The 126826-nt window shown below is 44.6% G+C and overlaps 3 protein-coding genes across 3 annotated transcripts in view; 2 read left to right on the top strand and 1 right to left on the bottom strand.

Annotated features, from left to right (window-relative positions):
* The first annotated feature begins 13676 nt into the window (after positions 1–13676).
* On the top strand, positions 13677–49372 carry FBXO8 (F-box protein 8). Its single transcript, XM_078775074.1, has 7 exons — positions 13677–13819; positions 17652–17920; positions 24705–24831; positions 25014–25132; positions 44410–44606; positions 47819–47940; positions 48466–49372. The coding sequence occupies exons 2-7, from the start codon at positions 17667–17669 to the stop codon at positions 48631–48633; spliced, it is 987 nt and encodes a 328-aa protein (XP_078631200.1). The 5' UTR covers positions 13677–13819; positions 17652–17666; the 3' UTR covers positions 48634–49372.
* A 21173-nt stretch (positions 49373–70545) lies between these two features.
* On the top strand, positions 70546–80865 carry LOC144889739 (ankyrin repeat and SOCS box protein 12-like). Its single transcript, XM_078770920.1, has 6 exons — positions 70546–70687; positions 73761–74125; positions 76351–76563; positions 76875–77150; positions 77482–77902; positions 80432–80865. Exons 1-5 carry the CDS (start codon positions 70671–70673, stop codon positions 77613–77615), a joined length of 1005 nt encoding a protein of 334 aa, XP_078627046.1. The 5' UTR covers positions 70546–70670; the 3' UTR covers positions 77616–77902; positions 80432–80865.
* Positions 80866–121760: 40895 nt separating this feature from the next.
* Positions 121761–126826, bottom strand: part of LOC144890943 (uncharacterized) — a 6661-nt gene continuing 1595 nt past the window's right edge. The window contains exons 3-4 of the mRNA XM_078772846.1: positions 125347–126826; positions 121761–122451 (exon numbers count right to left, since the gene is read on the bottom strand). The exon at positions 125347–126826 is cut by the window's right edge and continues 695 nt beyond it. Of these exons, the coding sequence (XP_078628972.1) occupies positions 122174–122451; positions 125347–126826 (1758 nt within the window). The 3' untranslated portion in view covers positions 121761–122173. The remainder of the gene's footprint in view (positions 122452–125346) is intronic.

The following is a 126826-nucleotide window of genomic DNA, read 5'->3' as shown; positions in this document are numbered from 1 at the left end:
GAGGCACGCTACTGCCACGTGGTCGCCTCCCTCGGGGCCGGCGCGGCCGCCCACGGCGTGTCGGTCCTGAGGAACCCACCGGCCGACGACAGGTACGAGGCGATCAAGCGTCTCCTCCTCACCACGTTCGGCCTCACGGTGGACGCACGGGCCGATCGCCTCTTGGACCTCCCCGAGCTCGGTGACACGCGACCGTCGGTCCGAATGGACCATATGCTGTCGCTCATGGGCGACGAAACCCCGAACGCTCTATTCCGGGCGTTATTTCGACGCCAGCTGCCGGCTCGAGTACGCCTCGCGTTGGCCGGTTCCGCGACAACGGAACCCCTCGTGGCCGAGGCCGACAAGTTCTACGCGGCTTTGGACACGCAGGCGAGTTTCGGTGCGGCCATTGCGGCTCCCGAGCCCGAAACTGCTGCGGGTGCCCACCCCTACTACGCGACGCACCGCGTAGCCGCTGAACCTCCTGCGGGTGCCCACCCCTGCTCCGAGGGCCGCCACGCCCCGCCGACCACCACCGCGGAAACTGCGGCCTCCGGCTTCGCCGCAAACCTGGTGCCATTTCCACGCTAGGTTCGGCCATGAGGCTTGGCAATGTCGCCCGCCGTGCTCATTCAGCAGGTCGGGAAACGCCCGGGCCGGCCCTCGGTAGTGGCACTGAGAGCCGGCCGGTTAAACAGCCTCCTGTACATAACGGACACCTTATCCGCGTGCCGTTACCTGTGCGACACGGGAGCGCAGGTGAGTGTCGTTCCCGCCGGTACGTCCGACAAGCAGTCTGCGGGCCGGTGCCCCGCGCTGCTTGCTGCCAAAGGTACGCCCATTCGCACGTACGGAAAACGCTGCCTTTCTCTGCGGTTCGGAGGGCAGGTTTTCCGATGGTCGTTCGTGACTGCCGACGTGCCTATGGCACTGCTTGGCGTGGACTTCCTCTGTGCCAATGGCCTGTTGGTCGACATCAAGCACAGAAGGCTTGTCCAGGCTGAGACATTCAGCTCGCTCGCTTGCGCGCTGCCCGCCTCGTTGAGCAGCTCACGGAGCGGCTCATCGAGCGGCTTGCTGAGCGGTTCGGTTCCGGCCAGGTTCATCTGCACGCTCCGGCAGCGGACGAATTTACCCGCCGCCTCGCCCGTTTCCCGGCCCTCACGAGGCCCACCTTCTCGGCGGGGACCATCAAGCACGGGGTGGAACATCACATCCCCACCGCCGGGCCACCGGTCTACGCCCGGGCATGCTGCCTCGAGCCGACGAAGCTCGCGGTAGCTAAAGCGGAGTTTGCTACGCTGGAGCGGCTCGGCATCGTGCGGCGCTCAGAGTGCTTGGGCGTCGCCGCTCCACATCGTGCCCAAGCCCGGTGGGGGATGGCGACCGTGCGGGGACTACCGCCGTCTCAACGACGCCACCACCCCCGACCGCTACCCCGTCCCCCATATTCAGGACTTTTCCGCCCGCTTGGCGAATATGTCCTTCTTCTCGAAGGTGGACCTCCTACGCGGTTACCACCAGGTCCCCGTCAGGCCGGAGGACATCCCGAAGACGGCTGTCATCACGCCGTTCGGTCTTTTCGAATTTCTTCGGATGCCCTTCGGTTTGAAGAATGCGGCTCAGGCGTTCCAGCGCCTCATGGACAGCATCTTGCGCGACTTGGATTTCGTCTACGTCTATCTGGATGATATCCTCGTCGCAAGCGAGTCCCGCGAAGAGCGCCTACACCATCTCCGCACGCTCTTCGAACGTCTGGACCAGCACGGCCTGATCGTGAACCCCGCCAAGTGCCGGTTCGGTGTCGCCGAAATCGACTTTTTGGGGCACCGCGTCACCAGGCACGGGGCCGTCCCCCTACAGGCCAAGGTGGAGGCGGTGAAAGGGTTTCCGCGCCCCCGCACGATCAGGGGACTCCAGGAGTTCCTGGGCATGGTAAACTTTTACCACCGTTTCCTGCCCCGCATCGCCCAGCTCCTGCGCCCCTTGCACGAGGCCCTCCGAGGGAAGCCGGGCAAAGGTGACGTCACCTGGACCGAGCAGATGGACGCGGCGTTCGTGGGCGCGAAGCTCGCCTTGGCTAACGCCACCATGCTCGCGCACCCGGCGCCCGATGCACCGATCGCCCTCACCACCGACGCCTCGGACTACGCGGTGGGCGCGGTGCACGAGCAATGGGTGCGTGGAGCTTGGCAACTGCTGGCGTTCTTCAGCCGGCAGCTTCGCCCGCCCGAACGCCGGTACAGTACCTTCGACCGCGAGTTGCTCGGGCTCCACCTGGCGGTCAGGCACTTCCGCCATCTGCTCGAGGGCCGTGCGTTCACGGCCTTCGTCGACCACAAGCCACTGGTGTTCGCGATGGGCAAGGTCGCCGAGCCGTGGTCGGCCCGGCAGCAGCGTCACCTCTCGGCCGTGTCCGAATACACGACGGACATCCGGCACGTCGCGGGGAAGGACAACCTGGTGGCGGATTGCCTTTCCCGGTCCGTTGCCCACGCGGTCCACCTCGGCATCGACTATGCCCGGATGGCGGCGGACCAGGCCGCCGATGCCGACGTCCAGGCCTTGCGGACCGCCGTTATGGGCCTCCACATCACCGAGGTGCCGTTCAACGGTGCGGGCACGGCCCTCTGGTGCGACGTCTCCCTCGGGTGGCCTCGCCCCATCGTGCCCACGGGCTGGCAGCGCTGGATTTTCGACTCCATCCACGGCCTGTCCCACCCTGGCACGAGGGCCTCCCAGAGGTTGATCGCCGACAAGTTTGTCTGGCATGGCCTCTGGAAGGCCGTCCGCGGCTGGGCCAGGACGTGCCTCACGTGCCAGCGCGCGAAGGTGCACCGACACACCCAGGCCCCATTGGCCCCGTTTGCGGTGCCGGAACGTCGGTTTGACCACGTTCACGTGGACCTGGTGGGACCTCTGCCCCCCTCGCGGGGTTTCACCCACGTCCTGACCATGATGGACCGCACCACCCGGTGGCCGGAGGCCGTGCCTTTGGCGTCAACGACGGCGGCGGACGTCGCGCAGGCGTTCATCGCCACCTGGGTCGCCCGGTTCGGTGCCCCCTCGGACATCTCGTCCGACCGCGGCCCCCAGTTCACCTCGGAGCTCTGGGGGGCAGTCATGCAGGGGCTCGGGGTCCAGCTGCACCGCACCATGGCCTACCAACCCCAGGCTAACGGCCTGTGCGAGCGGTTCCACCGCTCGTTGAAGGCCGCGCTCCGGGCCACCCTCCGCGACGGCGGCTGGGTCGACAGGCTCCCCTGGGTCCTGCTGGGCCTCCGGACGGCGCCCAAGGAGGACCTGCGCGCATCCGCGGCGGAGTTGGTCTTTGGACAACCGCTGCGGGTGCCGGGCGAGTTCCTCCCCGACCCCACGGCACCTTGGTCCGCGGCGCAGGAGCGCTCCGCGCTGCAGGAGACCGCCCGGAGGTTCGCCCCGGTGCCGACGGCGCACCACGGGCACCCACCCACGCACGTCGCCCCGGAGCTTCGCACCGCGGAGTATGTCTTCGTCCGGCACGACGCCCACCGGACACCACTGCGGCCCCCGTACGACGGGCCTTTCCGCGTGCTGGAGACCGGGGTGAAATACTTCACCTTGACATCGGCGGTACTCCCGACCGCGTCTTGGTGGATCGACTCAAGCCGGCCCACCTCGACGTGGACCACCCACTGCCGGTGGCTCGGCCCCCGCGTCGGGGCCGCCCCCCGGCGGGCGGACCCCCGGCACCGCCCAGCACCGCCGGCACGCCGCCCCCCGGTCCGGCACCCATCCCGGGTACAGCTGGGGGCATCCCAGCTGGCATCCCTGCACCCCGGACGCCGCCGGTCACCAGAGGGCGCTTCGGCCGGGTCATCCGTTTGCCCCGCAACCTGGCCCTCCAGGTGCGCGGGAATTCTGGGGGGGCGCGTGTGGCGGACACGAAAGCCCACTGGCGTGGTGACATCATTCCGCGCACCAAGTGGGCGGCGGCCACGCCCGAGGGGTAGGCGTGGCCTCAGGATATACACCGGGCGCGCAGCCCGGAGCGCGCCAGTGCTACAGTGACCTCTTGTCAATAAAGACACTTTTGTTTTAACCGCGTTGTCCGCTTCCTCCTTGGTAGCAAGTCGCGCGCGTAGCACCGCGCTTCAACACCCAGTACAGTACAGTTGTGGTTCCACCTCTACCGCGGATTAGAGGCCAAGAGGGGTCTTTTGTTTGAGGTGGAAAATATTTGATGGTAGAGCAAACTTTAGTCTTAGCTTTGCCTAGCAATCTAATAGTAATATAATTGTATTGGTGATAGTGATATCCCATGCCGATCGAGAATTTGAAACATGTTTATTTTATATTCAGGATGAGGTACCTCTCGCTGCTCCTTGTGCCACACCTAAGCCGATCAATCTCGAGGAGTGCATCCTATGCCAGAAGAAGAAGCGATCTGAGTACCTCTCTAGTGGTGAAATCGGCAGGGGGTATATTGTTTCGCTTGCCAAACAAACAGAGAGTAATGACACTCGAGCTGCTAGGGTTCTTCGACTGACAGTGCAAGAGCAGGGTATCATAAAATACCACACCTCATCTTGCTACAGAAGTTTTCAAAGGGATATGGCTAAGACTGGCAGCATAACTCAACCATCAGAACAATCAGAACCATCTCAGCAGGGGCTTATTAATGATACATCTGAGCGACGCAGCAAGAGATTTAAGTCCAGTGTAACTACAAATGTCTATCATTTGTGGTGCAGGTTGCAAGACAGTTAAACAGAATAAAATACACACATTGTTCAGAATCTGTGAAAAGCCGATGGCCCAAAAACTACTAAATGCGGCCATGTTGTTCAAGGACCAAGTGTACCCTGAAACAGCGGCAATGTGTGAGCCAGCTGATGTTTTTGCGGCTGATATCCGATATCACGACCATTGTTGTAAAGGCTATTTCAATAAATATCACGCTAAAATTGAGGAAATACTGAAAAACCTCAAAATGGAGGATTCGGTAACAGCCGGAGACGACTCCTTCAAGGCTAGATTTTTAGCCCTTGGGCTTGATTTTAGTAGGTCAGCACACAGTCTGACTTCCATCAGAGACAGGCTAAATGAAGATTCAGCTGGAATAGTGTCAAACAGAGCTGTAAAGAAGCTAATCATCGAGCTGTATGGAGACGCCGTCTGCTTTACATACCCAAATAACAAACAAATATCCCAGATGGTACTTTGTACCAAGAGTTCTCCAGAGGCCTTGGTAGAGTCCCTGAGAGTTTCACCTGTCAAACGGGTTGCAACTGAGCTGGCGCAGGAGCTGAAAGAATACAGGTTTAGACTGCAGATGAGCTTCTGTGAGCCCCAAGACCTCCAACTGTCTATGGACAGATTCATTAAGAACCCACCACCAAGATGGGAGGAGTTTTGCTCCTATATTTTCAAGGGGAAAACAACCTCTCAGCTGAAGACTGATGTAGTCTTTCAAATTCTGCACTACATCCTGACTGATGGCAAGGAACCAACACCTTTCCATGTCATGGTGGCTCATGGAGTGCACAGTCTGACACGATCAAAAGAGCTAGTGACCGCTCTTAACCATCACGGAATGTGTGTCAGCTACAACACAGTCAAGAGGATTGATGTGGACCTCGCTGAACGGATCATCACTACAGCAGGTGACAACAGAGTACCTCTTCCCGCTGTCCTTGAAGCAACAAGCCCACTAAATGGGGCATTTGACAACTTTGACCGCAATGAAAGCACCCTGGCAGGAACAGGCTCCACACACGATACCATCCTTGTTCTCTTCCAAAATGTTCCAATTAATCGGGAGAAACCATCAGAGGGGAGAGTGAGATCTCTGCAAGGCCCCTTGCCACTCAGAGCCAGACCACAGTAAAGCTTAGGTCTAAAGTCAGTTGCCAACAGCTCATCAGGATGGGGGCAGTGAAGGAGCGTGGGGAGATACCCACCAACTACAAGGTATCAGAGACCCTCTCCAATTCTACTACACTGGGCCTGATAGCCCCAGCAACAGTTGTTGATCCAACAACAGTCTCTACTACAGCAGCAGAACCCTCTACCTCAGCAACAGAGACCACCACTGTAGTACCTGATGTGATACACACTTCCACGGCACACTAACATACACACTAACGGTTTTTAGCCATTTTCTCGTAAAATATCAAATTAGAAATTTTACACTCTTCTATGATCCCCCTAAACATGGCCATTCTGAACATTTTGAGCACCTCAGAAAATCTGCAGCTCCAACGGTTTCGAAGATACAGCTATGTCGGAAGTAGCACTTCTGATGAAAAAGGGCGTGGTCATTGTAAAAAGGGCGTGGTCATTTTCGGGTTTTTCGTCCTGGATAGAGATTTTGGCACACATCCCAAGTTGTTCCTTGGGGTCATATTAGCCTATAACAGTTGAGTTATCCTCTCCTAAATCATGTGCATACATATCTAAGCCAGGTCCTAGACTAAAAGGTGAAAATGTCAATTGTGAAAACCATGAGCAATATTTTGGCAAAAGAGAATCAACACAAAACGGTGCTAAGTTTAGAAAAACTAAAACAACACAACTTGAAGTTTAGAAAAACTTGAATAACACAACTTGAAGAGTCAGGGGCGAACTACCCCTATGCAACAAGATGACTTTGACTGCCACATCTGCCACAGAGGTCCATACGATCAGGGCATTTCCTGATTCTGGATGAGCTGTGTGGCGGGTGTGCAGGAGAGTTGGTGTCACTGTTTCTGGATGAGCTGTGTGGCAGGCACGCAGGAGAGGCAACATCACTGCCTGCAGGTGGAACGGCAGCATCGATTTCAGGCATGAGTGGATCAGAGACGCCCGTTAGAGGCACGACATTCCCAGGTGCAGGCACAATAATGGATTGTTGCTGTTCAGGCTCTGGCATAACGACAGGCTGTATTGGAGGTTCCATGGGGCTGCAGTGATGGTAGACAACGTGGTCCTGGTGTCAACGGACAATCCACCCATCATGCAAGCATATTGTATGCGACAGTGGCCCAGGTTTGTCGATGACACCACCAGGTAACCAAACAGCACCTGCACCAAAGTTGAGGGAGAACACTGGATCCATGGTGTGAAGTGAGCGGCTCATTGCTGACTTGTTGTGATGCAACTTCTGGTTAAGTTGGCTCTGGTACACTCGAGAAGCCATATCCGGTTTCAGACGGTTCCGTTTGATCCTTCGGTGTCGTTTCTTCAGTAATTCTGATGGTGGTACTCCAGTTGTACCATGAGGTTATTACGACACTTGAGCAGACACGAGAGCCGGGTTTCAAGGTTTCCGTCCTGCAGTTTGTGTAGTCTGGACTTGATGACTCCAACTGAACGTTCAGCCAGGCCATTGGAAGCTTGATGTTGTGGACTGACAAATTTGTGTCTGATAGCATTCCTGCGTGTGAATTCTGCTAATTCCGAGCTCGAGAAACATGTACCATTATCACTAACGATAACTCTGGGCAAGCCGTGTGTAGCAAAACAACGTCTCAGTTTCTCGATTGTTCCAGCTGATGTATTGCCATGTGTTGTGTAAGCGTCAATCCACTTTGAGTGGGCATCAGCGATGATTAGTAGCATATGACCGTTCACTGGTCCAGCATAGTCCAGATGAACTCGATGCCATGGTTCGGTGGGCCATTCCGAGGAATGCGGCGGTGCCTTCGCTGGTGCATTCCTGGTGCTTTGGCAGGGATAGCAATGTTGAACATACTGTTGAATATCAATGTCTAGATTTGGCCACCATACATAATTCTTAGCCAGTGACTTCATCTTGACTATTCCGGGATGACACTTATGAAGTTCGTCCATTATCCTGGAATGCAGGTGTTGCGGAATCACTACGCGGCATCCCCACAATATGCAACCGCTGTCCACGCCAAGTTCATTTTTACGTGCCACGTATGGAACATAGGCATCAGGTAGCGATTGCCATCCAAGCTGTATGGCTTGGAGAACTCTCGAAAAGACTGGATCACGTCTTGTGTAGGTGCAAATATGGTTCGCATCGGCAGGACAGTCCTCCAGATGATCCATCAAGGCGATCACACTGCCAGGTAACGGTGGGTTGGTGACCAAATCGGGCAATGGTAGACGGCTAATGGCATTTGCGTTGGCAATGGTATATCCGGGTTTATACTGAATGCGATAGTCGTAAGCAGCAAGTAGCAACGACCATCGTATAATTCTGGGTGGCAGCATGTTGGGTGTTGCCTTGGTTGGATCAAACAGGCTAATCAGTGGTTTGTGATCAGTATAGACAACAAAGTGTCGTCCAAATAAGTATTGTTGGAACTTTTTGACTCCAAAGATGATTCCTAAACCTTCCTTGTCCAACTGACTATAATTCTTTTCTGCAGGGGATAATGTCCTGGAGGCAAATGCCACTGGTTTCTCTGAACCATCAGGCATAACATGAGACAGCACTGCCCCCACACCGTACTGACTAACATCACACGTCAGTACGATGTCCCCGATCAGGATCATAGTGAACTCGTACGTTTGACGCTTGGAGCAGGTCCTTTGACTTCTGGAAAGGTGCTTGTTGTGTAGTACTCCAGTTCCATGAGACTCCTTTCTTCAGCAGGTGATAGAGAGGACTCAAAACATTGGATATGTTTGGGATGTAGCGGCTGTAGTATTGCAGTATGCTGAGGTAGGCCTTCAGTTCCGTCACGTCTCTTGGAGCTGGTGCATTCTTGATCGCTCTGACTTTATCCTTGGTTGGATGTTGGCCTTGAGTGTCAATTCTGTGGCCCAGGTATGTTGCTGATGGTGCCATGAACTCACACCTGTCGAGCCTTAAACGGAGGCCGGAGTCCGATAGCTTTTCAAGACTCCCTCTAGGTTGTGTAGATGCTGGGCTTCTGTTGAACCGGTGACCATGACATCATCCTGATAAAGTGCAATGTGCTGTTCTGCAGCAAATAAACTGTCCATACAACGCTGATATATCCCTGGGGCAGACTTCACCCCAAAACTCAGTCGGTGGTATTTGTACAGGCCACAGTGCATGTTGATTGTCAGGTATTCTTCGATTCTTCCTCGAGAAGAAGTTGAAGATATGCTGATTTGAGGTCGAGTTTACTGAAACTTTGGCCTCCACTCAACTTAGCATTCAAATCATCCATCCGTGGGATTGGATAGTTGTCTAGTGCTGAGCATCTGTTGACGAACCGCTTGGCCTCTACATAAGGCATGTTTCAACGCTTTGACAAATGACTCAGCCTGGCCATTTGTAGCTGGGTGGTAAGGCCCTGCCATTTGTAGCAGGGTGGTAAGGCTCTACCATTTGTAGCAGGGTGGTAAGGCTCTGCCATTTGTAGCTGGGTGGTAAGGCTCTGCCATTTGTAGCTGGGTGGTAAGGCTCTGCCATTTGTAGCTGGGTGGTAAGGCCCTGCCATTTGTAGCTGGGTGGTAAGGCCCTGCCATTTGTAGCTGGGTGGTAAGGCTCTGCCATTTGTAGCTGGGTGGTAAGGCCCTGCCATTTGTAGCTGGGTGGTAAGGCTCTGCCATTTGTAGCTGGGTGGTAAGGCTCTGCCATTTGTAGCTGGGTGGTAAGGCTCTGCCATTTGTAGCTGGGTGGTAAGGCTCTGCCATTTGTAGCTGGGTGGTAAGGCTCTGCCATTTGTAGCTGGGTGGTAAGGCTCTGCCATTTGTAGCTGGGTGGTAAGGCTCTGCCATTTGTAGCTGGGTGGTAAGGCTCTGCCATTTGTAGCTGGGTGGTAAGGCTCTGCCATTTGTAGCTGGGTGGTAAGGCTCTGCCATTTGTAGATGGGTGGTAAGGCTCTGCCATTTGTAGATGGGTGGTAAGGCTCTGCCATTTGTAGCTGGGTGGTAAGGCTCTGCCATTTGTAGCTGGGTGGTAAGGCTCTGCCATTTGTAGATGGGTGGTAAGGCTCTGCCATTTGTAGATGGGTGGTAAGGCTCTGCCATTTGTAGATGGGTGGTAAGGCTCTGCCATTTGTAGATGGGTGGTAAGGCTCTGCTATTTGTAGCTGGGTAGAAAGGCGCCGACCTCAGGTGTTTGATACCATTAGCACGCATGAACACAGCAAACACCTCAGATACAAACTGCGAACCATTATCTGAAACTAAAATCTCCGGAACCCCCTTGTTCGCAAAAATACTCTGCAGATGCTCCATCATGTTCTCTGCCGATGTGGACTGCGTTATAGCTACTTCTGGCCACTTTGAGTAAGCGTCCGTCGATCACCACCAGAAACATGTGGCCCATGACTGGCCCTGCAAAATCTACATGAACGCGCTGCAACGTTCTATCAGCAGGCGACCATAACAACGACACACGTGAGGGATTATCAGCATCAGTTTGACACGTATTACATGCTTTTACCGTCCGCTCGATGTCCGCATCAAGCCGGGGCTACCAAAACAAACTCCGGGCTAAACTCTTCGTTTTGACCAAACCCAAATGACCCTCATGCAACTCATTGAGACAGCGCTGACGTAAAGCAGCAGGAATGACCACCCTCATGCCCCACATTGCACAACATTGAGCTAAATATAGCTGAGATGCACGCGACATATGGAGCATATTCTGACGTCGAGGGCAACTCGCGCCAAGAACCTGACAAAACAACGTGCGCAACATGTGACAGCACAAGACCACGACGAATGGCAGAAACCACTTCCGCAGCGATTACCGGACCAGATTCAATCTGTTCCAACATGAACACCTCGACCTCATCCGCAGGTTCGGTACCGGCCTTTGTAGACGACAATCGAGACAGGCCATCACAGTTAGCGTGCCGTTCGGAAGCACGAAATTTGATTCCATAGTCGTACGCACTGAGGACAAGACACATTTGCACCCAGCCCCGGCTTTTTGAGATATTTTGTTCACAAACAAACAAACAAATGAAAAATCACTCATAGAGCGACACTTGGCAAAGGAGAACAAAGTAGAATGAATGGCACTCAGTAGAGCATCTTCTGACCTCAAGAATAATTGATGGTTGAATTCAGTAAGCTGATATACAAATCGTCTTCAAATTTCAAGTCAATAGGATGAAAATTGAGGATTTTAGAGATTTGAAAAGGTTGTTGACCTTGTGACCTCTGTTGACATAAAAAGAAATAGTTGGTGGTTGAATTCAGTAAGCCGATATGTAAATCCTATTCAAATTTCAAGTCAATCAGATGAAAATTGAGGATTTTATAGATTTGAAAAGGTTGTTGACCTTGTGACCTCTGTTGACATAAAAAATAGTTGGTGGTTGAATTCAGTAAGCCGATATGTAAATCCTATTCAAATTTCAAGTCAATCAGATGAAAATCGAGGATTTTAGAGATTTGAAAAGGTTGTTGACCTTGTGACCTCTGTTGACATAAAAAAAAATAGTTGGTGGTTGAATTCAGTAAGCCAATATGTAATCCTATTCAAATTTCAAGTCAATCGGATGAAAATCGAGGATTTTAGAGATTTGAAAAGGTTGTTGACCTTGTGACCTCTGTTGACATAAAAAAAATAGTTGGTGGTTGAATTCAGTTTGCCGATATGTAAATCCTATTCAAATTTGAAGTCAATCAGATGAAAATTGAGGATTTTAGAGATTTGAAAAGGTTGTTGACCTTGTGACCTCTGTTGACATAAAAAATAGTTGTGGTTGAATTCAGTTTGCCGATATGTAAATCCTATTCAAATTTCAAGTCAGATGAAAATTGAGGATTTTATAGATTTGAAAAGGTTGTTGACCTTGTGACCTCTGTTGACATTTAAAAAAAATAGTTGGTGGTTGAATTCAGTTTGCCGATATGTAAATCCTATTCAAATTTCAAGTCAATCAGATGAAAATCGAGGATTTTAGAGATTTGAAAAGGTTGTTGACCTTGTGACCTCTGTTGACATTAAAAAAAATAGTTGGTGGTTGAATTCAGTAAGCCAATATGTAATCCTATTCAAATTTCAAGTCAATCGGATGAAAATCGAGGATTTTAGAGATTTGAAAAGGTTGTTGACCTTGTGACCTCTGTTGACATAAAAAAAATAGTTGTGGTTGAATTCAGTTTGCCGATATGTAAATCCTATTCAAATTTCAAGTCAATCAGATGAAAATCGAGGATTTTAGAGATTTGAAAAGGTTGTTGACCTTGTGACCTCTGTTGACATAAAAAAAAATAGTTGGTGGTTGAATTCAGTAAGCCAATATGTAATCCTATTCAAATTTCAAGTCAATCGGATGAAAATCGAGGATTTTAGAGATTTGAAAAGGTTGTTGACCTTGTGACCTCTGTTGACATAAAAAAAATAGTTGGTGGTTGAATTCAGTTTGCCGATATGTAAATCCTATTCAAATTTGAAGTCAATCAGATGAAAATTGAGGATTTTAGAGATTTGAAAAGGTTGTTGACCTTGTGACCTCTGTTGACATAAAAAATAGTTGGTGGTTGAATTCAGTTTGCCGATATGTAAATCCTATTCAAATTTCAAGTCAATCAGATGAAAATTGAGGATTTTAGAGATTTGAAAAGGTTGTTGACATTGTGACCTCTGTTGACATAAAAAATAGTTGGTGGTTGAATTCAGTAAGCCGATATGTAAATCCTATTCAAATTTCAAGTCAATCAGATGAAAATTGAGGATTTGAGATTTGAAAAGGTTGTTGACCTTGTGACCTCTGTTGACATAAAAATAGTTGGTGGTTGAATTAAGTTTGCCGATATGTAAATCCTATTCAAATTTCAAGTCAATCAGATGAAAATCGAGGATTTTAGAGATTTGAAAAGGTTGTTGACCTTGTGACCTCTGTTGACATAAAAAAAATAGTTGGTGGTTGAATTCAGGAAGCCGATATGTAAATCCTATTCAAATTTCAAGTCAATCGGATGAAAATCGAGGATTTTAGAGATTTGAAAAGGTTGTTGACCTTGTGACCTCTGACATAAAAAAAATAGTTGTGGTTGAATTCAGTAAGCCGATATGTAAATCCTATTCAAATTTCAAGTCAATCAGATGAAAATCGAGGATTTTAGAGATTTAAAAAAAGTGGTTGACGTTTGACCTATGTTTACCTTTTGACCTTAAAAATATATAGGATTTTGTCGGAACACGAACTCTACCATTTGGTGAAGTTTCGTGAATATCCGTTAAAAACTGTGACCTGTAGGCAAGTATAAGTGAGCGGACAGACAAACAAACACACACAAACCGGAGTGATCAACATACTTGTCCAAAAAAAATTATTATGTCAAGTAACAAACGGACAGACAGACAGACAGACAGGGGTGAAAACATAACCTCCATCCACCTTTGGTGGCAGAGGTAATAAGCATTTGCCCTTGTTCAAGCGATGGCCATGAGCAGCTAACTTAGACGTCACCTTGTCAATGTTCTCAAGAGGTTGTTCGGCCATGGCGCCAGTAATGAGGTAGTCATCCAGGTGGCAAAGCGCAGGTAAGTCGGCAACGTCATAAATGTCTGAGTCCAACACTCCCTGATCGCCTGATGGGTTTGGTGAGGGAAGATAATGTGCTCGAGCGACAGACAGTTCGTGCCGATCGTTTCAAATCTCACCAATCACGTCTCACTATCAGTGGTGCGTCATTCACAAGCGGATATCTGCATTTAAAGTTTGTCTCATTTCTGTAAAGGTAACGTCCTAACGTCATATTACAGACGTCCTTTGCGACGTGCTTGTCATGACGTCAGCTCGTTCAGTGAGGTCATGGCGCGGTGCCGTCATCGGTGCCGTCATTCCTTGTTTTCTTCCTGGCAGAAAGGCCTCGACAGGCGGGAAGACCTGATGCGGGATTTTGCTTTGTTTTAGAGTTTAAACGGAAAATAAAGTTACTTGAAGACCTTTTGTTCGCTGAGGTAAAGCCGTTTCATCCGTGTTTCGATCCGATAGCGACCTTTGAACCGCGGACAGGGTCGCCACATCCTGTCTTGTAGTTGTACTTGTAGCACGTTGTGTTTAGTACTGGTAGTAGTAGCAGTGTAGTGTACACCTAAAGGTCCAGTTCGTGAGGTGTTTTTCTTTTCCTCACAAATGATCTCGTTTTGATACAAATCCTGTCAGACGATTTATCTGGTTTTATTTGTTCTCTAATTGCTTGTTTTTAAAGACCAGACTCTACCACTACCTGATACGGCAAAGTCCTGTAATTGTGTTTAAATGTCGCCCAACACTGCACTCGCTATGGCTGTGTTTATGAAATTGATGGTTAAATGTTAATCATCAAACCACCACCATATTGCAATGCCTGTAATAAGTAACCATGGCGACTAACACTTGGCTCTTTCCATCTCATCGTTGTGTACAGCGTCATGATCACAGATCACATACCTGTGTTTAATACCTGAGCAGGCCACCTGCTGTCTCAAGCTTTTTATATGATGATTTTAGACTTTAGACTGTGTGTTGGTTTCTCATTAAATTGTTAACAAATGACTCGTTTGCCGCGTCATTGTCTCACTGGATATTTCATATTTGTTTACCTGGGACCTCGTGGCCTCTACACTAGTGTAGGCCCTACTACTGTCTCAAGATTGTGTTGTTGGCTGTCTCGAGGTTGTGTTGTTGGCTGTCTCGAGGTTGTGTTGTTGGCTGTCTCGAGGTTGTGTTGTTGGCTGTCTCGAGGTTGTGTTGTTGGCTGTCTCGAGGTTGTGTTGTTGGCTGTCTCGAGGTTGTGTTGTTGGCTGTCTCGAGGTTGTGTTGTTGGCTGTCTCGAGGTTGTGTTGTTGGCTGTCTCGAGGTTGTGTTGTTGGCTGTCTCGAGGTTGTGTTGTTGGCTGTCTCGAGGTTGTGTTGTTGGCTGTCTCGAGGTTGTGTTGTTGGCTGTCTCGAGGTTGTGTTGTTGCTGTCTCGAGGTTGTATTGTTGGCTGTCTCGTTGTGTTGGTGGCTGTCTCGAGGTTGTATTGTTGGCTGTCTCGAGGTTGTATTGTTGGCTGTCTCGAGGTTGTGTTGTTGGCTGTCTCGAGGTTGTGTTGTTGGCTGTCTCGAGGTTGTGTTGTTGGCTGTCTCAAGGTTGTGTTGTTGGCTGTCTCGAGGTTGTGTTGTTGGCTACCTCGAGGTTGTGTTGTTAGCTGTCTTGAGGTTGTGTTGGTGGCTGTCTCGAGGTTGTATTGTTGGCTGTCTCGAGGTTGTGTTGTTGGCTGTCTCGAGGTTGTGTTGTTGGCTGTCTCGAGGTTGCGTTATTGGCTGTCTCGAGGTTGCGTTGGTGGCTGTCTCGAGGTTGTGTTGTTGGCTGTCTCGATGTTGTGTTGTTGGCCGTCTCAAGGTTGCGTTGTTGGCTGTCTCGAGGTTGTGTTGTTGGCTGTCAAGGTTGTGTTGGTGGCTGTCTCGATGTTGTGTTGTTGGCCGTCTCAAGGTTGCGTTGTTGGCTGTCTCGAGGTTGTGTTGTTGGCTGTCTCGAGGTTGTGTTGTTGGCTGTCTCAAGGTTGTATTGTTGCTGTCTCGAGGTTGTATTGTTGGCTGTCAAGGTTGTGTTGGTGGCTGTCTCGAGGTTGTATTGTTGGCTGTCTCGTTGTGTTGGTGGCTGTCTCGAGGTTGTATTGTTGGCTGTCTCGAGGTTGTGTTGTTGGCTGTCAAGGTTGTGTTGGTGGCTGTCTCGAGGTTGTATTGTTGGCTGTCTCGAGGTTGTATTGTTGGCTGTCTCGAGGTTGTATTGTTGGCTGTCTCGAGGTTGTATTGTTGGCTGTCTCGAGGTTGTATTGTTGGCTGTCTCGAGGTTGTATTGTTGGCTGTCTCGAGGTTGTGTTGTTGGCTGTCTCGAGGTTGTGTTGTTGGCTGTCAAGGTTGTGTTGTTGGCCGTCTCAAGGTTGTGTTGTTGGCTGTCTCGAGGTTGTGTTGTTGGCTGTCTCGTCGTCGTGTTGTTCGCTCTCTCGCCGTTGTGTTGTTTTCTCTCTCGCCGTTGTTCGCTCTCTTGTCGTCGTGTTGTTTGCTCTCTCGTCGTTGTGTTGTTTTCTCTCTCGTCGTTGTGTTGTTCACTCTCTCGCCGTTGTGTTGTTCGCTCTCTCGTCGTTGTGTTGTTTTCTCTCTCGTCGTTGTGTTGTTTTCTCTCTCGTCGTTGTGCTGTTTTCTCTCTCGTTGTCGTGTTGTTTGCTCTCTCGTCGTTGTGCTGTTTTCTCTCTCGTTGTCGTGTTGTTTGCTCTCTCGTCGTTGTGTTGTTTTCTCTCTCGTCGTTGTGTTGTTCACTCTCTCGCCGTTGTGTTGTTCGCTCTCTCGTCGTTGTGTTGTTCTCTCTCTCGTCGTTGTGTTGTTTTCTCTCTCGTCGTTGTGTTGTTTTCTCTCTCGTCGTCGTCTTGTTTTCTCTCTCGTCGTCGTCTTGTTTTCTCTCTCTCGTCATGTTGTTTTCTCTCTCGTCGTTGTGTTGTTTTCTCTCTCGTCGTCGTCTTGTTTTCTCTCTCGTCATTGTGTTGTTTTCTCTCTCGTCGTTGTGTTGTTTTCTCTCTCGTTGTCGTGTTGTTTGCTCTCTCGTCGTCATGTTGTTTTCTCCCTTGTCGTTGTGTTGTTTTCTCTCTCGCCGTTGTGTTGTTTTCTCTCTCGTCGTCGTCTTGTTTTCTCTCTCGTCATTGTGTTGTTTTCTCTCTCGTTGTCGTGTTGTTTGCTCTCTCGTCGTCATGTTGTTTTCTCCCTTGTCGTTGTGTTGTTTTCTCTCTCGCCGTTGTGTTGTTCGCTCTCTCGTCGTCGTGTTGTTTTCTCTCTCGTCGTTGTGTTGTTTTCTCTCTCGTCGTCGTGTTGTTTGCTCTCTTGTCGTCGTGTTGTTTTCTCTCTCCTGTCGTTGTTGTTTTCTCTCTCGTCGTTGTGTTGTTTTCTCTCTCGTCGTCGTGTTGTTTGCTCTCTCGCCGTTGTGTTGTTCGCTCTCTCTCGTCGTCGTGTTGTTTTCTCTCTCGTCGTCGTGTTGTTTTCTCTCTCGTCGTCGTGTTGTTTTCTCTCTCGTCGTCGTGTTGTTTTCTCTCTCGTCGTCGTGCTGTTTTCTCTCTCCTGTCGTTGTGTTGTTTTCTCTCTCGTCGTTGTGTTGTTTGCTCTGGTGTCGTTGTGTTGTTCGCACATGAAGCCAAAAGTGGGATTAAGCAATTCGTTCACTTTTTTGTCTGTCTGTCTGTCTACAAACATCAGTTCTGATAGAGGAACAACTTTATTTCAAATCAAATGGTATATTTTGAACACGAATTGGAAGACTAACCTCCAGTTTAGCAGTACTTTGGCTCTGAATTTGTCCTGATCACGCTTGCACAGAGTGGGGTAGATAAGTGTTTTACTCTGTCTGCCTGTCTGCCTATCTTGTCTGCCTATCTGCCTGTCTCAGCAGTCAAAGTTGAAAATCATTCCAAACAGAAAACTAACTTGCTGTTATATCCACGTCAAAGGGCACAATCAATAGGCACGAAGAACTAATGTAACGTGTTAAATAAGGGGGTGTAAAAGACACTGCATCAACTGCAGTAAATCTTATTTTATTTCAATTTAATTATATACTTGAACACTGTAGAACCCAAGTCGCCTTTTTGCCACTTTCAAACCCCTTCCGTTTAGTAGTACTTGGACAAAATATGATGGCATTAACCGTCATCACAAAAAATCAAATTTACCACTTTCAGACTCTGCCCATGTCCTTGTTCTCAAGTCTGTATGGGGTACGGTGTTCTATGAATGCACCAGTTTTGGTGATTATTTTTTGTTTGTTTTCTTTATTGCCTATAGGTTCTCCATCACTCCATGGGCCAAGGCCTGGGCAGGGCTGGGAGACAGGCCGGGCGAAGAGGCACTGTAGTATATAGTGCATCAGGCCCTGGTCCAGTTGGATTGGGGACAACATGGGGACGACGAAGACCAGGAGCCAGGTTCCCCGACTTGGGTCTGCTTCCTCCCGAGCTCGGTGTTGAGATATTGTCCCATCTCAACGCCACCGATCTTTGTCTTGCATCCTGTGTGTGGCATGAGTTGGCAACAACTGAACCTTTGTGGCAGGGGTAAGATAGTACTGTACCTCATTCTCATTTTTTTTTCTTGGTTTCCCCTCCGGCCTCCACTTTCAATGGCCTGAAAAAGTATTCACCCTCGATCTATAATGCTACATTTTGATGAATTACGAATTATGAAGAAACATTTTTTCCAAATGAAGTTTTTTATGCATCACTGAAGTGATCAAACTAAATACTGTTGTCGATGAAGGAGGTTACGTCAGGAATACCTGCAAAAAACATGCACAAATCAAAATTCACAAATTGCAAAAGTAATCAGCCCCTTAGGTCAGTACTTGATGGAAGCACTTTTTGCAGCAATGACTGCTGAGTCTTTTTGGTAGGTCTCTACCAGCTTTACACAGTGAGATGATGAAATTTTGCCCATTCTTCACGTGAAAATTGCCCTAGTTCTGCCAAGTATGATGGGGAACGTCAATGCACTGCAATGTTCAAGTTTTGCCATAAATGTTAATAATAATAATAATAGTACATTTATTTTATATAGCGCTTTTCAAGAAGCCCAAAGACGCTTTGACAGAGTACAAAAAACAAGTCCAAAAAGACAAAAATCAATAGGTAAATACTAAATAATCAAAGCAAAAGGAAGGAGAAGGAGAAGAGATAGTCAGGGGTTAAATGCTGTGGGTTAAATGTTGAATGCAGTGTTGAACAGGTGGGTCTTGAGTGATGTTTTGAATGTGGTGAGTGAGGAGGAGTCTCTGATGGTGTGAGGTAGTGAGTTCCAGAGGGTGGGAGCAGCGATGGAGAAGGCCCTGTCCCCCCAGGATCTGAATTTGGTCCGGATGGGGGGGGGGGGGGGTCAGGAGGTTGGTACCAGCAGAGCGGAGGTTGCGGGTGGGAGTGTGTCTGGAGAGGAGGTCAGCCAGGTAGGATGGGGCCAGGTTATGGAGGGCTTTGTAGGTCAAGAGGAGGATTTTGTACTGGATTCTCTGGGGGATGGGGAGCCAGTGAAGCTTGTAAAGGACGGGGGTGATGTGGTCACGGGTCCGGGAATGGGTGAGTAGACGGGCAGCGGAGTTCTGAATGTATTGGAGTTTATTGGTGATTATTGAGGCTGAACCATAGAGGAGGCTGTTGCAGTAGTCCAGACGGGAGGTGATGAAGGCGTGGATGAGGGTTTCTGCAGCCGTGGAGGAGAGGGATGGACGGAGACGGGCGATGTTTTTCAGGTGAAAGAAGGCTGTCTTTGTGATCTGTTTAGTGTATTTGTCGAAGGAGAGGGTTTGGTCAAAGATGATGCCAAGATTCCGGATGTGAGGGGAGGTGGATACTGGGAAGCCGTCGATGTTGAGGGCAAAGTTATGGGTGGATTTGGTGAGCGTTTTTGGGCCAATGATGATTATTTCAGATTTATCATAGTTAAGTTTGAGGAAGTTGATTTGAAGCCAGGATTTTATTTCAGTGATGCAGTTTGTCAGGATAGAGTGGGTGGCGGTGGAGATGGACTTGGTGGAGATGAAAAGCTGGATGTCATCGGCGAAGCAGTGGAATTGGAGACCATGACGGCGGATTAAGTGACCAAGGGGGGGCAGGTACAGGATGAAGAGGAGGGGGCCAAGAACTGAACTTGGGGGACACCTTGGGGGAGGGGAGCAGTGGGGGATTTGCAGTTATTGATGGAGATGAACTGGCGTCTATCGGAGAGGTATGATTTGATCCAAGAGAGGGCAGTGCCGGTAATGTTAAAGGTGGTTTCAAGTCGGGTGAGGAGGATGGTGTGATTGATGGTGTCAAAGGTGGCGCTGAGGTCGAGGAGGATGAGAATGTTGAGGTTGCCAGCATCAGAGGAGAGGAGAAGGTCGTTTGTGATTTTGAGGAGAGCAGTTTCAGTACTGTGGTTGGAGCGGAATCCAGATTGGAATGTTTCATACAGGTTATTGGCAGAGAGGTGATGTTTGAGTTGAGTGGCTACAGCGCGTTCCAAAACTTTTGACAGAAAGGGTAGGTTGGAGATGGGTCTGAAGTTATTTAGGGTGTCAGGGTTGAGTCCAGGTTTTTTCAGAATGGGGGTAACAGCAGCAATTTTGAGGGATGGTGGGACGATGCCTGTAGACAGGGAGGAGTTTATTGTTGCAGTGATAAGTGGAGAGAGAGCAGGAAGGGAGGCCTTGACAAAGCTGGAGGGGATGGGGTCAAGAGTGCAGGTGGCAGTTTTCATTCCTATGAGGAGTTCAGAGAGGTCAGTAGGGGAGACTGGGGAGAATTGAGACAGGGGTTGGCAGGATAAGGGGGGGCAGGTGGTTTGAGGGGGAGCGGGTGCGGTGGTGGTTAAGCTGTTGTAGATGTTGTCAATTTTGCATTGGATGAATGAAAGGAAGGAGATGCAGTTGTCTACTGTGAATGACTGGGTGGTGGTGTTCAGGGGGCTGAGGAGTTTGTTTATTGTAGAGAAGTGTGCTTTTGGGTTTCCGGAGCCAGAGTGGATAATTTGAGAGTAGTAGGCGGAGCGGGCGCGGGAGAGGGCATCTTTGTAGTGTTGTAGGTGGTCCTTGTAGGCTTGGGAGTGAATTGTGAGACCTGTTTTATTGCAGAGTCTTTCAAGTTGGCGAGCACGAGTTTTCATCAGGCGGAGTTCAGGGCTAGACCAGGGAGCAGAATGGGTGAAATAAACTGTTTTGGTTTTTATAGGCACAAGCTGGTCAAGGCAGGAGTGGGTTCAAGTCTGTTCAATTGGGTTCAAGTCTGCACTTTGACTGGGCCAATCAAGAACATTTGTTTTCTTCTTATTCAGCCACTTCAGTGTGGCTTTAGCTTTGTGCTTCGGATCATTGTTCTGCTGAAATGCGAATCTCCTACCCCAGTTTCAGATTCATGGCTGACTCGAGCAGGTTTTCATCCCAGATTCTCCTGTATTTGCACCATCCATTGTTTCTTCTATCCTGACAAGTTTGCCAATACCTGCTGATGAAAAGCATCCCCGTAACATGGTGCTGCCACCACCATGCTTGACAGTAGGGATGGTGTTTCTTGGGGGATGTGCATTGTTAGGCTTGCGCCAGATGTGCCTCTTTGAATTTAGACCAAAAAAATTTTTTGGGTATTTTGACCACAAAACTTTTCTCCCCATGCCTGCAGTATCATTAAGATGCCTTTTCACAAACTTCATACCAGCTTTTAGATGCGTCTTTTTCAGTAATTGCTTCTTTCTTGTCACCTGTCCATGGAGGCCACCTTTGTGAAGGGAACACGGCTTTTGTTGTTTGATGAATACTAACCCCCCCCCTCCCCCCCGCCCCCATCTCGAGCATAGAGCCTTGCAGATCTTTCAAAGTCATTGTTGAATTTCAGTGAGTGACATCCTGAACCAGTTTCCTGCTTCTGCTGCTGAGTTTGGATGGACGACCTTATCTGAGTAGAGTCTGGGTGTTATGATACGTCTTACGCTTCTTAATGATGGATTTGACCGTACTCAAAGGGATAATAAGTGACTGATTTTTGTAACCCTCTCCTGAATGGTGCTTCTCTACCACTTTACATCTGACTTCTTTGGAAAGCTCCTTGGTCTTATGTTTGCCTTGTTGGTTGACCAAGTGAGCTGAAAAAAACGTAAAATTGTAAAATGAAACGTAACTGAGTCAAACAACAACAACAACAACAACAACAGGCATGTTAAGGCCATTTTCCCTGCTGGAGCGGGGGTTAGCCTTGCGGTCCCCATGACAATCTTCTCCATTTTGCCCTATTTTCTGCATCTCCCCTTGTTAACCCGCTTGCCCACATTTCTTCTTCCACCACCTTTAGCCAAGTCTTTCTCGGTCTTCACCGTCCTCTACTACATTCTACATTCATTTCCATCACTCTTCTCAACCAGTCACTTTCATCCTTCCTCAATACATGGCCAAACCATCTCAACCTGTTCCTCTTCACAGCATCCATCACAGGCTCTATTCCCATCATCTTTCGCAATTCATAATTTGCCTTCCTCTCTCTCAACGATACTCCGCACATCCACAGAACCATTCGCATTTCCACCCTTTCCAGCCTTCGTTGCTGCTCTACGTTCATTACCCATGTCTCGCTCCCATAAATCATAACACTTCTCACACATGCAGCACACACCTTTCCCTTCAGCTTCAACGACACTCCCCTCCTTGTCAGCCCGCCACTCAGTTCCCGAAACTTCTTCCATGCACATCTCACTCTAGCAACTGTTGCTGAGTCTGATCCACCTTCTCCATTCAGCATGTCTCCTCGGTAGCAAAATGTTTTCACATTTTCACAAAATGTAACGGAGTCAAAGAAACGTAAAAGTGTCAAGTATAGCACCGCAATCAATATAGCAATCACCAGGATGAGTCATGAGGTGAGGAAAGCATGGGACAAATATGCCGCACCGTAATCATCAATATTGTAGTCATTGCTGTGATAGGTGAGTTAACATAACACGGGGTGAGGAAAGCATGTGATTAAGCCGCCACATCTTAATCGCCAATATTGTAATCACCGCTGTGAGGTTAGGTTACACGAGGTGAGAAAAGCGTATGATTTTCCACACCACCTACATAGGTGGATGTTGGCTGATGTGAATAGATAATACTCGACACAAATAACGATGTTGGAGAAAATGGTCACACCCAATTGGTTAGTGCTGCAACCGATTGGTGAGTGAAGGGAAAAACAGGCACACCCATTTGGTCAGTTCCACGACCAATCAACGAGTGAATATTACTGACCTAGCTACAGCCACACAATCTCTTTATTATAGTAGATGATAGATTTTGGTGAAGATCTGGATCTGGATGCTAGAATTTTTTCATGTTAAACTTCACCATCAAGAGGGCCAAAAACTATATATAGCATGATATTTCAAAAAGTTATGGATGAGTTATGAAAAAAACTTGGTGGATGACTTTGGTAGACAATAATAGTCAGGTTCACTATGTTTTTTCGTTCAAATTTTTTGGAGATTAGCAAAACTATACATTTTTGGAATTTTCAGAGCATGGGGAATCCAAAAATTAATGTTGGCATTTGCATCGACACCTGCATGGCCGCCATTTTGGATTTTCAAAATGGCCGCCATAAAATACATAATTTGCGCTATCTCGGCTTCTAGTCAACCTAGAATCTTATTTAACTATGCTAATCCTATGTTTTCTGGGTCAAAAAAACCATTGGTGGGATCATCAGACTTCTAATCCTAACACTTGCTTCACTTTTAGGACTTTCCAGATGACACTCAGGACAGTGATGAAGATCTGTAAAAGCATATTCCTGAACGGTATAGACCTAGTAGATCCTGTGTATAGGACTTATAGTTCAATCTGATACTAACAAGGCTGCTTTCTTGCTTTATAAACCCATACCTATAACTTCAAAGGACTTGCAATATCATGTATTATGTAATAGTTATATCACAAATATAAAGACAATGGTTTTCAATTACCTTTGTTTGTTGCTTTTCTATAATCCTGAGCACTATTTTGAGGCCTTTATTGGATTCCCTGACCCAGAAAACATAGGATTAGCATATTTAATTAAGTTTCTAGGTTGACTAGAAGCCGAGATAGCGCAAAATATGTATTTTATGGTGGCCATTTTGAAAATCCTAAATGGGCAGCCATGCAGGTGTCTGTGCAAATGCCAACATTGATTTTCGGATTCTCCATGCTCTGATGATTCAAAAAATGTACAGGTTTGCTAATCTCCCAAAATTTTGAACGAAATTATATTTGTTAACAGAGTGTACCTGACTATAACAAATCGATTAGATTTTGGTGAAGATCCAGATTCATACCGGCCTGTCAGTGGGATGAATGAATGAATGAATGATCGTTTTTAAGGCCATTTTCCCCGCTAGAGCGGGGGTTAGCCTTGCGGACCCCATGACAATCATGGTTCCCTGTTCGTGGCAATGTTTTTATGGCCGGATGCCCTTCCTGACGCCAACTCTTAGTCGCCTCTTACGATGCGCAGGGATACGGTGTACCTATTCTAAACCGGGGTACACACCAGGATCATTCATCCCAGCAAGCTGGTACTCAATTTGCCGACCTCGGAAGGAGGACAGGCTGAGTCAACCCCCCTGGCCTTAATTCAGCGATCGACCGGGATTCAAACCCAGGATCCTAGGATCCCAAGCCGGCACCCTAACCGCTAAGCCAACACCAGGCAACACTATCCCAGTGTGGGATAGAAAACGTAAAAAGTTCAGCCTGGTGGAGGTATGCACTCTACCGAGTGCTGTTGTAGTTGTGACTTGTAATAGCGGCTCCCACCATAAATTTCCTTTTTTTTGGCAAGTTCATCACGCTCAGCATCTCTGCATTGTTGTGTTCTCTTATAATAATAATAACAAAACATGTTTGGCATCCTGGAGTATCTTCTTTTTTTTTTTTTAATCCTTAAACCTTCCCGTACACACCCCAAGTACAACCACCAGTTTTCAACTCATTTAATCCAGCGGTTCAGGAGTGCGTAGCTTCAAATACACAAACACATTCATAAACCGACAGACACTTCTTGAATTATATTTAGTATGATTGCAATGCCATATAATCTGACCTATACTTCAAGAAGCCATAGTTTGATGTTGTTAAAGACCTTGCCAAACCACACCGCACTACCACAGTGTTATTTCTGCATCAGGGTGCGAATATTACCTGTTAGGTTGTCATGACTACATTATTCGGCAAAAGCCAGCAGTTCATGGTTTACATGGTGAAAATATCAAAGTTCAAATTGATGCCAAAGGGAATTTTTTTTACTTTGGCTAGGAAAATTAGATCACCAAGTTAAATGCCTTTTTGTATATTCTTTTAACCACTAGATTGTGTAAGACTAACTGGGGCTACTGCACGATCTACCATCGGCGACATTCAGCAGACTTCTCATATCGACATCTCTACCTGCAACTCGATGAAGGCTGCCTGACTTTTAATGCTGATCCTTTTGAGGTTTGCAGTTCTTTTATCCTCAGTACTATATGTGGTCGCAATGCTTTGTTTTCTATTTATCAATTTCACTCACATTTGTTGTACAATTGAGGGCTGCATTGCATACAAGCTGCTTTTGCAAAATGGTTGTCCATAGCAGCCATCGGAGTATCACCTGGTCACTGCCTGGTGCATATGTCCAGGGCATTGGGTACCTTTTTTCTCGAGGTATCTTGGCTGACAATGCACAGGAGATTGGTCGTTTCATCTTCTCCACAGAGACACTGCACTGGCAGAGCCTTCGCCTCTTTCTTGATCGGAGGTCAGACTATGGATTTGACTCCTTTGTGTGAATAACGTCCAGTGGTTTTGAATTGGCATTTTGCAGATGTTATATGTAATGATCATTCATTTATTATTCTCATATAAATTGCAACTATTGATTTTTCTTGTATTAAAGACTAACAATGTGTGTGTGTGCACCTACTTGCGTGGGAATCCAGCTTATTGTCAAAATGGTTTACAAGCTCTATTATTTTATCACCAAACAGGTTGTGAGGTAATATAATCTCTCCATATAAGAGAGGTGTGTGTGTGTGTGTGTGTGTGTGTGTGTGTGTGTGTGTGTGTGTGTGTGTGTGTGTGTGTGTGTGTGTGTGTGTGTGTGTGTGTGTGTGTGTGTGTGTGTGTGTGTGTCAGTCATAGGTTGTTAGCTCCATATGCAGGTTTCTGAATGTGGAACGGGGTCGTCCCAGATCTCGAGTATCCACGTCCTTTTCAGTAAGGGATCATGATTCATGGGCCAATTTGTGAAGTTTTCTTGTTTTCAAAGTTGCTCCCCCTCCGGAAGGCCCTTTTGAGGAACGTCACTGAGCCCCGAACAACTTCCAACCTAATATTCCCAGGGATGGTTTTTCAGATCTCCTTTAGGTTCTTTTTTATCACTCCTGTTGCTCCAATAATCACTGGTACAATTTTGGTGCTCGAGCTTCCAGGATCTTTACACTTCAATTTTGAGGTCTTGGTATTTGGTCATTTCCTTGAGTTCTATGTTGTTTAGCCCAAAATTACTGGGTAATAACGCCTCAATTAGCAATACCTTCTTATCTTTTTTTGGACCTCAGCACTGTACTATATGTGGTCGTAATGCTTTGTTTTCAATGTTCACACTCTATGGGATCATTAGGTCGTATGTGAGCATTACTTCCTTGTTTTCAGTGATTGCTTTTGGTTCATGTTTCCATGAGTTTTCTGGAACTGGGATATTGAGACTTTTGCAGATGTGCCAGTGGATTGATTACTCCACATACCTTGTTGTGCCTTTTGGTGTATAGCTGCTCTGACATGAGTTTTTTTGTTGTTGTTGTTTTTTTTTTTACATCCTGATAGGAGGTGGGTCATACTTTCTGTTTCTCCCTTGCAGAACCTACACTTGTCCGATTGACTTAGTCCCGCTATTGATGTGGTGTCCTTTGTCTAAGGCATTTATACAGTGTGTATCAAAAAAAAGGTAATCCAAATTCAAGGGGTTAATATGCAAAGGTTATTTTGTTTCACAATTTACATGTGGTTTACCAATTATGAGGAGATCCTCAGCTTTCCATTGATGCCTTTCATGCATCATTGCTGTCACACATGACCGAGTACATGTTCATTGAAAATGACAAGTTCAAATCACGTTTTTACAAGTTTGGCTAATTGGTGCAAGACAGTTTTAAATGGACGCATTACTTGTCGACTGCCAAGTTGATTATGTAAAATTGTTAAGCTGGTCTGGTAATCGTCGGTTGCGTCATCCTTTGGTTAAGGTGGGTATTTAAGATGGGCCTACAGTGTATGGGTTTAGAGACAGTCTGAGTCATTGAAAAGATGGTTCAACTTACGACTGAACAGCGGACCTTCGTGGTTACAACCTTTCACCAAACTGGAAGTTTGCAGCGAACTCGTGATGCGTTCAGGAAATATTTCCCAGAACGGGAGCCTCCAGCAGCCAAAACCATCTGGGCAAATGTTAGAAAATACCAAGAGCATGGCACTAGCCTCAACCGCAACAAGGAGAATTCTGGTAGGAGGCGCACTGGGCGATCGGAAATGAACATTGCAGCAGTAAGGCAGCAATTTTTGGAGCATCCTAGGGATACCAGCGCAAGACAAAATGGGACGGGATTGCCTTCGGCAACATTCAACCGAATTACAAGACTGAACTTCCAACAACATCCATATCGGATTCACATCTGGCATCAACTTACGCCAGGAGATTTTGCCAGGAGGCTGGTGCTTGCCAGATGGTTGATAGCACGTTGCAAAGCAGATGTCAATTTCCTGCGGTATCTCGTTATCGGCGACGAAGCTGCTTTCGCCATGGACGGCAAGGTCAATACCCATAATGTTCTTGAATATGCACCGACAGGACAACCCCCGGAATTTAATTTTGACACCAACATGAATCGAAAAAAATGGACTGTTTGGTTGGGACTTTGTGGAAGTGGTCAGGTGATCGGACCATTTTTCTTTCAAAGGAACGTCAATGGTAACAGGTATCTGCAGATGATCAATGATGAAGTTTTACTGCAGCTGGAGGAGAACTTTGAGCGACAGGTTCGTGGTGTCTTCAGATATCTCTGGTGGGCCCAAGAGGGCGCCCCAGCACATCGTCTTATCGCTGTCCAAGATCGACAGAGGGAACTCTTTGGAGACCGAGTCATCGCCCTCAACCATGCAGTGGAATGGCCGCCAAGATCACCTCACCTCACACCATGTGTTAATTTCCTTTGGGGACATTTAAAGAACAAGGTGTTCATAACTCCTCCCCGTGATCTTGACGAATTGCAGGGCTGTATTCGACATGAAGTGGATGCTTTGCGCAATGACCCGGCTATGGTGAGACGAGCAGTTAAGGGCATGCTCCGCCGCTGTGAGCTTTGTGTTGAAAGGGGAGGTGGACATGTTGAAGGTGTGGGTGCATAAAGGCCAATCATTCCTGAGAAAAGTTCACATCTGACGTTCATTTTGCACCAATTATCCTGACACATCGATTAGCCAAACTTGTAAAAATGCGATTTGAACTTGTCATTTTCAATGAACATGTACTCGGTCATGTGTGACAGCAATGATGCATGGAAGGTATCAATGGAAAGCTGAGGATCTCCTCTTAATTAGTAAACCACATGTAAATTGTCAAAATAAATAACCTTTGCATATTAACCCCTTGAATTCGGATTACCTTTTTTTTGATACGCACTGTAATGATTCGTTCTCTATTTCAGTTGAGCTGACCTCTTCTTAGCCATTCCAAAGAGCCTTCTTTGTCTACGCCCAATCTGTCTAACTCTTTTTTGTTTTAATACCTTCCTGCTCTTTTATCGTTCTCCCAGTTGTCGATGTATATTTGTTTTATTTTATCACAAATTTTCTTTTGCCTTTTTTTGCCATCATTGAGGCTGTATTCATTGCTGTTTCTGATTCATGCGTGACGTCTTCCACTCACACCTGTCTTCTGTGATGCTCCCAACTCATAGTGAAGCCACTGCGTGGAACTAGATCAAAGCCTCCCAGAGCATGCGGAGCATGTGGGAGTAAGTCCCGGGACCTGGCCCATGTGGTCAGCCCAGGGGTGAACCAACTGAAGCACCTTGGTGATTCACACCACGCAATCAGAACACCGTTCAGTTAGATCCCAAGCTGCAGGCCCGAGCACAACCCACCAGGGGAGTTTTCCCATGCTAAGGTGAACAGAGTCTGGTACTGACCAACCCCCGGAGGGAGCAGGCCCGGGCTCAGCGGCAGAACGCCATCGCATGGTGGCACACCTCAACACGCTGCGCTACCACCGAGGGCAAAACATCTTGCTCCGTCGTTTCCGCCCAGTCCAGTTTGATCGTAAATCTGGGCTGGTGATCTCTGCCAATTTTTTGTCGTTTGGTGCAAACGTGCAAAAAAAAAAAAATTGGCATTTTAAATCATCCATGTAAAGTAGATGTCACTTTTTGTCTCTTTGGACGTTCTCTTATTTGATGTCAGGATATATCCATGTCCTTGGTCATTAATTCAGGGCTCCAGGGCCAGGCAAAACAGGAGTGGTGAAAGGTTGTCTCCCTGGAAGATCCCTTGATGTATTTTCACCCCAGGTATTTCGATCTTTCCACCTGAGTGCTGTAATATCAATGTAGTATTCCAAAGCTCCATTGCTTTCTCTAACAGTTTGATTACTTGGGAGTTGATCATCCACAATTGCATGTATTTTATGATCCATGAATGTGGGACACTATTAAAAGCTTTTTTGTAGTCTATCGACGATATTGGATAATTATATAATTATCATGATAGGATAATTTGGTTCTTCTTGTATTGCAGTTTTCGAGTATGACCTTGTTTAGTATTAGGAGGTGGCCTATTGTTCCATATCATCCGCTCTTACATCCCATCTTTTCTGCCTCTTGGCCTCCTTGTTGTGTTCAGTGATGGTATATCATTTCTGTGATTATGTGATATTGTGATATTACTGTACAATATCACATTTCTGTGATAGTCGTCCATACTTATGAGGTAGTTGGGTTTCTTCAGATTTGGGGATGAGGAAGGTGTTACCTACTGTGAGCCACTCATCCAAGGTCTCCTCACCTTGGATGAGTTAGTTGAATGCTCGAGCATAGTGATTGTTTAGACTTTAGAGCATCTAATTTCTTTACCAGAAGTTTGGAATTCCATCCGGGCCTGGGCATTTAAAGTTTGGAATTTTTTTACCCTCAACAGAGGAGAGGGTATTGCATTTGTCCATTGGGTCCTTTTGGGTCAATTGGGTATTGGGTCCATTTGTTTTTCTCTTTTGTCTGTCTGTCTGTCTGTTTGTTTGGTTGTCTGCAGAGAACGTTAGTATTTCTTTATTTTTTTTGTATACTGAATCGAGGCTCGTGAAAGAGCTAACATTTATTTCACAATCAAATCAACCACACAAACAAAATATATGAAAAGAGGGAGCGGAAGACAAGATGGGGATAGAAGGGGAAGCACACAAACATAACATTTGAGAGCAGGGAGATGTGTGGGAGGGAGAGGGCTTGGGGGGAGGAGGTGTGGGAAGAGGGGGGGGGGGGTGGGAGAAGTATAAAACACAAGGACACCAAGGACTTCCAGGACAGAAGTTGGTATTTCAAAAAAGAGGATTTGGGGTGAAATTAGCGGGGGTAGAAAAGATCAAGGTTTTGGATGGGGGAAGATAAGAGATGGTGGTGAACAGCTGTTTTAAAGACCTGGAGGGTGGAGTGGGATTGAATAGAGTGAGGGAGTTTGCTCCAGAGGTGGGAGAAAAGAGGAATGAAGGAGTGAAGGTGAGCAGAGAGTCTTGATTTTGGCAGTTTAACAATAAGAGGGTTGCAGGCAGATCTTGTGCGACCTGTAGGAATATATGGGGGACAGAGCCCAGAGAGAGCTGGGGGGGCAAGGCCAGAGAGGAGTCGGTAGAAGACAGAAAGACCACCAACCTGCCTGCGGTGAGTGAGTGAAAGGCCCTTGGAGTTAGCTTCATCATGGGAGATTCCAATGATTCTGAACGCTTTGGTTTCAACAGCGTGAAGACGAGCTAGGTGTGAGGCAGGAGCACCAGCCCAGAGGGGAGAGCAGTATTCCATTGAGCTGCGGATGAAAGCCTTGTATGTGGTGAGGCGCTCGGGTGTGCCAAGGAAGGACTTCGCATGACGGAGGATGCCCAGTCGGCGACTGGCTTTGGAGGCCAGATTCGAAATGTGGTTTTCCCAGGAAAGATCATGGCAGATAGTGAGACCCAAAAGCTTGAGTGACAGAACTTCTTGGAGAGGATTATTCAGAAAGTGGATGGGAGGGTTGTCCAGTCGGTCTTTTCGGAGAGACATCGTAAGAGTGTGAGATTTGTCAGGATTGAAAGACATGTTCCACTTGTTTGCCCAGTCTGTGATTTTGTCCAGGTCTGCAGAGAGTGAGGAGGCTGCAGACTGCCGATCTGAGGGATGAGGAATGCAGCGACAGAGAGTAGAGTCATCAGAAAAGAGATAGAGAGGATTTTCAAGAGAGTCAGAGAGATCATTGATGAAGACCAGAAAAAGCACAGGGCCCAGAACACTGCCTTGGGGAACTCCAGCCTGAACAGGAAGAGGAGATGAGAGAAACCCATTCAGGGCCACACGTTGACTACAACTAGAGAGGAAGTCCGCCAGCCATGCGTGGAGATTTCCATGGATACCAAAGGAGGAGAGTTTGGTGAGCAGAGCGGGGTGCCAGACCGTATCGAAGGCACGTGATATATCAAGGGAGACAGCTCTAATTTCCTGTTTGGTATTGAGGACCTCCATCCATTGTTGAGAAAGCAGAAACAGCATGTCCAGAGTAGAGTGACCAGGTCTGAAACCAAATTGATGATCAGAGATCAAGCCATTGGAGAAGAGGAAAGATTTCATATCTGAAGCAATGATGGATTCCATGACTTTGCTGATAATTGGGAGAAGGCTGATTGGTCTGTAGTTGCTAGGATCTGTTTTTGCACCTTTTTTGTGCAAAGTGGTGATGTTGGCTGATTTCCAAGCAGATGGCAGATGACCTTGAGCAAAAGAGAGGGTGAAGAGAACAGAGCAAGGGAGTGAAAGAGAGGAAGAACAGGATTTTAGGACCCATGGGCTGATGCCGTTAGGTCCAGTTGCAGAATCAGAGTCGAGGGTTGACAGAAACTTTTCCACCTTGTCAGGAGGAAAGGACACAGTCCAGGAGCAGCTGGGTACGGTTGGTACATAGAGGGATGGGTTTGGAACACAGGATTTAGAGGCAAACACAGAGTTGAGGCATTCAGCTTTTTCATGTGCGGCTTTTTTTGTCAGCTTTTTCATGTCAGCCGTTTGAGGTGAGGGAGGGGATGGAGGGGGAACAAACACCAGAAACAGATTTGACCAGACGCCACCAGGATTTGGAAGAAGGAGACAGATAAGAGAGTTCGGTCTTGAGAACGGAGAGATATTGTTTCCTGGCTCTCCTGAGGGTGGACACACACTTGTTTCGGGCTTTGTGAAAGGAAATGAGATTTCCTTCCGTTGGATTTGCTTTCCAGGAGAGGAAAGCAAGTTGTTTCTGGGCAACAGCCTCTCCACAAGATTTCGTGTACCATGGACGGGAGGAAGGGTATGACAACTGAAGACAAGATGGGATAAATCTGTGCATGAGAGAGCAATTTACTTTGGAAGAATTCCCAGGATGAGTTGATGTCAGAGGTGGTAGAGATGGGAGACCAATCCAGATGATTGATGGCTGCTTGAAGACCGTGCCATTTGGCCTGAGTGAAATGCCAGACTCGTCAACGCTGAGGAGGCTCTCTGAGAATGGTCAGAGATGTCCACTTTAACAAGCACATGATCAGATGAGCCGATTGGAGCAGAAGAAGAGCAGCAGACATTTTCAGGGAAGTTAGTCAGAACCAAGTCCAGAAGAGAAGATGCTCCGTTGACTGAGATCCAGGTCGGGAAATTGACAGATTGTGTCAGTCCCAGTGAGTCGCAGAAGTCCTTTGCTGAAGAGCCATGGCTGGTGAGAGAGGTACCCACACCCAGCCAACTGGCATGGTGACAATTGAAATCACCACATATGAGGAAGAGAGAGTTGGGATGGATAGATAGAAGTTGGTCCATATTAACAGACAGCGAGATGTAGATGGAGTCATTACTGTTTGGTGGACGGTACAACACACATATGAACAAAAGGTGGGAGCGAAGTGGAAGCCGTAGCCAAAGGTATTCCTGGGGGTGAGGTGGAGAGAGGGCAGTGCAGGGCGAGTGAGGAAGAGAGTTTTTTATAAAGATAGCAACCCCACCTTCAGGACGAGGCTCAGGTCTATCATATCGGAGGAGGAAGTAACCTGGGAGAGATACCAAGGTATCAGAGACATCATGAAGGAGGAAGTTTCTGTTAAGGTTTGTCAAAAGCAACCTGTATGGAGAGATCAGTCAAGTTTGAGCGAAGGCCCTGGATGTTTGAGGTCCATACCGTTAATGAAGAGGAAGCGGGAGCATGGGATACAGAACAGGGGGGGGGGGGGGGTAGGGGTAGGGTAAGATGTGGAAGAGGAGGAAGAGGTAGGGAGAGCTGTTGAAGGTGTGTCAGAGATTTCAGAATAGCTGGGAGAAAGGGAAGAATGGGGCGGACAAAAGGTTTGATGGTGATTGGGTGAGGCACAGTGAGGTGTTATTTGAGGAGGGGGAAGAGCGAGGCAGAAGGTTGGGGGAGATGAAGGTGAAAGTTGGAAGGGAGAAGAAGCGGGGAGGACGCTTTGAGGAGGAGGGGTGCGAGGGGAGTCTCGGAGGGGAGGAGCGAGGGAGAGTCTCGGAGGGGAGGGGTGTGGGGGGAGTTTAGGATGGAAGGGGCAAGGGGGGAGATTTGAAAGGGATGGGTGATGGGGAAGATTTGGAGGGGAGGGGCAAGGGGGAAGATTTGAAAGAGATGGGTGATGGGGAGGGGCAAGGGGGTAGATTTGGAGGGGAGGGGTGATGGGGAAGTTTTGGAGGGGAGGAGTGATGGGGAAGTTTTGGAGGGAAGGGGTGATGGGGAAGATTTGGAGGGGAGGGGCAAGGGGGAAGATTTGAAAGGGATGGGTGATGGGGAATATTTGGAGGGGAGGGGCAAGGGGGAATATTTGAAAGAGATGGGTGATGGGGAAGATTTGGAGGGGAGGGGCAAGGGGGTCGTTTTGGAGGGGAGGGGTGATGGGGAAGTTTTGGAGGGAAGGGGTGATGGGGAAGATTTGAAAGAGATGGGTGATGATGAGGAAGATTTGGAGGGGAGGGGTGATGGGGAAGTTTTGGAGGGAAGGGGTGATGGGGAAGATTTGGAGGGGAGGGGTGAGATTGGATTTTGAAAAGTGTACGATTAATGGGAAACGAACATTTATTGCAAAATGAGTTTCTTGAGACCTTCGAGTCAAAAATACGTTTGAGAAAGCTGAAGGAGGGGTGGAGTGCAGGAGAGTTTTGGGAATGTATTAAAGAGGAACTGTAAGAGATGGAATTTTTTTTTGGAATGAATAGATTTGGTGAGCAAGTCGAAAGCATCCTTTTATAGAAGAAGCAGAAAAAGGTGTTATAATATACGACAGAATACAGTTCTTCAGGGGAAAGTTTAACCTTTTTTATCAACGTGATCACGAACAACGTGGTCGAAAAACGAATGAACAATTAAAAACAACGAATAAGAGCAGAGAAGGATTTTTTTTTTTTTTTTTTTTTTTTCCCCAAAGTTGAGATTTTAAACAAGGAAGTATGGGGTGAAAGACTGGGACAAAAAACAGGGAACGAAAGTAATTGCAGCGCAATCGACGAACCGCTGAGAGAAAAACAGAGCCTCAAGGTTGGACACGGAAGCCTACTAGGCCTCAGAATACGCAACACGAATTAACGGACGATTTTGTATGCAGGTATGAAAAAATTAACACCGAGAATCTTACTAAAGACCCACTATAAGTATACACACCGAAAGATAGATACAGTTACGACAAAAACACAATTGTGAAAAAATTACTTAACTTCGAAAGCGTGAGCGCATGGACAGCTTCGAAAAAACGTGACCTCCAGGTCTTACGCCAATTCCACACTCAAATGCTTTTGTATGCTTTTGCTTTTGTCTTTGTGCTTTTGTCTGCAACAGTTGCTCCCATTGCCAATTAATTTTCACCATAGGACCTCCTGTATAATTTTAATGATAATTATGACCTCATAGCTCACATGGTACAGGCACCATAAAAAAAAACAAAAAAACTTTGCTTTGCACTTCTATATCCTCGAAACAGCTCCATGGAAAAATTGAAACATGGATCATTGTCAAGTACTCCCTATGGGGAACAACATATATTCATAATTGTCATCGGTGCCTTCATTTACGTCATAATTAGACAAGTAGAATGCTTGATCCCAGCAGTTTGATATTTCTTGAGCATGATCTCTAATCTACCATGATCTGAGCATTTTTATCTGAAATTTTAGAAAAGGTGGTAGCCTCTCAGTTGCAGTCTCATCTGGATTCCAACCAGCTCTACAAGGCATTTCAGTCTGATTTTAGACCTGCACACAGTACAGAAACTTCCTGAGTTAAGCTGGTTAATGACCTTCTCGGTTGCAGATTCTGGCTCCCCTCGCCTCTTCATTTTGCTCGATCTGAGTGGGGCTTTTTAGTGGTTGGTCATGTGTTGAGGAAGGATGAAAGTGACTGGTTGAGAAGAGTGATGGAAATGAATGTAGAAGGAAGTAGAGGATGGGGAAGACCGAGAAAGACTTGGCTGAAGATGGTGGAAGAAGAAATGCGGGCAAGGGGGTTAACAAGGGGAGATGCAGAAAATAGAGCAAAATGGAGAAGATTGTCTTGGGGACCGCAAGGCTAACCCCCGCTCTAGTAGGGAAAATGGCCTTAAAATGCATGTTGTTGTTGTTGTTGTTGAGTGGGGCTTTTGACTTGGTGAATCATAAAATCTTACTGCAGCACTTTAAGGACATTAATAGGTCTTTCTGGTACAGCCTTGCAGTGGTTTCCTTCCTACCTCTCTCTCAGAAATGAATTTGTCACCCTGGATAAATCTAGATCCAACATCTGTCCTTTTTCCTTTCTTTTTTTTGTATACAAGATCGAGGTTTGTGAAAGAGCTAACATCAATCACAAAAAAGGACAAACGGACACACAAAACACACAATAAAGGGAGTGGGAGACAAGATGGGGAGAGAGAGGGAAGCAAACAAGTACAACAGCAGAGAACAGGGACAACGGAAGATCCGTGGGAGGGAGAGGGCTTTTGGGGAGGAGGCATGGGAAGGCGGGGGAGGCGGTGGGATAGGTATAAAACACATGGATACCGCCAGAACCTCCAGGAAAGAAAGAAGTCGGGATTTCAAAAATAAAAGTAGATCTGGGGTGAATTAACGGGGGTAGAAGAGATCAAGGTTTTGGATGGGGGAAGACCAGAGATGGTGGTGAACAGCTGTTTTAAAGACCTGGAGGGAGGAGTGGGATTGCAGAGAGTGAGGGAGTTTGTTCCAGAGGTGGGAGTAAAGAGGTAAGAAGGAGTGAAGGTGAGTAGAGAGTCTTGATTTTGGCAATTTCACCAGAAGAGGGTAACTGGCAGATCTTGTGCGACCTGCAGGAATATTTGGGAGACAGAGCACAGATCAAGCTGGGGGAGCAAGGCCAGATATGAGTCGGTAGAAGACAGAAAGACCACCTACCTGCCTGCGGTAAGAGAGTGAAAGGCCCTCGGAGTTGGCTTCATCGCGGGAGATTCCAATGATTCTGAAAGCTTTGCTTTCAACAGCGTGAAGACGAGCTAGGTGTGAGGCAGGAGCACCAGCCCAGAGGAGACATAGTATTCCATTGAGCTGCGGATGAAAGCCTTGTATGTGGTGAGGATCTCAGGTGTGCCAAGGAAGGACTTCACACGATGGAGGATGCCCAGTCGGCGACTGGCTTTGGAGGCCAGATTGGAAATGTGGTTTTCCCAGGAAAGATCATGGCAGATAGTGAGACCCAAAAGCTTGAGTGACAGTTCTTGGAGACGTTTGTTCAGAAAGTAGATGGGAGGGTTGTCCAGTCGGTCTTTTCGGAGAGACATAGTAAGAGTGTGAGATTTGTCAGGATTGAAAGACATGTTCCACTTGTTTGACCAGTCTCTCTGATTTTGTCCAGGTCTGCAGAGTGAGGAGGCTGCAGACTCCCGATCTGAGGGATGAGGAATGGAGCGGCAGAGAGTGGAGTCATCAGCAAAGAGATAGAGAGGATTTTCAAGATAGTCAGAGAGATCATTGATGAAAACCAGAAAAAGCACAGGGCCCAGAACACTGCCTTGGGGAACTCCAGCCTGAACAGGAAGGGGAGATGAGAGAAACCCAGGGCCACACGTTGACTACGACTAGAGAGGAAGTCCGCAAGCCATGCGTGGAGATTTCCATGGACCATATCGAAGGCATGTGACATGTCAAGGAAGACAGCTCTAATGTCCTGTTTGGCATTGATGACCTCCATCCATTGTTGAGACACCAGATGCAGCATGTCCAGAGTAGAGTGACTTGGTCTGAAACCAAATTGATGATCAGAGATCAAGGCATTGGAGAAGAGGAAAGATTTGATATCCGAAGCAATGATGGATTCCATGACTTTGCTGATAATTGGGAGAAGGCTGATTGATCTGTAGTTGCAAGGATCTGTTTTTGCACATTTTTTGTGTAAAGTGGTGATGTTGGCTGATTTCCAAGCTGATGGCAGACGACCTTGAGCAAAAGAGAGGGTGAAGAGAATAGAGAGAGGGAGTGAATGAGCGGCAGAGCAGGATTTTAGGACCCGTGGGCTGATGCCGTTTGGTCCAGTTGCAGAATCAGAGTCGAGGATTGACAGAAACTTCTCCACCTTGTCAGGAGAAAAGGACACAGAGTCCAGGAGCATCTGCGTACGGTTGGGTATGGTGGGTACAGAGAGGGATGGGTTTGGGACACGAGATTTTGAGGCAAACACAGAGTTGAGGCATTCAGCTTTTTCATGTGCGGAGTCAGCTGTGTAGACGTTTGAGGTAAGGGAGGGGATGGAGGGGGAACAAACGCCAGAAACAGATTTCACCAGACGCCACCAGGATTTGGAAGAGGGAGACAAGTTTGAGAGTTCAGTCTTGAGAGTGGAGAGATATTGTTTTCTGGCTCTCCTGAGGGTGAACACACACTTGTTTTGGGCTTTGTGAATGGAAATGAGATTTCCTTCCGTTGGATGTGCCTTCCAGGAGGCGAAGGCAAGTTGTTTCTGGGCAACTGCCTCACCACAAGATTCCGTGTACCATGGAAGGGAGGAAGGGTAGGACAACTGAAGACGAGATGGGATAAATCTGGGCATGAGAGAGAGCAATTTACTTTCGAAGAATTCCCAGCATGAGTTAATGTCAGAGGCGGTAGAGATGGGAAACCAGTCCAGATGGTTGATGGCTGCTTGAAGACCGTGCCAGTTGGCCTGAGTGAAGTGCCAGACTCGTCGACGCTGAGGAGGCTCTCTGAGAATGGCCAGAGAGATGTCCACTTCAACAAGCACATGATCAGAAGAGCCGATTGGAGCACAAGAAGAGCAGCAGACATATGCAGGGAAGTTGGTCACAACCAAGTCTAGAAGAGAAGATGCTCCATTGACTGGGATCCGGGTCGGGAAATTGACAGGTTGTGTCAGTCCCAATGAGTCACAGAAGTCCTTTGCTGAGGAGCCATGGCTGGTGCGAGAGGTACCCACACCCAGCCAGCTGGCATGGTGACAATTGAAATCGCCACATATGAGGAAGAGAGAGTTGGGATGAGTCGATAGAAGTTGGTCCATATTATCAGACAGCGAGATGTAGATGGAGGCATCACTGTTTGGTGCACGGTACAACACACATATGAACAAAAGGTGGGAGCGAAGGGGAACCCGTAGCCAGAGGTACTCCTGGGGGTGAGGTGGAGAGTGAGGAAGAGAGTTTTTGATAAAGATAAATATACAGTCCTGTTTCATTTGGTGTTCCACAAGGGTCAGCTTTTGGACCCATTTTGTTTTTAGTTCACCTGGAACGAAGTTCAGGAGAGCTCTTGCGATGGCGTATCGTCAGTCCGTCAGTCTGTCCATCCATAAACACTTGCAACTTCTTCTCCGAAACCGCTGAAGGGGTTATTCCTCTTTGGGATATATAGATTACAGTCGATCTATGGTCGGGTCTCAAGAACATTGGCTGTGTGTTCATTTACCAAGCTTCTTGTGGAGAGATTGCCAAGTGGTTTAAGCATTCGAGCAAGCACTCCATTCAAAACCCTTAAGGAACGGCTGGCTTGGCAAGCGCAAGCTCGTGCCTTGGTAAATGAGCATACCTCCAAACCTTGTGGGGTATATAGATTAAAGTAGATCTTCCCTCAGTTCTGCAAGTAAAACTTACCGCATGGATGTCGAGATTCCTCCAAATTTCTTTGTTTAATGTTATGAACAGCATTAACGACTGAAAAGCTAATAATATGTGTTTGTGGTTTATAATATTTTACAAGCCCGGCTACGCCACTGTTAGAATTTTTGTCTTGTTTTCTCTGCAACTGTTGGTCCGATTGACACAAAATTTTCACCATAGGAGCGCCTCCTCATGTAGAATATTATAATGATAATCATGACGTCATTGGTCATGTGGTACAGGCGCCATCTTGGAAAAACCGAAAAATGTTGCACCTCTATTGCTCGAAAACCACTGCATGGAAAAAATTGAAACGTGGCTCATTGTAAAGAACTCCTTATGGGGAATGTGTTGTTAACGATGACGTCATTGGTGCCATAATTATGACGTTATAATTCGACAGGGACAACGCTTAGTCTGATCAGTTTGAAATGTATTGGGCGTGATCTATGCAACAATTATATTAGAGACTAGAACGCCACTCAGTAGAGCGCATACTCCCGCCGTGGGTTTAGTTGGAATAATACATTTTGTTTAACATCCCCTCTCCCCAAAACAATAAATGAAAAAGAAAGTAGGCCCTAACTCTCGAGAATTTATTTTGATATATCTCGGAATTGGAGGAGAAAAATATCATTTAAGAATAAGAATTAAAAACACCTCACACCCACGAAATTAAAAACACCTCAGCCACAAAATATGTAATTAAAAACACCTCGCAGCCACGAAACACGAAGTTAAAAACACTTCACAGCCAGGAAACACGAAATTAAAAACACTTCACAGCCACAAAACACTAAATTAAAAACACTTCACAGCCACGAAACACGAAATTAAAAACACTTCACAGCCACGAAACACGAAATTAAAAACACTTCACAGCCACGAAACACGAAATTAAAAACACCTCACAGCCACGAAACACGAAATTAAAAACACCTCACAGCCACGAAATAAAAAACACCTCACAGCCACGAAATTAAAAACACCTCACAGCCACGAAATTAAAAACACCTCACAGCCACAAAATATGTAATTAAAAACACCTCACAGCCACGAAACACAAAATTAAAAACACCTCACAGCCACGAAACACGAAATTAAAAACACATCACAGCCACAAAATATGTAATTAAAAACACCTCACAGCCACGAAACACAAAATTAAAAACACCTCACAGCAAGGAAACACGAAATTAAAAACACATCACAGCCACAAAATATGTAATTAAAAACACCTCACAGCCACGAAACACGAAATTAAAAACACTTCACAGCCACAAAACACTAAATTAAAAACACTTCACAGCCACGAAACACTAAATTAAAAACACTTCACAGCCACGAAACACTAAATTAAAAACACTTCACAGCCACGAAACACGAAATTAAAAACACTTCACAGCCACGAAACACGAAATTAAAAACACTTCACAGCCACAAAACACTAAATTAAAAACACTTCACAGCCACGAAACACTAAATTAAAAACACTTCACAGCCACGAAACACTAAATTAAAAACACTTCACAGCCACGAAACACTAAATTAAAAACACCTCACAGCCACAAAACACTAAATTAAAAACACTTCACAGCCACGAAACACGAAATTAAAAACACTTCACAGCCACGAAACACTAAATTAAAAACACTTCACAGCCAGGAAACACTAAATTAAAAACACCTCACAGCCACAAAACACTAAATTAAAAACACTTCACAGCCAGGAAACACTAAATTAAAAACACCTCACAGCCACAAAACACTAAATTAAAAACACTTCACAGCCACAAAACACTAAATTAAAAACACCTCATAGCCACGAAACACTAAATTAAAAACACCTCATAGCCACGAAACACTAAATTAAAAACACTTCACAGCCAGGAAACACTAAATTAAAAACACCTCACAGCCACAAAACACTAAATTAAAAACACTTCACAGCCACGAAACACTAAATTAAAAACACCTCACAGCCACAAAACACTAAATTAAAAACACTTCACAGCCACGAAACACGAAATTAAAAACACTTCACAGCCACGAAACACTAAATTAAAAACACTTCACAGCCACGAAACACGAAATTAAAAACACTTCACAGCCACGAAACACTAAATTAAAAACACCTCACAGCCACAAAACACTAAATTAAAAACACTTCACAGCCACGAAACACGAAATTAAAAACACTTCACAGCCACAAAACACTAAATTAAAAACACTTCACAGCCACGAAACACTAAATTAAAAACACTTCACAGCCACGAAACACTAAATTAAAAACACTTCACAGCCACGAAACACTAAATTAAAAACACTTCACAGCCACGAAACACTAAATTAAAAACACCTCACAGCCACAAAACACTAAATTAAAAACACTTCACAGCCACGAAACACGAAATTAAAAACACTTCACAGCCACAAAACACTAAATTAAAAACACTTCACAGCCACGAAACACTAAATTAAAAACACTTCACAGCCACGAAACACTAAATTAAAAACACCTCACAGCCACAAAACACTAAATTAAAAACACTTCACAGCCACGGAACACGAAATTAAAAACACTTCACAGCCACAAAACACTAAATTAAAAACACTTCACAGCCACGAAACACTAAATTAAAAACACTTCACAGCCACGAAACACTAAATTAAAAACACTTCACAGCCACGAAACACTAAATTAAAAACACTTCACAGCCACGAAACACGAAATTAAAAACACTTCACAGCCACAAAACACTAAATTAAAAACACTTCACAGCCACGAAACACTAAATTAAAAACACTTTACAGCCACGAAACACTAAATTAAAAACACTTCACAGCCACGAAACACTAAATTAAAAACACCTCACAGCCACAAAACACTAAATTAAAAACACTTCATAGCCACGAAACACGAAATTAAAAACACTTCACAGCCACGAAACACTAAATTAAAAACACTTCACAGCCAGGAAACACTAAATTAAAAACACCTCACAGCCACAAAACACTAAATTAAAAACACTTCACAGCCAGGAAACACTAAATTAAAAACACCTCACAGCCACAAAACACTAAATTAAAAACACTTCACAGCCACAAAACACTAAATTAAAAACACCTCATAGCCACGAAACACTAAATTAAAAACACCTCATAGCCACGAAACACTAAATTAAAAACACTTCACAGCCAGGAAACACTAAATTAAAAACACCTCATAGCCACGAAACACTAAATTAAAAACACCTCATAGCCACGAAACACTAAATTAAAAACACCTCACAGCCACAAAACACTAAATTAAAAACACCTCACAGCCACAAAACACTAAATTAAAAACACTTCACAGCCACAAAACACTAAATTAAAAACACTTCACAGCCAGGAAACACTAAATTAAAAACACCTCATAGCCACGAAACACTAAATTAAAAACACTTCACAGCCAGGAAACACTAAATTAAAAACACCTCATAGCCACGAAACACTAAATTAAAAACACCTCACAGCCACGAAACACTAAATTAAAAACACTTCACAGCCACGAAACACTAAATTAAAAACACTTCACAGCCACGAAACACGAAATTAAAAACACTTCACAGCCACGAAACACGAAATTAAAAACACTTCACAGCCACGAAATTAAAAACACCTCACAGCCACGAAATTAAAAACACCTCACAGCCACGTGATTTAAAACACATCTCAGCCACGAAACACTCAATTAAAAACACTTCACAGCTACGTGATTTAAAACACATCTCAGCCACGAAACACGAAATTAAAAACCTCACAGCCACGAAATTAAAAACACCTCACAGCCACGTGATTTAAAACACCTCACCACCACATAATTCAAAATACCTCACCACCACGTGATTCAAAACCACCACCACGTTATTAAAAACACTTCACAACCACGGAAATAAAAGTTTCAGGGAGTAGTTCAGTGACAACAGACACTGTGCCCAGATATGTAGATATATAGATAAATAAACCTGAAAATAGCAGAACCAGAATTTTTTTTGCGAGGTTTCTTCTTCTTCAGCCTCTCACAACCCTGGGTGAATATGCGATCTTTTTTTTTTAAGTTCGAATTTTGCCAAATCTCTTTTATTCGTTTGTTAATATACCTCAGCCATTGAGAAATCTGGAATTATAATTTTATTTGAGGTTCAAATTAACCCGGGACATTGTGCCAAACGATGCCTGCAAGTCTGTACATGTGATAAATAAAATTAATCGTCCACAGCCGAAGACTCTTCTTCTTCACGCAATAACAACTTCCAGCTTCCAGACCGTACATCCAATCATCTTCAAATTTTGCACACTTGTTACTCTTCATGACTTCTACTACAGTATGAAGCTTCACGTCGATCAATGAAGTGGTTCAAGAGATATAAATGTTTTTATTATTTGCGTTTAATTAACGATATCTGCCAAACCACGTGACCTATCGCAAATTCCAAAAGGGCATTTTAGTACACTGATATGCTGAATAGATTTGTGAAGTTTCCCCTCGATTGGATCACAAATCAGGGAGGAGCTTGGTTTTAAATGTTTGTGCTTAAAAACGTCATAACTCTGAAACCATGTGATGCATGACGTCATGCTCGCTGACTTTTTTGTTCATGGTTATGCGATTCCGCCTGCAAAGTTTGGCCTCGATCTGTTCAGGCGTTTTGGAGAAAATTGGATTTTAGTGTTTTTCACTCAAAACAATATGGCGGCCGAACCACGTGACCTGTGACATCATAATTACCATTAAAATATTCTGCAGACCGAGTCCCTCCTATGGTAAAAAAAAATTTGCTCTCAATCGGTCCAATTATTGCAGAAAAATGGTTTTTAAAGGAAAACAGGAAAAAAAAATTCCTGGATCCGGAATAATTTCCTGAGCTTCACCAAAAACTAATCAATTCTTCCTTATCCCAAGTGCAATCATCCCACCAACTTTCATCCAAATCCGTTCAGAACTTTTCTAGATATCTTGTTCACAAACACACGAACACACACACACACACACACACACACGGACACGATCGAATGCATTACTCCCTAGCGGGAGTAAATGTAAATTTATGATATCGCTCACGTGGTCTGGCAGCCATATTGGATCAAAAAATATGTTCAAAAACAAGAGTTGGCTCACAACAAGTTGACTGCGCAGGGTAAGTATTCTATGAATATTATCTAGTTTAAATAAATTATTTCAATATCCGATTAAGTCAGCATTTGTTGCTGGCTTTATTGTGCTTTAATGCCTTTGCCAAGTTATGACTTTTTCCATGTTATAACTACTACATGGTGGTACTACTTCGTGCAGCTCCATAAACCTTTGCCTCTTATGAGCTCAACCCTTGGTATCAACATTGCACGCATCTCACTCTGACTCACCTGTGAATCATCACAGGCACATGAATGTAATGTTAATATGCAATAAGTTTTACTGATCCCGTCTGTGCCCCGGGCCCTTAGATATGTCCGTAATATTTTGTTAGCTGTTGTTCTTTATAAGAGATTCTTAATAAGAGATCATTATCTTCAAGGTGTATTTTGTGTTTATGTTGGTCGTTAAATATTTTTCTTACTGATTGCAATTTACTGCTTTAACCTATTACTGTGCCTATCCCCTAATAAAACTGCATTCTAATATTCCAGACGTGATGTCCTTGATGAGTTGGTGAAGTTGCATAACTTTGCCAATCAATTCCTGCCCAATGCCCTGCGGCAATTCTTTCAAAGTATCCGTGCACCTGAAGAGCGTGGGGAATTCTTGGAGGCCCTTATCACCAAGTTTTCGCAGAGATTCTGTGCCTGCAACCCAGCTCTCACTTTCAAGCTTGGATTGTCTCCTGGTATGATCGGCACATTTATTACCTATTGGTTCTCTTATATCTTGTGCTTTGGTATTGGGATTGGGAGGGGGAGCCAGCCCCCTCCCCTTCTCCCTCCCCCTCCCCTTCTCCCTCCCCCTCCCCTACCCCTCCACCTCCCCCCCCTACCCCTCCACCTCCCCCCTTACCCTCCCCTCCACCCTCCCCCTCCCCCTTTCCCCTCCCCTTCCCCCTCCCCTGCCCCCCTCCCCCCTTGCCCCTCCTCCTCCCCCTCCCAATCCCCCCCCCTCTTGCCTCCTCCCATCCACCTTTTTTTGCTTCCTGAGTGCACACAGAAAGCCTTACTGTGTCTTGTTGTTGTCAATCCTTTCCTCGTACTTGACTTTTCCTTTGGAAGAATAAATCATCATGTGCTGATATTCTGGACTTCCAGTTTAGACACTTTCTTCCAATATTATGCAATCAATTAATGTCGTTAAAAAAAAAAAAAAAGAGTGTCCTTTTTGGATGGTTGCATATCCATTTGTCAATTTATCAACATTAGACTCATCCTTGCAGCATTTGCCTCACCTAGCCGTTTGGCTTCATAAATAAGCTGGACAGATGAGTGTTATCTTTCTCTTTCTCTCTGTTTCTCTTTTTCTCTGTTTCTTTGCGGATGTCACCGAAATTCTAAAATTGGCATTTAACAGTTCTTGGGCCAACATGGAGGTTCCAAGCACGATTTTGCCTCTGGTCCCAATCCCGATACTGACCTTAAGTGGTCACCCAAGGCCAGCAGACGAGCACGTACTTTAGCCTTACTCCAGTGTACACACTCCAGCACGTACTCCTGCCCGAGCTCCGATAAACTGAGAAGGGTAATCGCACCTGGAGGACGGGTGCCCACAAGTATCTACAATAAGTAATTAAGCATAAAAACAAGACGAGAACCTTTCACCTGCTACATACACTTGCATATAGCGACGTTGGTTAGAATGACTGATGTCAGAGTGGCAGGCTTGTAATTTGGTTGTTTATTTTGGTCAATATTCATGAATATATGAAGGATTTGTTTTGGCTCTGACGAAGAGCTAACACTCAATATGTAAGCCATACCACATTTCTTATGGTGTAAGCATAAAGTTGTGAAGAGTATGTTTATGACCTCTCCTATTTCCACAATGGAGCTTTACTGCATATGCTGAGACCTTGCACTCGTTTTCTGTCAAATTTTTCTCTCCTTGTGCTGTGGTACATTCAATTGTTTATAATCCCACTGTTTTTCCTTTGCCTTATTTTGCCTGTTGACCCCTTTCCCTCCCAACCGCCCACCTCCCTTCCTCCCCCCATTTCATTATGCTTTTATGGAAAAGCGAAGAAGAAAAGCGAAGCAACACCAGCCTCAACATGTATAAAAAAACTAATTTCCTTTATTATAAAAGCCTGGTGTTGCCAGAGTTCTGAGTTCAAGCCCCTGTCATACCGTTGAATTAACACCAGGGGTGTTGACTCAGCCTGTCATCCTTTTGAGGTTGGCAAAATGAGTACCAGCTTACTGGGAAGAATGAGCCATTCGAGTATCCTGCGTAGGAGTGGCGACCCGTCCAGGATTGTACCCAATAGCCGAGGAAACTGCTTCAGCAGCCCTATGCATATGAAGATGCAAAAGTAGTGGTTTTCTTATTATTATTATTATTATTATTATATTGTTAAAGTTAAGCATGCATATCACATATGTATGAAGGGATTATGAAACAGGAAAAAACATTTTAAGATTAGATACCAAGAAGTACCGTCTGGGTAGTTCCATATACTTTCCTTTTCCAAAGAATGGAGCGCATTGTGCTCTTGGGAACTTTCAACACTCGAGAAATTGTTTCATACCCTTCTCCAGATCTATGCCTCCTCATAATTCTATGTCAGAGTTATACGGACAGTTCCTTGGATTTCGTGGTAGAGTTTCTGCTCTGACGTGCACTGTCAACTGTGGGACCTTGTATAGAAAGGCGCGTCTCTTTCTAAATCATGTCCCATCAATTGAATTGGCTACAGATGCACTCCAATCAAGTTTTAGAGACATCTTGAGGATGATCAAAGGAAATTGGATGCACCTGAGCTCAATTTGGAGTGTCACAGCAATGGAGTTGAATACTTATTGACTCGAGACATTTCGGCCTTTCAGTTTTAATTATTTTATATAAATTTGTAAAATAAATATTCCACTTTGACATTATGAGATATTATGTGTAAATCGGTGACAAAAAAAAAAAATCTCTATTTAATGCATTGTAAATTCAGGCTGCAACACAACAAAATGTGAAAAAAGTTAAGGGGTGTGAATATTTTCTGAAGGCACTGTCGGAAAGTTTTTTAATTTCCTGTTTAAAATTGTTTGAAAGCTTGAACAAACTCATCATTAAAAAATGATGAAATCTATTTCCTTGCTTTCAATTTGTCTTTAACTAGTCAAGAGTTAAACTAGTCAAGAGTTAAACTTTAACTAGTCAGTTTAACTTTAACTTTAACTCTAACTTTTAACTTTAACTTTAAAGTTAAACTTTAACTAGTCAAGAGTTATTTTCTCCCGCCTCTGGAACAAAGTCCCTCACTCTCTTCAATCCCACTCCACCCTCCAGGTCTTTAAAACAGCTGTTCACCACCATCTCTTATCCTCCCCCATCCAAAACCTTGATCTTTTCTACCCCCGCTAATTTCGGTCCCCTTTTGTTTTATACCTCCCTCCCCCCCCCCTCCCTTCCCACGCCTCCTCCCCCCAAGCCCTCTCCCTCCCACACTTCTCCCTGCTCTCAAATGTTGTGTTTATGTGCTTCCCCTTCTCTCCCCATCTTGTCTTCCGCTCCCTATTTTTATATATTTTGTTTGTCTGTTTGATTTGTTTGTGAAATAAATGTTAGCTCTTTCACGAGCCTCGATTCAGTATACAAAAAAAAAAAAAAAGAGATGAGAAGGAAAGTGGAAGGAAAAGGGAGTGGCTGTGTCCTGCTCCCAGCTCTCTTTTTAGAATAACATTGCCGCCTGGAACTCTGTGATGGCACATCTATTTACATTGAGTGGTGCTGTTTTATTAGTTTATTTTCGGGGTGGCAGGGTTGTTACACACTAAGGACAAGTAATATTACAAAATAGAAGGTCAAAAGGATTGTGTCGAGAATGTCTGACAATTTTTATTTGAAGTCTATTTAAATTGTATGCATGCTGGAAATTAAGGATGGATTATGCGTGCATTGCAGATTCCGTCTATGTTCTCTGCTACTCACTAATTCTGCTGTCTGTGGATCTGAACAGCCCACATGTCAAAAACAAAATGTCAAAGCGCGAGTTCATACGGAACACACGGCGGGCTGCCATGCTTGTGAGCGCCGATTATGTTGGACACCTTTATGATAATATCTACCTTGTAGGCCACGTGGCTGCCTGAAGTTGCTCGCAGAAAGGGAGGTGAACTCAGCTGCTATGTCAAATCCTAATGCACCTCTCTTCAGCACGTTTCGTTCTCAGTTCTTCTGATTTTTGTCTTCTCCATCACTGACTTCTGCCTCACCATGCCTTTCCAATCCAATGACCCACCAGAAATCATCCTGTTCATGAGTTGCAAAATGATGCCATCATTTTTAGAGGCCATTTACATTGTAAGCAACAACTGCAATTTCCTTCTTTCTTTCCTTAGCTGGTTTACTCACACCATCCTCTCCTCCTCCCACCCCTCCCTTACATAATAATAATAATAATAATATTGGTTTCCAAGCTCATTATAATTTATGTTGCAGAAAGCACTCCATGAATTAGAATTGTATGCAAAAAAGTGTAACTGACAATTTTATCAAAACCATATTTTTCAAATAAGATCATTCTGTAACTTCTTGTTGTTGTTGTTTAGGATGTTCGACTCCACACTACAATGCTGCACAACAACGCTTATTCTCCAAACAGAATGAATTTTCATAGTTCTGGTGCTGGTGACTCGCTTGTGGGCTTCACCAAACATGCACCCAGCTATTGGATGAAGGAACACTTCTTTTCTGATTATTATTTTTGCTGTCTTTGAAAAAGGGCTTTGAGTGGAGGATTTTAAGCAGATGCCTGTAAAACTAGTGTGTGTGTGTGTGTGTGTGTGTGTGTGTGTGTGTGTGTGTGTGTGTGTGTGTGTGTGTGTGTGTGTGTGTGTGTGTGTGTGTGTGTGTGTGTGTGTGTGTGTGTGTGTGTGTGTGTGTGTGTGTGTGTGTGTGTGTGTGTGTGTGTGTGTGTGTGTGTGTGTGTAGGTTATATATATATATATATAGGCCAGCCAAGCCCATGGCACCAAGCAGATTCACAGGCTTATTTGCCACATTACACTGCTTGTTGGACCACGTAATTGACTGGGTGCTACGCTGATAGACGCCCGTGCCTCTTGTATGTTTTATATATATATATATAGTATACAGTGGGGTGCAAAAGTATCCAGTAGGTAAAAATCCAGTAGGAAATTTATTAATTGAGACGTGATAACAAAACAAATCGTTGTAATATGAAACCAAAAGCACTGGCTTGGGATTTCCATTAACTCTAAGGGATATAACAACACTTATTATAATAGGAAAAATCTAATCTGTCTTTACGTCTAATCGATAAGCAGTGTGACATCCTTTTACCTTCAGAACTGCCTCAACTCCATCTGGGATTGATTTAATTAGGTTATGGATTAATATGTTTGAGTCAAATCATTTTCCCAAACAGTTGCATTTTGCAGGCCACTGTATGTGTATATGTATGTATAAACGTGTGTGTGTGTATATATAATTATATATATATATATATATATATATATATATATATATATATATATATAATTTTATAAACAGGAATCAAATTCCTGCGAGGGGCTAAGTGTGAAAAAATTCTGACAATGCGGGGCTCAAACCACGGACCTCCGTTGATTACACGTCAACAGCCCACTGCGCTATTGAGCCAGCCGCAATCTCCTCAGAACTTTTCCACACTTAACACTGCGAGCTTTACAATGGCCGATGTCTTACGTGCCTGCGAGGCAGACCCCGAATGTTAGCGTACAGACCCCGAATGTATATACATACATACATACATACATACATACATACATACATACATACATATACACACACACACACCCCTTCCAAAGTTTTCACACTTCGATGCCACCTTATTTATTTCATGATGCTTTCGAAAGTGATAAAACCAAAAAAATGCAGATAAAATTTAAATAAGTCAGATGATTCTCAGATTAACAGAGAAAAGTATGATTCTCAGTTGCATAAGTATTCAAACCCTTTGCCTAATTAACCCGAAATCACTTCAGGAGCAAGTTATTTGTTTGAAAAGTTACAAAATAAGTGTAATACGTTTCACCTCCATGTAATCAGTGGTGTGAAATAAAAATTAAGCTCCCCCACTTATCTCAGGAGTTTTAAGGTGCAACTTACTTGGTAAACCAACAAGGCAAACATGAAGTAGAACGGCACTCTGTCGAGAGCATAGCTCCGCCAGGCTGAACTGTTTACGTTTTGTATCCCACTGATCAGGTCCGAATCCAGATCTGACTTAACAAAAATCTAATCGGCTTGTTCTTGTCACTTAACCAACTCATCCATCTAGTTTTGTCATAAGTCAAAAATATGTCATGTCATATTACATTTTGTTTTGAGATATCGTGCTATATATAATTTTTTGGCCCCATCTCTCAATAGTGAGGAATCACTCAAAAATTATCAGATCCAGATCCAGATCTTCACCAAAACCTAATAATTTCGTCCTTGTCACATACCCATCCTCTCCACCAAATTTCGTCTGAATCCGTCCACAACTTTGTGAGATATCCTGTTCACAGACAGACAAACAAACCAGAAAAAATGTCAGGCGGTAAGTAGCCTGACAGATATGACAAAACTCGAGTGAAACAAGAATTGAGTTTAGTGTTTGATTGTGTTTAGCCTGGTGTTGGCTTATCGGTTAGGGTGCTGGCTTAGGATCCTAGGATCCTGAGGCCGAATCCCGGTCGATCGTTGAATTAACGCCAGGGGGGTTAACTCAGCCTGTCATCCTTCCAAGGTCGGCAAATAGCAGCTTGCTCAGATGAATGTACTGGTGTGTGCCCCGGTTTAGAATAGGTACACCGTATGCCTGCGTGTCGTAAGAGGCGACTAAAGGTTTGTGTCAGGAAGGGCATCCGGCCTTAAAAACATTGCCTCAAAAAGGGAACCATGATGATTGTCATGGGGCCCACAAGGCTAACTAACACCTGCTCTAGCAGGGAAAATGGCCTTAAAAAGGGATTTTTTTTGTGTAATGATTTAATTGGGTAATACAATTAATAAATAATAATCGTAAAATAATTAATTTCTTAATCATTTAGCTAATAGCACACCCAAACCATCACCAGTTTCATCTGAATCTTTAACTTTTTGAAAATTAATTAATTAATCGAAAAATTAAATAATTAATTGATTAATTGATTAATCAATAAATGAAAAAATGCCCTTTAAAGCAAAATCACTTAGTCACTATTGTGCCCCAATTTCAGTTCCCGAGCTCAATGGATGGATGGCTGAGATATCGCCTGGACAAGCGAGAACCTTGACCTTTGATCTTGACCTATATAGTCAAAAACCTATATATATCCTATAAAAACCTATATGTATATATAGGTCAAAAAACCTATATCTATCTATAATTCCAGTAATCTCTGTGTGTTTGTTTGTCTGTGACCGCTGTTTCTCGACAACCACGGGTCCGATCTAATTGAAACTTGCCAGATATATTGCTGGGGACCTGAGGATGTGCCTTTTCAAGGTTTCATATTAATCGGAGAAGTAGTTACCGAGCTATGTCCAAAAAACGATTCAACCAATCAGAGAGCAGCGAGCTATCACGTGTGCCGAACGTGGCGAACAGACTCTGCCTCGGACGGCACATTTGAGAGCGTATTCATTTATTTCACGTTGGCAAACTATGTTGGCGTTAAACTATGTTTTAAAACTAATTAAAACTAATTTGCGATTCATCGTAACTGCGATATGCGACCTTCCGGACAGTCAAATGAGGACGTCACTTCCGGACTTACGGACTCGCAAGCCGTTCGCTTTCCGTTCACGCAAGCCGTTCGCTGGACCAAACCATTTCATGTAAATAGAGGGGGGGGGGGGTATATAATTTTAGATATATATATAGTACGGGCATGCCCTAGTATATATAAAACCTATATCGACCTATATAATCAAAAAACATTTACAGCCGCACATTTGTCCTTCAGAATCCTCTGGTAAAGTTTGACGAAAATAACTGAAAGTGTTCGAGTTATTGCACTCACAGACAAACAAACAAATGAGACAGACCGACATATGACGAAAATTTTCAATTCATCATAACAAACAGACGGGTGAAAACATAACCTCCATCCACCTTAGGTGGCAGAAGTAAAAAGGAGTTTTACAAAGAAGTTAAACATAAAGTTGTGGAGAAGCACCTTTCAGGAGAGATTTATGAGAATATTTCAAACTCACTCATTATCCCTTTGAGTATGGAGAAATCCATCATTCAGAAGTGGAAGACGTATCATACCACCAATACTCTACCAGATCAGGTTACCCATCCAAACTCAGCAGCAGGGCAAGCAGAAAACTGGTTTGAGATGTCACAGTAAATCCAACAATGACTGAAATATCTGCAAGTCTTTATGTCTGAGAGGAGGGGGTCAGTGTTCATCAACAACAACAACAACAACATGCATTTTAAAGGCCATTTCCCCTACTAGAGCGGGGGTTAGCCTTGCGGTCCCCATGACAATCTTCTCCATTTTGCCCTATTTTCTGCATCTCTCCTTGTTAACCTCCTTGCCCGCATTTCTTCTTCCACCATCTTTAGCCAAGTCTTTCTCGGTCTTCCCCGTCCTCTACTTCCTTCTACATTCATTTCCATCACTCTTCTCAACCAGTCACTTTCATCCTTCCTCAACACATGACCAAACCATCTCAACCTGTTCCTCTTCACAGCATTAATCACAGGCTCTATTCCCATCATCTTTCGCAATTCATCATTTGTCTTCCTCTCTCTCAACGATACTCCGCACATCCATCGAACCATTCGCATTTCCACCCTTTCCAACCTTCGTTGCTGCTCTACGTTCATTACCCATGTCTCGCTCCCATAAATCATAACACTTCTCACACATGCAGCATACACCTTTCCCTTCATCTTCAACGACACTCCCCTCCTCGTCAGCACGCCACTCAGTTCCCGAAACTTCTTCCATGCACATCTCACTCTAGCAACCGTTGCCGAGTCTGATCCACCTTCTCCATTCAGCATGTCTCCGAGGTAGCAAAATGTTTTCACAATTTCCAGCTTCAGGAGCTATATAGTCAAAGCTATATAGCTTCCAAGAACTTCCAGTGTTCATCAATCAACAATATCCTGTTCTCTCCATAAAACTGACAGGTGGCAAGAAAGAAGTCATTATTGAAAAATAAACATCTAAAAGCTTGTCTAGAGTTTGCGAAAAACATCTTGATGATACTGCAGGAATGTGGAAAAGTTTTGTGGTTTTGTGGTCAGTCGAGTCAATTAATTGAACCTTTTGGTCTAAATTCAAATCGTTGCATCTGGTGAAAGCTTAACACTGTAAGCTCCCCACTCAGCAGTTACTATAGTGGTGGCAGCATCATGTTATGGGGTTGCTTTTCATCAACAGGGACTGGCAACCTTGCCAGGATGGAAGGGACAATGTACGGTGCAAAGTACAGGATAATCCTTGATGAAAATGTGAAACTGGGTTGGAGATTCACAATTCAGCAGGATGATGATCCGAAACACAAAGCTAAAGTCACACTGGAGTGGCTGAATAAGAATAAAATAAATGTTATTGAGTGGCCCAGTCAAACTCCCGACTTGAACCCCATTGAACATTTATGGCGAGACTTGAAGATTGCAGTCCATTGATGATCCCCATCAAACTTTGCAGAACTAGAGCAATTTTCACGTGAAGAATGGGCAAATATTTTACCATCTCACTGTGCAAAGCTGGTAGAGACCTACCCAAAGACTCATAGCAGTCATTACTGCAAATATATATACACATACACCACATACACGTTCACAATAATGTACAAAAGTCTCATTTCACTGCAGTCAATGCCAAGATTTCCGATACCATGATTTCAAACAGCAATTTCTTTCATAATATTGAAGGTATTATTAATACTCATTTTTTTTAGTTATTATTGACTAAAACATTGTCTTAACAGAATAGATGAAGGCTTGATACATTTGAGAAAGAACTAAAGTTTATGTGAGCAGCTTGATTAGGTTCTGAAGTACATTACAAAACTGTTGGGAAAAAATTGACTCAAGCATAATCCATAAACTAATTTAATCAACTCGTATACCCGCTCCCTAATGTTATTATCCTTATTATTATTGCCAATTATTATTACTACAAGTATTACTCTTGTTTATATTATTATTTTGTAATAATGTTAATATTATTATGCTATTACAATTATTGTTATTACTTTTGTTATGGGAAGCAGCCTTGGAAAAATGCTATGGTATTTTGAACACGAATCGGAATTGAATCGGAAGACAAACCTGCCGTTTAACTGAATAACAGTCGTACTTTGTCTCTGATTTAGTCCCTATTGCACAAGCGCAGAGAAGAGTGAGATTTATTTTACTTGTCGGCATATATTGTCAAACAATAAATGTTTTAGTCATTTTCCTTGCAGTCAAACAAATTTTTAAATCATTCCAAACGGGAAACATTGTTTTTAAGAACGCCATAATGGACGCAACTAATGCAATGTGGTGTAATAGACACTGCGTAAAATGGCCATTACACCCTGAATTAATTTATTTGTACGTCTTTTACAATCTTTATTTCATTTAAATTGAATTGTATACTTGAATACTGTGGAACACAAATCACCTTTCTTACTACTTCCAAGAACCTCCAGTTTAGTAGTACTTGGAGATGTTATATCGGGTGGTGTATAAAACTGCTTCAATAGAGCTACGCTTCTGGATTTTTTGTTAACAATCTTTGAAATCATTTTTAAAATTTGAATTGAAGTATATATCTGAACACTTGGAAAAACGCCAGGATGAGCTATCTATATACACCTTAACACGGATTTTGCCCAAGGCGGGAGGACAGGGTAGGGGATGAAGTTGCTACAACCGCCGCCGTGTGACCTTTAGTCCTCCTGTCAAATTTGGTTGGTATTGGATAAGTAGTGACCTCCTGTATCGCAGACAGACACCAAATTGTATATTTTAGGAAGATGCCAAACAGAGTGGAGCATTTCTCAAGGAAAAAGGGGGTCATATATGATTATTAAATATGGTATTTGTAAAGACAGATTTGCTTTTTCTATTATATGAGCGTTACTATATCCTTAAGCACAATTAAACCCAGAGCTCCGAAGAACGTCAATGAGTAGACAAATACCTTTTCTTTAATTTTCCCTGAAATTTTGCTTTTAATATCATTGTATTTTAAGAAATATTGAGCAATAAAGGTCGTGAATCCTTATAAACTGTTCACCGCCACTGGGCTATCGCGAGAGTTAGTGAGAATGTGACGTCACAGTGCCAGTATAGGAAGCACGCAGTGTCAGGGGTACAACTGTGTAAATGAGAGAGGAAACTGCAGTTAAAGCTTTTTTCCGTTTCACAAATGTGGATAAATATCCAAAGAGAGAGAGAGAGAGAGTTAATAATGAAGTGGCTTCACAATATAGGAACTGGTCATACTGTTGGCAAATTTTCTTTTGGAAAGCGCAAAATAGTTTGCGAAATCCATTTCGAACCTTGGTGTCTTCAAATGGAGCAACAAAAACAGGCCGCTCTTAGGATACAACGTGAGAACGAGAACATTGGTAGAAGATGTGTATCCAACTTCTTTTTATGCCTCTGCCGACAAAGTCAAAGTACTATCCAACTTCTGTTTTCGGGTTGTCCTTCCATTCGTCTGTCCATCCGTACAGGCTAAACCTCGTTTTTCTCAGCAACCATATGTCCGATTGAGACGAAACTTTCAGGGTAGGAGTGACACCCATGTAGATTGTTTTTATGATAATTGTGACGTCATAGGTCACGTGGTATGGCAGCCATCTTGGATTAAAAGCAAATAATTAAAAAATATTTCTCGGAAACAGCTGAATGGAATTTTTTTAACTTGGCACATTGTCAAGTACTCCCAATGGGGAACAAAAGCATGATAATTATGACATCATAGGTGAAGTGGTATACCAGCCAAAAATGTTTTAATCGAATTCCTTATCCTAAAAATCTGAAATTGCATGCACATGATCTATGACCCATTTGTATTGAAATATTAAATTTATGACATCATAGGTAACATGGTTTGGCAGCCATATTGGATTGATGGAAAATATTAATTAATTATATCTCTGAAACCGCTCACCCTTTCCATGCGAAATTTTACGAATATCATCTAACAGCACTGTTGCATATTGTTTGAAAATAATGATGTCATAGGTCGCGTGGTTTGGCAGCCATCTTGGATAGAAAAACGAACCTTATCCGATCAACACGAAACTTCACAAACGTGATCCCCTACCCATACATATGCAGAGTGATGGCATATACCCGTTGTGGGACTATGCAGAGGCATAATGACAACACAGTCGCATTGTTCTACTTTCAACATGAAGCGCCAAACACCAGCAAGAGCAGAGAGGCAAGAGCTGTTGAGTGAATATGAATGAATGAATGATCGTTTTAAGGCCATTTTCCCCGCTAGAGTGGGGGTTAGCCTTGCGGGCCCCATGACAATCATGGTTCCCTGTTTGAGGCAATGTTTTTATGGCCGGATGCCCTTCCTGACGCCAACCCTTGGTCACGCTCTTACAATGCACAGGGATACGGTGTACCTATTCTAAATTGGGGTACACACCGTGATCATTCATCCCAGCAAGCTGGTACTCAATTTGCCGACCTCGGAAGGATGACAGGCTGAGTCAACCCCTCTGGCGTTAATTCAGCGATCGACCGGGATTCGAACCCAGGATCCTTGGATCCCAAGCCGGCACCCTAACCGCTAAGCCAACACCAGGTTGAGTATGACATGAAAAAGGTAAACAATGTTACGGCAGATGTTTTCTTGGACGTTTTATCAACGTGGAAAAAAGGAATAGTGCCTATTTTGCTTAGTATCAGGCACACACTCACCCGACCCCCTTTCACATCAAGAAATTAATGAAAACAGCAACTGAAATGTCTATGTTCACCATATTCTCGATCTCAGGAACTAGAGCTACACAAGAATGGTCATTTTTGTTCAGTCTATCGTGTAGTAAATCCCTGTCCTGGTTCTCATGCTGTAGGAATCCATGTTCTCTTTCACACTGTCACCTTGTTCTCTTCCACACTGTCACCTTGTTCTTCCAAAGTAGATGCAGTTTGACCATTCTTTATCTCTGCTTCACTGTTTTCTGGTTCTAAAGAATATAATTATATTGCAGCAGAATAATTAATTGCTATGGCGAGGCTTGTTCCAATGGGGCAGCTCAGTAACGATCTGCTGGTGCTGTGACGTCACTTCCACAAGCACTTCCATCAGTGTATAGCATTACGCATTATCTCTCAAACGGAACTTTTTGTTTGGAATTTCTGTTTTCGAAATTGCCCAAAATCGTTTGTGCGATTTTGGTTAAAAAATAATATATATATATATTTATATATATATATATATATATACATATACATATATATATATATATATATATATATATATATATATATATATATATATATATATATATTTTATATATATATATATATATATTTTATATATATATATTTTATATATATATATTTTATATATATATATTTTATATATATATTTTATATATATATTTTATATATATATTTTATATATATATTTTATATATATATTTTATATATATATATATATATATATATATATATATATATATATATAATGATTTAGTTCGTATTTATTGCTGGGTTTAATTGTGTTTTAAGAGTTCATTGAAATCCCAAGAAAATGCTTTACGTTTTGTATTATAACGATATATTTTCTTATCACATATAATTTAATGAATTTCCGATTGGACTCAGACTTTTATACACTAATGTATTTATGTATGTATCTTTATTTTTATTATTATTACACATCATTGCTGGAGTGGGTTCCAACATTATATTTTAAGGTTTTTTTTGCATTATATTGTTAGGTGTGTACATATACATAAATACTATTGTTCAGAATCATTAGATAATTTGCTAAGTTTCAAATGTTGTTGGAATTTTGCTGATCTTATGCATTTTCATTTTATTCTATATTGCTTTTCCATAATCTTGTACAAAAAGATAAATATATGATTCCTGGAAATATACATGGAATTGTACTTAACAGGTTTTGGAACCCAACTTTCCCATTATTTGGGATGTATATAAAAACTGTGATGAGGAATTTTACTTTCCATTTTCTATAAATTGCACTATATTTACTTGATAAGGAAAATGTTTGAGTATTGCTCAACTAATTTTGATATTTAGCAAGTGGGAGGAAAAAGAATTTGCTGTAGCCAGGGTAATTGTTTACTGCAGCCATAGTGGAAAATTATTTCCATTTTATTTATGTTTTACTCGTGTTTCACACTTCACATAGGTTCAAATATGTGACTGGCCTTTGCAACAATGGGAGCTTTAATATCGGAGTAATTTCGAGTACCACTGGTGATGTCTCATCTGGGAACATACCATGGTAGAAAGAAACATGTTGATTTTTATGGATGTAGATTGTTGAAGCATTTTGATTCTACCCTCTGGCCTCATGTGCACAAGAATCATGTAAAGCCTATAGATAGCTGTGATCACGACTGTGTCAAGAAGATAAGCCATTGGGATTTCAAGGCACAAGTTGTGACTAGTGCAATGGCTAAATGTTGACACAATCTATTTGGCAGTGTAAACAGTATTGTTAAGGTATAAATAACTAAGTGATGTGAAGAAATATCAGTGGAACCCAAAACACTACAACTCTAATTGTTGTCAGGAATATATATATTTTTTTTTTTTGTATTATTTTTTTTGTTCCAGCCATGATTGATAACAAATTGTTTATTTTGATTCTTAATGTTGGTAGTGGTCATGCCGTAATCAAGAAATGTACCACTTGCTTTCATTATAATAGGATAGCCGTTTAAGTGGTAGCCAAAGGAAAGTGACGTCTGTATTTGAAAGAAATTCCATAAATCATCAACCTGACAATATAACTGCTTCTGCAACACTATACGAAACTTGTACTCAGTGTTGTGTCCATATTTACAGGACATAAATTTGTATGAATGCTGGATTGATTTAAATGTGTGACGGCTTCTTTAACAGCACCTCTTTTACTGGAATCCAGATTAGTTTGCATGTGAATGCAATATATTATCTTCTTTGTTAACTTATGACAGCTATTTGCACTTTATAACAATCTTTCTCCAAAGCAATATTGTTTGGTATGTTGAATAAATAAAGGGCTGTGCTGCTTGTCAGTTTGTTGTTGTTGTTTTTCCCCCCCTATCCAATCCGTTGATCTACTCTATCTCTAGTCAGGTTAACCTATTTATACAGGTTCAGTTGGGTGGGGAGCAGGGTGGTTGCTTGCATATTTACTCCACGCATGCAGAGCAAAAAGAGGTTCACTTCTGTCTTTCCGTCAATCCATCCACAAATGCCAGTTTATGATCAATGAACAACTTGATTTCAATTGAATGCTGTATTTTGAACATGAATCGTAAAAACTAACCTGCAGTTTAGCAGTATTTTGGCTGAGCATTTGACTCGATCGCACATGCGCAAAGAGTAATGAGATACTTTGCCTGCCTGGCAGTGGACCAAGATTGAAAATCATTCCAAACAGGAGACTTACCGTTTTGAAGGACATCATAAAAAACACAAACTGGCACAAATAACTAATGTAACGTGTTAAATAAAGTGATGTAATAGACACTGCCTCGATGGCAGTACACTTCCAGAATTAATTTTTTGATATGACCTATACAATATTTATTTTATTTTAATTTAACAATTTACTACAACACTGTGGAACACAAATCGTCATCTTACTGCTTCCAAAGCCTCCAGTTTTGCAGTACTTGGACATGTTAGATAAGGTGGTGTAAAAGACTGTTTCAATGGCGATAAACTTCCGGAATTTGTTTTATACGACTTTTAAATTAATTATTTTATATCGATTGACTTGTATACGAGTACTTGAATACTGCAGCACACAAATCACCTTTTTAACACTTTAAAACCCCTTCTGTTTAGCAGCACAGTACTTCAAAACGTTTTCATGCCCTGATGGCAGAGTAACTGAGGTTTGACATTAATGCCATCGCATGCCCTGTGGGCAGGATAAATGTTTGAGATTCTTTATTCTGACAAATGTGGTGGCACCTAGCCCTGTTTTTTGGTGCATCTTCTTCTCAAAAGTTGTTCCAAAATCGTCTTTTTTCTGAGAGGTGTCTGCAGAAGGTTTGTAATTGCGCAAATGTATGGTTAAACCTCAGGCGATGAAAAATGCCTCTCAGCGGAGCAGTAGCACATCTGGACTGTTCCATTTGACCCACCAGCTTTGTCCGGTTACCATCATGCCGGTTATACAAGGTTCACAAACAAAACACCCATAGATCGTACTTGGAAATGCAAGGCAACACTTTAAAAGGAAGAAAGGGGATGGCGAGATACCCAGGCCGATGCAGTCCAACATCTGTCCTGTGACATCTGTGACGTTAACAAAAGCAGGGCAGAGAGAGAAGTAAAACAGTAGGCAACATGGAGATCTGTGGAAAAGAGAGGACTGGGTGGGGTACACAGGATAAACAAGATGGACACCACAGGGGCTTTCAGAAAAGAAAACAGGGAATTTGAAGGAGGTGGGTTCGAGGTGGATTCATGGGGGTAGAAAAGATCAAGGTATTGGATCAAGGTATACAGTGCATTCAGAAAGTATTCAGACCCCTTCACTTTTTTCCCATTTTGTTACGTTGCAGCCTTTTGCTGAAATCGTTTAAATTCATTTTTTCCCTCATCAATCTACACTCAATACCCCATAATGACAAAGAGAAAACAGGATTTTAGAAAGTTTTGCAAATTTATTAAAAATATAAAACTGAAATATCACATTGACAGAAGTATTCATACCCTTTGCTATGACACTTGAAATTTAGCTCAGCTGCCTCCCATTTCTCTTGATCATCTTTGAGATGTTTCTACACCTTGATTGGAGTCCACCTGTTGTAAATTCAATTGATTGGACATTATTTGGAAAGGCACACACCTGTCTATATAAGGTCTCACAGCTGACAATGCATATCAGAGCAAAAACCAAGCCATGAGGTCGAAGGAACTGCCTGCAGAGCTCAGAGACAGGATTGTGTCGAGGCACAGATCTGGGGAAGCCTACAAAAATTTCTGCTGCATTGAAGGTTCCCAAGAGCACAGTGGCCTCCACAATTCTTAAATGGAAGAAGTTTGGAACAACAAGGACTCTTCCTAGAGCTGGCCGCCCGGCCAAACTGAGCAATCGGGGGAGAAGGGCCTTGGTAAGAGGTGACCAAGAACCCGATGGTCACTCTGGCTGAGCTCCAGAGATCCTGTGTGGAGATGGGAGAAACTTCCAGAAGGACAACCATCACTGCAACTCTCCACCGATCTGGGCTTCATGGCAGACTGACCAGACGGAAGCCTCTCCTCAGTGAAAGACATATGAAACCCACAGAATCATGTTTTGCACAGTCTTGAGTCCTTTAGGTGCTATTTTGCAAACTCAAAGTACAAAACTTCATCCGATCAAGATGAAATTTATTCAGCATAATCTAGGAATAAATTAGTTCAGAAAACAAATAATGATGACGTCATCGGTCACGTGGTTCGGCCACCATATTTCTAATTCCGGCAAGTCTTCTAGTCTGTTTGTTTGTGCGCAGTACTACTCCTACATCGTTGCACATAGCATCGCCATACTTTACACACATTTGCCTTGCCCTGGAATAGACTGCCCAATTTTTAACTCTCTCGGCCCAAGGTCAAGCTCAAGGTCACCCAAAACGTGAAATCAGGGGGGTCGAGTTTTCATTTAAAATATATTTCAAACCACTATAACTCTAAAAGTACAAGAGATATGCATACACTTACTGTTACTGACATATAGGAAGTCACATATGACATTTCATTTGGCACCATGACCTTTGACCTTGAAAGGTCAAACTCAAGGTCAAAAATTGTTTTGTTACTAATAACTGTCAAACATTATCCGATTCGCTTCTAACCAACACTCCTGAAAAAAAAAAAAGAAGTACATTCCGGCAAGTCTCTGACTGATTTCTAGTTTGTGTGTTTGTCTGTCCGCTCACTTATACTTGCCTACAGGTCACAATTTTAAACCGATCTTCACGAAACTTCACTAAATGGTAGAATTCGTGGTCCGACAAAATCCTATATGTATTTGAGGTCAAAAGGTCAACATAGGCCAAAGGTCAACCACTTTTTTTCGAATTTCTAAAAGCCTCAATTTTCATCCGATTGACTTGAAATTTGAAGAGGATTTACATATCTGCTAACTGAATTCAACCTCCAACTATTTTTGAGATCAGCATAGGCCAAAAGGTCAACATAGGCCAAAGGTCAACAACAATATCAAATTTCTGAAATCCTCAATTTTCATCCGATTGACTTGAAATCTGAAGAGGATTTACATATCGGCTAACTGAATTCAACCACCAACTATTTTTGAGATGAGCATCGGCCAAAAGGTCAACATAGGCCAAAAGGTCAACAACCATTTCAATTTTTCTAAAATCCTCTTTTCATCAGATTGACTTTAAATTTTAATAGGATTTTCATTTCAGCGAACTGAATTCAACCACCAACTATTTTTGAGATCAGCATAAGCCAAAAGGTCAACATAGGCCAAAGGTCAACCACAATTTCAAATTTCTAAAATCCTCAATTTTAATTCGATTGACTTGAAATTTGAATAGGATTTTCATGTCGGCCAACTGAATTGAACTACTAACTATTTTGAGATCAGCGTAGGTGAAAAGGTCAACATAGGCCAAAGGTCAACCACTTTTTTCACATTTCTAAAATCCTCAATTTTTATCCGATTGACTTGAAATTTGAATAGGATTTTCATGTCGGCCAACTGAATTAAACCAACTATTTTTGAGGTCAAAAGGATGCTCCACTGAGTGCCATTCTACTTTCTTCTGTTTTGCCAAGTGTCGCCCTATGAGTGATTTTTCATTTGTGTGTTTGTCTGTCCGCTCACTTATACTTGCCTACAGGTCGCAATTTTAAACCGATCTTCACGAAACTTCACCAAATGGTAGCGTTCATGGTCCAACAAAATCCGATGTATTTTTGCGGTCAAAAGGTCAAAAAGGTCAACATAGGCCAAAGGTCAATCACTTTTTTCAAATTTCTAAAATCCTCAATTTTCATCCAATTTACTTGAAATTTGAATAGAATATACATATCGGCTAACTGAATTCAACCACCAACTATTTTGGAGATCAACGTCGGTCATAAGGTCAACATAGGCTAAGGGTCAACCACTTTTTTCAAATTTCTAAAATCCTCAATTTTTATCCGATTACTTGAAATCTGAATATGATTTGCATATCAGTTTACTGAAACCAACCACCAACTATTTTTGAGGTCAAAAGGATGCTCTACTGAGTGCCATTCTACTTTGTTCTGTTTTGCCAAGTGTCGCTCGATGAGTGATTTTTAATTTGTTACTTGCTGGAAAAGATTCCGGCAAGTATGTTGATCGGTTGGTTTGTCTGTCTGTCAAACCTGTCTGTCTGCCCTGTCTGTCTGTTCGCAGCACTACGTCTACACCGTTGCACGTATAATTTATTTTTTTTGTATCCTGAATCGAGGCTCGTGAAAGAGCTAACATTTACTTCACAAACAAATCAACCAGACAAACAAAATATATAAAAAGTGGGAGCGGAAAACAAGATGGGGAGAGAAGGGGAAGCACACAAACACAACATTTGAGAGCAGGGAGATGTGTGGAAGGGAGAGGGCTTGGGGAGGGGAGGCGTGGGAGGGGGGGGGAGGGGAGGCGTGGGAGGGGGGGGGGGAGGGAGAAGTATAAATCACAAGGACACCAAGGACTTCCAGGACAGAAGTTGGTATTTCAAAAAAGTGGAATTGGGGTGAAATTAGCGGGGGTAGAAAAGATCAAGGTTTTGTATGGGGGAAGATGAGAGATGGTGGTGAACAGCTGTTTTAAAGACCTGGAGGGTGGAGTGGGATTGAAGAGAGTGAGGGAGTTTGTTCCAGAGGCAGGAGAAAAGAGGAATGAAGGAGTGAAGGTGAGCAGAGAGTCTTGATTTTGGCAGTTTGACCATAAGAGGGTTGCAGGCAGATCTTGTGCGACCTGTAGGAATATTTGCGGGACAGAGCCCAGAGAGAGCTGGGGTGGCAAGGCCAGAGAGGAGTCGGTAGAAGACGGAAAGACCACCAACCTGCCTGCGGTGAGTGAGTGAGAGGCCCTTGGAGTTAGCTTCATCGCGGGAGATTCCAATGATTCTGAATGCTTTGGTTTCAATAGCGTGAAGACGAGCTAGGTGTGAGGCAGGAGCACCAGGCCAGAGGGGAGAGCAGTATTCCATTGAGCTGCGGATGAAAGCCTTGTATGTGGTGAGGAGCTCAGGTGTGCCAAGGAAGGACTTTGCACGACGGAGGATGCCCAGTCAGCGACTGGCTTTGGAGGCCAGATTTGAAATGTGGTTTTCCCAGGAAAGATCATGGCAGATAATGAGACCCAAAAGCTTGAGTGACAGAACTTCTTGGAGAGGATTATTCAGAAAGTGGATGGGAGGGTTGTCCAGTCTGTCTTTTCGGAGAGACATCGTAAGAGTGTGAGATTTGTCAGGATTGAAAGACATGTTCCACTTGTTTGCCCAGTCTGTGATTTTGTCCAGGTCTGCAGAGAGTGAGGAGGCTGCAGACTGCCGATCTGAGGGATGAAGAATGGAGCGACAGAGAGTAGAGTCATCAGCAAAGAGATACAGAGGATTTTCAAGAGAGTCAGAGAGATCATTGATGAAGACCAGAAAAAGCACAGGGCCCAGAACACTGCCTTGTGGAACTCCAGCCTGAACAGGAAGAGGAGATGAGAGAAACCCATTCAGGGCCACACGTTGACTACGACTAGAGAGGAAGTCCGCCAGCCATGCGTGGAGATTTCCATGGATACCAAAAGAGGAGAGTTTGGTGAGCAGAGCGGGGTGCCAGACCGTATCGAAGGCACGTGATATGTCAAGGGAGACGGCTCTAATTTCCTGTTTGGCATTGAGGACCTCCATCCATTGTTGAGAAAGCAGAAGCAGCATGTCCAGAGTAGAGTGTCCAGGTCTGAAACCAAATTGATGATCAGAGATCAAGCCATTGGAGAAGAGGAAAGATTTCATATCTGAAGCAATGATGGATTCCATGACTTTGCTGATAATTGGGAGAAGGCTGATTGGTCTGTAGTTGCTGGGATCTGTTTTTGTACCTTTTTTGTGCAAAGTGGTGATGTTGGCAGATTTCCAAGCAGATGGAAGATGACCTTGAGCAAAAGAGAGGGTGAAGAGAACAGAGAGAGGGAGTGAAAGAGCGGAAGAACAGGATTTTAGGACCCGTGGGCTGATGCCGTCAGGTCCATTTGCAGAATCAGAGTCGAGGGTTGACAGAAACTTTTCCACCTTGTCAGGAGGAAAGGACACAGAGTCCAGGAGCAGCTGGGTACGGTGGGTACAGAGAGGGATGGGTTTGGGACACAAGATTTAGAGGCAAACACAGAGTTGAGGCATTCAGCTTTTTCACGTGCGGAGTCAGCCGTGTGGCCATTTAAGGTGAGGGAGGGGATGGAGGGGGAACAAACACCAGAAACAGATTTGACCAGACGCCACCAGGATTTGGAAGAGGGAGACAGATAAGAGAGTTCGGTCCTGAGAACGGAGAGATATTGTTTCCTGGCTCTCCTGAGGGTGGACACACTTGTTTCGGGCTTTGTGAAAGGAAATGATATTTCCTTCCATTGGATTTGCTTTCCAGGAGACGAAAGCAAGTTGTTTCTGGGCAATAGCCTCACCACAAGATTCCGTGTACCAAGGACGGGAGGAAGGGTATGACAACAGAAGACGAGATGGGATAAATCTGTGCATGAGAGAGAGCAGTTTGCTTTGGAAGAATTCCCAGGAAGAATTTATGTCAGAGGTAGTAGAGATGGGAGACCAGTCCAGATGATTGATGGCTGCTTGAAGACCGTGCCAGTTGGCCTGAGTGAAATGCCAGACTCATCGACGCTGAGGAGGCTCTCTGAGAATGGTCAGAGAGATGTCCACTTTAACAAGCACATGATCAGAAGAGCCGATTGGAGCAGAAGAAGAGCAGCAGACATTTTCAGGGAAGTTAGTCATAACCAAGTCCAGAAGAGAAGATGCTCCGTTGACTGAAATCCGGGTCGGGAAATTGACCAAACTTTACACACATATTTGTCTTGCCCTGGAATAGACTGTGCCCAATTGATGACATCATCGGTCACGTGGTTCGGCCGCCATCTTGGAAAAACTGAAAAACTTTGCACCTCCATATCTCCGAAAGTGCTGAATAGAAAAATTGAGACATGGCTCATTGTAAAGAACTCTCCATGTGGAATAAAATATGTTAATGATGATGTCATAGGTCCCTCCATTATGACGTCATAATTCGACAAGTACAAAACTTCATCCGATCAAGATGAAATTTATTGAGCATCATCAAGGAATAAATTAGTTTAGAAAACGAATAATGATGACGTCATCGGTCACGTGGTTGAGCCGCCATATTTGTCCAAAATGGCCGATAAAAAAGTACATTCCGGCAAGTCCTCGGTCTCTGACCGATTTTTCATCTGTTTGTCTGTCTGTCCGGACAGAATAAACATGATTTTCTCGGCAACTGTTGGTCCGATAGGAAATTTTCACCGAAGGTGCACCTCCTCCTGTATAATTTTTTAATGATAATTATGATGTCATAGGTCACATGGTGTGGGCGCCATCTTGGAAAAACTGAAAAACTTTGCACCTCTATATCTCCGAAAGCGCTGCATAGAAAAAATGGAGACGTGGCTCATTGTAAAGAACTCTCCATGGGGAATAACATATTGTTACGGATCTCGGGGGTCAGCGCTCCCCTTATCAAGGGGGGGTTAATCCCCTTGTCTTTTTGTCTGGCCGACCCGAGTCCTGGTAGTTATAACGTCCTTCCCGGCGCGGCGTTAGGTAGGGTTTGCTAGGCCTAAGGGTTCGCTGCTACCTAAGTACTAACGCCGGCCGGAAACGGAATAACTCCCGCTCGAACCACGGATACGATGGAAAATGCCGAGCGGATAGCAATCCGCGATCCGAGTTATTAACAAAGAGACTAAACCCGATTCTGAGCGGTTAGATCGTGCCACGTTTACCCAATGGAAGAAAGGACGGATGCGATCGGATGGAGAGGAAACCAGAAGGTAGGAAGAACAAAGTTGGGTTTATTACAAATATACAGAAGGAAGAGGAAACAAAAGGATGTACAAGAGAGGAAGAGGAAGAAGCAGTACACAGGGCAGTCTTAAAACAATCTTACTCTAATACCCCCAGACAAACATACACACACACAGGGATTGTAGCTGGTAGATGGTCAGGTAGAGGATCCAGGCTCCAGTCGACTCCAGTCCAGGCTCCGGTCCAGCGGCGAAACCCGGCAGGCAGCTCCGCACGTAGTTGAACGCGACCGGACCTTATATATAGCGGGGGGGAGGCTGGTGTCCTGTGTACGTAATATTTGTATGGTCGTGCTAAACGCACCCTCTCCAATGTTCTCTAATACAAGCGCGCTCTTCTTCAACAAGTCTCGTACAAGTTCTTTGAAATGCGCTCTCTCCCATCCGAGTCCTCTCACAAAGGTGCGCTCCGTATCAGACCCGTTACGACCAGCGCTCTCATCAAAAGTCCACGTCCGTGTGCGCAGTCCTTTTTACCGCCAACCTTCCACTCGAGTGCTTCGCGAGAGTCCTGTGAAAGGGCTTTGCGTTCGCGCTTATATAACGTGCCACACGATCACTCCGCGCTCCACAAAGCCACGCCTGCCAGCGATGTTACCTCAGCCCTGGTTGGCTGGTGAGGGCTTACCGACCACGCCTTTGATGACTGGATGACGTGGCCACACCTTCTTCTTGCCGTTCCGCCCCCTTTCTCGGGCCTAACCGCGTGTCTTATGGTGGCGTTGAGCAAGCTTCAGCTCAAGGCAGCGAACGCTGCTAACAAAGGTGCGTAATGGCGTTGCTTGGAGAGGGAGGTCGCAAAATGGACGGAACGGGGCCTACTCTTATTTCATCGACGCAACGCAGATTCAACTATTGGAAACACGGCCTTATCTAAAACACATATTAATTAAATAACTGAGTTCTATGGTGTCCTACATGTTGCTTGTGGACTAACTAGGGGTGCTACCTTTAACCTTTAATGTCATATTTAAAAGTGATGTCATATTTACAAGTGTGGGTTCTAAAACCGCAACAATATGTTAATGATGATGTCATAGGTGCCTCCATTATGATGTCATAATTCGACAAGTACAAAACTTCATCTAATCAATATCAAATTTCTTGAGCATCATCTCGGGATAAATTGGTGGGGGCAAAATAATGATGACGTCATTTGTCACGTGGTTTGGCCACCATATTTGTTGTCCCCCATCACACCGCGGAGCGAAAGGTGGACTATGGTTTCCCCCTCCGTCCGTGTGTGCGGGCGGGCGTGCGTAAGCGAAGGACCGAATTCTAATTTGGTGTGTGGGTGCAACCCACGTCAAAATCCAAGATGGCCGCCACCATGTATGTCTGACGCCATGTATGTCTGAACATTGTGAGCAGAATATCGTGAAAAATAAGCGCAGTACCAACTTCTAATCTGGTGTGTAAGTGTATCTAGGCACAAGGAAGAACGCTATTGAAAATTGGGTCGCCACGTCAAAATCCAAGATGGCCACCGCCATGTATGTCTGAACCTTGTGAGCGGAATATCTAGAGCAATATGTGAGCAATATGTGTGAGAATATCTAGAGCAATACCTGGCGTTGCCGGGCAACGCAGTGTCCCTCTCTCATCCCACCCTGTCCCTTGCCTCCTCCCGCCCCTCCCTCCAGACTCCCAGTTCCCCTCCCACAGAGAAGGCAGAGAGAAAGAGGTGGGAGGGAGGTGGAAGAGAGAGAGAGAGGGGGGAGAGTAAAAACAGGAGGGGGAGAGCGGGAAAGGGTGGGAGAGCAAAGCTTCACCGAATGTCGCTATACTATACACTCTGGGAAGGAGGGGATGTGAGAATGGGGGTGGGAGTGAGAAAGTGAATGAGAGGGGGGGGGGCGAGGAGCAGTAGTGGGGAGGGAGGGGGAGGCGAGAGTAGGAAGGAGGAGCGAGGAGCACTAGTGGGGAGGGAGGAGGAGGCGAGAGTAGGAAGGAGGAGCGAGGAGCAGTAGTGAGGAAGGAGGGGGGAGCAAGGAGCAGTAGTGGGGAGGGAGGGGAAGGAAGAGGGAGCGAGGAGCAGTAGTGGGGAGGGAGGGGAAGGAAGAGGGAGCGAGGAGCAGTAGTGGGGAGGGAGGGTAAGGAGAGGAGGAGCGAGGAGCAGTAATGGGGAGGGGGGGGGAAGGAGAGGAGAGCCAGGAGCAGTAGTGGGGAGGGAGGGAAAGGGGAGAGGTAGGAGAGGAGATGGGTGGGCAGTGACGAGGGGAGGGGGAGAAAAAATGATAAAATCCGGCAGATGTGATCCCAGTTTAACGTCTATCCGAGGGATTGCACACACATTGATGAATCTCCTGCCTATGCAACACAGGGATGACACTTTATAGTCGGATTGGGATTCAAACACAGGCTCGACGGCTTGGAGTGGGTGTGCGTACCTCTCGGGCATCCTGCTGCGGTGTGGGGATTCATTACTTAGTAGCCATTGAAAACATTTTGATGCCTCCACCAACGCAGTCGCCGTTTTTTTGTTTTCAGCTGTCCGTCTGTCCGTGAAAGGTTTTTGTTCCCGCGATAACTTGAGAACGGCTGAAGGGATCTTAGTCAAACCTGGTGCAGGTATGTATAATGAGGTGAAGATGAACTGATTCGATTTTGGGGTCATGAGGTCAGAGGTCATGTCATGTAAAAATCATGTTCCTGTAATAACTTGTGAACCGGTGATGGGATTTTGACCAAAGTTGGTACAATTATAATTGATGCAAAGATGAAATGATTCGATTTTGGGGTCAAGAGGTCAAAGGTCAAATGTCAGACACCCCGTTAGGTAAAAAAATTCCGTTACCGAGCTAACTTCTGAACTAGTGATGGCATTTTCACCAAAGGTGGTAAAATTATATATTATGATGCAAAGATGAACTGATTAGATTTTAGGGTCAAAAGGTCAAATGTCAGACGCCCCGTTAGGTTAAAAAATTCCGTTACCGAGCTAACTTGTGAACTAGTGATGGGATTTTCACCAAAGGTGGTAAAATTATATATTATGACGCAAAGATGAACTGATTAGATTTTGGGGTCAAGAGGTCAACGGTCAGGGTCTGTAATAGGTACCAAGTTTGACCGAATAGTATATGTATACGAACCAGTCGGAACCAAAAGAGAAATTGTGCTGCCAAATTAATAAATATTATATATATATACATTATCGAGTAGTACACGCTACAAATCTCAATGAAATGTAGTCGTTAAAACTGTTGTTATTATTATTATTATTATTATTATTATTATTATTTTAAACAGTCACCATGAACACTTAATGTCATTGGAACTCTAAACTGGGACGTGCTTGAGAGCCTGGCTGGAAATAGATCGGCCACGGAATTCCTGTGCTCAAATTTGCTCCCAGTCACACGAGTCAGACGAGTCAGACAACGAGGGCACGTACACCGGTTAGTACATGCTCGATAGTCAGACAACGAGGGCACGTACATAGATACGTTAGTACATGCTAGATAGTCATTTATCCAGTGCTTGTGAAATTCCAGCTTGAAATGCACCCCAAGGACAGGTTGGTGTAAAAACGTTTATATTTTTTGTGTGTTCAGGAAATAATGCAAGTTATGTTTTGTTCAGTCGGAAAAAAACATTCTGACAAAAGAATTCAGTTTGACTTAATTTCATTTTTTATGTTGGGGGTTGGATGAGTAATAATTTGGGGTGTATTCCCATTCGTATTCGTATTCGTTGATCTGTCCTTAGGCAGGTCCAGTACTGCGGGAGCAGTTTCTTGCGAAGGGTTACACGAGGGGGTTTGCCTTTGCATTCACAGAATTGAGTGAGAGCCTCGTGTTGGGTTATCCGTTCAGGTTTTTTTGGTTTTTTTTTGTATACAGGATCGAGGCTGGTGAAAGAGCTAACATTTAACACACAAAAAAATCAGACACACAAAACATATAATAAGGGTAGCGATAGACAAGAGGGGGAGAGAAGGGGAAGCACAAACACAACATTTGAGAGCTGGGACATCGGGAGATCTGTGGGAGGGAGAGGGCTTGGGGGGAGGAGGCACGGGAAGGGGGGTTGGTATAAAACACATGGACATTGCTAGGACTTCCAGAAAAGAAGTCGGTATTTCAGAAAAGATGTTCACTTAAGATGTTAAGTTGAAAAGATGTTAAGTTGACTTAAGATGTTAGGGTTTTGAGTTTGAGCCCCTGCTTTTGCTGTTAAATTAACACCAGGTGGGTTAACTCAACCTGTCGTCCTTCCGAGGTCGACAAAATGAGTACCAGCTAACTGATAATGATAATAGGGGTACTTACTGGTAATTGGGGGGCACCATCAGCAGCACAGATGCACTTCCATAAATGATGCAACCAGCAGCCAAAATGATATGTTGTTAGGTTCAAGACAAGATCAAGATCATCACCAAGATCCCACGGTGTGTTACGTGAATAGTGGGCCAGTTATAGTTGACACCCTGGACAAATTCCAAATTCCTGCGCAAATCGGCTTCAGCCACACCGTGACACCATCACGCCTGACCGACCGGTTCGTGAAAGACTTGGGACAGGAGAATTCCCTGGCTGATTATCCCAGCAGGTGGGAATAATTGGCGCCATTAAAAAAAAACAATAGTTAATAATGTGCACTCCTCTAAGGAAACTTGGACACACGAGGATACCATCCATGCCTGTGCTGTATTTACACCTCATTCGTTGAATCCCTCAATTGATCTTCCATGTACTAAACTCATTCAAACCTTGCACCTGATCTAAGCTAACATCCAGGTTACTTACACATTATATTTGAGGATGTGCACACGACTTATTAAAGGACGCAGAATTAGTGACATTATCTCACTGGTAAGATATCTAAGCCTGGTGTTGGCTTAGCGGTTAGGGTGCCGGCTTGGGATCCTAGGATCCTGGGTGCGAATCCCGGTCGATCGCTGAATTAACACCAGGGGGGTTGACTCAGCCTGTCATCCTTCCGAGGTCGGCAAATTGAGTACCAGCTTGCTGGGATGAATGATCACGGTGTGTACCCTGGTTTAGAATAGGTACACCGTATCCCTGCGCATTGTAAGAGGCGACCAAGGGTTGGCGTCAGGAAGGGCATCCGGACCATAAAAACATTGCCTCAAACAGGGAACCATGATTGTCATGGGGCCCGCAAGGCCAACCCCTGCTCCAGCGGGGAAAATGGCCTTAAAACGATCATTCATTCATTCATTCATCTCACCGGCACACATTTGCCTACTCTTTTCGCGAGATACTGCGGGATGTTTGAAATTCCAAAACGTAAATGCAGATCTACTGGACAGCTGCATCCGCTGATGAAGGATGGTGAGCTCCTGCAGACCGCATCATGAGAGGGGGCTATGTCCTTCATTTGGACTTCACAGGTGAACAAACCTGTGCCAAGACACTGTGGAGCCAAGCACGCCACCAAACTGTTACCTTGCAATTTTTCAGGTACAGTTTAAATATTGTACTATTACTGCTGGACATTTCGTAGTTTTATAAGAGTAATAAGAACAAAGAAGCATACAAAAACGAAGAAGATTCGACTTCTTTTCATGTACTTGCAGAGAACCGCCCGATGGGCGATCTTCGTTTAAGCAGGCAACATGTCCTCCTGACATACCTTTATTTGGGCAGTGTATAGGCAACTGACAGCTGCGTCAATCGCTCCTGAAAATAAAACAAATAACTTGGGTTACATGCATGAAGCAAAAACATGCCCGCAGATTATAATTCAACACACCTTACTGGACTACCTGGAAAACGTGGGGACAGGAATACTGGATTGTAAAGGGCAGAAATTGTAATACCCTCTCCCACCTAGAGGTGGCGCAACACAATTCACATTTACACAGAATTTTCACCTCTCCCCACACAACCCCAAGACCACCGGCAAAGGTAAAAGCAACCATATACTCTAATAATTGGGGTCATGCTGATCCTATGTAGCAAATCTGGATGTAATTGGGCCAGAACTGTTGGAGAAGTAGCGTAACAAACACTCAAACGCCGGTCTGTGAACTATAGAAAGGAATTAGCGGGCCCTCTCGCCTTGCGGGCAGGAGTACCCGTCTCGGCCTACCTTCGGTGAGGCAATGTGCTATGGCATAGTCTTGGAAATGCATTTTATAATTTTGGCATTTTTGAAAGAATTTTGTTGATCACAATGTGTCATACTCCACATCTTAAGACGAAGGATGGTTTGTAATACCGGCTACCACCAAAGGTGGCGCTATTTCCACCACGCGTCTATTTTGGAGTTTTGGTGACATTCATAGCAAGAAGTAAGACTGGCCCAAACGTTTTCAGTAATTCCATTGCCAATGTCCCTATTTCACCCCCAAGTTTTGCCCCAGTTTTTCCAATGCAGGGAGGCTTGGCAGCCGTCACCAGTGTAACTCAACACAGATGTGAGGCCTTTTATATGTACTTTGCAGCCAGTATCAGAAAGTTTCTATTGGTAAAATTGGATGGTGGGTTGTGAAAAAGACTATTGCTTTGTCTGAAATGTCTTCTCATGAATTTATTTTCAAATACCTTCAATATTGTCTGCGTGCCTATTTGCTTTAGTCATGCATAGTTTGTCTTGTTCTTTCTGCTAATTGACTTCCTCAGCCAAGCCATGACCAAGTACGAAGCTGCCCTTATGGATATCAACATGGCCATGCAACTGCTGCAGCCTAATTTATCCAGCGAGCATGAACAGAGTTTGGCAACTCGGCAAGCAGCAGTTGAAATCCACGAGGCCATCATGAACGACCGACCAGAGGAACTCGCTGACCTTCTCAGGTCGCATGCCGGTCACGATGCTGTAAACACGGTGTTGGGTCCAGGGCTACCTTCTTCACCACTAGGTCGTGCCGCAGCTCTGGGTAACCTTGCCTGCGTAACTCAACTTCTGGATGCTGGTGCCTCAACCGAAACGCCCGACGTCAAGGGGCGCACTCCGCTACTCGTTGCCACTGCATCTGCAATATCTGGTCTACATTTTTTATTATCCTTTAACCCCTCAATCTTTCCTTATGACAGCAAGCATATAATGAAAAAGATAATAAATATTGATCATGTATGGGTAATTATAGAGTTGAACCACCCTGTGTGAACTGTATCTTTAGTTGTAAAAGTAATGGTTCACTGTAACGTTAACGGTTATTTTTCCTTTGACTGTCTCCCATCTTCCTGGAAGTCAGCAAATATCATTCCCATTTGCAAGAATCTCAACTACAGACCAGTAAGCTTGCTTCCAATTACAAGCAAAAGAAAAGTGGGCAGGACCGGCCCCTGGATATATCTCTGGCATCCCGCTCTACTTGCCAAGCTCACTGCAGTGAGCACAGTGTCTTGGGCCCAGCCTTGTCCCTCGTTTACGTAAATTTCCAATACTCTGGAAAACCCTCTCTTCCTTTTTGCAGATGACTCCATATTGTGTCATACAGTACCCCCATCCCACTACTAAGCAAGCAACAGCTGATCACTCCCGGCTGATCTGGGAACGATTAGATGCTGATCTGAGAATGGATGATGTTTTTCAATCCAGGCAAATCCGTCTCATCCTGGTGCTCCAGAATGATCGTCAAACGAACCCACCTATCTATTTATATGGTCAGCCACTGGAAGAGGTTCAACATCTTGAACTTCTAGGTTTCGCTATCAGCCACAACCTCTGCGAGGCTAAACCTTCTCACAAAACTGGACTCCAAATTCAGCATCACACTGTCAATCCTCCATCCAACACATTCATTCAAAAAACAGAGCTACTCAAACTTTGCAAGGTCTTTGTCTGGAGCTCAATGGAGTACTGCCCTCCCTATGGCCTACTGCTTCATATCTGTCTGTCCTGGATTCTGTGGAATCTAAAGCACTCAACATTATTGCCATCTCCCATGATGAGGCCGTACCACAAGGTCTGTTTTGCTATCGCATTGTGGACAAGTCTATGGCCTGTTTTTAGTTCCTCTCTTGCTACCTTTTGTCTCAAAGCCCTCTGACACTTCCCAGAGAAAGCACGCACTCTTCCAATAACCCCATCCTGGTTAAACCCCAAATTCTAGGTTTACTTCCCATCTCAACTTTGTTTCTCTTTTCTCCCATTTATCTTCAAAAGCCAGTTTAATGTCATGTTTTCCCTTCAGGGCATTAAGCAGGCGGTACGCCACCATCTCATGTCATCCCCAACCCCTAATCCTGATCTTTTCTACCCCCTATAAACTCTCTACATTACCTGACCCTCTTACTGGCAGCTTGCTGTATTTTCTCTGCACCTCTCTTTCCTCTTTGCTAATTACCTTGCTTGTTGCATCCACCTGTGGCCCCAAATGCCCCGCTGTCAGTACCTTGCCTTTTTCCCTTGTCAACCTGTTCTTGTGTGAGCTGAGATTTTGTATTTCAAAGAAAATATCTCCACCGCTAAAGCTTGTTCAACAAGGATGCACCTGCAACAGCCTTTGTCACAAAGATGTTCAGGGCTAAAAACACCCATAAATGACCGGTGGTGGGTAGGATAGCCATTCGTCCGGTTTTATAGAGGTAGTCCGGTTTTCTGCTCCTTTGTCCTCTGACACAAAATCCGACGCGTTTATGGCCTCTATTTTCCCTTTGAGCCATGCAAGCTTTCGACCCACAATTTAACTTTTTGGAAGTCTTTATTAGCCATGACATAACATGTTGCTTATTGTTGGGGCCGTGGATGAAGTCAGGCAACACCATCTCGTTAAGCTGAGCACACGACAAAAACGTTGCGGAAATAACCTGGTCCACTTGCGAAAAGATGGGGATACCTCTGGGATGGAAGGAAAAAGGGCATACAGTCCATTTAGGTGCGCGTGCTAGGTCCATGCAAAAAGGGCATTACATTTAGGCAAAAACCTATCAGCTCAAAGTATCAGTTTGCCATAGAGTTGGCCAACATTTATTTTTACTGAAGGTACAAATTCCAATATGTATATTTTTCTTATATAATGTGAATGTGTGTGTGTGTGTGTGTGTGTGTGTGTGTGTGTGTGTGTGTGTGTGTGTGTGTGTGTGTGTGTGTGTGTGTGTGTGTGTGTGTGTGTGTGTGTGTGTATGCTTCATTTTCTTTTCAAGAGAGGCTCATGGAAGAGCAGGCTGACAAATCTTTCAGTTGAATGTTTCATTGTTTTCTTCACCAAGTATCATTAAAACTTTGAATCAACCAATGTGTCTTCCCTTCCTCTGCACCCTTTAGGCAGCAAGGTCCAAGAAGCAGTTGCTTTGGAATTGCTGGCTCACGGAGCACAGAGCGACGGCAGCCCAGCAAACAACACACGGCCTCTTTTACTGGCGGCTCAGGCAGGACACTTGGACCTAGCACGCGCACTTCTTGCTGCTGGCTCCTCGCCTGATGTGCAACCAAAACATCCCGACTGGCCACTTGGCTTGCGCGAGCAACCAAGCCGAGGCAGGTCCTCCAGTGCTGTAGACACATTTATTCATTTTGTTTTATTGGCTCTTAGATGATCAGCGTAGAAGGTTCACTTGAAGATTAGATCCTTGGGCAACAGACTTCTACCCTTTCACTCAACAAGCAGGCCATTAGGATGATGCTGATTTGTTGTATTATTATTACTTTTAGTTGCTATTTTTAAGGGTGTTCGCTCGGTTTGAGATCCTAACTCGGGCTTTACAGAATGTGTTGACTGTCTAACCCATGGACCAACTACTTGCCATTAAATTTTCACCAAACGTGTTCGCTCTTCTGGCATCGAACAGGACCCTTGTACCTAGCTGTGGCTTATGACAACTGGCCTGTTTTCCAAGTGCTGCTTCAGGCAGGAGCAGACCCAGATTATAACTGCTCGGGCTTTAGTTCTGAAGCCAGATCATTGAGGTCGGAGCCACTACTGGGAGCCTGCACAAGTCGAGGCCGGACTGAATGTTATGGTCGTCTCCTTTTGGCTGCTGGAGCATCGCCATATTGGTCAGACTCTCCGGGGTGTGGCGATCTTGGCGATGGCGGTACAGCACGGGTCGTGCTAGAGGCAAGACGTGAGTGTACTTATTCCTTTGAACCCAATAATATAATTCATGAAGATCAGGATCAATCATAGGATGACATGTATGAGCATTAATTAGTTTGATGTGGCAAATCAGAGTGTGGGATAAGTGTGCAGGAGGGAAAAGTTGAAGAGTGAGGAGTAAGGGAGAAAAAGAAGCATGTGTGAAACACACCAGTGATATGGGATCAAATTTCATGAGTATACATTAATTGATGTCCCATTGTATGATTTTATTTTCATGTGATAAGTCTTCTCTTTCTTTCTTTCTCTCTCTCTCTCTCCCTTCAATTCACAACTTTCACATTTGAATCCATGACCAGGGAAGCCACGTACACTGCTGCAGTGGGCTCGAATTGCTGTACGCAGATGGATGCGGGAAGTCGACCATCTCTCCACTATTTGTTCACTTCCCATCCCTCCAATCCTCCAAGACTACCTTAACCTCGATCTTTGACAAAGACCTGCTCTGCATGCAGTCGGTCTGCATATCCTTTTTCAAATCAAACTTATCCAATAGTTTTGTTGCGATGGTTGGATGGTTGGTTTTATATTTTTGGACTTTCAAGGCTTTTTTTATCTCCCTTTTTCTGCATTATTCCTCCTCGTATTATAACATGTTGCTCGAGTCTTCAAGCTGAGCTGATGAAGGTGTAGTAATATCAAGGAGGAATGCAATACAACTCACCAACCTATATCTCTTTTATCTCTCTTCTCTTTGTAGATATCTCTTTTAATACAACTGTAACCATTACAAGTGAATAAAATAATTTATGCTGCATTAAAAAGGCAATGTAGGGATGACAAACTACAGTCTAAAAAAGGTCCTAAACAAGTTGGGATGATATTGGTTTAGAGATTAGCTAACAGTATCGCCATCACATAACAATCCCTACATCACTGCCTCATTTACACTTCATCAGCTATTGCTTCAAGCTTCTACAAACACTCCAATGGTTACACCAGTACTTGATTACTCCTGTTGTGCAGCCACATACTTAGACTCTACAAATTAGCAGCCCAAGTACAATGTTATAATATTAGTAGATGATCATCAACTTCTTACAAACTGCATGAACATCTCTAATAACAGCATTCTATAATTATCTCTATTTGTGATTGGTTGCTCTAAGTTGATAAAAAAAGAAAAGTATGAAAGACAACTGAAGCTGCAAGAAGTCCCTGAAATTATACAGGAGCTTCTTATACTTTTAGCTCAGCCTAGCCCTCGACAATAGTCTGGAGGCAGTGATGTCGGGATTGTTATGTGATGGCAATACTCTTCGCTACTCTCTAAACCAACATCATCCAATAGTTTTGTTGCGATGGTTGGATGGTTGGTTTTATATTTATTTATATTTATTTATATTTTATATTTATTTAAAATCCTGCTCTGCCGCTCTATCTCACCCTCTCTCTGTTCTTTTCACCCTATCTTTTGCTCAAGGTCATCTGCCAGCATCCTGGAAATCAGCTAACATTACCGCTTTACACAAAAAAGGTGCAAAAACAGATCCTTGCAACTACAGACCAATCAGCCTGCTCCCAATTATCAGCAAAGTCATGGAATCCATCATTGCTTCGGATATGAAATCTTTCCTCTTCTCCAATGGCTTGATCTCTGATCATCAATTTGGTTTCAGACCAGGTCACTCTACTCTGGACATGCTGCTTCTGCTGTCTCAACAATGGATGGAGGTCCTCAATGCCAAACAGGAAATCAGAGCTGTCTCCCTTGACATATCAAGGGCCTTTGATACGGTCTGGCACCCAGCTCTGCTCACCAAACTCTCCTCCTATGGTATCCATGGAAATCTCCATGCATGGCTTGCGGACTTCCTCTCTGGTCGTAGTCAACGTGTGGCCCTGAATGGATTTCTCTCATCTCCCCTTCCTGTTCAGGCTGGAGTTCCCCAAGGAAGTGTGCTGGGCCCTGTGCTTTTTCTGGTCTTTATCAATGATCTCTCTGACTCTCTGGAAAATCCTCTGTATCTCTTTGCTGATGACTCCACTCTCTGCCGCTCCATTCCTCTTCCCTCAGATCGGCAGTCTGCAGCCTCCTCACTCTCTGAAGACCTGGACAAAATCACAGACTGGTCAAACAAGTGGAACATGTCTTTCAATCCTGCCAAATCTCACTCTCTTACTATGTCTCTCCGAAAAGATCGACTGGACAACCCTCCTATCTACTTTCTCAACAATCCTCTCCAAGAAGTTCTGTCACTCAAGCTTTTGGGTCTCACTATCTGCCATGATCTTTCTTGGGAAAACCACATTTCCAAGCTGGCCTCCAAAGCCAGTCGCCGACTGGGCATCCTCCGTCGTGCGAAGTCCTTCCTCGGCACACCTGAGCTCCTCACCACTTACAAGGCTTTCATCCGCAGCTCAATGGAATACTGTTCTCCCCTATGGGCTGGTGCTCCTGCCTCACACCTGGCTCGGCTTCACGCTGTTGAATCCAAAGCTTTCAAAATCATTGGAATCTCCCGCGATGAAGCTATCTCTGAGGGCCTTTCACTCACTCACCGCAGGCAGGTAGGTGGTCTTTCTGTCTTCTACCGACTCCTCTCCGGCCTTGCTCCCCCAGCTCTCTCTGTGCTCTGTCCCCCAAATATTCCTACAGGTCGCACAAGATCTGCCAGCAACCCTCTGATGGTTAAACTGCCGAAATCTCGGCTCTCTGCTCACCTTCACTCTTTCATTCCTCTTTTCTCCCGCCTGTGGAACAAACTCCCACACTCCCTTCAATCCCTCTCCTCCCTCCAGGTCTTTAAAACAGCTGTTCACCACCATCTCTTATCTTCCCCCATCCATAACCTTGATCTTTTCTACCCCCACTAATTCACCCCAGATCCACCTTGTTTGAAATTCCAACTTATTTCCTGGAAATCCTGGCAGTGTCCATATGTTTATACCTCTCCCACCCCCCCCCCTTCACATGCCTCCCCCCCTTCACATGCCTCCCCCCCTTCACATGCCTCCCCCCCAAAGCCCTCTCCCTCCCACAGATCTCTCGATGTCTCCATGTCTCTCGGTCCCTGCTCTCAAATGTTGTGTTTGTGTCCTTCCCCCTCTCTCCCCATCTTGTCTACCGCTCCCGATGTTATTTGTTTTATGTGTCTGTTTGTCTTTCTGTGTGATTAATGTTCGCTCTTTCACGAGCCTCGATCTTGTATACAAAAAAAAAAAAAAAAAAAAAAAAAAAATCCCTATCTTGTTTAGGACCTTTTTTAGACTGTAGTTTGTCATCCCTACATTGCCTTTTTAATGCAGCATAGATTTTTTTTTATTCACTTGTTTCTGTAATTTTTTTACAATGTGGAATAACACAATGGTACTCAGAGGATACCCAATCCTGGAGCGAAAGTGCCAAGATATCTCAGTCAGCAAAGTCAAACACTGCACATGTGTTCCTATATTGTCTTATGTAACCCTGACTGTATCTTGCAGCTCTGTCTTATTGCTCGTTTCTCAAAGAGTAATGTCTTCATCCAGCCTCATGCCACACAAGGACCTGCACTTGTGGTTGGACCTGGACCAGAAATGCCAAAATAACTGGTGTGGTTTCCCTCTAACCAATATGGTGGGAGAGAGGGGAGGGGCGGAGCCTCTCCAGAGGAATTTATTTATACACGGCCGGACGTGAAAGACACTCATGGTTTTTACTGTTTTGTTTACTTGGTGTCAATAAAACTTATTATGCACTCAAACTGCAAGTGTCCTCGATAAACTACGACGAGAGTACGGCAGATACTCCAACTTTTGTTTTGTATCAGTGGGTGGGGCTGGCATTTTTTATCCACGTCATCCCTACGTTAGTACGTAGCGTCGACAGTGCCAGCGCACTCTCTGATAATAGTTTTGTAAAATTAACTTCAATGAAGAACTTTATCAAGACAAGATATAAGTATTTATCTGAAGTATCCAAATCCTGGTTCTGAGAAATCAGAAGACCTAGGTAATACTTGAGTAGATTCTCGCCAGACAAAAATACAGTCACTATATATCATCAGAAAGACATTAGTCAAGCACACTGCACACGTGACACGCTTTCTTATCCGAGCATGCGCATAGCAAGGTTCAGGGTTGATCGAGTAGGCGTGGGGAAGGGCGTGGCCTTGCCAAACTACGATGGCCTCGGTTGAGCACGAGAGAACACGCTCTCAGAGTATCTGTAAATATTTAACTGGAGAAATAAACTGGAGAAACAAATTATAACAAAGGATTCTGCACCAAGTAAAACTCCAGTCATTGCCATTGAGAGAGGCCCAGCTGAGAAATACAACGTCTGAATAATTATTGTAATATTTGAGTAGATGATGTTCTACTACTGATTTACAAATGTTGCAGTACAAACTTTATAGACGGGCTCACCAGTGGTGTACTGAGGGTGTCTGGCATAATTTTTTATGTTTTTAAAAATAATTTTCCCTCTCAATTTCAATTCTCCTCCCTTTCCCCCCTCTCCCGCACCCCCTGCTTCCACGTTCGTCTCCCAAATCCCCAATCCCAGTAGCCATAGGTAAGAGGGCATAGACATAAGGAAACTAGGATCTTTATATTTAAACATTAATTAATTGACTATTGACCACTCCAGGCGATACAGTATGCCAAAACAAAGATAAAAGGATCACTAAATGTCAGTTCAAAACTTATTAAACTGGGGGACCCGTTGGTCCATTGGACCAAATTTTAATTGGCGACTTTTGGATCTTTGGGAACTTTTGGGTCTTTGGTGACTTTTGGGTGTTCGGGGACTTTTGAGTCATCAGGGTCTTTTTAGTCCTCAGGGACTTTTGGATCATCCTGGTTTTTGGGGTACTTTTGGTTCATCAGGACTTTTTGGTTATCTGGGTCTCTTGGGGACTTTTGGATCTTCAGGAACTTTTGGCTCTTCGGAGACTTTTGGGTCATCAGGGTATTTTGGGTCATCAATGACTTTTGGGTCCTTTGGGACTTTTGGGTCCTCGTGGACTTTTGGGTGATCTGGATATTTTGGGTGATCTAGATATTTTGGGTGATCTGGATATTTTGGGTGATCTGGATATTTTGGGTCATTGGGTATTTTGGGTCAAGTATTTTGGGTCCTCAGGGACTTTTGGGTCATGTGGGTCTTTTGGGTCATGTGGGTCATCAATAACTTTTGGGTGATTTGGGTCCTTGGGGACTTTTGGGTCATCAAGGACTTTTTGGGTCCTCATGGACTTTTTGGTGATCTTGGTCCTTTGGGTCATCAAGGACTTTTGGATCATCTGGGTGTTTTGAGTCCTCGGGGGTCTTATGGGTCCTCGGGGACTTTTGGGGCATCTGGGTTTTTGGGGTCATCAAGGACTTTTGGGTGATTTGGGTCATCAGGTACTTTTGGGCCATCAAGGACTTTTTGAGTCCTTGGGGACTTTTGTGTCTTTTGGGTCCTCAGGGACTTTTAGATGAGTTGGGTCCTTGGGGACTTTTGGGTCATCTGGGTCTTAAAGGTCATCTGTGTTAAAGGGTCTTCCAAGGTCTAAGTTAAGGGGTCTCAGCAGTCTAAAGGGTTAAAAGGTACATTTGAATAGTACTTAATTAATTGACATCAAAAAGTATGACACACATTGACACACACACACACACACACACACACACACACACACACACACACACACACACACACACACACACACACACACACACACACCTCCATTTATAGTAGATTCAATTCCCGTGGTTTCCTTGTTCAGGCTGTTTATACGACGCCATTCCATGATGCGCCGATGTAACGAATCTGGCGCCGAGAAACCGTGACTTGAGATGGTTATTGATCACGTGGTTTGCTTTTGCCTTGACCCACGACTGGAGGAATGGTGATCACGTGTCCCGTGTGCAGTGTATAAGCACTGGTACCTCGCTATTATTTTAACAATGAAAAACGAGGCATTTCCCGAGACATGATATTTCTGCTGATATTATTTGATTCCACATTCACATGGGCGTTCATGTTCCAAGTGTACAACACATTTTCTGCAATCTCTTATTGGAGGATGTTTTCTGCTGATACAACTGATTTGACTTGGATTTCTTGATTATTTCCTTTGGTAATATTGCTGGATCTCTGTTCAACTGAGGTGGCCTTGATTTTTGAGGCATCTCAATTTTCCAGAAAAAAACAAACATCAACAATCACCCCAGCTAACAACACCCATGACCAAATCACAATTACCTCTTTCCCCCTCCTCCCCCTTCCACCATCTCCTCAAAAATGCCCCTTCAACTGTCACCGAAGCTATAAACAATACCCACGACAACCCCACACCACTCTCTTTCCTCCCCTCCAGCATCTCTTCACAAACTCCCATCAACCGTCACCATAACTAACAATACCCACGACAACCCCACACCTCCCCTCCACCATCTCCTCAAAATCCCCTTCAACCGTCACCCGAGCCAGCAATACCCACGACAACCCCACACCTCCCCCGCCAACCTCCCCTCCACCATCTCCTCAAAATCCCCCTTGAACCGTCACCCTAGCTAGCAATACCCACGACAACCCCACACCTACCCCCCACCACCATCTCCTCAAAATCCCTCTTCAACCGTCACCCAAGCTAACAATACCCACGACAACCCCACAACACTCTCTCGCAAGATATTGTCGGCGACGGCACGGTTTTTCGAAGCTGCACATGCTCTCCACGATTTCGAAGTTAAGTAATTGTTCACAATTGTATTTTTGTCGAAACTGTATTTATCTTTCGGTGTGTGTACCTATAGTGTATCCCGAGGAAGATGAATCTTGGTGTTGATCTTTCATACCTGTATAAAAAAATCGTCGGTTATTTCTTGCCGCGTTTTTTGGGGCCTTGTACCTTGTGTCCGACCTTGATGCTTTGTTTTTCTCTCAGTGGTCGATTGTGGTCCAATTACTTTCGTTCTCTCAGTTTTTCCCAGTCTTTTCACACCGTACTTCCTTGTTTAAAATCTCAACTCAAAAAAAATAAAATAAAAACATTTCCTCCTTTGTTCTTATTCGTTGTTCTTATTCGTTTATTCGTTGTTCTTATTCGTCGTTCATTCTTCGACCACGTGTTTCACCCCCATTTCCCCAGATAGTTTTGACTGTTCAATTTTAAAATGTTTAAACTTTCCCCTGAAGTGATGTATTCTGCATTATATTATAACACCTTTTTCTTCTTCTTCTTTAAAAGGGTGTTTTCGACTTGCTCACCAAATCTATTCATTCCAAAAAAAAATTCCATCTCTTACAGTTCCTCTTTTCAACATTCCCTAAACTCTCCTGCACTCCATCCCCCCTCCAGCGTCCTTAAACGTATCTTTGACTCGAAGGTCACAAGTAACTCATTTTGCAATAAATGTTCGTTTCCCATTAATCGTACAACACTTTCGAGAATCCAAACTAACCCCTCCCCTCCAAATCTTCCCCATCACCCATCCCTTTCAAATCTCCCCCCTTGCCCATTCCCTCCTAAACTCCCCCCGCACCCCTCCCCTCCTAGACTCCCCCTCACCCCTCCCATCCTAAACTCCCCCCTCACCCTCCCCTCCTAAACTCCCCCATCTCCCATCCCTTTCAAATCCCCCCTTGCCCCTTCCCTCCTAAACTCCCCACCCTCATTTCTTCTCCATTTCCCCCCTCTCACCCCTCGTCCTCAAAGCGTCCTCCCCGCTTCTTCCCCCTTCCAACTCTCACCTCCATCTCCCCCAACCTTCTGCCTCGCTCTGCCTCCTCCTCAAATAACACATCACTGTGCCTCACCCAATCACCATCAAACCTTTTGTCCGCCCCATCCTTCCCTTTTTCCGAGCTAATCTGAAATCTCTGACACACTGTCAACAGCTCTCCCTACCTCTTCCTCCTCTTCCACATCTTACCCTACCCCTCTCCCCCCCCCCCCCCCTGTTCTGTATACAATGCTCCCCCTTCCTCTTCATTAACGGTATGAACCTCAAACATCCGAGGCCTTCGCTCAAACTTGACTGATCTCTCCATACAGGTTGCTTCTGACAAACCAGACTTGATCTGCTTAACAGAAACTTTCCTCCTTCATGATGTCTCCGATTCCTTAATATCTCTCCCGGGTTACTCCCTCCTCCGGTATGATAGACCTGAGCCTCGTCCTGGAGGTGGGGTTGCTATCTTTATCAAAAACTCTCTTCCTCACTCGCCCTGCACTGCCCTCTCTCCACCTCACCCCCAGGAAAACCTCTGGCTATGGCGTCCCCTTCGCTCCCACCTTTTGTTCATATGTGTGTTGTACCGTCCACCAAACAGTGATGACTCCATCGACATCTCGCTGTCTGATAATATGGACCAACTTCTATCTACTCATCCCAACTCTCTCTTCCTCATATGTGGTGATTTCAATTGTCACCATGCCAGTTGGCTGGGAGTGGGTACCTCTCTCACAGGCCATGGCTCCTCAGCAAAGGACTTCTGCGACTCACTGGGTCTGACACAATCTGTCAATTTCCCGACCCGGATCTCAGTCAACGGAGCATCTTCTCTTCTCGACTTGGTTCAAACCAAGCTCATCTTCTGCTCCAATCGGCTCATCTGATCATGTGCTTGTTAAAGTGGACATCTCTCTGACCATTCTCAGAGAGCCTCCTCAGCGTCGCCAAGTCTGGCATTTCACTCAGGCCAACTGTCACAGTCTTCAAGCAGCCATCAATCATCTGGACTGGTCTCCCATCTCTACCGCATCTGACATCAACTCATCCTGGGAATTCTTCCAAAGTAAATCGCTCTCTCTCATGCACAGATTTATCCCATCTCGTCTTCAGTTGTCATACCCTTCCTCCCATCCATGGTACACGGAATCTTGTGGTGAGGCTGTTGCCCAGAAACAACTTGCCTTCGTCTCCTGGAAAGCAAATCCAACGGAAGGAAATCTCATTTCCTTTTACAAAGCCCGAAACAAGTGTGTCCACCCTCAGGAGAGCCAGGAAACAATATCTCTCCATTCTCAAGACCGAACTCTCAAATCTGTCTCCCTCTTCCAAATCCTGGTGGCGTCTGGTCAAATCTGTTTCTGCTGTTTGTTCCCCCTCCATCCCCTCCCTTACCTCAAACGGCTACACAGCTGACTCTGCACGTAAAAAAGCTGAATGCCTCAACTCTGTGTTTGCCTCTAAATCTTGTGTCCCAAACCCATCCCTCTTTGTACCCACTGTACCCAGCTGCTCCTGGACTCTGTGTCCTTTCCTCCTGACAAGGTGGAAAAGTTTCTATCAACCCTCGACTCTGATTCTGCAACTGGATCTGATGGCATCAGCCCACGGGGCCTAAAATCCTGTTCTGCCGCTCTTTCATCCCTCTCTCTGTTCTCTTCACCCTCTCTTTTGCTCAAGGTCATCTATCATCAGCTTGGAAATCAGGCAACATCACCACTTTACACAAAAAATGTGCAAAAACAGATCCGAGCAACTGCAGACCATTCAGCCTTCTCCCAATTATCAGCAAAGTCATGTAATCCATCATTGCTTTGGATATGAAATCTTTCCTCTTCTCCAATGGCTTGATCTCTGATCATCAATTTGGTTTCAGACCTGGTCACTCTACTCTGGACATGCTGCTTCTGCTGTCTCAACAATGGATGGAGGTCCTCAATGCCAAACAGGAAATTAGAGCCGTCTCCCTTGACATATCACGTGCCTTCGATACGGCCTGGCACCCCGCTCTGCTCACCAAACTCTCCTCCTATGGTATCCATGGAAATCTCCACACATGGCTGGCGGACTTCCTCTCCAGCCATAGTCAACGTGTGGCCCTGAAGGGATTCCTCTCATCTTCCCTTTCTGTTCTGGCTGGAGTTCCCCAAGGCAGTGTTCTGGGCCCTGTGCTTTTTCTGGTCTTCATTAATGATCTCTCCGACTCTCTTGAAAATCCTCTCTATCTCTTTGCTGATGACTCCACTCTCTGCCGCTCCATTCCTCATCCCTCAGTTCGGCAGTCTGCAGCCTCCTCACTCTCTGCAGACCTGGACAAAATCAGACTGGTCAAACAAGTGGAACATGTCTTTCAATCCTGACAAATCTCACACTCTTACGATGTCTCTCCGAAAAGACCGTTTGGACAACCCTCCCATCCACTTTCTGAATAATCCTCTCCAATAATTTCTGTCACTCAAGCTTTTGGGTCTCACTATCTGCCATGATCTTTCCTGGGAAAACCACATTTCACATCTGGCCTCCAAAGCCAGTCGCCGACTGGGCATCCTCTGTCGTGCGAAGTCCTTCCTTGGCACACCTGAGCTCCTCACCACATACAAGGCTTTCATTCACAGCTCAATGGAATACTGCTCTCCCCTCTGGGCTGGTGCTCCTACCTCACACCTAGCTCGTCTTCACGCTGTTGAAACCAAAGCTTTCAGAATCATTGGAATCTCCCGCGATGAAGCTAACTCCGAGGGCCTTTCACTTACTCACCGCAGGTAGATTGGTGGTCTTTCTGTCTTCTACCGACTCCTCTCCGGCCCTGCTCCCCCAGCTCTCTCTGGGCTCTGTCCGCCAAATATTCCTGCAGGGTCGCACAAGATCTGCCTGCAACCCTCTTATAGTTAAACTGCCAAAATCAAGACTCTCTGCTCACCTTCACTCCTCTTTTCTCCCGCCTCTGGAACAAACTCCCTCACTCTCTTCAATCCCACTCCTCCCTCCAGGTCTTTAAAACAGCTGTTCACCACCATCTCTGATCTTCCCCCATCTAAAACCTTGATCTTTTCTACCCCCGCTAATTTCACCCCAGATCCACTTTTTTGAAATACCAACTTCATTCCTGGAAGTCCTTGCAGTGTCCTTGTGTTTTATACGTCTCCCACTCCCACCCCCTTCCCACGCCTCCTCCCCCAAAGCCCTCTCCCTCCCACAGATCTCCCGATGTCCCTGCTCTCAAATGTAGTGTTTGTGTGCTTCCCCTTCTCTACCCATCTTGTCTACCGCTCCCCTTATTATATACTTTGTGTGTCTGTTTGATTTGTTTCACCCTTCAACTGCCACCCAAGCCAACAATACTCACGACCACCCCTCACCACCACTACACAATCCCCCATCAACTATCTCTGTAACTAAAGATACTCACGACCACCCCACACCATCCCCCAACAACCATCACCCTAGCTAAAAATACCCACGACCAACCCACACACCGCGCCCCCTCCAACATCCCCAATCATTATCGGAATCCGAGCAGCTCGGAATGCACCATCTCTATTTACTGTCGCCAGCAAGATCACAGTGAGTTTACAATGTGATGTCACTGGCAAACTCGAAAATCGACACTCTCGGGCTTTTTTCGGCACTTTGCGATTCACAAATAAAATAATACCCCCTTCAAATTAGACCGATTGATTGTCAATGGTTTTCAGAAGAAATAAGAATTGGGTTCTCCTTTAAGGGTCTTTTGGGTCTTCGGTGTCTTTTCAGTCTTTTCGGTCTTCAGGGTGTTTTTGGTCTTTGGTGTATTTTCAGTCTTCGGGGTCTTTTTGTATTTTGGTCTTCAGGGTCTTTAAGGGTATTTGGGGTATTCTGGGTTTCCGGGGTCTTTTTGGTGTTTGGGGTCTTTGGGGTTTTTTGGCGTCTTCAGGACATTTTAGGTCTTTGGGGTCTTTTCGGTGTTCGGAGTTTTTGGGGTATTTTGGGTCTTCGGTGTATTTTTGGTGTTCGGAGACTTTTAGGTCTTCAGGGTCTTTCAGTATTTTTTTTTTTTTTTTTTTTTGTATACAAGATCGAGGCTCGTGAAAGAGCGAACATTAATCACACACAAAGACAAACAGACACACAAAACAAATAACATCGGGAGCGGTAGACAAGATGGGGAGAGAGGGGGAAGGACACAAACACAACATTTGAGAGCAGGGGCCGAGAGACATGGAGACATTGAGAGAACTGTGGGAGGGAGAGGGCTTTGGGGGGAAGGCATGGGAAGGGGGGGGGGGGGTGGGAGAGGTATAAAACGTATGGACACTGCCAAGACTTCCAGGAAAGAAGTTGGAATTTCAAACAAGGTGGATCTGGGGTGAATTAGTGGGGGTAGAAAAGATCAAGGTTTTGGATGGGGGAAGATAAGAGATGGTGGTGAACAGCTGTTTTGAAGACCTGGAGGGAGGAGTGTGATTGAAGTGAGTATGGGAGTTTGTTCCAGAGGCGGGAGAAAAGAGGAATGAAAGAGTGAAGGTGAGCAGAGAGCCGAGATTTCGGCAGTTTAACCATCAGAGGGGGGCTGGCAGATCTTGTGCGACCTGTAGGAATATTTGGGGGACAGAGCACAGAGAGAGCTGGGGGAGCAAGGCCGGAGAGGAGTCGGTAGAAGACAGAAAGACCACCTACCTGCCTGCGGTGAGTGAGTGAAAGGCCCTCAGAGATAGCTTCATCGTTGGAGATTCCAATGATTCTGAAAGCTTTGGATTCAACAGCGTGAAGCCGAGCCAGGTGTGAGGCAGGAGCACCAGCCCATAGGGGAGAACAGTATTCCATTGAGCTGCGGATGAAAGCCTTGTGTGTGGTGAGGAGCTCAGGTGTGCCTAGGAAGGACTTCGCACGACGGAGGATGCCCAGTCGGCGACTGGCTTTGGAGGCCAGCTTGGAAATGTGGTTTTCCCAAGAAAGATCATGGCAGATGGTGAGACCCAAAAGCTTGAGCGACAGAACTTCTTGGAGAGGATTGTTGAGAAAGTAGATGGGAGGGTTGTCCAGTCGATCTTTTCGGAGAGACATAGTAAGAGTGTGAGATTTGTCAGGATTGAAAGACATGTTCCACATGTTTGACCAGTCTGTGATTTTGTCCAGGTCTTCAGAGAGTGAGGAGGCTGCAGACTGCCGATCTGAGGGAAGAGGAATGGAGCGGCAGAGAGTGGAGTCATCAGCAAAGAGATACAGAGGATTTTCCAGAGAGTCGGAGAGATCATTGATAAAGACCAGAAAAAGCACAGGGCCCAGCACACTGCCTTGGGGAACTCCAGCCTGAACGGGAAGGGGAGATGAGAGAAATCCATTCAGGGCCACACGTTGACTACGACCAGAGAGGAAGTCCGCAAGCCATGCATGGAGATTTCCATGGATACCAGAGGAGGAGAGTTTGGTGAGCAGAGCTGGGTGCCAGACCGTATCGAAGGCACGTGATATGTCAAGGGAGACAGCTCTGATTTCCTGTTTGGCATTGAGGACCTCCATCCATTGTTGAGACAGCAGAAGCAGCATGTCCAGAGTAGAGTGACCTGGTCTGAAACCAAATTGATGATCAGAGATCAAGCCATTGGAGAAGAGGAAAGATTTCATATCCGAAGCAATGATGGATTCCATGACTTTGCTGATAATTGGGAGCAGGCTGATTGGTCTGTAGTTGCAAGGATCTGTTTTTGCACCTTTTTTGTGTAAAGCGGTAATGTTTGCTGATTTCCAGGATGCTGGCAGATGACCTTGAGCAAAAGATAGGGTGAAAAGAACAGAGAGAGGGTGAGATAGAGCGGCAGAGCAGGATTTTAGGACCCGTGGGCTGATGCCATCTGGTCCAGTTGCAGAATCAGAGTCGAGGTTTGACAAAAACTCCTCCACCTTGTCAGGAGAGAAGGTCACAGAGTCCAGGAGCAGTTTGGTTCGACTGGGAAAGGTGGGAACAGAGAGAGATGGGTTTGGGACTAAGGATTTTGAGGCAAACACAGAGTTGAGGCATTCGGCTATGTCACGTGCGATGTCAACTGTGTGGCCATTTGAGGTAAGGGAGGGGATGGAGGGGGAACAAACACCAGGAACGGATTTGACCAGACGCCACCAGGATTTGGAGGAAGGAGACAGGTTTGAGAGTTCATTCTTGAGTGAGGAGAGATAGTGCTTCCTGGCACTCCTGAGGGTAGACACACACTTGTTCCGAGCTTGGTGGAAGGAACTGAGATTTCCTTCAGTTGGATTAGCCTTCCAAGAGGCAAAGGCAAGTTGTTTCAGGGCAACTGCCTCACCACAAGATTCAGTGTACCATGGACGGGAGGAAGGGTAAGACAACTGAAGGCGAGATGGGATAAATCTATGCATGAGAGAGATCAGTTTGCTTTGGAAGAATTCCCAGGAAGAATTGATGTCAGAGGCAGTGGAGATGGGAGACCAATCCAGACGATTGATGGCTGCTTGAAGACCGTCCCAGTCGGCCTGAGTGAAATGCCAGACTCGTCGACGCTGAGGAGGCTCTCTGAGAATGGCCAGAGAGATGTCCACTTTGACAAGCACATGATCAGAAGAACCGATTGGAGCAGAAGAAGAGCAGCAGACATTAGCAGGGAAGTTAGTCATAACCAAGTCTAGAAGAGAAGATACTCCATTGGCTGAGATCCGGGTCGGGAAATTGACAGATTGTGTCAATCCCAGTGAGTCACAGAAGTCCTTTGCTGAGGTGCCATGACTGGTGAGAGAGGAACCCACACCCAACCAGGTGGCATGATGACAATTGAAGTCACCACATATGAGGAAGAGAGAGTTGGGATGAGTGGATAGAAGTTGGTCCATGTTGTCAGACAGTGAAATGTAGATGGAGTCATCACTGTTTGGGGGACGGTACAGAACACATATGAACAAAAGGTGGGAGCGGAGAGGAAGCCGTAGCCAGAGGTACTCCTGGGGGTGAGGAGAGAGGGCAGTGCAAGGAGAGTGAGGAAGAGAGTTTTTGATAAAGATAGCTTATTGGTTATTTTGGTTATTTTATGGTTATTTTAGGTCTTCTGGGTCTTTGTAGTCTTTGGAATCTTTTCAGTCTTTGGGGTATTTTGGGGCTTCGGGGCCTTTTCTGTCTTTGGGGTCTTTTAGGTCTTCAGATTCTTTGGGGTATTTGGGGTCTTTTCAGTCTTGAAGGTCTTCTAGGTCTTTTCAGTCTTTGAGGTATTTGAGGTCTTCTAGGTATTTTGTGTCTTTGGGGTATTTTGAGTCTTTGGGGCCTTTTGGGTCTTCTGGGTCTTTGCAGTCTTTGGGGTATTTTAGGTAGTTTGGGTCTTCAGGTTATTTTGGGTCTTTTCAGTCTTTGGGGTCTTTTCGGTCTTCATGGACGTTTCAGTCTTTGGGATATTCTCGGTCTTCGGGGTATTTGGGGTCTTTGGGGCCTTTTGGGTCTTTTAAGTATTTGGGGTCTTTTTAGTCTTTGAGGTCTTCTCGGTCTTTTGTGTCTTTGGGGTATTTTGGGTCTTTGGGGCCTTCTGGGTCTTTGCAGTCTTTAGGGTATTTTAGGTCCCCGGGCTATTTTTGGTCTTCAGGGTCTTCTGGGTCTTCGGGGTATTTTCAGTCTTTGGGGTCTTTTGTGTCTTCGGGGTCTTTTCAGTCTTTTTGGTCTTCAGGGTCTTTTGTGTCTTTGGGGTGTTTTGGGTCTTTTCAGTCTTTGTATTATTTGGAGTCTTTTCAGTCTTTTTGGGCTTCAGGGTCTTTTAGGTATTTTTAGTATGTGGGGTCTTTTAGGTATTTTGTGTCTTCAGGTTCTTTTGTGTCTTTTATTTGGGGTATTTTGGGTCTTCGGGGACTTTTCAGTCTTTGGGGTCTTCTGGGTTTTTGGATCTTTTTAGTCTTTGGGGTCTGTTCAGTCTTTGAGGTCTTCTAGGTCTTTTGTGTCTTTGGGGTATTTTGGGTTTTGGGGCCAATTTGGGGCTTCTGGGTCTTTGCAGTATTTTGGGTATTTTAGGTATTTTGTGTCTTCAGGTTCTTTTGTGTCTTTTATTTGGGGTATTTTAGGTCTTCATGGTCGTTTCAGTCTTTGGGATATTCTAGGTCTTCAGGGTATTTTAGGTCTTCGGGGCCTTTTGGGTCTTTTCAGTCTTTGGGGTCTTCTAGGTCTTTGAGGTATTTTGGGTCTTTGGGGCCTTTTGGGTCTTTGCAGTCTTAGGGTCTTTTAGGTCCTCGGGGTATTTTTGGTCTTCATGGTCTTTTCAGTCTTTGGGGTCTTTTGTGTCTTCGGGGTCTTTTCATCTTTTCGGTCTTCAGGGTCTTTTGTGTCTTTGGGGTGTTTTGGGTCTTTTCAGTCTTTGTATTATTTGGAGTATTTTCAGTCTTTGGGGTCTTTTAGGTATTTGGGTATTTAAGTATTTTGGGTCTTCAGGTTATTTTGGGTCTTTTATTTGGGGTATTTTAGGTCTTCAGGGTCATTTCAGTCTTTGGGATACTCTAGGTCTTCAGGGTCTTTGGGGTATTTTGGGTCTTTTCAGTCTTTGGGGTCTTCTTAGTCTTTGGGGTCTGTTAAGTCTTTGGGGTATTTTGGGTTTTTTTTTTTTTTTTTTTGTATACTGAATCGAGTCTCGTAAAAGAGCTAACATTTACTTCACAAACAAATCAACCAGACAAACAAAATATATAAAAAGAGGGAGTGGAAAACAAGATGGGGAGAGAAGGGGAAGCACACAAACACAACATTTGAGAGCAGGGAGATGTGTGGAAGGGAGAGGGCTTGGGGGGAGGAGGCGTGGGAAGGGGGGCGGGGGGGGAGGGAGAAGTATAAAACACAAGGACACCAAGGACTTCCAGGACAGAAGTTGGTATTTCAAAAAAGTGGATTTGGGGTGAAATTAGCGGGGGTAGAAAAGATCAAGGTTTTGGATGGGGGAAGATAAGAGATGGTGGTGAACAGCTGTTTTAAAGACCTGGAGGGTGGAGTGGGATTGAAGAGAGTGAGGGAGTTTGTTCCAGAGGTGGGAGAAAAGAGGAATGAAGGAGTGAAGGTGAGCAGGGAGTCTTGATTTTGGCAGTTTGACCATAAGAGGGTTGCAGGCAGATCTTGTGCGACCTGTAGGAATATTTGCGGGACAGAGCCCAGAGACAGCTGGGGGGGCAAGGCCAGAGAGGAGTCGGTAGAAGACGGAAAGACCACCAACCTGCCTGCGGTGAGTGAGTGAGAGGCCCTTGGAGTTAGCTTCATCGCGGGAGATTCCAATGATTCTGAATGCTTTGGTTTCAACAGCGTGAAGACGAGCTAGGTGTGAGGCAGGAGCACCAGCCCAGAGGGGAGAGCAGTATTCCATTGAGCTGCGGATGAAAGCCTTGTATGTGGTGAGGAGCTCAGGTGTGCCAAGGAAGGACTTCGCACGACAGAGGATGCCCAGTCGGCGACTGGCTTTGGAGGCCAGATTTGAAATGTGGTTTTCCGAGGAAAGGTCATGGCAGATAGTGAGACCCAAAAGCTTGAGTGACAGAACTTCTTCAAGAGGATTATTCAGAAAGTGGATGGGAGGGTTGTCCAGTCGGTCTTTTCGAAGAGACATCGTAAGAGTGTGAGATTTGTCAGGATTGAAAGACATGTTCCACTTGTTTGCCCAGTCTGTGATTTTGTCCAGGTCTGCAGAGAGTGAGGAGGCTGCAGACTGCCGATCTGAGGGATGAAGAATGGAGCGACAGAGAGTAGAGTCATCAGCAAAGAGATAGAGGATTTTCAAGAGAGTCAGAGAGATCATTGATGAAGACCAGAAAAAGCACAGGGCCCAGAACACTGCCTTGTGGAACTCCAGCCTGAACTGTGGAACTCCAGGAAGAACAGGATTTTAGGATCGTGGGCTGATGCCGTCAGGTCCAGTTGCAGAATCCGAGTCGAGGGTTGACAGAAACTTTTCCACCTTGTCAGGAGGAAAGGACACAGAGTCCAGGAGCAGCTGGGTACGACTGGGTACGGTGGGTACAGAGAGAGATGGGTTTGGGACACAAGATTTAGAGGCAAACACAGAGTTGAGGCATTCAGCTTTTTCACGGATACCAAAAGCCGTGTGGCCATTTGAGGTGAGGGAGGGGATGGAGGGGGAACAAACACCAGAAACAGATTTGACCAGACGCCACCAGGATTTGGAAGAGGGAGACAGATAAGAGAGTTCGGTCCTGAGAACGGAGAGATATTGTTTCCTGGCTCTCCTGAGGGTGGACACACACTTGTTTCGGGCTTTGTGAAAGGAAATGAGATTTCCTTCCGTTGGATTTGCTTTCCAGGAGACGAAAGCAAGTTGTTTCTGGGCAATAGCCTCACCAGAAGATTCCGTGTACCATGGACGGGAAGAAGGGTATGACAACAGAAGACGAGATGGGATAAATCTGTGCATGAGAGAGAGCAGTTTGCTTTTGAAGAATTCCCAGGAAGAATTTATGTCAGAGGCAGTAGAGATGGGAGACCAGTCCAGATGATTGATGGCTGCTTGAAGACCATGCCAGTTGGCCTGAGTGAAATGCCAGACTCGTCGACGCTGAGGAGGCTCTCTGAGAATGGTCAGAGAGATGTCCACTTTAACAAGCACATGATCAGAAGAGCCGATTGGAGCAGAAGAAGAGCAGCAGACATTTTCAGGGAAGTTAGTCATAACCAAGTCCAGAAGAGAAGATGCTCCGTTGACTGAAATCCGGGTCAGGAAATTGACAGATTGTGTCAGTCCCAGTGAGTCACAGAAGTCCTTTGCTGAAGAGCCATGGCTGGTGAGAGAGGTACCCACACCCAGCCAACTGGCATGGTGACAGTTGAAATCACCACATATGAGGAAGAGAGAGTTGGGATGGGTAGATAGAAGTTGGTCCATATTCTCAGACAGCGAGATGTAGATGGAGTCATCACTGTTTGGTGGACGGTACAACACTCATATGAACAAAAGGTGGGAGCGAAGGGGAAGCCGTAGCCAAAGGTATTCCTGGGGGTGAGGTGGAGAGAGGGCAGTGCAGGGCGAGTGAGGAAGAGTTTTTTTATAAAGATAGCAACCCCACCTCCAGGACGGGGCTCAGGTCTATCATACCGGAGGAGGGAGTAACCTGGGAGAGATACCAAGGAATCAGAGACATCATGAAGGAGGAAAGTTTCTGTTAAGCAGATCACGTCTGGTTTGTCAGAAGCAACCTGTATGGAGAGATCAGACAAGTTTGAGGTCCATACTGTTAAGGAAGAGGAAGGGGGAGCATCGGATACAGAACAGTGGGGGGGGGAGCGGTAGGGTAAGATGTGGAAGAGGAGGAAGAGATAGGGAGAGCTGTTGAAGGTGTGTCAGAGATTACAGAATAGCTTGGAGAAAGGGAAGAATGGGGCAGACAAAAGGTTTGATGGTGATTGGGAGAGGCGCAGTGAGGTGTTATTTGACGAGGGGGAAGAGCGAGGCAGAAGGTTGAGGGAGATGAAGGTGAAAGTTGGAAGGGGGAAGAAGCGGGGAGGACGCTTTGAGGAGGAGGGGTGAGACGGGAGTCTAGGAGGGGAGGAGCAAGGGAGAGTCTCGGAGGGGAGGGGTGTGGGGGGAGATTTGAAAGGAATGGGTGATTGGGAAGATTTGGAGGGGAGGGGCAAGGGGGAAGATTTGAAAGAGATGGGTGATGGGGATGATTTGGAGGGGAGGGGCAAGGGGGTAGATTTAGAGGGGAGGGGTGATGGGAAATGGGATTTTGGGGTGATGTGATTTTGAAAAGTGTACGATTAATGGGAAACGAACATTTATTGCAAAATGAGTTTCTTGAGACCTTCGAGTCAAAAATACGTTTGAGGACGCTGGAGGGAGGATGGAGTGCTGGAGAGTTTAGGGAATGAATGAAAGATGCACTATAAGAGATGGAATTTTTTTTTCGAATGAATAGATTTGGTGAGCAAGTCAAAAGCATCCTTTTATAGAAGAAGAAGAAAAAGGTGTTATAGAATATGACAGAATACAGGTCTTCAGGGGTCAGATGAGACATTTTTTAACAACGTGATCACGTGATCACAAACAACGTGGTCGAAGAACGAACGAACAAATAAGAACGAATAAACGAATAAGAACAGAAGGAAAAATTTTTATTTTTTTATTTTATTTAAGATTTTAAAACAAGGAAGTATGGGATGAAAAGACCGTGAAAAACAGAGACCGGAAAGTAATTGCAGCGCGATCGGAGAACCGCTGAGACAAAAACAAAGCCTCAAGCCAAGGTCGGACACGGTAGCCTAGTACTACACTTAGGCCTCAGAATACGTGATACGAAAGACCGACGATTCTGTACACAGGTATGAAAAACCAACGCCAAGAATACTATTAAAGACACCCCAATAGGTACATACACCGAGAGAAAGATACAGTTTCGACAAAAACACAATTGTGAAAAGTTACTTATCTTCGAAAGCGAGCGCGCATGGACAGCTTTGAAGAGACAAGACCTCCAATCTTGTGCATGCGCAGTTTTCCAAGTCTTCAGGGCCTTTTGGGTCTTCGGAGCCTTTTGGGTCTTTGGGGTCTTTTCAGTCTTTGGGGTCTTCTGGGTCTTTTTGGTGTTCGGGTCTTTTGGGTCTTTTTATTATTTTGGGTCTTCGGGGCCTTTTGAAAAGCTATTGGTAGTGCCTATTGAACAGCTATTGGTAGTGCCTTCAGATATTTATTTTACTGATTTCAAAATGTTTATTTTACAATTTTGATATGAATTTGAAATAAAAGGTCAAATACAATGCATGGATAAAGATTATTTGCTTTTGTAGATAAATCACCATTTGTATTCAAATGTGATGAAATGGAGATAAATTTAACAAAACATATAATACCAGTACACTGTACTATATTATATGTCTTTGGGGTATATTTTTTGTGTTATATATTTTTGTCTATCTAGGATAGAGAAAAACATCATATTAGCTGCATGGGGGATGGGCTGACATCAACATCAATAGTAGCACCATAATAATATTAACAACAATAATCGTAATAATTATTGGCAGTAATAATCTTACTATAATTCACCAAATGTCCGTCCGTCTGTCTGTCTGTCTGTCCGTCCGTTCGAAGGTACCGCAAAAACGGCTGAACCTATCACAACGATATTTTGGGTGGGTAATTCTGGGATCTCCTGGAGTAAAATAGGGTATATTGTTTTTAGACTGGTCGGTATTCTCATAATTGTAAACCCACGGGCGTTTCTTTGAGAAAGTCGGCAAAATATATTTTCCTATGTGGTTTTGTATGCTGAATCCAAGAAACAATGTTGCCAAGCTGAATTTTGAAGTGAACATGCCCAAAATGACAAAATTCAAAATTGCCGCCAATTCACACGAAAACTTATATTTCAGCGACTAAACAATGTAGAAAGTTGATTTTGGTGGCTATACCCACATTTTTGGGGACAAGAAAGTTGATTAAGCCAAAATAAATTCTTATTATTATTATCTTATTATTTATTGGTATTATTATTATTATCTTATAATATCTTATTATTCAAACACACAGAGAGGACACACAGAGAGACAGAAAGAGAGTGAGGGAGAGAAAGAGACAGAGACAGAGACAGAGAGAGAGAGAGAGAGAGGAGACTTTTTATTATAAAAATACAAGCCAGTCGGTGAAGATACTATTCAATACAAGCACAATAATCGAAAACACAGAAAAGAAAAAAAGATAATAACCGGAAAGGAAAGGAATTCAAAACAGTACAATGAACTAGAAAAGAAAAACAACAACAGAAAAACCGACCACACACCGATTCAATCCAAACAAACCTACAAATATATCATTAATTCATTCTCCTGCACCATGCAGATCCCATCAAAACACCAAATGTTCATAAAGTCATTAATACTTTTCTTTCTTTCAGAAACACAAAATTCAAGTTTGAGTCTTGCAAATATCAAGGCATTAAAAAAGAACAAGACATCACATTGCCCAATCAGCTTTCCTTTGTTTTTCCTTCCTCGATACATAAATTGCCATTTTCGCCGTGGCCACTAAAAACAAAAACAACATATGTACATGTTCTTTCATATCATTGAAACCAAAAATAAATGATCGCAGAGAAAAAGTGATATTCATTTTTCCAGCCATGTAATTCAGCCATTGAAATAAAGGCACAAGCCTTGCACAATCAACGTATGCATGGAACACATCCTCTGTGCAAACACAGAACGGGCAACACGTCAATGTGGGCGCGAAATGACTCACTAATTTATTAGACGGAATGATCCAGTGTATCATTCGCCACTGGAGATCACCTGTCCTTTTGCTTACCAGCTTACTGTATATAGATTCCCATGCAGGCTCAGATGGGAGTCCTTCCGGCATTAGCACTTTCCACCTGGCCACTCCATTTAACGGAGAGTTCCCAAGCAGAACTGCAGTACATAAACGATACAGGTCTTTACTACTGCATTTCTGATCATTGTTTTGTCCCTCACTAATTGGGGGCAAGTCTCAGTGACTAGGCTGTACCAATAAACCAGGAAATTGCCAGTCCTTGGATGTCACCAAAACTTCCTGGATCCATCTTAGTCCAAGTTGGAAGCTTTTCTTTACTATTTCCTTTAGGACTCTTCTGATTATTCTGTTTAACCATATTCCAGTCATATCAGCTATCTCTTGCACCGAATTCCACCCCCAACCAGAATCATGGTGGAGGTCCAACACTTTGATTATGCCTGCTGTAATAAAGTGTTGATAAAAGTCTCGGCTTCTTGGAATTGCAGGAAAAAGTGGGTTGTAAAAAAGGGGTTCTTCCACAAACGTGTTTGTTGCATAGGTTTCTTTCTGGCGACTAGTCGAAAGGCTTTGCCAGGCATTCAGAAGGCTCTGATAGAATGATGGTAGATGAGATGTGTCGACATGTTGGAGTTGGACTAAGAAAAGTTCAAGGCCATATCCGAGCCCGCTTGCTTTTCGCAGCATGTGATAGGCCAGAAGTCGGCTTGGCAGTCGTTCCTTGTACAGCAACTGCTGTATGGTACACAGCCGAAAAGCCATGATACGACTTTTTATGTCGATCAGTCCCTGGCCACCTTCAGACAAGGGGCTACATATGACATTTGGTAGTAACCAATGGTGACCACTCCAAAAAAAAAATCCACCAGTAGCCTCTGCACTGCCTTTAGTAGTGCCTCCGGCAGCTGAAGGCAGATAAACCTATGCCACAGGGAAGAAGCCACCAAATTATTAACCACGAGAACCCTGCCTTTGTAGGAAAGGTGGGGCAGAGCTCGTTTCCACAGTCCCAATCTTTTTTTGACATGCTCAACAATCCCGTCCCAATTTTTGAGGATGTAATGTGGAGATCCCAGGAAAACCCCAAGGTATTTGACTCTGTCTTCCACCCATTTTAACATTGTTGGTAGATGCATAGGTGGTACCAGCACTCTTCCAGGTGGAATGTTCTTGAGACAGGGAATCCATAAGGCCTTACTCTTGTCCCAGTTACACTTCAAAGAAGAAGTGAGGCAAAAAAGATTTAAACATTCAACAAGTGCAGGGATATCACTCTCCTTCTTAACAACCACACAGACATCATCTGCATAAGCCAAAACAACGACTGAAGGACCCCCAGGGGATACAGTCACTCCTGAAATATTTTTCCTAAATAAAATTAGGAGTGATTCCATGACCAAGGAAAATAACAACCCAGAAACCGGGCATCCTTGTCTCACCCCCTTTTGAACCTGTACCGGAGAACTGAGTTCGTTATTTATTTTAAATAAACTAAATATATTGTTGTACAACAAAGTCACGTAGGCCCTCAAATTGGCACCAAAGCCACATGCTTCAAGCACACAATACAAAAAAACATGATCAACACGATCAAAAGATCTTTCCAAATCAAGGAATATTATCCCAAAATCTTTTTCCAAGCAATCACATTCCATTAAATCTCTGATCAAAAAAATATTATCATAAAGAGATCTGTTTGGGATGCAGTAATTCTGATCATGGTGGACTAGATCACCGATTACCGTCTTCAACCGACTGGCCAACACTTTTGACAATATTTTGTAGTCCGTACATAATAACGAGACCGGCCAATTCTTTATCTGTCGTAGATCTCCAGTCTTTGGAATCAGCGACACCACTGCTCTTCTGAAGCTTAGTGGGAGTTCTCCAAGCACCAAGGATGATTCCAGGACATTCAATAATTCAGGGCCCAAAAGGTCCCAAAAAGCCTAGAAAAATTCTGCTGGTAGGCCGTCAATCCCAGGAGCTTTCCCCGAGTCCATTTCAGTTAGGGCCTGCGTTAGCTCAGACAAAGTAATTGGTGAATCCAGGCCCAGGCACTGAGGCTCAGTTAGGGATGAAAGGTAAGAAGTTAAAAATTTCATGGTTTGCTCACAAACATTTTGTTTTGCATAAACTTTAAAAAAAAAACTCTAATGCACAACCTTACATCTCCAGGGTTGGCAACCATGTTTCCCCTAAAGTCTAGTGCAGAGAAAAAGGTTTTGGGTGGCTTATTTACAAAATCCATTTGGAAGAAAGATTTATTCGGGTTGTCTAATACCTTTAAATTGTTTATTCTTAATCTGATTAACAGGCCTGCTGCTTTCTCCTGAATCAGCTCTCTCAATTGAGCCTTCTTTTCAACCAATAACCTGTGCTCTCTTCTGTTATTATCTTCAGCCAGTTTACACTCTAACCGTATAATATCAGCTTCTAAACAAGCCATTGTTATATATTTTTTTACATCAGTTTCATTTGAAGCAAACTGCTGACAAAATGCTCTAATCTGAGCTTTTGTGTTATCCCACAATAATGCTAAAGAAGAGAAAGAGGGCTTTTTTGAAAGTTGGATGACCCAAAAAGCACGGAAGGCGTCTTTAAACAAAGCATCTTCGAGAAGACTCGTATTGAATTTCCAGTATGCACTTTTGCGTAAGGGTTGAGGGAAAAAGAGGCCCATGGAAACTAAATGATCAGAAAACAAAGATGGAAAATGATTTGGAGAGATAACCGCATTCCTGAACTGTGAGTTTATGTACCAACGGTCAAGTCTAGCGAAGGTCATTCTCCCATTGGCACATCGTCCCCAAGTATACTCAGATTTGTTAGGGTAATGTGGCCTCCATGCATCTAGCACACCCACTGCCGAAAAGTAATTTAACAAATCAGTACTACCTTCGGGATGAGGTTCTGCTGTATTTCGGTCTATACTGGGTTTAAAGGTGCAATTAAAGTCACCCCCCAAGCAAATACAATTATTGAGATCTATCGACTGCATGTGTCGAATCAAAAATGAAAAGAAAGCTCTTCATTCCACATTCTCACTTGGTGCATAAACGTTGAATCGTGTAAAGCGAAAATTATTAATGACCAGTTCCAATGAAATAAACCGGCCTTTAATCACCTCCTGGAAGAGGCATGACTCAGGTACTAGGCCTGGTCTGAGTAAAAAGGCCACACCAGCAGAAGAAGAAGACATGTTACTAAAAAAACATTGTCCTTTAAAGAGGCGACACCAGTCGTACTCCCCATTTTGAATTATATGGGTTTCCTGGAGTAAGAGTACATCAATTTTCTTGCACTCAAATAAACTTTTCACCTGAACCTGGCGGTTTTGGCTTGCACCTCCACCGTTCATATTTGAGGTTCCAAAGGTGATTTTTTTCATGGATTATCAAAAGGCTTGAGCGGTTGTTGGGAAATCTCGCTCCCTGCTATTGTAACAGCCTTTATAAGCCGATGAAACAGCGACCTTGTTAAATGAAATTCATCCAGCTTCCTAATTATGTCCTATGCAGCCTGGACGAATGAAATTAAATCAGGAAAATGATCTTTTGCAATCACATTTCGCTGTCGGTAGGTGTCATTTAGAAAAGAAATAATAAGTTGAGGGGCTATGGATGACTGATACGATGAAGATTGAGACAACTCAGTCATCTCAACTTCATCATCTGATTCTGACAAATCAGAAACAGCTCCACCCGGGTCACATATATCAGTCTGCGCCATCCCCATTTTGATTCCAGCCATGTCCGAAGATTTGCTGGAATGTTCTATTGTAGAGTCACCTTCACTCTGGTACCTGGGACATTCAACAGGAGCTAAAATCTCGGCTTCACCCTCCTGTGGGGAGATGAACCAGTGTCATGATTTAGATCTTGCATTGATAAAGAGGAGCTTGGGGCTGAAACATTCCCATTCCGCTCGGTCTCAGCAGGTAGTGAAGGTGGCGGCTCACGAATGAGCTCACCATCATCTTTAGTCTCGCCATCTACTTTGTCTCCCAAATCTTCGGTGCTGCCCGATAATGTTTCAGAATTAATTAATTCAGGTTCCTTCTCCCTGGTGTCAATACAGCTTGTGGACACCTGATAAAGTCGTTTCAGGGCGTCTTCACCCACACTGTCTTTATGCAACACTACCTTTTTCAAAATGATGTTGGAGTTACAAGCACCAGGTCCTCTTCCTTTTTTTGTCACCACAATGGGATCGTCTTCCATCTCCTCACTGCACATAGCATCTGCCGCAACAGCTGGGTTTTCCGGGATTATTTCATTATTTACCGAATCAGCGATGTTGTCGTTTTCACTAACACGAACAGGAGTATTATCCTGACTCCTCGTGTGCAAGGGAGCGGCGGTAGGAACCATTCGGGTATTTCAGTTTACTTTGTTTTGTACGTTAGAGACCGGGGTATTATCTCTTTTACAATCAGCATCACTATGACCTGCTTCACCGCACCGTATACACGATACCTTCGGACAAAACCTTTTCACGTGGCCAAAAGCTCTGCAATGAAAACATGTTAATGAGGCCGATGACGCATACATCTGGTACTCATGGTTGTTCACCTTTACCTTGAACGTGATGTTTAACCCCGTGTCATCGCCTCGATCCGGAAGCACCATATACACCTGCCGTCTAAAGCTCATCACATGTTTAACACGTTCATCGCGAGACCGGAGCGGATTTAATTGTGATTTTCGACACAACTGTTCCGTATCGGGACAAAACGGACATCAGCTGATCGCAGGTTTAAAATGGAGGTACATTAGATATGACGACCCTCATCGACAGAGTGTCCATAGGCAACGCCAAGACAAAGAGACCTGTCTCTGTGGTTAATCCCGCACTAACAACATCGTGAACGAATTTTTCATCGGACACAAATACAACAACTTTCTGATTCATTCTCGACGCTGCTCGTACCTTCTCACAACCGATTATTTTCCCCACCGACAAAACAATGTCCTTGTTGGAAGCTCCTACGGGTGGAACACACACAAATGCATGCTTCCTTGTTAAATTGTCGAACGCCTCTAACCGAAAGCGTGTATTCGCCATACCAGCAAATTAACACCCCCCCCCCCCCACCCCCCACTTGTCCAAACCGGACAAGAAGGTACCAAACCGAAATAAATCGAACTAAAATAAATAACAAACGTGCATTATAACCACAAAAAAGGCTTACAAAGCGTCGTCGAAGCCAGTAGGCCACACCCAAGATGGGTCCGCTCTCAATCCTCTCTCTCTCGAAGACAAAGGTGTAGAACGGATGAAAATAAAATGCCAAAGTACACAGGATGGAAAAGGAGAGGGAGGAGAGGAGAAAAATCACACAAAGGACTCACCACAACACAGAGCAGTTGCTCACAGCCGCCATTACCCCACACCCAAATCGCAACAGCCGGCAGGGGATGACAGAGAGAGGACAGAGACAGAGCATATATATATATATATATATATATATATATATATATATATATATATATATATATATATATATATATATATATATATATATATATGTGGGGCTTTGATGTCCCCCTCCCCCCCTGTGTTTTCAATGTTTACCAATTACCAAGTATAAACAAATATATGTTCTGTTTTTGATTGATTTCTGTATACTCATAATACTTTCATGTTCTTTGGAAACCTGTTATCCCAGTATTAGGCTAAAGATGTTGTTCAATTACCAAAAATAACTAATTTGTATGTGTTGCTTTGTAAACCTTATCCATTATATTTCCTGTTAAAGAATTAAGTTACTGTGATGGCATGTTCTCTTACTGTCGAAATATTCCTTTGGAAACTTGTTATAAAAAGTTATATGCTTTGTAAATCCAGGCCCTGATGATATAATCCCTCACTCTGTGAAGACCAACCTATCTTTTCCAGTCCACGTTGAAACTGTGTTAGATCACTTTCATGTTTGACATTTTTACGACTTGCTGAACTCTCCCCCAAAAATCAGGTTTCTAGAAAATCGTCAACATGTTGTTTGACCCATGAATGACCTTGGAGACTACTCTGTCTTTCCTTTGTCTCGAGAGCTAAAACCACACCCCAATATTCCCTTTATAAAATGAAAGCTTGACCGAATTATTTCAGAGCATCATGTTGGAATTCTGGTCCTTGTGGGCCTCCGTTTTAAGCATTTTGCTTTCCACAAGCTTGTGTGTTTGACGAATCAAATAAATATATCAGTTGTTCTTTCTCTCTGTCATGAGTCTTGAGTCCTAAATCAACGGATCCATCAAATGGCGAGCCAGGCAAGAGTCAGCTCCGGCAGACTCGGGACGCGGCTCCAGGCGTGAGTGAGTGGGAAAAACACCAGCTGGTTTGATCGGTCTGGGTGAGGTGAGCCTTGGGTTTATTTTGTTATAGACTGGGATTTTAGGCTAAATTGGAACTCACTCTGTCGCTCGGTGCCGTTTGCCCGTTCCCTGCTTCGAGCCTGATCCTCGAACAAAATTTAAGAACGAGCCGTTTTGGGGCTCCGGAGCAACTGGCTGTTTATAGGATTCGTCAGGGTAACGTTACGGGACGGAAGTAAGGTGCCCCAGCAGGGGGCACGAGGTAAGGAATAAATTGGTTTCGAAAGTAAGGTTAGAAGCGTCATAAGGACGCCGGCAAAAGGTAAGGTACGGTTAGCATATAAAGGGAGCTATATGCGGGAGAGATCTCTCGGGAATAAGGAGTAAGGTTGCCTGATTACCTGGTGGTTACCTGGACAGGTAAGATACGGTTAGCACACAGAAAGTTGAGATGAGGTGGGCGAGCCTCCTCAGGAGTTATGTTAGAGAGCTGAGATGAGGCGGGCGGACCTCTCTCGGAGTTAGGTTAGAATCTGTGAAGGCAGTGTGAGCCTCTCAGAAATATACCAGCATTTTATGTTTAAAAGGCATGGCTATGCCGCTGCGAGACCAAGAGAAGGCCGGCGAGCCTCTTGGCTCTCGATGGCCTGAGGAAGCAGGCAAACTAATTGCATGTGCAGGATGATGCGATTAAGGAAATAAGATGAGTAGGTAAGCGAGCCAGGGAGCGACCAATGTCGCTCGTTGAAAATCAAGACCTGTGGAAGGGTTAGGTAGATCGATCCCCTACCCTCCAAGCCCTAAGCTCTGTCCCGGGGCTTCAGGCAACACCCCCCCTGCACAGCGAGCCCCCCCCCTGACGCCCCCTTCCCCTGCCTCACCCTTCTCACCCCTTTCCTCCCCTCGTCCCAAAATCCCCTTTTCCTCTGAATGAAGTGAGACATATATAAATGAATGTGGATTGTTGCACAAGATGCTCTGAATGTACGCGGTTAGTGTCAAGTTGGTCGGATATAAGGAAACGCATGAAATGCGAGCCGGTTTGACAGTCACGTGGTATGAGGAACATGAACGAATGTGGATTTTGATGACCACTTGATGTGCAACACCACTGTGTGGGCTTCGAATCATTGTGATTGGCCGCTTGCAGTGCGGGAATCCAGACCGGGAATGCCGATTCTGGCATCCATCCGAGAGTCCTGGTGATGTTCGGTAATTGACGTGTGTATTTTTATTTGTTTGGGACGAGAGGCGAACGGATGGTCTGGCGGTTCTTTTGTCGGTTTGGTTGTGGTGTTTAGCGGCCGGTATTGGTTGCGGCCGGTGCCGGGTGAATAATAATAATAATAATAATGCATTTATTTTATATAGCGCTTCTCAGGAAGTTGTTGTATGGTGTGCGAGCGGGCACATTGAAGTGTGTGAGGGGAGATTCAGTCGGCTTGGGGTTGGTGTAGATCCGGGTGTTCGTGAGAGGCTGCTGGTAAGGTGTGCGACAGGTTCAGAGTGTGACAGGAGAGGATGCAATCAACGATTATATTGTGTATTGGTGACTCGTGTATTGGTATATCCCTGAGGCAGCTCACCTTTAGGATGATGTTATGTCACGGGGTGATGATGATGATGATGATGATGATGATGATGATGATGATGGTCATGTAGTGCATTTTGGGTCAGAGAGGTCAAGGGTCAGAGATCCTGTTTTTTGCGATGATTACGAGCTAGGGATGAGTTTTGACAGCTGAATGTTTTGACAGCTCAATGTTTTGACAGCGGACTGTTATGACAGCTGTCAAACTCATTTGAAAAGACTCACGTCCCGACGCGAGGTAAACCCCGCCGTGAACGCGAATAGAGCGGCATGCAGGCTGGTTGCCGCGGCAACGGCCCTCGCAGGAAACCGCGAGGCGGGAGTGTTGGGATTCGTGTGGAGGCACGAGGGTGCGCGCCGGGACGGGGGGCGGCGTGGCGTCGCCGCGTTGAGTTGGTTGTGCCAGGTCGATCGGCGATCTCTGAATTTAAATCGGATTTTTGTCGTGTGTATTGTGAATTTTAGCGTCTATCCGAGGATCCTGGCGATGTTCGTTTAATTAAAGTGTGGTACGAACCTGTGGTTTCCGCCGTGTGGCTCCGTGGAAGTTTGGGTATAGTTATTGTGCGTTCGGGCTGGAGCCGAGCGAGCCGCGAGTCACGTGTGCGCTGTATGGGGGGCTCTCGGTTTTGGGCAGTTGTTGTTGTAGTTGTTGTTGGATGGGAAATAAGAGCAGGGGTTTTGAGTTTGTTGAATTGGGTTCGGAGCATGGGATTTGCTCAGAGTGCCGGTGATAACTTGCCTACTCTCAGAGGGGATGTGTCCCGCACAGGGGGAGAATACTGCTATGAGGTTGCTCGGAGGATGTGTGCCCAAATGCATTGGGGTTGTGGGTCATTGCGACTTTGCTGAATGTCGGACGCTGGATGTCGGACGTTCATGTCAGACGTTCGTGTGTTTCAGGCAGAGTGCTGTGAGCCATGTCAGAATAGTGGGCGCCTGCGACATACATGCCATGCAATGTCACAGGAGGAATACGTTATTTAAGATGGATTTATATAAGGGGAATGCTAAATAAACGATGATAGTACGCGAAGTATATAAAATGAGGTGATTGTCGTGGTCGAATGAAGGATTTCAAGACAGAGTAATGAATTTCCGGTGCCAACAGGAAGTCTTGTTCATACAGTAAGTGAGGTACAGTGTGAACGATGAGATTCAGAGAGATCTCTGATTGAGGTAGATGAGGTTGTCTAGAGCAGATGAAATATAGAATAGCAGTTGCAAGATCGAGGTGCGGAGTGGCGGCTGGAAGATGCATCGATGCATTTGTGTTGATCGATGCGCCGAACAAAGGGTTTGCTGGCGAGCGATGCTGGTAAGGTTAAGTTATCAAAATGCATATGGGTCTGGGGGCAGATAATGTGGGACAAGCTGCCTCACGGGCGCTGCAGGGAGAGTATTGGAAATTCAATAATTTGAGCAGAAATGTCGCGTTTTCAACAGAACTTTCACTCACTCACCGCAGGCAGGTAGGTGGTCTTTCTGTCTTCTACCGACTCCTCTCCGGCCTTGCTCCCCCAGCTCTCTCTGTGCTCTGTCCCCCAAATATTCCTACAGGTCACACAAGATCTGCCAGCCACCCTCTGATGGTTAAACTGCCGAAATCTCAGCTCTCTGCTCACCTTCACTCTTTCATTCCTCTTTTCTCCCGCCTCTGGAACAAACTCCCACACTCACTTCAATCACACTCCTCCCTCCAGGTCTTCAAAACAGCTGTTCACCACCATCTCTTATCTTCCCCCATCCAAAACCTTGATCTTTTCTACCCCCACTAATTCACCCCAGATCCACCTTGTTTGAAATTCCAACTTCTTTCCTGGAAGTCTTGGCAGTGTCCATATGTTTTATACCTCTCCCGCCCCCCCCCCCCCCTTCCCATGCCTCCCCCCCAAAGCCCTCTCCCTCCCACAGTTCTCTCGATGTCTCCATGTCTCTCGGTCCCTGCTCTCAAATGTTGTGTTTGTGTCCTTCCCCCTCTCTCCCCATCTTGTCTACCGCTCCCGATGTTATTTGTTTTGTGTGTCTGTTTGTCTTTCTGTGTGATTAATGTTCGCTCTTTCACGAGCCTCGATCTTGTATACAAAAAAAAACAAAAAAAAACGCTCATCCGAGGAAGGAGGACGGTCGAGGTTTCAACTGTCGGTATGTGGTGTGGCTTGTGCCAAGGTGTGCGGTGGTCAGGTGTGTAACGAAGCCTGGGAGCGGAATGAGTGTACTTGGGAGGATATTGTTCCAGGTGCAAGACAAGATGCTCTTGCAATGACGGGGGGCAAGGAGACACCTAGATGTGTGAATAAGGTACGTCGAATGGTTGTCGGAGGTTGAGGTTTTTGGTCGTGTGAAAGGTGGGGCTGAATTGAAGTTTATTTGGCCTTTGTTCGAGATACGCATGGGAATGAGGTCAGAGTTAGTTCGCTAAAAACCTTGGAAGGACGACAGGCTGAGTCAATCTACTGGAATGTCTACTGTGAATTAGTCTGTGCCTGTCTGGAGAGGTGATGTCCTTTGCTGGGGCTTGTGATACGCCTCTGTTATCTGTCTGTCTGTCTGTGAGTTACAGTGTGTCTGGAGAGGAGGTCAGTCAGGTAGGATGGGGCCAAGTTATGGAGGGCTTTGTAGGTCAAGAGGAGGATTTTGTACTGGATTCTCTGGGGAATGGGGAGCCAGTGAAGATTATAATGACGGGGGTGATGTGGTCACGGGTCCGGGAATGGGTGAGTAGACGGGCAGCGGAGTTCTGACCGTATTGGATTATTGAGGTTTGGTGATTATTGATGATTATCGAGGGTGAACCATAGAGAAGGCTGTCTTTGTGATCTGTTTGGTGTATTTGTCGAAGGAGAGGGTTTGGTCAAAGATGGTGCCAAGATTCCGGTTGTGAGTGGATGTGGATACTGGGAAACCGTCGATGTTGGGGGCAAAGTTATGGGTGGATTTGGTAAGCGGTTTTGGGTAAAAAAAAAACAAAAAAAAAAACACCTTTAGAGGCCATTTTTCCCCGCAAAGCGGGGGTTGGCCTTTTTCGGGGACCGTGGTTGTTGTTGTTTTTCGGTCCCCTTTTTGAAGCAATGTTTTACGGCCGGATGCCCTTCCTGACGCCAACCCTTTTTGCCGCCTTTAACGACAAACAGGGAATTACCAGTAAATGGGTAAATTTGTGTTGATGGGTAAATGGGTAAATGAAGATTAATTCAGATTTAGCATAGTTAAGTTTGAGGAAGTTGATTTGAAGCCAGAATTTTATTTCAGTTATGCAGTTTGTCAGGATAGAGTGGGTGGCGGATTTGGTGGAGATGAAAAGCTGGATGTCATCGGTGAAGCAGTGGAATTGGAGACCATGGTGCATTGGTCATGGTGCACGACGGATTAAGTGACCGAGGGGGGATAGGTACAGGATGAAGAGGAGGGGGCCAAGAACTGAACCTTGGGGGGACACCTTGAGGGGGAGCGAATTGTGGTGATTAAGCTGGTGTAGATGCTGTCAATTTTGCTTTGGATGAATGAAAGGAAGGAAATGCAGTTTCTACTGTGAAGGACTGGTGGTGGTATCCAGGGCGTTGAGGAGTTTGTTTGTAGTTGTATTTGAGGAGTTTGTTTGTTGTGTTGTAGTGTTTGTAGTATTTTGTTGTAGTGTTTATATCTTTGTAGTACTGAAGGTGGTCCTTGTAGGCTTGGGAGTGAATTGTGAGACCTGTTTTATTGCGGAGTCTTTCAAGTTGGCGAGCACGAGTTTTCATCAAGCGGAGTTCAGGGGCAAACCAGGGAGCAGAATGGGTGGAAGAAACTGATTTGGGTTTAATAGGCGCAAGCTGGTCTAAGCAGGGTGAGGAGGATGGTGTGATTGATGATGTCAAAGGCGGCGCTGAGGTGAGGAGGATGAGAATGTTGAGGTTGCCGGCGTCAGAGGAGAGAGAAGGTCATTGGTGATTTTGAGGAGAGCAGTTTCAGTACTGTGGTTGGAGCGGAATCCGGATTGGAATGTTTCATACAGGTTATTGGCAGAGAAGTGATGTTTGAGTTGTGGCCACAGAGCGTTCCAAAACTTTGACAGAAAGGGTAGGTTGGAGATGGGTCTGAAGTTATTTAGGGCGTCAGGGTTTAGTCCAGGTTTTTTCCAGAATGGGAGTGAAGTTTCACGAGGTTTTTGGGAAATCGGTATGTGAAGCTGGATTAAGTTTGAGTGGTTATTACATATGCTCTGGGTCCATGTGGTTAATGTGATGTGACTTTAAAAAATGAATGGGACTCGCTGTAAACAGTGTATATGGAAAAAAGAGATAGACAGGGACAATGGGCTGCTTGGTGAGCCATGGAGATGGATTGGATGTTTTGTTGTTGGTTGTCTGGGAGTTCGGTTGTTGCATTGCCAAAGGTTTCTGTGTGGTGGACACACTTGTTGTCTGTTGTCTTGTGTGACGTGGGTGGAGATGTATGTGGCTGTGTGTGGCTGCCTGGAGTCGGGAAGGCGGCTACAGTGGTTGATATTGGTTGTGGGTTGTCCGGGGTGCTTCGATTTGCATAGGGGGTGAAGATTGGGATATTACATTATTTTGAGTAAGTATTGGTATGAGTAATTACGTAAGTAATTATGAGTTATTATGAGTAATTACGTAAGTAATTATGAGTTATTATGAGTAATTACGTAAGTAATTATGAGTTATTATGAGTAATTAGTGGTATGAGTATTAGTTATGAGTAAGTGATTATTTTAGTAAAGTTACATGTTTCGCTTTGTGGATCTGGGGACAAGCTAGTTTGATGGGACCCTGGAGTCTTCTGTGTGTCTATGTGTTTGTCTGGCTGTTACACTAGACTCTGGGATGTGTTTTCATGAGACGAATTTCAGAATTGATGAAAATTCAGTGAGTATGGTGTACAACGTGAAGTGGCTGGTGTGAAGGAAGTGGTTGGGAAAGATGGACCCCTTCACGAATACCCGGTAGGGTAGCTTAAAGGTAGGTAGAGGGAACAGGTAAATTGTGGTGGATATTGGCATTGGATTGGTGGATATTGGTGGATATTTTGAGTAAGTCACAGTGGGTGAGGAAAATTGACCAGACGGCAAGACATATAAGAACTATTGTATTATTTTATTTTAATTTTTCTATTTTTATTATTCTATTTTTATTTTCAATATTTATTTCCACTATTTTTATAAATAGACCAGGTTATTTTTATTATTTGTTTATTTACGAAAATAAATAAATAATAGGGGGAGGTTAATGGTGGTGTGTTGGTGGAAAAAGTCGTTGTCATTGAAAGTCGAGTTGAAACAATTTGTATGGGATTTATATTGGGATTTACATTGGGATATTGGGACAGCCATTGGGCCAGAGGCTGAAACAACCTTGTAGGGAATTCTTGTAGAGAATTTGGAAAATGCGAGGTGTCCTCACATTCGCAGGTTCGGTGATAAAGAATTTTGAAGAATTTGGAGAGATAAATAGATAAAGCGATAAAGAATTTGGAGGCCACCAAAGGGCGGACACTGACGTTGCTCGGGGCAACGCAAGGGCGGACAGGAAGGGCCGCCAACCCATGGATAGGATGCACAGATTGTCAAAAGGATAGGATGCACAGATTGTCAACATATACCACCAAAATTAGGGCAGGAATAGGGAGATGGTTGAGAATGCCGGCGATAACTCACCGATGTGTGTCCCTGTGTCTGTCTGGTCGCCTAGCAGGCCATGGAGTTATATTTCTGAAACATGGATTTCAAAGAGGCAGGTGTGTGCCCTGAGAAAATTTTTGATGGGTCTGATGGATTTTTGGATGGATGGGTTTGATGGATTTTGATGGAGCGGGCACTTTTGATGGGTCTTTCTGTGTAGATGTTGTCGCGTGACAGGGCTGCTGTCGTGCGGACTGGGGAACGAGGGCGGCGTAGGTGACGTGAGGGGAATGCCACGCACTGCGACCGTCTCCCCCCCCCCAAGACCTAGGTTGTCGGGGACATTTGAAGGGGTGCGTATGTACTATGTGAATAAGGCTGCAGGAACGTGTGTACCGAGGTGCTTGGTGGAGTAGGCATGCTCGTAAAAGGACATAGTTTGAAGTGGGTGCTGCATGGTGGAGCATGCCCCACAAGAAGGGCTGTGAAATGAGAACGGGTGAGCTCGGGTGCCGGTGCACCTATGGTGACCTAGGGTGGTCTGGGACGAATGTTTTACTGGAAGGCGGTGTGATGTGGGATGTCGATCACAACCGGACGATGTTGTTCGTGGAGGAGGTCTTGTGTTAAAGTTGGGACGCGTTGCTAGGGATCTGGGTGGCTGGCAGGCACCCCGTGTGGTTGAAGGTTACAGGGAGCAGGGAAATATATTCACTGTAACAGGTGTTGTTAAAGCTGTTTTGTTTAAGAGCATTGGGATGCCAAAAAGTGATAAAGGTGGTTGGCCTGCACTGGGAAGAGTGTGACAATGAATGGAAAGTTGTGGCTTTTATTTAACAAATTGTGCTAGGTTGCTACAACACAGGTTGGGGCTGGTGCAGATTGGATCACGGCTCTGCAGACCAGGTGAGCAGAACTCCACCAGGCACGCTGGAATCACATCAATTGAATTATTGTCCGGAAAGGAAGGTATTTTCGGAAATTGGTGAAAGTAAAAATAACATTTGAATTTCCAGACATGACGCAGGAAATGCAGCTATGAATAGAGATGAGGTAACTAAATGCCAATTGGTGGGGCAGGGGGGCTAGGAATACTAATCAAGGATTTAGCCCTTGCATGTGTGAGTAAATAGTCCACAGGATGGACCCAAATGAACCTCCGGCTGTCGACGTGACTGCGGACTGCGGACCCTGGAACGACGACCCGAACGAGTCACTGAGCAGCAATGATGAGATCTCCGCGTCTGAAGAATGTTCTTCCATTTTTAATGTTGCCAATAACGATTTTGAAAATGATTTTGATTATACTGAAAAATTGAATTTGGATCCGGATGTGGACTTGCTTTGGTCTTCACAGTCCCAGTCTAGTAATTCTCTCGTCACTTATGTCTCACGAGCTCACAGCAGTTCAACCCTTGCTGTCCCAGCCCTGGATTTTGACTCGGCTCAGATGACTCGGCCCAGATGCATTGCTGGGCCAGCCTGCCAGGAAGCCGATTATCCTGGATCCCAACATGTCGCATGCAGACGCAAACGACTACTTAAAGGAAGTTTCTCTTTTTTTTTATGGAATGTAAGGCTCTGACCGCTGGCCGTCTAGGCCGCAGATCTAGGCCACGTGATACTGACGATGTTATGCTTTCCCCGGCAGAACGACGGCACATTCAAGGTCTTATGAACATGGAGATCGATTGAGCGCCGAAGATTCATAAGGACTGCGCCTGCGAACACTTTGGCGAGCTCTCGCTAGAGGAGGGTCCCGGCTGCACCTCCGTGGCCAAAGGGTGGGTCAGGAGACCTTCTCGAGTGTGGACCCCTGTGGGACCAGTCGTCTTCGTTGTGGATCCGACGCGCCATTGGATAGCCATGTCTCTATGGCCAGCACACTTAACACACGCACACACACACACACACACGAATCGTCCTGCTGGGTGCTATGCGAGGTGCTTTGGGTACGGGGCATGCCCACTGGGGCTGCATTCGCGTGGTCTTTCGGTTCGGTTTCGGTTTTTCATTGACTGTCTTCCTAATAAAGGCCTCTGATTGGCTCGTAGATAACATTTGTATCTTAGATCCAAAAGGGCGGTATGTGGGGCTTTGATGTCCCCCTCCCCCCCCCTGTGTTTTCAATGTTTACCAATTACCAAGTATAAACAAATATATAGAGGGAGAATTGGAAGAATAATAAAGAAATGTCACCATTGTTTGCCCCATATGGAGGGGGAGGAGGACACTGGGAAGAACAAGCTCAAACATAGCAAGAAAGTGACGGAAAGAAGAGAAAGGGAAAACCGGTATTGCAACAAAAAATGAAAAGGTGGGTGGAGGGAGGGGAGAAAACAATACCCTGGAAAGGAAGAAGTAGGTTTGCTAAGGAAAAGAAGAAGTAGGTTTATGAGGAAAGGAAGAAGTAGGTTTATGAGGAAAGGAAGAAGTAGGTTTATGAGGAAAGGAAGAAGTAGGTTTATGAGGAAAGGAAGAAGTAGGTTTATGAGGAAAGGAAGAAGTAGGTTTATGAGGAAAGGAAGAAGTAGGTTTATGAGGAAAGGAAGAAGTAGGTTTATGAGGAAAGGAAGAAGTAGGCTTGCTAAGGAAGAAGTAGGTTTATGAGGAAAGGAAGAAGTAGGTTTATGAGGAAAGGAAGAAGTAGGCTTGCTAAGGAAGAAGTAGGTTTATGAGGAAAGGAAGAAGTAGGCTTGCTAAGGAAGAAGTAGGTTTATGAGGAAAGGAAGAAGTAGGTTTATGAGGAAAGGAAGAAGTAGGCTTGCTAAGGAAGAAGTAGGTTTATGAGGAAAGGAAGAAGTAGGTTTATGAGGAAAGGAAGAAGTAGGCTTGCTAAGGAAGAAGTAGGTTTATGAGGAAAGGAAGAAGTAGGTTTATGGGAAAAGGAAGAAGTAGGCTTGCTAAGGAAGAAGTAGGTTTATGGGAAAAGGAAGAAGTAGGTTTATGAGCAAAGGAAAAAGTAGGTTTATGAGGAAAGGAAGAAGTAGGTTTATGAGGAAAGGAAGAAGTAGGTTTATGAGGAAAGGAAGAAGTAGGTTTATGAGAAAATGAAGAAGTAGGTTTATGAGGAAATGAAGAAGTAGGTTTATGAGGAAAGGAAGAAGTAGGTTTATGAGCAAAGGAAAAAGTAGGTTTATGAGGAAAGGAAGAAGTAGGTTTATGAGGAAAGGAAGAAGTAGGTTTATGAGGAAAGGAAGAAGTAGGTTTATGGGAAAAGGAAGAAGTAGGTTTATGAGCAACGGAAAAGTAGGTTTATGAGGAAATGAAGAAGTAGGTTTATGAGGAAAGGAAGAAGTAGGTTTATGAGGAAAGGAAGAAGTAGGTTTATGAGGAAATGAAGAAGTAGGTTTATGAGGAAATGAAGAAGTAGGTTTATGAGGAAAGGAAGACGTAGGTTTATGAGGAAAGGAAGAAGTAGGCTTATGAGGAAAAGAAGAAGTAGGTTTATGAGGAAATGAAGAAGTAGGCTTACGAGGAAAGGAAGAAGTAGGTTTATGAGGAAAAGAAGAAGTAGGTTTATGAGGAAATGAAGAAGTAGGCTTATGAGAATTGAAAGTATGACTATGGATGGAAAATGACCTGAAGTTATGGAGGAAAGAATGAAATTGAACACTCGAATATGGGACTTTCAAAATGACGTAATTAATGCGTCCTTAGAATGCTCCGCACACATGTGCGGAAACCTGTATAAATAGCGATCTTCGGGGCAGGTGAACTTCTATCGTATATGCGCGATAAGGATTGTTACCAAAAATGGCTCACAAAGTTTCTAAAATAAGTCAAAAAATACTTGGAAAATACCTGAGAAAAAGCGAGGGTGTGCCTTTGCACAACGAAAGAGTTGGAGGGAGACGCCATATCTGGTTTGGGTGCTTCTGAATACCAATGGACAGGCCATATCTGGGGCTTGTGAATGTACAGCGTAAGTTTAAAATCAACTTTTGAAATGATATTTATGTTGGGGAGTGGGGGGAAGGGAGGGAGCTGTTCGAAATATGCAAAGGAGAACTGTGTGGGTGCGTCATTGGTTGTTATCTCAAAATGTGGGTTTCGGAAGCCCTCCCAGCTTTCAATGTATTCGTGTGTGTGTGTGTGTGTGTGTGTGTGTGTGTGTGTGTGTGTGTGTGTGTGTGTGTGTGTGTGTACACGTATATGCCTGTGTTTATGCATGTAGGTTGTTTTTGCCTGCTACCCGACACGTGCGTTGGGCCTCAGGAGGTGCAACGGAGATCTACTGGATCTCAAGGTATCCACCTCCGTTTGCGTGCATGCGCATTTACATGTGTGTATGTGAGTGTGTGCATGTGTGTATGTGTGTATGTACATGTGTACATGTGTGTGTGTGTGTGCGTGTGTTTTGGTGTGTGCATGTGCATGTACACAAAATGTGTGCATATGTCATGCACAAGATGCGTGTACACAACATACCACTGTACAGTATGCCACGCATAACATGTGTGTACAATACAACATGTGCACAATATGTATGTGTATATACAAAACAAACAACAACATGCATTTTAAAGGCCATTTTCCCTGCTAGAGCGGGGGTTAGCCTTGCGGTCCCCATGACAATCTTCTCCATTTTGCCCTATTTTCTGCATCTCTCCTTGTTAACCCCCTTGCCCGCATTTCTTCTTCCACCAGCTTTAGCCAAGTCTTTCTCGGTCTTCCCCGTCCTCTGCTTCCTTCTACATTCATTTCCATCACTCTTCTCAACCAGTCACTTTCATCCTTCCTCAACACATGACCAAACCATCTCAACCTGTTCCTCTTCACAGCATCAATCACAGGCTCTATTCCCATCATCTTTCGCAATTCATCATTTGTCTTCCTCTCTCTCAACGATACTCCGCACATCCGTCGAACCATTCGCATTTCCACCCTTTCCAACCTTCGTTGCTGCTCTACGTTCATTACCCATGTCTCGCTCCCATAAATCATAACACTTCTCACACATGCAGCACACACCTTTCCCTTCAGCTTCAACGACACTCCCCTCATCATCAGTACGCCACTCAGTTCCCGAAACTTCTTCCATGCACATCTCACTCGAGCAACCGTTGCCGAGTCTGATCCACTTTCTCCATTCAGCATGTCTCCGAGGTAGCAAAATGTTTTCACACCTTCCAGCTTCATGCCGTCTCCAAGATCCAACTCAACATCTCCTCCATCTGCAGCTCCCTCTGTGCACATCTTACACTTGAATGTAGCTGCCACACTGGTTAATGACCCTCTCAGACCACTACATTTTTGATGAACCCACTCAGCGCACATTGTACATTGAATGGAGTTCACTCCGACACCCTTCCTACACACAGCACAGGGCCACTTCCCAGTTCTTTCCACCTCACCACATGCTTTACCACTTGCCATCACCTTCGTCTTTCCGATATTCACCTTCAGACCTTTTGTCTCCATACATTCCTTCCACGTGTTCATCTTTTCCTTCAGTCCATCCATACTTTCCGCAATCAACACCAGATCATCTGCATACAACAACTCCCATGGTAAACCCTCCTTTACGTTCTGAGCCAGCACCTCCATCACAGCTACAAATAGTAGTGGGCTTAGTACCGACCCCTGATGCACTCCCAGTCCCACCTTCACCTCAAACTCACCACTGTTCCCGTCCTTCGTCCTTACAGCTGTGCGCGCTCTTTTGTACATTGCCATCACTACTCTGATCAACCATTCCTCCACTCCTAACTTCCTCAATGCCCATGTCAATACTTTGCGTGGTACCCTATCGAATGCTTTCTCCAGATCAACAAACCCAAGAAACAACTTCTTCCTCTTCTCCATGTACTTCTCCTGCAACTGCCTCACAATGAAAAGCGCGTCTCTCGGTCCTCTTCCTGGCATGAATCCAAACTGCATTTCGTCGATCTTCACTTTCTTCCTTATCCTCCTCTCCAACACCCTTTCCAATACCTTCATTCCATGCTCCAATAAATTTATCGCTCGGTACGAGCCACACTCCAGAGGGTCACCTTTCCCCTTGTATAGAGGGACGAGGGTACTCAGTTCCCAATCCACTGGAATGCGGCCTTCTTTCTCCACCAGATTACAGATCCCTGTCATTCTCTTCACACCCCAACTTCCTGCTGCCTTCAACATATCTCCCACAACTCCCGTCGGCCCTCCCGCTTTTCTACCCTTCATTGCTTTTATCGCTTCCTCAACTTCCTTCTCAGTTATCTTCTCTGCCGGTCCTAAAACTGGGTTACTCTCTATGTTGCCATCCCATTCATTCTCTGTATTCAACAGCATTTCCATATATCTTTTCCATCTTCCTTTAATTCCATCTGGGTCGACAACGATTTGTCCCACTTCATCCTTCAAGCAACTCACCCCCATCACATCACACCTCTCTTTCGCTATCTGCTTTGCAATCCTGAATACCGCTCTCTGACCCTCTTCCGAATCCAAGCGTTCTCCGAACATTTTCCTCCATGCCTCCAGCGCCTTTGCTACCTCTTTCTTTGCAGCCTTCCTGGCTGCCTTATAACTTTCATGCTCTGCTTTTTCTGCTCCCGTACCCTTCGCCTTCTGCCACTCCTTGAACTTCTTCCTCTTCACGTCAATCCTCTTTCCAACTTCATCATCCCACCACCACGTTTCCGAGTGCCTCGGTGGTCCTTTTGTCCATCCACATACCTCACCAACGGCTCCCAACAGACTAGCTTTCATTGACATCCAACCACTTTCAAGCTCAACCACATCATCCTCGACCCTACTCAGCCTCTCTTTTAATGCCTCCCTTACTGTCACCTCTTTCAACCTCCACACCTTCATTCTCGGTTGGTACTTCACCCGCCGAGCTCTCCTCGCACCTTTCACCCTTACGTCACAGACAACCAAGTGGTGCTGTGAAACAGCCTCCTCCCCCGGGATCACCTTTGTGTCCCGGAGGTGCCCCCTATCTCGCCTACGCACCATCAGGTAGTCAACGGTTGTCGTCGACACACCTGACGTGTATGTAACAAGCTTATTATCCTCTTTCTGGAACTGAGTATTACAAATCAACAAATCAGCTCCATCAGCAAACTCCAAAATCCTTTCACCTTCTCCATTTCTCACACCATATCCGTAACCCCCATGAACTCCCTCAAAACCATCAATACTCCTTCCCACATGTCCATTTAGGTCTCCTCCTACCACAACAACTTCCTCATCTTTCACGTTTTCCATCAGCTTCTCTAACGCACACCAGAACTTGTCCTTTTCCTCATCGCTTCGACCAACCTGCGGAGCATATCCCGAGATGACGTTCACCAAGAGCTTTCCAATCATCATTTTCACCATCATCAACCTATCACTCACTCTAGTCACACTCACCACACTGTCCACAAACTCCTCAGAAAACAGGACACCTAAAACCTAAATGTGTATATAACACCTAAAATAATTTTGTGTATACAATACACAGCATATGATGACACGCAAAACAAAACAAAATGTGCCAAAGCAAAACCAAAACCAAAGCCTCACATGTATAAACCGTAATCTTACATGTGTATATTCAAATCAGTGTGTGTGTGTGTGTGTGTGTGTGTGTGTGTGTGTGTGTGTGTGTGTGTGTGTGTGTGTGTGTGTGTGTGTGTGTGTGTGTGTGTGTGTGTGTGTGTCAGGCACCGCTCATTTGTATTACCAGGAAATTGTACGAAGTCGACACCTCGCATTCACAGATATATCTCGTATTTCTATATATTTCTTGTGAGTACGATTTACATCCAAGAACACAATTATGGTTAACCATTTTGGAATTGCCACTCTTTCATTTAAATGCTGAAAATATGTTCAAAATAATATTTTAACTCGAGGGTTCATAGAACACTTTACCCCTTGCCTTCTTGAGAAAATAATGCACACAAATGGGGTCTACGAGCGGCAAATTTGATTGGTCGAGATGATGTAAAATGCAGTAATATTTTATCCAAGTACTCATAAAGGAGAGGGTTTTTGAAACTGCCAATAAGGAGATTTGTGTTCCACAGTGTTCAATTATATAATTTAATTGAAATAAAATAAAGATTATAAAGGTTGTAGAAATTTTCTTTTTGGAAGTTTATCGCAATTGACGCAGTGTCTTTTACCCCACCTCATTTAACATGGTACATTAGCGATATGTACCTGTTTGTGTCCTTTATGGTATCCTCATTATAAACAATAAGTTTCCTGTTTGGAATGATTTTAAATTTTGTTCGACTGCCACAGGCAAACACAACAAGCGGTACGCCTAGGTTCCCCGTCGGTGAAGTGACGTGAATTGACAAAGTGGAAGACGCAAGGCAGCCATCTTGGATTTTGACGTGGCGACCCAATTTTCAATAGCGTTCTCCCTTATGCGTAGATACACCCACACACCAGATTAGAAGTTAGTAGTTCGTTTATTTTTCAGGATATTTCGCTCACAAGGTTCAGACATATATATGGTGGCGGCCATCTTGGATTTTGACGTGGTGACCCAATTTTCAATGGCGTTCTTCCTTATGCCTAGATACACCCACACACCAGATTAGAAGTTGGTACTTTGCTTATTTTTCAAGATATTCCGCTCACAAGGTTCAGACATACATGGCGTCAGACATACATGGTGGTGGCCATCTTGGATTTTGACGTGGGTTGCACCCACACACCAAATTAGAATTCGGTCCTTCGCTTACGCACGGACGCACGCACGGACGGACACACGGACGGAGGAGAAAACCATAGTCCCCCTTTCGCTCCACGGGGCGACGGGGGACAAAAAATGTCTATTGCGCTCCTCCCGACAGCGAAACTCCAGGTTCGTGTTCCGATTCATGTTCCTATTTGTGTTAAATATATAACATTCAATTGAAATTAAGTAGTTCCCCGATCATAAACTGACATTTGTGGACAGGCAGACAAAGTGAACCAATTGCTTAACCCCACTTTTCACTTTTAAATGCTAATTACAGATTTTGCCCCAGCAACGGCAGGTTAAAACTGCCCACGCCAGCAGAAGTGAGTCACTAAAAACGCGCACACACAGCGCATGCGCGAAAGTCCTCATTAGCATTCAGACGTCATTTCATCAGTCCCGTATTGGTTCCACAGGTGATAGAAAGGAAAAACAAATGAATTGAGGTGACCAGTGAGCCTGGTTTTTGGGGGTTACAATGGTTTTGTAAAAAGTTTTTTATGGCATATTCAGTCCAGTTCAATATAATTTAATGTAAACAAAATATCAATACATACACAACTGCACCTATGAATTAAAAGAAGAACAAGAAATGACTCCCTGTAACAAACTAAATATAATAATGTACAATTTTACACAAATCAACAACCAGTCCAAATCAGGCCAAATGTGACTGCATAAAGGACTGGCTGGCTAAATGCCAGATGCTGGCTAAATGATCTCTCCTTTGATAAGTAGATACATCAGCATTTTCAAGTTCTCAACCTGAAAAAAATACAGACCTTCGGATTATTATACTGGATTGAAATGCAGAATCGATGTAATAAAACGATAGTCAGCAAAGGATTTTGCGCATATGCAACTGCTGAAATGTCACCATTGTTTACACCATTGTCAGAGTGAAATGGATGGAGAGATTTGAAATGTCAAACACCAAAAAACCAGGTAGGTTCAGTCGATGCAAGGTCACCGCTCGAAGGTTCTGGTTGGTTTCCAGAAGGAGTTGTGTCTGTCACAGTGTTTGCTGGAGCAAAGAGGTCACTGAGCAAGTCATCCAAGTCAAGTTCCGACTGGTTCAGAGCGGCGGATGTCGGCGTTTCCTGCTGAATGTTCAGGTTTTGCTGAAGTTCAGTAATAATATCCACAACTGGGTGCATAGTTGAACTGCTGGCTTCATCACTCAATGGGGCCTGTGAGGGAGGGCCTGGAAAAAAATAACATCATTTTACACATACATTAATAACCTCCATGGTTTAATAAGCCTCAATTGTTAAATAAACCGCACAGTTAAACAACTGAAAAGTTATTGAAGAGTTATCAACAAACCGTCAGGATAGTAGTTGGTATAAACATTTTTACCTCTGCCACCAAAGGTGGGCTGACGTCATGTTTTCAACCCCGTGTGTCTATCTCTCTGTTTGTGAAAAGGATATTTCAAAAAGTTATGGATGGATTTTGCCAAAACTTGGTGGGGAGGCTGTGTGTGTGACAAGGAAGGAATGGTTCAATTTTGGTGAAGATTCGAATCCGGATCCGGATAATTTAACGTTCAGGTTGCCATATTAAAAGCTATTTTGCGAGCTCAGTAATTAACTAGAACGCCACTCAGTGGAGCGCATACTCCCGCCGTGGGTCAAGTTGGAATAATACGTTTTGTTTAACATCCCATCTCCCCAAAACAATAAATGAAAAATAAAGTAGGCCCTAAATGTCAAATAATTAATTTTGATATATCTCGGAATTAGAGAAAAACATCATTTAAGAATAAGAATAAAAGCTTTAATGCAGTAAAACAGAAAAAACTAGCCACGAAATTAAAAACACCTCACAGCCACGTGATTTAAAAACACCTCACCACCACGTCATTTTACACCTCACCACCACATCATTCAAAATACCTCACCACCACGTGATTCAAAACCACCACCACGTTATTAAAAACACTTCACAACCATGGAAACAAAAGTTTCAGGGAGTAAAGTAGTTCAGTGACAACAGACACTGCCCATATATGTATAGATAAATAAACCTGAAAATCGCAGAGCCAGAATTATTTATTTGGTCTGGGAAGCCCATGCGAAGGTTTCTTCTTCTTCAGCCTCTCACAACCCTGGGTGAATATGCGATCTTTAAAAAAAAAAAGTTGGAATTTTGCCAAATCTGTTTTATTCGTTTGTTAATATACATCAGCCATTGACAAATCTGGAATTATAATTTTATTTGAGGTTCAAATTAACCCGGGACATTGTGTCAAACGATGCCTGCAAGTTTGTACATGCGATAAATAAAATTAATCGTCCACAGCCGAAGACTCTTCTTCTTCACGCAATAACAACTTCCAGCTTCCAGACCGTACATCCAATCATCTTCAAATTTTGCACACTTGTTACTCTTCATGACTTCTACTACAGTATGAAGTTTCACGTCGATCAATGAAATGGTTCAAGGGATATAAATGTTTTTATTATTTGCGTTTAATTAACGGTATCTGCCAAATCACGTGACCTATCGCAAATTCCAAAAGGGCATTTTAGTAGACCGATATGCTGAACAGATTTGTGAAGTTTCCCCTCGAATGGATCACAAATGAGGGAGGAGCTAGGTTTTAAATGTTTGTGCTTAAAAACGTCATAACTCTGAAACCATGTGATGCATGACGTCATGCTCGCTGACTTTTTTGTTCATGGTTATGCCATTCTACCTGCAAAGTTTGGCCTCGATCTGTTCAGGCATTTTGGAGGAAATTGGATTTTAGTGTTTTTCACTCAAAACAATATGGCGGCCGAACCACGTGACCTGTGACATCATAATTACCATTAAAATATTCTGCAGAGCGAGTCCCTCCTATGGTAAAAAATTTCTCTCAATAGGCCCAATTATTGAAGAGAAAATGGTTTTTAAAGGAAAACAGAAAAAAAAAATCCCAAAAAACTTCCCTAAAAACTTCCTGGATCTGGAATAATTTCCTGAGCTTCACCAAAAACGAATCAATTCTTCCTTATCCCAAGTGCAATCATCCCACCAACTTTCATCCAAATCCGTTCAGAACTTTTCGAGATATCTTGTTCACAAACACACAAACACACGAACATACGAACACACATATGCGCACGCGCACGCACGCACACGCACACACACACACACACACACACACACACACACACACACACACACACACACACACACACACACACACACACACGATTGAATGCATTACTCCCTGGCGGGAGTAATAATTAGTTGTGCATTTTAAACAAGTGTAATGTTACATCAAGCTGTCCAAATACGACCAAGCCGATAAGCAATCAGGAAATGTCGATGCACAAACTCGTCCAAGTTGTGTTCCGATTGGCACAGAGCAACGGAAGTGGGTGCTTCCTTCTAGATGTTTAGATGTTCCTGGAGTTTTGACTAACAGAATGAAAATGTACAGGCCGAAGGGCTGCTGGGCCTGTGCATTTCCATTTCGTTAGTCTTCTGGAGAATGAAAAACGTAGAATTGCAAGCATGCGTTTGGTGTCGCTTTGACATCTTGTGACATTTCATGAATGGTATTTTGTTCTTACATCCACATCAAAATTTCCTTTACTTATTTGCAAGGTTGGAGGACAAATACTTGGCATCAGCATTGTATTCATAACCCAGAATCATAAGTCTATTGTATTCTATGTTACTACATACATATTTAATCATGCGTGTACCTCTCCTTCATATAGGTAGTAAAATGCATTGAATCAGAATGAAAAGAAATATTCTGGCTACAATACCAGTTTGTGCCAATATTGAGCCAATATTGAGCCATTCAACATCTCACACCTGCATCATACAGGTGAGATGAAAACATTTTGGAAGGGATGGGAGGTGGAAGTGGGGAATGGGGCCTGACAAAAAAAACCTGGAAGTTATATCACATTGTACATAATAATAAATGAAAATTGTGCATGCAAAGCATATTCCTACAAGGATTAAAGTTATTACATTAACGTCATTCCTACATAATTATTCTGCTAGCAACAACATAATGATTCCAGAGTTAAAGTTTGTTTTTCAGAAATTGAAAAGCTATCATCAATAAAAATGAGAAAAACAATCAACTCACTGGAGGCACTTTCAAGCTTCTGCAGCTTTACTTTCTTCTTCTTGAGCTTCCGCAGTAGTTGTCGAAGTCGCGTTGTATCGTCTTTTTGAGTTGTTGGTTCAGAGATGGCTGGCAGTGTCGTGGGATTCGAAGCTGTGGGCAAAGCTGCTGCAATGCATTTTGGAGAGGAGATGGTGCGCTTCGTAGGAAGTAGCTTCGGGTGCTTGGATTCGGAGTGTTGTTGAACATTGTGTAAGCTTTTAGGCTGATAGCTCATAAATTGTCCAAATGCACTTTTTGCAGCCTGAAACGGGCTTTGAACCAACCTCTGATGAGCCGTGCGAGTGTGTGCAGCTCCATCCGAGTCCTTGGGGTTTCCTTGTGAAGGCGATTCCACTAGTTTCTCAAGAAAGTTATTTGACCAACCGACAGAAGCACGGCCAAAACGAGAGTTGCGTTGCTGGGATGCCTGGTGGCAATCTGGGATCAGCTTCAGAGCATGGAGTTCAGCCAGAGAGTTCTCACTGATACGGTTAACACTTGCACTGGGCCGATGACGCTTTGGCTCATCAAGCGAAAGACGGTGAGTCGCTTTACGCTTTGTCCGATCTCGTAGACGTATTGATCGACTGCTAAGTGACATGTCCTCGGATGGCTTGCTCTCCGTTTCCAAGGAAACTTGGGGTTTACTCAAGTTTTCCTTGATGGGCACCACCTCACTTTTAGACTTACTTTCTAAACTCATTCCAAAATCTTCCATTATTTTATATGGAGCATTCCCTTCTGTTTCATTCGATTCTGGCATCAATAGATCAACAAATGACAAATCGACATCCATTCTGCTAGATGATCCAGGGGCAGAAGGATCATCACTTGGTGAAGCATTAACTTGATTTGTTGAATCGATAACAACACTCAAATTGTGGTTGTTTTTCCCAGTTAAATTTTTGGTATTCTCTAATAATCTTCCTTGCACATAATCATCAGTTGTATCATTTTCTTTAGCAGAGCGCTTCTTTGAAAGAATGCTCTGCTTTATGGTCCGGGAATATCCAACCTCAGGTTGAATAATTTCACAGTCTGTTTTATTACTTTCCAACACTTGCCTGCACGTTGAGACAAAATGAGTCACTCTTGTTTGAAGATGAGGTGAAGGAATCGCCGTCTCGGCAACATTTTTAATGTTCTGTAACCCGTTTCCTGCAGGCCTATTATCAGGAACATCAACACGGAGAGACTCTGACTGCTTAGATAACACATCCAAGTTTAAAGGTTTTTCAGGACAATACTCAAGTCCTTCAAAGTTCATTTCTAGTTCTGGTAATCCAAACTGCTGATCATTATTACATGAATATTTATCAGCTGCATTTGTATAATCACCAATCGCAGTCCCAAATGTCTTCAAATCTGATGGTTTCTGCTCAAAATCCTTTTGCGAGTCCGTACTGGAGAACAGAACTTCTTGAGAATAGTTCTGAGATTTTCTGATTGCATTGAGAAT

The sequence above is a fragment of the Myxine glutinosa genome, chromosome 1 (genome assembly GCF_964187855.1).
Source record: "Myxine glutinosa chromosome 1, kmMyxGlut1.1, whole genome shotgun sequence".
NCBI classification, from domain to species: Eukaryota; Metazoa; Chordata; class Myxini; order Myxiniformes; family Myxinidae; genus Myxine; species Myxine glutinosa.
The sequence above is the reverse complement of the archived record's forward strand: the minus strand, read 5'-3'. Positions and strand labels throughout refer to the sequence as shown.

Coding starts and splice junctions, on each gene's coding strand:
- FBXO8 (XM_078775074.1), top strand. CDS start 17,667: ATGGGCCAAGGCCTGGGCAGGGCTGGGAGACAGGCCGGGCGAAGAGGC. Junction 17,921..24,704: donor ACTGAACCTTTGTGGCAGGG/GTAAGATAGTAC, acceptor TTTAACCACTAG/ATTGTGTAAGACTAACTGGG. Junction 24,832..25,013: donor TTAATGCTGATCCTTTTGAG/GTTTGCAGTTCT, acceptor GCATATGTCCAG/GGCATTGGGTACCTTTTTTC.
- LOC144889739 (XM_078770920.1), top strand. Junction 74,126..76,350: donor CACTGCATCTGCAATATCTG/GTCTACATTTTT, acceptor TGCACCCTTTAG/GCAGCAAGGTCCAAGAAGCA. Junction 76,564..76,874: donor GCGCGAGCAACCAAGCCGAG/GCAGGTCCTCCA, acceptor GGCATCGAACAG/GACCCTTGTACCTAGCTGTG.